This window comes from Panthera onca, chromosome A1 (assembly GCF_046562875.1).
Source record: "Panthera onca isolate mPanOnc1 chromosome A1, mPanOnc1 haplotype 2, whole genome shotgun sequence".
NCBI classification, from domain to species: Eukaryota; Metazoa; Chordata; class Mammalia; order Carnivora; family Felidae; genus Panthera; species Panthera onca.
In genome coordinates this window covers 62715639-62852153 of record NC_138339.1, presented here as the reverse complement: position 1 = coordinate 62852153, position 136515 = coordinate 62715639, and the positions used below count along the sequence as shown (strand labels likewise).

Genomic DNA, 136515 nt, shown 5'->3' with positions numbered 1-136515 from the left:
GGCAAACTCCTTCTTGAGGAGTTAAACTGATGTTTAACTGATGGTTGCTCCTCAGGAGTACTTATATGTAGGATGTGCTCAATAAACACTTTGTATAACTGAACTGAGTAGTTTAAGGGTGACGTCAGCCATAACTAAATTAGAGAAAAAAGTTTACTGCTTTCTTCAGATTTTTTTCTTAATTTATTTTTAATCGTGGTAAAATATACATACAATTCACCCTCCTAACCATGGAGGGTAAAGCCCAGTAGCATTAAGTATATTCACATTGCTGTGTACCCAACCTCCAGAACTTTTTCATACCCACTTAACAACTCCCCATTCTCCCTTCCCCCAGTCATTGGCAACCACCATTCTACCTTGTTTCTGTAAATTTGACTACTCTAGATACCTGATATAAGTGGAATCATACAGTATTTTTCTTTTTGTGATGGTCTTGGTTCACTTACCACAGTGTCCTCAAGCTTAAGCCATGCTGTAGCATGTGTTGGAATTTCCTTCCTTTTTAAGGATAACATTCTACTGTGTGTCTTTGCCACATTTTGTTTCTCCATTCATTTGAAGATGGACATGTGAGTTGCTTCCACTTTTTAGCTATTGTGGGTTTTTCCTGTTTTTTTTTTGTTTTTTTTTTTAATATATGAAATTTATTGTCAAATTGGTTTCCATACAACACCCAGTGCTCATCCCAAAAGGTGCCCTCCTCAATACCCATCACCCACCCCCTCCCCTCCCTCCCACCCCCCATCAACCCTCAGTTTGTTCTCAGTTTTTAACAGTCTCTTATGCTTTGGCTCTCTCCCACTCCTGTTTCTTAAATAAAGGCAAATATTTTCTAAGTTGATCCCACTAAGTCTAATCTTTTTTTTTTTTTTTTTAAATGTTTATTTCTTTTTGAGAGAGACAGAGACAGAACTTGAGTGGGTCAGGGGCAGAGAGAGAGGGAGACACAGAATCCAGAGCAGGCTCCAGGCTCTGCGAGCTGTCAGCACAGAGCCTGACGCCGGGCTCCAACTCAGGAGCCGTGAGATCATGACCTGGCTGAAGTTGGACGCTCAACTGACTGAGCCACCCAGGCGCCCCAACATTAAGTCTAGTCTTTGCCTCACCCTCTTGGCAACTTCTTTAAAAAGCAGGTGTTGGGAAGCACAGGGATGTGGCTCTTCAGACACCAGTTTTGTTTAAATCTGTTTCACGCTCTGTGAAATGAGAAAATTCCTTAATCTTGGTATTACAGTTGTGGGCTAGCATTGGCCAATAGCTCCCTCTATCAGTCAATCTGTCAAACACATTTTATCACCCACTTTAGATAAAAAGTGGTATCGAAGGCCAGGAACTAAGATTCAGTGACCCACCAAATGAAGAAATACTCTCTGCCTTCAAGGCACTTAAAACTCTACTTCTGGAAATAAGTCAGTATAGTCCATGGACCCCAGGGAAGTCCCTGAGACTCTCCCAGGAGACGTGCAAGGGCCTCTCTATTCTCCAATCTGTGTGAAGCTCAATTTTCTTCCTGTGCTTTACCCAAAACATGTTGCAACACATTGAATGCAGAAGCATTGTTAAGAATCCATTTGTCTTGCACTGAGCCAGACATTAAGGAATTTTGCAAAAATGCAACACAATGTCACTCTTCCCACATTTTCAGATTTTGCTTTGGAAAAGATTTTCCATAAAAATGTTATTTAACATTTTATGTTTATTATTGTTATTTTAAAATGAATCTAAAATATGTTAAATTTCTGTTCTAATTTATAATGTAGTAAATAATATGACATAACTCATATATAAGTAAGATTTGGGGTCCACAATAATTTTTTTTTTTTTTTTTTCAGATGGGGGTGGATGGGAGAGAGAGAGGGAGACAGAGGATCCGAAGCAGGCTCTGCACTGACAGCAAAGAGTCCAATGCCGGGCGTGAACTCACAAATCTTGAGATTGTGATCTGAGCCAAAGTCAGATGCTTAACTGACTGAGCCACCCAGATGCCCCCCACAATAATTTTTAGATGTGTAACAGGTATTTAAATGCATAAACAGGCTAAGTGTCCAACTCTTGATTTCAGCTCAGGTCATGATCTCATGGTTCACGAGATCAAGCCCCACATCAGACATCAAGGAGCCTGCTTGGGATTCTCTCTCCCTCTCTTTTTTCTGCCCCTCACCCCCCTCGTGCTCCCTCCCCATCCCTCAAAATAAATAATTTTTTTTTAATGTGTAAGCAGGTATATTGAGACCAAAAAGTCTGAGATCAACTGCTAAAGGAAAAACCTCCAAGACAATCCCAAAAGGATAAAGTAAACAAGAGCTGACTAAAACGCTCTAGTGCAACCCCGAGGATCCCTTTTCCTAAACTCGACCCTGTAAATAAAAACAGGCACGCAGAGTCACAAAGCCATGCAGTCATAAAGTTCCTTTCCTGATCTGGAAGCTTGGAGGTTACTGGAGGAGCTGAAAGCCCCAACATGCTTCACAGTTCATTTGCTCAGCACATATGTGTGGGCAGCCACCACTGATGACAGGTTTCTTGAGTGGCAGCCATATGCCACTGAACTAGGTGCTTTGAATTACCTGTCATTCAATAGTCATAGCACCTTATGGACCTTATTAAACCCATTTTACATATTAGCAAAGAGAGGCTTAGATCTGTAACGTGCCCAAAGTCTGTTTTAAGTGACAGAACTGGGATCTGAATAGAAGTCTTTATAGCTTCTGTTCATCCCACTAAGCCATACTGCTTCTCCAATTTCAGACAGTAAGTCAACCCAAAAACCCTGAATTCTACACAGCTTAACAAGACAGAGACATCTAATTCCTAAGTGAGAACTGTGAAAACCCTATTTTAGAATTAGTGGCTCTCCAGCTAGGGGTAGGCGAGGATGTGGTTGACTTAGTTATTTCTTTTTAGAGTTTTATTTTAAATGTTTTTTATTTATTTTTGGGAGAGAGAACATGAGGGGAAGGGCCAGAGAAGGAGAGGGGGACAGAGGATCTGAAGCAGGCTTTGCATGGACAGCAGCAAGCCGGATGTGGGGCTTGAACTCAAGAATCATGAGATCATGACCTGAGCCGAAGTTGGACACTCAACTGACTGAGCCATCCAGGTGCCCCACAAAATTTTAAGGAATCTCTACACCCATCGTGGGAATCAAACTCAAACCCTGAGATCAAGTCAAAAGCTCCACTGACCAAGCCAACCAGGTGCACTTAGTTATTTCTGAAGACCAAAGAATATATGTTTATGAATGATCATTTATTTTTGAGAGAGAGAAAAAGAAAGCGTGTGAGCAGGGAAGGGGCAGAGAGAGAGGGAGACAGAGGATCTGAAGCGGGTTCCGAGCTGATAGCAGAGAGCCAGATGCAGGGCTGTAAGTCACAAACCATGAAATCATGACCTGAGCCAAAGTCGGATGCTTAAAGGAGCCACCCAGGTGCCTCAGCCAAATATCTTACTTAATATTTGTGCATGTTTATATTGTAATTATGTGTTCAAACAGTAAATCAACCTTATAGTATAGAGCTATTTACATTTGGATGATCTGTCTTTCTCAAGAAGACTTCTTCATAGATCAGACTTCTTTTTTTTTAATGTTTCCTTTTGAGAGAGAGAGAGAGGGAGGCAGGGCTTGAGTGGGGGAAGGGCAGAAAGAGAGGAGACACAGAATCCAAAGCAGGTTCCAGGCTCGGAGGTGTCAGCACAGAGCCCAACGCAAGGCTCAAACTCACGAGTCGTGGGATCATGACCTGAGCTGAAGTCGGATGCCTAAACGACTGAACCATCCAGATGCCCCACAGACTTTTAATAAGCGCCCAATCATATATGCACAAAATATTTCTGGAAAAATACAAAAGAAACTGGAAACAGTGACTGCTTCTGGAGAGAACTGAGTAACCGAGAACCAAGGTGACAAGGAAACTTAACTTTTTCACTGCATGCCTTGTGTTATCATCTAATGTTACACCATATGTAAGAATTACTTCTTAAAAAAAAAACCTAATATAACAGAACAATGAAAAAAGACACACGCTGTCAGATGGGAACTGCTCAGTCTGTAGTATCAACAGAGGACGGTAGAGTCTCGGTGAGTAGAATTGTCTGGTTCCCAGAATTTTCAATTCCTTGCCTGCCCAACTCACACTAAGAGCTCTGTAGCTGAACATGCCAGAATGCAGTATGAAAACAGACATTCGGAAGCAGTTATCTGAAGTTTAAAAGTTTGGAGGCATCCATTGGGGCACCTGGGGGGACCAATCAGTTAAGCATCCACTTCAGCTCAGGTCATCTCACGGTTCGTGAGTTCAAACCCCACATCAGGCTCTGTGTAGACAGTTCAGAGCCTAGAGCCTGCTCATATCCTGTGTCTCCCTTTCTCTCTGCCCCTTCCCAGCTTGTACTTTTGCCTCTCTTTCTCTCAAAAATAAATAAAACATTTAACAAAAAAAGTTTGGAGGCTTCCCAAAATAGCACAGGGGACTCACTCAAGTGAATGGACATCTGCATAATGAGGTCGGTAGGAAACTGCTTAATTCAAAGTCATTCCAGGAAACACGCTAAAATCCTTGGGCCTGAACCTTGATAGGCAGGCCCACCCATGTGGCATTCTCCAGTCCCCATTTCCTGCAGCAGCCAAAACACATTACTGCCCGTACATCTCCCCTCCATTCAAGAACCAGCATTTGGAGCACCTGGCTGGCTCAGTTGGTAGAGCATGTGACTGTCAACTTCAGGATGGTTAAGTTTGAGCCCCACGTTGGTTATAGAAATTACTTAAAAATAAAATCTTAAAAACAAAACAACCAAACCAACCAGCATTTATCTGAGCTCCCCTGAGAAAACGTTTTCCCTCAGCTCCTACAAACAAACCTACTGCCTATCTCCTTTAAAAGAAAAGCTAGGGGCGCCTGGGTGGCGCAGTCGGTTAGCGTCCGACTTCAGCCAGGTCACGATCTCGCGGTCCGTGAGTTTGAGACCCGCGTCAGGCTCTGGGCTGATGGCTCGGAGCCTGGAGCCTGTTTCCGATTCTGTGTCTCCCTCTCTCTCTGCCCCTCCCCTGTTCATGCTCTGTCTCTCTCTGTCCCAAAAATAAATAAAAAACGTTGAAAAAAAAAATTTAAAAGAAAAGGTAAAGTTTGCTGAGCTCTCTGTGCTCTACACGTGGTATCTCGGGTATTAAGCCTGACAACTCAATGAAGTGGGCACTTTTTACTTCCATCTTGTAAATGACAACACTGAGGCCCAGAGGTTGAGCAATTTGCCCAAGGGCGCACAGCTGGGAACTGACAGCACTGGGATTAGAACTCACATGTGATGCTGAGCTCCTGCTCTTCACCATGCACTATTACTCACATGGCTCAATACAAGCATTCTGGCATGATCTGGTTGCCCGTGGGGGGCTGGCGGTGGTGGGAATGACCACTCTCAAAGCTCTGGTCCGTCATTTGTAGTGAACAGGTTGCTGAAAACAAGCAAAGACCGACTCCTAGGAAACATCATCACTTAAGTTTATTGATGAGAATTAAGGCTGGAGCCTAGGGCCCAGACCAGGTATCAGAATATGTCGTCCGTGCTATAATCTAGTATGGAATCTTACTTTTATGCAACTTCTGGGTACTAAATCATGTGTTGTTTGAGAATAAAGACAAAACTCAAATTCGGAAAAAACTACAGATCTCACTAGACTACTAATGGTAACATAGCTGCCATGTATGAGGCACCTACTCTATTTTATGTGCTGTGTGTATATATATACTTTACACGTATCCTAATCCACAATCCCGAGTTAACTGGTTGTAAATATCACACAAGAGCCACCTCAGAAATACACATTCACATAAGACCTGAAGAGGTCTCTCTCCATTCTTACTGCATCACGGAACCTCCCAGCAAAGGGGTAGAAACTATTAGTAAGCATCCAAGTGACTCCTAAGGGCAGAAGAATCTGGTGGACCACTACTTTAGTTTTCACGTCTGATAAAGCATTTTCACAAAGAGAAACATTTTTAGCTTCTCACCTATACGTGGAAACAAGCTCATACAAATGGCTGCCCAAAAACCAGAGCAGGATTTGAATACAAATCTCTCTGGCTTCAGAGCCAAGACAAGTATCATTCTGCCTACTCTTTTTTTTTTTTTTTTTTTTTTTAATTTTTTTTTTTCAACGTTTATTTTTTTATTTTTGGGACAGAGAGAGACAGAGCATGAACGGGGGAGGGACAGAGAGAGAGGGAGACACAGAATCGGAAACAGGCTCCAGGCTCCGAGCCATCAGCCCAGAGCCTGACGCGGGGCTCGAACTCACGGACCGTGAGATCGTGACCTGGCTGAAGTCGGACGCTTAACCGACTGCGCCACCCAGGCGCCCCCATTCTGCCTACTCTTAAATCAATGCCTGAGTCAGAGAATGCATACTGAATTTTGTGGTTTGTGCTTCCGCTTCCACGGACTTGTTTGGTAAAAAAATCATTACCTCTTTCGGTGCAAAGCAAATCTTAGATTGGAAATACGGTAAAACAACAATAACAACAAACAATATTAGCATTTGTACACTCACAGCTTTCAGGGTCCTCAGAAAGAGCCTATTTGATCCTGCCATTTTCCATGAGGCGGGAAGGCAGTGCAAGTATTAACTATGATGCTTCACTACCGGGAAAATGGAAGCACAGAGCTAAGTAACTTGCTCAAAAGCTTATGGACTGTCCCGTGGAGAAATGGTGACAATGCTTTTCCCACCAGGCAGCACTACTGCTATAAATGTATAGCTTCTTCTCCCTCGTACACTGATGTCTAGTCTCTTGTCAGACTCTGGGAAAGGGAGTGAAAAATGACAGGGTGAAAAAATGACCACCAGGGATGGATGGCTTGAAGTGGGATGTGAGTGGTCTCTGACGCAGTGAGGTCTGGGTTCAAATACTAACTCCATCTCTTACATTCTCTGGGATCTGGACAATTAATCTGAGCTCATTTTTCATCATTCAAAATGGGAAATAATGGACTCAATCAACATTTACTAAGAAACTCAATGTGTCCAGCCATGTATCACTAGAGGCATTTTATCATTTTATGCATTTTTATCATGCATTTTAATCAATAATTTTTCACAGAAGCAAGGGAGGATTTTAGAGATGGATCTGGTGCTAAATCTTGAAGAGTAACTAGAAGTTATGTAAGCAGAAAGAGTTAGGGGTGCCCAGAAAAAGAAAGAGAAGTCATTTTAGGGGTGCCTGGGTGGCTGTCGGTTAAGCATCCAGCTCTTGAATTCAGCTCAGGTCATGATCTCACTGTTTGTGAGTTTGAGCTTGTGTTGAGCTCTGTGCTGAAACCACAGCGCCTGCTTGGGATTCTCTCTCTCCCTTCTCTGCCCCTCCCTTGCTCTCTCTCTCAAAATAAATAAACGAAACAAAATGAAACGAAACGAAACGAAACGAAACGAAACGAAACGAAAAGAAAAGAAAAGAAAAGTCATTTTAGGTCCCAACTATTTTCTATGATATATGCCTAACCAGCTCTTCTTCTTCTTCTTCTTTTTTTAATATTTATTTATTTTTGAGAGAGAAAGCCTGAGCAGGGGAGGGGCAGAGAAAGAGGGGGACAGAAGATCCAAGCAAGCTCTGTGCTGACAGCAGAGAGCCTAATTCGAGACTTGAACTCACAAACCATGAGATCCTGACCTGAGCCAAAGTTGGACACTTAACCCACTGAGCCACCCAGGTGCCCCCAAGCATCTCTTCTTGCTCTAGCACACTTCTTGTAGAACTTACAAGGTGTCAGAATTACAAAGAAATGCAAAAAACTCAATAGCTAAGGACTTTAAGGGAAGAATGAGAATGCAAAAACTAACAACAGATTGAACTAGGCCAGGAAGTAGCCTAACCATATCAGAGATAATGAATCAGTGGTAAAACTCCCAGGGCTGTTTCAAAAGTAAGCAAGGCCTTTCACTGCTTCCCCAAGATAAGGAGCCCAAGACCCAATCCAGTTTATGGCTCTTCAGCAGGCCCATAACCCCTTCCCCAGGTCCAACAGTTACCTCTGCTTCATTAGAATGTTAAAATCTTCACCCACGGCAGAAACAAACTTCATTAACACAACAGACAATGCTAAATCAGCAGGTTTCCTTAAGACAAGTGTATGACCTTATACCCACCTCTACCTATAATAATGACTGAAACTCCCTTTTCTGAATATCCATCCTAACCCTAAATGAAAGAAACCCATTCACCCCTACTCAGGGGGTCACATATTTCAAAGTGATTTCCTTATTTGCTGCAAATAAGTTTCTGTTGTACAACAATTCCACCTTGGGACGCCTGGGTGGCTCAATCGATTGAGCGTCTGGACTCTTGATTTTGGCTCAGGTCATGATCCCAGGGCTGTGGGATCGAGCCCCGCATTGGGCTCTGCACTGAGCATGGAGCCTGCTTAAAATTTTCAATTTCTCTCTAAAAAAAAAAAAAAAAACCAAAAACCAAATAACAAATAACAAAAATCAAAACCACAACTCCACCTGGTATAGTCTCTATGTGTAACTCACCAAGGAATGAACTCATATTAGTTTGGTTGCAGTTAGACCTGGAGTGTAAAACGCAGATGCCAGTGGGGGCCAGGCAAATTGGGCACATGGGCAGAGCAGACTGGATAGAGCAGCCAGCCCCGGGCTCCACACAAATGACGCTATGCAGGATCAGGGCCCCATGCAACCAGATGAAGCAAGATCCAGATTTCTCTGTGGAATGTCTCAAGTTTTAAGTGTTAGAACTTGGCTTCTAAGAAATCATGAGAACAATAGAAGGACAAACATAATCTGTGAGCCACATCTTGCCTACAGGCTGTCGTCAGTTTCCTGAGTTAGCCCCAGGAGAGAGGAAGGACACTTCAGTTACTTGGAAATACACTTACAAAGTCAAGACCTTGGGAAGGGCAGCTTGGTCAGGGAGCTGCATGCCATTTGGCTTGGTTGGAGCACGAGGGACAGAAAGCTGGCCAAAGGGCAATCCATCGAGACCTGAGACATAAGCGTGCAAAGCAGCACCAGCCACTGAGTGAGCTCAGTCCTGTATGTGCCAGCTCACGTAATGACCATCACTGAGTGGGACACACCCCTGAATTAGGGACGAGAGCCCTGTCCTGTCCACCCCATCAGCATGAGGGTCCAGGCAGGAGCACAGCCATCCTACCACTGCTATTTTGCTGCTCCGTACGTGATAAACACATGAAAGAATGGCATCAAGGAACTCATAGTAAGATGGATTTTATCTACAAAACAATGCAAATTCCCTCTGCAATTAGGAGACATTTTCAACGATTATTCATAAAATTATTAATCAAAACAGCAAAAGCAGATTTACAAAGCTACATTATCAACAACAAAACAGGAAGGAAACGTTTGACAGACATCTTGAAAAGTTTCAAAGGAATACACACCAGACTAAAAATCTACAGTTAAACCGTGGTTGCGTAACAGGTTATATTCACTCCTGCATTTTCTCAATAAGTTCTTCCTTATATTTGCCTTTCTCTTTTCCAACTTGTCGAGACTTGGCTTTGCGTTCAAGAATTTTTTTCCGGTCTTTGTCCAGTTTTAGCCTGGTGATAACTACCTGTTAGGAGCGAGAAAATAAATCTTTATTTATTTATTTTTTTAAGTGGAAAGGATTTATAACCATGTAATTATTCTGTACAGCAGAACTTTTCCCAACAATAGCAGTTTGGTTCCTTCCGCCGCCCAACTCCTGAGGATCTATGAGACTAGTTAGTTTAGTGATATCAACTATCATTTGGGCTGGGACAAACAAATTATACTACCAACATGTTTCTGGTTTGTTTATCATCCTTTGGCCAGCAAAACGCATTGCTTAAAAAACATCGTTTAAAAAGCGCATTGCTTAAAAAAGCATTCCCACCAGCTAGTAGGCAATAGACATCGTAAGGATAAGTAAGACCGCAACCATCCTGCCCTCATCTGAAACTCTGGAGGAGAAAGACCCTACAATACAGTGCATGGAATGGAGTGCAAATGAGGAACAGCATATTCCGCCAGGTGGGTGTGAGGGCCACAGGAAGAGACATTCCTTCCCTCTCCTCCCTCTGGATGTTATCTAGTAGGAGAGGGATGCCTGGAACCCTCCTGCAACCTGCTGAAAGGCAGAGCCTTCACTGAGGATGATAAAACGGTAAGAAAACAATACGGATCCTCGATGACTAAGCCAGTGAATCAATCAAGCCTGCCCCACCTCCCTCTAGAAGTCCTTGCCTGGGCCACCTGAGTAGACACTACCAACACACTGAGAACTTACAACAGCACTAAGCTACACTACCCAGCCACTACCGCCACTCAGTCCCGCCATACCTTGCTGGGGTGAATGCCCACATGAACAGTTGTACCATTAGCCTTCTCACGCTGCACTCGCTCGATGTAGATGACATATTTTTTTCTGTACACCTGGACTACCTTGCCTATTTGCTGACCTTTGTAGTGTCCTCGAACCACCTAAGAGAAAATACAGAAGAGAATTTTCCCCCATTCTCATGCATGAACATCACCGTGAGGAAATTAATTATCAGGAACACACAGACTAACATACAACTTTTTGTACAAAGCAGATTAACCCTGGCAGTTGAGAGTCAGCTTTTTTGGGGGTATAAATCTGCTCTGTGTTGTTCCAAGTCAGGTGAAAATTCACTTGAATTTTTTTCTTATCTGAAAACAAAAAATTCCTTGAACTAGAATGGCTATCACAGAACTAGTCCGGAGAGTAAAAAGGTAAATCACTATACACCCACAACTAACACAATCTTATATATCAATTATATCTCAGTTAAATAAAAATAAGTTTAAGAAAAAAGATAATCACTCTCAAGACCTAAATGGAGAAGAATGGTTAAAGATAGCATCCTGAGATTCTTATGCGACCATTTAAAATCCCATGTTCTTTTTTTTTTTTTAATGTTTTATTTACTTTTGAGAGAGAGGAAGAGAATGTGTGCACGTGAGCAAGGTCGGGGGAGAGGGGAGGCAGAGAGAGAGGGAGACAGAGGATCCAAAGCAGGCTCTATGGTGACAGCACAAAGCTGTATGTGGGCTTGAACTCACCACCTGTGAAAGATCATGACCTGAGCCAAAATCGGACACTTAACTGACTAAGCCACCAGGTGCCCCTAAAATCCATGTTTTCAAAGAATAATTTTTCACCGAGCAAAATGCTCAAGATATGACCTTTAGGAAAAAAAAAGAAAACAAAGCTTTATATGAAATATAGTCTGAATCTTACATGTTTCATATATATGGCATATAACACAATGGGATAGAAATATATCCAAATGTTAATAATTGTTGCCATTAGGCCAACATAGGATTACAGATGATCTTTTTTCTTTTCTATTTGAGAGAGAGAGAGAGAGAGAGAGAGAGAGAAAGAAAGACTGAATCCTAAGCAGGCTCCATGCTCAGAAGGGCTTGATCCCATGACCCTGGGATCATGACCTGAGATGAAATCAAAAGTTGGACACTCAACTGACTGAGCCAGGAGTGAATATAACCTGTTGTGCAACACGGTTTAACTGACCCAGACACCCTAATTACACATGGCTTTTTAAAAAATGTATATTCTTCCAGGGGCGCCTGGGTGGCTCAGTAAGTTAAGTGTCTGACTCTTAATTTCGGCTAGGGTCATGATCTCACAGTTCATGGGATTGGGCTCCACATCGGGCTCTGCTCTGATGGTATGGAGCCTGCTTAGGATTCTCTCTCCCTCTCTCTCTGCCCCTCCCCTGCTTGTCTGCCCTTGAGTTGTCTCTCTCAAGATAAACACTTTATTTTTTTTTTTTTTTTTTTTAATTTTTTTTTTTTTAACGTTTATTTATTTTTGAGACAGAGAGAGACAGAGCATGAACGGGGGAGGGTCAGAGAGAGGGAGACACAGAATCTGAAGCAGGCTCCAGGCTCTGAGCTGTCAGCACAGAGCCCGACGCGGGGCTCGAACTCACGGACCGCGAGATCATGACCTGAGCCGAAGTCGGCCGCTTAACCAACTGAGCCACCCAGGCGCCCCAAGATAAACACTTTAAAAAAAAAGTATTTTCTTTCAAATTTCAAGATTTCTATAATTAACCCAAATATTTTATAGTCACAAAAAACAAAAATGGTAAAATCTCTTGGGCTGTTTTCATGTACTAAAAATCTACTACACACACTCCAATGCTATTCAAAACTAACTAGATTATGGTTTCCTTGAAGGCACAAGCCTATTAAATAGGAGCCATGATATAGCTGATGCTGATAATAAACAGAGAGGAAATACCACATGTATTAAAAAACTAGAGAAGCTTAATACTCCTGAAATGTCATTTAGATTGTCCAACTTACTTACCAAGGTGATTTTCAGGTTGAAGATCATGCCTCACTGGAACTCCACCATACTCTCTATGACCAGAGACTTTTACATGGAAAAGTCTATGAAATAGCCTCTCTTAACCATCATCAAGATTCAAGAAAAGATGTTAATAAAACAAGCCCAAAGGAACACCCAGTTAAACAGAACTGGACAAACACTAGATGAGGAGGGGGACAAGGTAAGACTAAACTAACTGGCCTGGAAAGGGAAAAGAGAAGAGGCAAGGATGGTTGTGCCTCTGGGTACAACTGGATGGATGTACAGAGTCTGGCTGGGCAACTGGATGGATGGATATGCCTTTCCCAGAGCGGAAAGAAATACATGTTAGGAGAAAAAAGTTTAGTTGGGAACATGTTGAATTTGAGGCATCTCGTGACATTCTGGTAGAGAATTCTATTAATAGCTGGAAGAATTCTGGGTCAGCAACAAAGACCTGGGAGTCATCCAGAGATGGCAATTCAGAAACCTGATTTGGTTCAGGGAGCTGGTCTTATGAGGGCAGAATGCAGAAATCCAAGGAAAAGCCAACATTTTGGGAGCTCATAAGGGAGACTGAAGTGGCCAGAGAATGGGCAACCAGGGGAGTGCGGGGTTATAGTAGCCAAGAAGACACTGTCAAATGCCATGGAATGGTCAACTGCAGGAAGGATAAAGGAAAAGATGTGACAATAAGCTGGTCACTGGTGATCATGGCTAGAGTGCTTTCAGTGGAGCAGAGAGACTGAAGGCATTTACAGTAAGACAATGAGTTCCCCACAGAGAAGGTGAAGGTGAAAAACAGTCCCAAGGAACCTGGCTGTGAAGAGGATGGCAGAGAATATCTACTAGAGGGTGATGTGAAGGTAAGTGATAATTTTTTTTATTTTTAAAGGGAGGAAAACACGAATGTGTTTAAATGCTTACGAAAAGGAACAAGTATGGAGGAAAAGTTAAAGGAAACTGTACAGAAAGGGGATAATGGAGAGAAGAATCTAAGAGAATGGAAGGCCACTGAATATAGTGGATCAGCTCTAGATAGAAACAGGAACATTTCTGTCAATACAATAGGAAAGCACAAAGACGCAGGGGTGGAACTGGAGGTAAGTTAGAGGGTTTGGAACAGGAGTTCTGAAAGGTCCTGGGTGATAGTTGTAATTTCCTCTGTGAAGCAGGACAGGTAGTCCTGAGCAGACAAAGAAAGTATGTGAAATTTGGAAGATCCCAAAAGAGACGAGGCAGTTTTAACAGACCCACTTGTGACTATTTTACTCTTCTGGTGGAGTCAGACCTGGATTCCTGGCCTAGACGTGATTTTCTTCATTTATTGAACCAGAGTTTCAGGTCCTATCTACAAGGGAAACAATTCACACCTCACAGACACTGAAAAAATGGCCACATCTTCTTCTCTGCCCTCCTTTTCTTTCTTTCACGTCTTAATTCCATCCGCTCAATAATTTTTTTCATCCATCCAACAAATAGTGGCTGTGCCCCTGTGGGTGCGAGGCTCTGCACTGAGGTCAGGCAACAAAAAAGAGAAGCTCTCTGGCCTCATCTTAATGTAATAGGTAGCAAGCAGTTAACTAATAAACACGCAAATACATGATCACTAACTGGAACAGGGCACATGGGAAGTGACTGGGATCATAATTGTGGTGACAGCTATATGGCTTTACGTGTGCCCAAACTCACCTGTGCATTTTACTGTCTGTAAGTTATGCCTCAGTTTTATTTATTTTTCTTTCATTTGTGGAACCACTGAGTAATTCACCAACATGGCACAGAAGTACAACAGTAAGTGCTAAGGGGGATGCTGGGATGACTGAAGTAACAGGCACAAAAATTAGGACTACAGAAAGTTTCAGGCTTCAGAAGGGGGTCGGGGGGAGCGGGGAGAGATCTCACGTGTTTTGAGAGAAGTATTCATTTGGCGCCCAAATGGGATGGGGGAGCTCTGAGACATACATTGTGAAGGGGTGACCATAAGAAGATCTGAAAAACTGCCCTGTTGGCCAGACATGTCGGTTAGTTGTCTGGGAAAGTAACCAAAAGGTTTTCATCATTTGATAGCAACTGAAGGCTACTACAGATTTCTAAAGAGAGTGATGTGTAAAAAGTTGAGAAGCTAGAGGCAGGGGACTCTTGAAATAATCTGGATACAGAATCCTGGGAGCTACAAACGAGTGTAGAGACGATAGGCTGCTTTAAAAAAGTGGTAAATACTGGCCACAGCGTGAGGTTGAAGGAGATGGGTTAGAGTACGTTTAAACGTGCAAGCCTTGGAGGAAGCGTGAGAAGGCGGCAGCTGTCAGGCACAAGTGGAAATTGGGTCAAGCTGAAGTGCTCTTGTGGAGATAATGAGTTCTGAAAAACCAGCCCAAAAGACTAGAGGACCATCAAGAAGGAGCAGGGATACAAACCGAATTGAATGTGCAGATTTGGAGATGCATGTGTCAAAATGAACGCCACAACTTCAGGGGGGTTCGGGGGAGCATGCCGCAGAGAAAGAAGAACTGGGCAAGGGTAAATGTTCACAGGCGAAAGGTGAGGCAGCTTCACAGGTGAGAGAGAACTGGCAAAACCCTCATGAGGAGAACACGGGTGTGACCTTAACACGGAAGCCAGAAAGGACAGTATTCTGATGAGCGTCTCCTTGGCTACTAGTCATGGCTCCTCTGAGCTTAACCTGAACTTGCCTAGAATCCTCAAGAGTTATCAAAGGCAGAAAAGATGTGTTCCTCCCATGAGTCCAGCTTTGAATCAGTGCCTTCAGAGAGAGAGAATAGGTTTCAAAATTCTGACCTTGAGAGTCAGGGTCAGAGATTGCCCTCTCCAACCGTGCTGGGATGTGACAGGCAGTTCACATCTATCTCAAGAGGCAGCTGGGGCTTCCATCATTTCCTTTCAGTTCCATGAGCAGAGTGGTGGAGCAAAAGGTCCAGCCTGGCTGGGGCCGAAAGGATTTCCCACTGTGATGTCATGACTCCGGCACGCCTGTTCTGGAACCACACCTGGATCCTGGGCTCAGGGATGAGCACAGACAGGCACTGGCACAGGTGGCTGTTGAGGAACAGAGTCCGGAGGAAGATGAACTCCAGCTACTCCAGGCTGAAGGACGCGTGCTCGTGGCCCTGTGATGCCGACGGGGCAGCCACGCCTTTGGGGGGTGCAGATGGGCCCGGTATGCCTCAGTTTAAAAAGAAATAAAATCAAATTGAGTTCACTGTTATGAAAGAAATGTAAATAGAGGATGCTACGATAGAATACTGGTTAAAGTATCTGGGAAGGCTTTTCTGAGGAACTGACATTTAAGGTAACAGTGAAAAATGAGGGGTTAGTCAGGTAAAGGGGAGAAGGAAGAGCACTTCAGGCAGAGGGACCCTGGGGAAGGAAAGATCCTGGTGCAAAAGACCCTGAGGAAGGAAAGATCAAGGTGCATTTAAGGACCTGAAAAGGTCAGTATGTCTGAACTACAGAGCAGGTGGGCATTAGAGAATAAGGTGACGTTGGAGTAGACCACGACTGGGTCACACAAGGCCTTGTCAATGATTTTAGGTTTATAGTAAGCAATCAAGCAACACTGATAGGGTTTAAGTAGAATCTGATTTGCAAAAAATACCCCTCTATGAAGAACGCCTGATCAGGATTAAGAGTAGAAGCTGGAGAAGTCTTGAACTGAAATGGAAATGGAAAAGAAGTGATCAGATTCAAGACACATTTTAGAGACAGAATCAGTAAGATTAAGTGACAGAGTAGAAATGGGTCAGGGAGAGAGAGATATTAGAATTTAGAGGTTTATGGCATAGGCAAGTGAAAAAGCATTGCTTACTGAAGTGTGAAAGATGGGAGGAGAATCCGATTATAGAGGCAGTAACAGTTTTTTGATCAAGAGCACTCCCAGATTAGAAGCTTGAGACGACATGAGGTTTTTAAAGCGTTTATTTTTGAGAGGGAGGGTGCAAGCGTAGGAGGGGGAGAAACAGATGAGGAGAGGATCCGAAGTGGGCCCTGCACTGACAGCAGAGAGCCCGATGCAGGGCTCCAACTCATGAACTGTGAGGTCATGACCTGAGCGACCTGAGCCGAAGTTGGACACTTAACCGATTGAGCCACCCAGGTGCCCCTGGAACGACTATGAGATTTAAAAAAAAAAAAAAAAAAAAGATGTGGGGCGCCTGGGTGGCTCAGTCGGTTAAGTGGCTGACTTCTGCTCAGGTCATGATCTCGTGGTCCGTGAGTTCGAGCCCCGCGTCGGGCTCTGTGCTGACAGCTTAGAGCCTGGAGCCTGTTTCGGATTCTGTGTCTCCCTCTCTCTGACCCTCCCCTGTTCATGCTCTGTCTCTCCCTGTCTCAAAGACAAATAAAACGTTTAAAAAAATTTTTTAAAAAATTAAAAAAAAAGATGTTCAGCGGATATTCATATCTACAGGTCTATGCTCAGAAAAGTGGTTTGGGCTGGGATATAAAAGAGGGAACTATTAGCATAGGACAGACATTTAAAGCTCTCAGAGCAGGTATTATTACCCAGGCAGACAATGTAGGTAAGATGAGATGTTAGACCAGGTGCAGGAGGCCCTGACTAACTCCAGCATTTAGAGATCAGAGGAGAAACAGCCAGCAAAAGAGTCTGAGAAGGCAGAAGTAAACTGAGCCCAAATGGTCACAGGAGCCAAAAAGACTATTTCTAGAAGTGAGGCAGTGCTACCTATCCCAAATGTTGCTGAAAAAGTCAAGGATGATGAGACCAAGATGCGTCCACTGGATTTTGTCATAAACATGTTACTGATCTCAGCCAAAAACAGTTTCTATGAAGTAGTAAGAAAGAGATCAGATTGGAGAGGGTCTAGAACAGCACCTGCTCCGTACATATTCAATCCACTCCCTCTATTTCAGTCATCCCCCACGCTCCCTTTCTTAACCACACATCCTAAGCTCTAGGAAGAACAGAAGGCTTACACTCTCTCACATGGGTCATTCTCTTTCATAATTTCATGCTTCTGACTTGCTGCTTCTCTGTTCTCTCTGCCAAATCCAGTGCCACCAAATGCCCAGCCTCCACTAAATCCAATGTTACTGAAACATGAATTACTCTTATCGTAGCACTTTCCCCTGGAGATGCTGGTTCAAAGAGCCACCACGAGCAATGCCTGGCAAACTTGGAGCCAACGGACTAAACCGAAAAGCAAAGTTTTGCTTGGCTGGTATACTATTTTCCTGAACAATCATGATTACTAAACGATTGTATCTGAATGCTCTCAGTTAATCTGGGTAGGCACACCCTGGGGTCTGTGGACACATCTGCAAGGTTACTTGCCAGGGGCCTGGCGGCATGGGAGTCTACGACTCCCCCTCGTCCAAGCACACATGGCATTCTTAGGCAAAGCCGGCACCAGAGTGACACGCTTCTGGATAACCAGAGCTCGAGGGAGACGAACCTGGACCTCGTCGTCCTTGCGGATGGGCATGGAGCGGACGTTGTACTTCTGCCGCAGCTCTTTGGAGAGCGGGGAAGACATGATCTTCCTGCGCACGTGCGAGGGGGCACTGAAGTGGCGTTTGCGGTTTTTGCTGCGGTCCGAGGTCACGAAGGGGTTGAACTTCATGCTGGCCGTCTGCAAAAAGAGGCGTGGGAAGGAGTGATGGGTGCTCAGTCGGGTACCATGGCCCGCTCTCCATCCAGGACACTCCTCCCATCCCTGCGCAAGTGCTCTACGGGAGGAGATGGCCTCAGAAGAAGGTGACGGAGGGAGGAGAATGGGGCAAATGAGGGGTCTGGCTGTGACACAGTAAGGCATGCGTGGGGAGCGCGTGCCTGAGCAGAGGAGTCGTGGGAACAGGGCGGCAGTGGGGCCTCGAGGCTCACTGTGAGAGGAAGGTTTGGGTGGCTGGAGAAGAATGCATGCTTGGAGGTCACGCAGAGATCTCTGGGGAGACGGGCGGCCCCGCGGCACGTTGGGGAAGAATCCAATGGGGCGGAGCGCTTCTCACTCGGACAAAACACCTGCCTCTCTCTACTCACCTTGCACCAGTTAGGCTCAGACGGCGCGCGCGCAAGGCCGGAAGTGAGGCCTTCCTTGCCGCGCAAGCGTAGAGAGGAAGCGGAGTCCCTTTCCGGTCAGAAAGAGACTGAATGGCGCCCCCTGCGACTTGGGGTGGGATCGCAGTGCCTCATTCTAAGGGAACCACCCCAGGGCCATGCCACTTTCGGGGGTTAAGCCAGAAACCACGAAGAGTTGGCACCGCGGGGGAGAAGGGGCATATTTCTGTAGGGCCTGCAACAGAGGCCTATTGGTGTGTTAAAAATAGGTACACCAATAGTCTTTCTCATCCCAAACTTTCTTTGCCTGTGTTACCCTCCGCCGAGAGGCATATTGAGCATTCCTGATGATCCAGATGCAATCGGCTGACTTGCTTCTTTAGAAACACTGAGAAGCTTGTTCAGAATGAAAAAAAAAAAGTTAATTAAAAAACAAATTTTTTTTTAACGTCTATTCATCTTTGAGAGACAGAGGGAGACAGAGCATGAGCAGGGAAGGGGTAGATAGAGGGAGACACAGAATCTGAAGCAGGCTCCAGGCTCCGAGCTGTCAGCACAGGGCCAGACGAGGGGCCCGAACCCACGAACTGCGAGATCATGACCTGAGCTGAAGTTGGACGCTCAACCGACTGAGCCACCCAGGCGCCCCCAAAATGAAAATTTTTGTGCTCCATCACAGTCGTAAGAAACCACGCAGTGGTAAGTGGGGGTTTTAAAGCAAGCACTCCCCTCGTCCTGCCCACCCAAAGAATTTGAGGTGCAACAATAGGGCGTTGGGAACCAACCACCTGGTCTTGCAAAACTTTCCCCCAGTGTTTTAGCCCTGTTGGGGAGGGCTGGGGTTGTAGAGTCAGACCTGAACCCAAGTGCCTCTTCCTGTGGCTGGATCTTGGGGAGATGCCTGCATGTTTCTGAGCCTCAGTTTTCTCATCTGTGAAATGGGGATGAACTCAGTAGGTGCCTCATAGAGTTGTTATGAGAACTTAGTGATCTAATCCGTTGGGAATGTTTAGAACAGGGTCTGGCGCATAGCTCTTAATTACAGTAAGCCGTTATTCCTAATGAAAGCAGAGGCCTATGTGTGGGGCTTCCTCCAGGCCAGCCCTAAAGCCGGGCCTCACATCCATGAGTCCTCACATTCAGACTTTCACCATTAACTACCGATGACGCAAACAGTAAGCTTTTTGTGTTTGAAGTAAACACATTCAATGCACCTTGGGGAAAAACCAGCTGGGGCCTCGGCAGTCAGAGCTCGCCTTCAAGTTTGTGGCCGCTGCCCCGCCCTGCTCATCCCGGCCACGCCCCCCCCTCCCGGATTCCAACCCCAGCCTCGGCCCCCAGCGTTCCCGCCTCGCCCCGCCCAGTAGTGTCCGAGCCCCGCCTCCCCTCCCGGGCAGACGGCCCGGAGACGCGGGCGCCACCCTACGGGCAGTCAGCCTGAGACACCCCGCGCGCGAGGCAGCTGGGAATGAAAGGTTTCGTTCTGCTCGTAGAGTTTACATAGTTCATATGTATTAAGCACCTACTTTATGCCACATGTCAGAAGACGTTGTGGTGCTCAATCAACAAGCACCCCGAAATTCAGAGAGAGGGTTGTCTTGCTAGACTCAAGCAGGTCCCCTGCTCTCTCCGTTTATTAGTGTCCCCAGGCATATGGTGACGCAGTTGTTAAACACTAGCATTTTACTCATGATCAGCCAGGGCATCTGCCTTGATCCCTGAACCCGATGGGTCCTATTTTAGGTTTCACTCTAGAACCCTTGCAGTCAGTGTTGGAGACTTCTGGCCTTCAGACTTAGGGAGGATGGCCAACATCCAGGCTGTTTGTAGACGCCAGGGCATTAGGGTTAGCGGTGCCAAACTTGTTGAGGCAGTGGCGACTGGAAAGCCACCCGTTGTGTGTGCCCCAGACTCCAAGAGTAAGGAGGTTGGAGGGAGAAGCATAAGAAAGGAAGACTTTCTTAAATGTCTCTGCCACAAAGGAGAAATGGCAATTATGTGAGGTGATGAAGTGTTAACTAAGCTACTGTGGCAATCATTTTGCAGTAGCAACTCAACCTTAAACTCATAAGGTTACAGGTCCGTTAGAGCTCAAAGTTGGGACCAAAAAAATGTCACTCACCACGGGAAGGCAGGAATAGAAGCTGTTATGACCGACTGCACATAGAAAGTCAGAGGGTTCTTCTCAAGCAGCCCTTACAGTGTTCATCAGACCCAAGGTCCCTTACCTCCCCTCCCCCATAAGTTCATTTAGTCACTCACTGGCATAACTCATTTGCCTACTCATTTATTCCAATATTCATCCATTTGTGCATTAATTTATTGATAGGTACTAGTAATTTAGCCATAGTATGGGCCTAGATGAAGGAGCTCTGGGGAGGAGGAAGATCTATCTAGTCCCTGATTACAGTGAGGAGCACAGTACCTCACTGGTGCAGGGCAACAATGAGGACAGATCATTACAACCCAGGATAATCAAGGTATATTCATGATCAACCAGGGTGGGGAGGCGATACTCGATACTCCTTCTCCCACGGCTCAGTGAAATTAAGACCGGTGCAATGACATCACCAGATAAGACCCTGAGAGCCTGAGGCTTTGTCACTCTAATGAGGACTTAGTGGGTTTGGCTACTATCTTGCCCCATGTCCACTCTTGGTAACATGCATGGGAACTGGTATAGAAGCCCCAGGACCTAATACAGTGATAGCACAGAGGAAACGCCCGGGAAATATTTTTATGCCTCTGCGGTAGAGGGTGATGTGGTGGGGAAACATGTGTGCCTGATTCTGACTGCCTGGGTTTGGATCTCCATCACTTCCTGGCTGTGTAGGTTTGGGTAGGATATTGAGCCTCTTAGAGGTCACTCACCTTCCTCACCTGAGGAATGAGAATAATGATAGTACTTACATTATTGATCTGGTGTCAGGATTACATGAACCCTTAGCACAAGCCTTGGCAAAGTAAGCACTTAATTAATGGTAGAAATTGTTGTTTATTAAATGAATGAATAGCAATGGCTAATCTTATTTGGCTGCGCATTTAATGCCAGGCATTGTGCTAAGTTTTACAAACACTACCTTACTTAATCTGGTAAACAATCCCCTGAATTGGTCCCTTTTGCAGGTGAGAAAACAGGTTCCGAATGAGATGGGAACAGGCTGAACATGATCCACCATTACATACTCAACATGCTTATTGTTATCTTGTGGCCACTAGAGATCACAATGAGATCTATCAGTAACATAGGAGGATGTCTACTGGAAAAGAGTAAACTGCAAAATAATATTTACAGCATGATCCCATTTTGTTTGTGGGAGGATATGACTAAAATGTTAACAATGATTATCTCTGGCTAGTGGAATCAGGGGTCCCTTTAATTTTTCCTTTTTTTACTTTTTGCCTTTCTGATTTTCCTCCAGTGGGGCCATGAGCATGTCTTATTTGTGTAATTAAAACCATGTTTTAAGGGCCTTAAATTTTTAACAAGATCTCCAATATTCAAGTTAGCTTCCCTTGCAGGCTGCTTAGAAAGAAGGAAACAAAACACAAAGTACCCTCACCACTTTCAATTTCCCCCATTTTGGGGGGGGGGGGTCGGGGGTCAGTTTTCTCTTTTGATATGGACAAGATGACCTTGGGGACCGAGGCAGAACCATAACCCAGAGTCAGGCGGACAGGAGTTTGAATTCCAACTTTGCCACCTGCCAGCTGTGTGACAGAGAAAAGTTACTAAGTTTGTCTTGTCCTTCGTAAAAAGGAGGTAACTTCCATGGGGCAGGACTGCTGTGAGGATAGAGAAAGACAAGGCCTGAACGATCACTCCTTGCAGGCATGTGGAGAATGCCCAACCGTGGGTAGCTTTTTCTACATGAGTTAAGATAAAAACAACTTATTTTGGGCAGAATAAAGTGCATGGCCTCGTCACTACACGACTGACCAAAGACAACTGTTGGGGAGGGAAAAAGGTCTTTAATGAGCCCATTTCTTAGGAAGGCGTTAGGACTACCGGTGGCCTGCCACATTGAGAAAATGTGTATCTTTGTCTCTGGCAAGAATCGAGAACTAATTTGCGACATAGAGTAGTAAGAAATGCACCTGCCACTTCCAAGCCCCATTGCTACAAGACACTTGTCCCCAAACTTCACACCCACTCTGATACCCGCCCACCTCAGGCAGCATGGGCTGCAGGACTTGAGCTTCTCTCTTCCTTGATGCACCTCTGTAACCTCGCCCCTTGCTCAACTGCAAGCCCCCCCCACCCCAACCCCGCCCTGCAAGAAGCCATTTCTGCCCGAGCCACCATGTCCCCCAAACTATCAACTCCCCCTCTACGAGTCTGAGCTATAATCCCCGATTGAGAAATCCTCTTATGCGAAACGCTGTAATCTGCTCTTGGTTAGATAGTTGAAAGAATTGGTTTCAGAGAGAAATCATACAAATGGCACATACTTTAAATGTTTTACGTCCACTTAAAAAACATTTGCCAATCTTTTGACCCTGGAGCAAGGTTTTCTCATGGAGAAACCTCCCCATTGGAGTTCTCCTTCACTTTCCTTGCATAAACCATGTCCTTACATAAGCCAACTTGAGAGAGTTCCAGTTTTGGGTTCCTTAAATGTGGAGGGAGAATTTAGACCCTTTCCATGTGAATACAGAATCTTCAAGGATGCCCCCCTCCCCCGCACCCCTTCTTCCCAGGTCTTTTTAGTAAGAGGTCTTGCTCGTATCTAATTTGGGAGCATTTTGAGGAGGGGGGTGGCAACTTGCCTTTATCAGGTCTCTGCAAAGTGTACAACTTAGTTGTACTAGATTCTTTCATTTTTCTTTTCTTGTTTATTTATTTTTGAGAGAGAGAGAGCACAAGCAGGGGAGGGGCAGAGTGAGAGGGAGACCCAGAATCTGATGCAGGCTCCAGGCTCTGAGCTGTCAGCACAGAGCCCGATGTGGGGCCTGAACTCATGAACCGTGAGATCATAACCTGTGCTGAAGTCGGACGCTTAACTGACTGAGCCACCCAGGCGCCCCGATTCTTTCATTTTTCAATCCTGTTTCACTGGTTGATCACATCATGACAGCATAAAGCACGGCTGGCATAAAAAGGTTTGGGAAGACACGTAATTGACCACCGGCAGCCTATTCCTCCTGACCTTCAGCTTTGAGTGTCACAAGAACTCTAGTATCAGGATGTTACAGAGAGAATCCGTGAAGTTTCTTGCAGAGCGGTTCACTGCCACATTCATCCCTGATGAATGATCCACGTTCATGCTGTTCCAGGTGAGGGCCTTGAAGAGCTGAGAGCAGGGTGGTAAATAGCCATGTCAATCTCCTATTCAGAGCTGGGATAGTCTCCCCTTTGCTGAGATTAAGTCTGAACAAGGATTGCCAGATTCTTGGAAATCAGGGAGACTTTATGAAACACCTTTAATTTATTGCAGCCCTTGGTTCAAAGCTGTGGTTAAACATGTTAGTTAGCCCTGTTCCCTGTTCTCAAAGAGACTATATTCTATTTTGGAATACCCGTATGAAACAACTCTCAATTTTGAAAATTTACCACATAACCCTTTGCCACATCCACAAGCTCCTTCTGATCCAGTGTGACTTACTTGTGCATATGATAGATTTAATTTCTGTAACAGCCCTGATTGTTTGATTACTCTCCCTATTTTCACCTGAGGAAACTGAGGCACTGAGTGGTTAAGAACCTGACCTGAGGCTACACAGCTAGAAAATGGCAGATCCAGGAATATTCTGTAGGGATTCAATAAAGAAGGGCTGGTTGCAAGAGATCTTGACTTTCCAATCATCCTCACGGATCTTTTCCACATTTCCCCATTTTTCTCCTCTAGAATTAAATTCCATTCTGACTGTGTGCCCAGCCTCTAGGCTACCCAGCCACAATCAAGTAGAAAGAAACACACAACAACAGTTCTGAAAATCAGCCTTTTAATCTATCTGAACCCAACGAGTGGGGAAAGAACTAAACCATTTTTTCCCTTGAGATTGTTTATAAGAATAACAGATCAGAGGTGTCTCTTCCATAGGAAACTGACATCCCCCATGTCCTCAAGAGTCATTATTTTTTTTTCTGAAAAAAAGCATAAAAGTGGAATTTCAACTCATGTGCATGCCACACATTTCCCCACCCCACCCTGCCCACCCTCTACAGGTGCAGGTATTCACACACCAAAGAGACTCCTTTCTCCAACTGGGGAACAGAAGGTGAAAAAAAAAAAATCCATCCAAGTGGCCACAGATACCAGAGATAACCAAATGCAGTTTACAGTCACAACATCAGTCAACTCATATGCAGAAGGGGACACTTTTCTAACTGGAATCCAGAGCCAAAACTTACAAATGGCAGAGACTTGAGCTATCCATAGAGATAATTTAAAAACTTCCACCAGACACTCCCCTTAATTACAAAAGTATGCAAACAATCTTGATATAAATGGAAAACAGGCAGGCGGCTCTCTCCCTGGGACAAAAGGGCATACCTAAAATTCCCCCGGGGTGGCATTCGTGCCTGGACCATTGTAGCTCCCTTTCCGGACTGAAGGGGAAGGATGAGGGTGAGCAGCGGGGTAGGGACCCACCTCAGGAGCAAGTGGGGAGACAATGGAGCTGTCCCCAGGGACCAAGAACCTATATGGCCCCTGATGGGGGGGGACCTCAGTGGCAAGTGGGCCACAACTGAGCTGCAGAGAAGTCCGAGTGCTGTGCACCCGCTGGAAGCCCGGAAGGTAGATGTCCAAAGACAGGGCTGATCTGCTCTGCTTGCCCCACCTAAGGCCTTGGGACTGATGGCAACTGTCCAGGAGAGGGTGAGACATGATTCTTTCAGGGCTGCAGAGAAGGATGCCTTCCATCTGGACATGAGTGCACAGACCATGTCTGGTTTTCAAAGGATGATTCCCCAGTGACAACCAGCCCCTCCACCAAGAGATGCTGCTGCCACACAGCACAGGGGCTGAGGCACATTGGTGGGGGTGGGGATGGGGTTTCAGAGAAACAAGGTGAAGAGAGGAAGGAGAACTTGCCACCCGCCCAGTTTCCAACGGGCAGACCTGAGTTTCCACCGCTGCTACCCAACAACTGGGCGTCTGCTTCTCAGGAGAAAAAGAAATGGGTGGGGGTGAGGGACTTGAGCCTGAGCTCTGAGATGGACAAGAAAGGATGGAGCAAAGGCGAGGGTTCCGCCCATAGCGCCACATCCCAGGGATTTGCCTGGGAAGTACCATCCGTACTGAAGGCGCACAGTGGAGGCACCCGGGGGCAGGGTGGTCCAAAGCTGAGAGCCCCGGTCTGCAGGCCGGCTCCCCAGGGGAGAGGCCAAGTGATTAGTGCGTCCAAATGGTGGGAGCTTCGAGATTGTCAAAGCCTGGCTGTGAGCTGGTGGACGTGGATTCTGGGCTGTTCCCCTAAGAGGGAAGGAACTGCAGCCCTCCCAGGAGTGGTCCCCAATATCCCCGCACCTCCCTTGCCTGACTGTGGTGGTCTTGGGGCTCCCCAGGAAAAGGGGCACCACAACTTCAGGCAGTGTAATTCGTGTCAAATTAAAGATGGGGAAAAGAGGTAGCTGCGAAACCGTGAGCCGCCCCCTGCCTCCCCCCACCCCCACTTTGGGATGCAGCCAGATCCTGGGCCAGATAAGAGGGCAGGAGGAGATGGGGGGCCGGAAGCAGGGCTGGCAGTCTCCCGGGGTCCTCGGCCATTGGGCCGGCGGGTCGTCAATGCATCTTGCCCAGCTGGATCTTCTTCCAGGCCTCCGAGGCTGTGAAGATACAGGAGTCCAGAATGCCGGCAACAGTGAAGGTCCCACCGATAATGGCACAGATCTGAAAGGGCGAGGGGGGGAGGGTCAGAGGTCAGCACCGGATGGAGCACCAGGCCAGACCCCTCCCAAATCACGAGCTCTGCCCCATAACTAATGGGGTCTGGAACATATGCAGGGTTCAACAAAACCCACTTATTGGATGATGAATTTAATAACAATAAAAGTAACCATCAGCAGCTCCTTTAAATCCCATACCAACCGTCTGAATGAGGAAGGGGATTAGTAGACCCGTTTCATCAGTGAGAAAACCAAGGTTTAGTTAGGTAACTGAATTCACACTGGAAGTAACACAGCTGTGACCTGAACTCAAGTATATCTTGACCCTGGAGCCTGTGGTCCTAACTTCCACTCTAAATTTATCAGATTTTTACAGTCCCATTTGCAGATGAAGGAATGGAGGTTCAGAAAGGCAGTGCCACTGGCCCAAGGTCACACAGCCAGGAAGTGGCAATCCCGGGACTTGAACCTGGCTCTGACAGGTCCAGGCCCAGCGCTGCCTGTGACTGAGATCCGGGGTGGGCCGAATAGGCAGCATTGGCCTGGATGGACGGGAATGAGAAATGAATGTCTCACTCTCCAAAGCTTGTAGGAGATCAGTGGGATGGGTAGTAATCAAATAATCATACCAACAAATGCAAAAGTACAACCAGGACAAGAGCTACAGAAGAGAGGGAGCCTCTGGCACTACCGGAAAGCTTACATTACGGCCAAGTTTCTTACGGCACTATTTACTTTGGGGACCAGAAAATTCTTTGTAGTGGGAGGGCTGTCCTGTGCAATGAAGGATGTTTATTTGCAGCCTCTTAGGCCTCCACCCATGAGACTCCAGTAGTACCCTTTCCTTCCTGTCGTGACAACCAAACACTGTCAAGTGTCTCCGGGGGGTAAAAACTGCCCCCAGTTAAGAACCGCTGCAGTAGGGGGCATGACAATGAATGGCACCTGTATGCTGGACTTCCTAACTCCCGGCCACATGATCAAATGCAATAACCAGGACAAAACAGCTTACGTAGCACTTTCCCTGTGCCAGGTGGGGCTTGAGTACTTTGTGCCTCCCTCCTCCCTGCATCCCCAGGCCAACCCTAGGAAGTACTACTCTGACGCAAATATTACTGCCAAGGAAACTGAGGCACAGAGACATTGGATCACCGGTCCAATACCACAGTGATCAGTGGGTCAAACTTGGGAGTCTGCACTCTTAACAGGACACTCCGCTGCTTCTCAGGCACGAAACTCTCCACCTAACTGAATTCCTATCTTTGCTTGTGCCAGAACTCCACCTGTGACACATCAAAATAATGCTCTGTTTTACTCAAAATTTCCTGGCCTGCCTATTGGTTGCTTTCTGGTTCCATAATAGAATCAAAGTATGGATGATGGAAGATAAAAGAACTTCAGAGGAGATTTGCAAGGCAACTTTAAATGAATTTTTCCTCTTGGGGCGCCTGGGTGGCTCAGTCGGTTGAGTGTCCCGACTTCGGCTCAGGTCATGATCTCACAGCTTGTGAGTTCGAGCCCCGCGTCGGGCTCTGTGCTGACAGCTTGGAGCCTGGAGCCTGCTTCGCATTCTGTGTCTCCCTCTCTCTCTCTGCCCCCTAACCCACTCGCATTCTGTCTCTGTCTCTCTCAAAAATAAATAAACATTAAAAAAATTTCTTTTGATGTATTTTTCCTCTTGAGCACATACTTTATGGCACTCCAAAGAGCCAATACCACCCATCACCCAGTGTGCCACTCTTGAGTCACATACCCATGGCGCCCAGACAAGGAAATAACTTTTCCAAGGTCACACAGCGAGCGGGTGGCACAGCGAGGTCTGCCTGCCTCCGGAGCTCGCACTCTTTCCCCCATGCCACGTGCAAGAAGCACTTAAATGACCACAGGACTCCGAAGAAGCCCAGAGGAACAGTCCTAGAGGGCCCCTGGAGGCACCACTGGGTGGCCGGCCCGCCACTGACGCTCAACCGCTGGAGGACTCTGAGAGATGACAGTGACTTAATGGATCCTCTGGGGCCAAGTGCGGGAGGCCAGGAGACACGGCGGAGGTGAGAGGGAAGTGCAGATCGAACCAGTGTTTATTTTTAAGATGATATTTCCGCAAGATGAGCTAAGCAGAGGCCTGTGAGGCCCAAGACAGAGCAGGTCTGTACGGATGGGCTCTCAGTAGAGCAGCTGGCATTCCAGTAATAACAGCCCAAGAAACCAGAGCAGCCCTCCAGGGAGTGAAGAGGATGGGGGGCGCTAGGGGGATTATTATGAAGTGTTTTCAGCAGGCGGGGCCTCTCCCTGCCAGCCTCAGAGCATGACGCAGGGCCACTTTTCAAGGAAGATGACGGCAGGGGAGCTGGTTTATTTCGGTAGACTGGATCAGATGATAGGAGATTTTATACCACAAAATGCTTTTAGAGCTTGGGTCAGAGAAGAGGAAAATGTGACTTAAGTGCAATGGAGCAAATAATAAAAACAAAAAAACCACACACACACACACACACACACACACACACACACAGACACCCTATATCCGCACACACGCTTTGGAACCCAAGCATGCCTATGATTCACATACACCTGGCACCCAGTCTGAAGTCTCCAGGAGCAGGAGGAGACAGCACATGCACTGAGGTACAAGAAAACACACAGCTGCGGGGAAGCTGAGGCCCCGGGGCACGTAAGCTACTCGGCAACTAGCCCCATCAGAGTGAGCTGCCGTGAGCCTAGGGCTAAGGGGGCGCTGCAGTGAGGCCCCCTGGGTATCCCCCAATACCCCCCACACAGCAGCACATCCCCCTTTATCCTACATCTGTTAAAGGTGCTCGTCACCGGTCTGATGAGGAGGGGGATTTCTGGCACATTCTGGGGCAAGGGGAGGCACCTCAAAAGCTGAAAGAAAAATCTAGCAGCCTGTTTGACGCTGGTATGGCCCCTGCCTTCAGGATTTTGCCATTAGCCTGCTCCGGCCTTCTTGACATGCTCACACTCATAGGTGGTGACTGGTATGAGGTGAAGCAGGGGTCACGAGGGGAGGGGTCCCGGGGCGCTCTCGGGCTGTGGTGCTCCCTGGATTCTGACACGTGGGTGGCCACAGCGACCCTCAACACCAGGAGGTGACCACATCTGGACTCTCCGAGGAGGTAGCCAGTCTCAGCCATCTTGTGTCCCGGGAAGGCTACAGTCCCCAGTTCTGAAACAGGGAAATAAATGAAGCCACGAGGCTGCAGTGGACAGAATGTCTGTCTTGGGACTCAGGCCTTACATTGGTGGTGGCAAGGTGACAGGCTTCATCATACTGGTGGGGCAGATCTCAAGAACAGGCCAAGAAAAGGGCTGTTGAAAGGGCAGATGGTGGCCTGGCATCTCTCCGACCCACGATGGGGGATGTGCCAAGATGCACACACATGAAGAAAAGTTTACATAAAGCCAATCATATGCATCCTCACTGTACATGGTGCAGGGGCCCTGAGCAGAGTGGGGTGGGGATGGAGCGCGTCCTGGGGAGTCTACCAGGGCCTCCCCTGCCATGGCAGCAGGAAGGGTTCAGCCTTGGGAAGCCGAGCCGTGGCTGTCGCTTACTCTAGCCATGGGAGAGCCGTTCTGGGCCTCGGTTTTTTTCATCTACGACACGGGAAAACCACCCCTACCCTGCCAATTGTCGTACTGCAGGAGATGCCCCTGGAGCTCCCAGTGCTTAGTAGGTGCTCAGTAAACAATACCTAATCTTTCAACTGACTGGAAGGCTCTGACCTTGTTGCTGAGATCTGAGATTTTCTAAATCTCTCTGAGACCCACTCTAAGAACCACAATGGGTAAAATACCACTTACTCCTCAGAGCAACCCTTTGGGTCTCAATTTCCTTTTTTTCTAACTGGCTCTTTTACCGAAAGAACAAGCCCATTCATGGAAAGACAGGACAGCAAAGGTGTCCCTGGCACCACATGCAGATTCTTTGCAGTTGCCCAGGTCCTAAGCACTTCAAGGGCCCATTCTACAGATGGGGTAGCTGAGATCTTGACAGGATATTCCCTCAAGCACATGCCAAGAGGTGTTTGTGATGAAGCATATCCCTCAGGGGGCAGAGTACCTAAGCTGGAGGTTATTTCCCTTCTCTGGCCAGTCAGGGAGCTATTCACATCTGCCCAGGGCTCTATGTCAAGCACAAACACCAAGAAGATATCAGAAGTACCTTATACAAAGGTATTTCTGGTTGGGGCCCCTCCTGTCTTGTACCCTTGCATCATCCTTACTTCCCGTACCTCAGTTTCCTTCCTTTAAAAAAAACGGGAAGGCTAATCCTCACCCCTCAGGATAGCTATTAGACCGAACGAGTGTTTGTGTTATACACACAGCCGTGAATGTTCCCTTGGTCCCTCACCGCTGCCATGTTCTTTTTTTTTTTTTTTTTTTAATGTTTATTTATTTTGGAGACAGAGAGAGACAGAGCATGAGTCCAGGAGGGGCAGAGAGAGAGAGGGAGACACAGAATCAGAAGCAGGCTCCAGGCTCTGAGCTGTCAGCACAGAGTCCGACGCAGGGCTCGAACCCACAAACCGTGAGATCATGACCTGAGCCGAAGTCGGTCGCTCAACCGACTGAGCCACCCAGGCGCCCCTGCCATGTTCTTGTACCTCCGGACCGGGCCCTGAGGCAGTGGGGGTGGTGAAGGAGCAGGGCCACTGAGCCAGAAAGGGCCACTAGACCCAGCACATGCAACCCCACTCTGGTCAGCAGCCCTGGCTCCAGAAATGGAAACAAGGACAATTCGATATCCAGGCCCCAGTGAGTCTGAGAGGAGCGCATTACTTTGTTTTCATCAGAAGTCCTCAATAATGTGCCCCTTTGTTCTTTAGCAGAGATTTCCTGTGGTTTCACCAGCTTCCCAGCCTCCTGCTCTGGCTAGAATGAAGTCAGTTTCTCTACCTTGAAAAGAAGATGTGTGTGTGTGTGTGTGTGTGTGTGTGTGTGTGTGTGTGTGTGTGTTTCCCTTACATTTTAATTATGGCTCTTAATTCCTTACAATATGAAAAGGACGCGTTCTAACCGCACTGGCTGGAGAGCTGAATCCCTCTGTTGTTCCACCAGCACTAATGCTTTCCCGATCCATCGTCCCTCCCCCGCATTTTCTTTTCCACAGTGGGCAACGGAGGAGCACAACACATACCAACACGGGGGTGGGGGTGGAGACTGCGGGCTCTGGAGGAAACATTCCTGCGGTCAGACGCCAGCTCTGCCACTCTGGCCAGGAAAGCCAGGTTACCCCCCCCCCCCCGCCCGCGAGCCTCGGTTTCTCCCATCTGTAAAATGGGGCCCCCTGTGAGGACCAGGATGGCCTCTGTCTGGCTGGCTGCTGTACCTCAAGTGCCTGCGAACTGTTCGTTCACTTTCCCCGTGCAGTCAGCATTGCTTGAAAAGCTTGTGGAAAAGGCCCAGAATGAGGAAATAAATAATGAATCGGAGTCCCATCAGATGCTGGTGGCGGCAGACAGACTGGAGCCGTGGATGAGAACACCAAAGCTGTGGCTACGCAGGGGTGGGGGCTGTCGCAGAAGGGAAGCTGATGACTGGGCCCTGGAAAAGTGGGGGAGGAGAGGGTGTGGTGGTCTCCATCCCGTGGTGCCACGCCTGCCGGACCCTCCACTCCCACCCTCTAGCACAGGAGCCTGGTGGGGGAACAGAGCCCTCTCCCCGCCCCCGTTCTTCCAATGGCTGAAGCTGCAAAATACTCCCCCTCCCTCCCCCCAAAAACCCCACCTTGGTTGAGCACCTACTGTGGGCCAGGCCTGAGGCGGCATTCTCTTCTGCCTTCTCATTCAATCTTTGCAACTCCTCAGGGAAATGGCGTGATCCCCATTTCACAGATGGGGAAGAAGAGGCTCAGAGAGGGACTGGCCTGTTCAAGGTCACACAACTACCAAATAGGCGAGGGTGATGAGAATCAGGTCAGGAAGGCTGCAAAGGGCCTGCTTTTTTCTGTTAGACCACCGTACTTTACCCGCAACCTGAAGGCTCCTCTCAGTCCCCGCCTTCACACATGAATGGCTTTTTCTCAATTAAGTTTTATCAAATGTCCTGAAGTAAGGGGACCCCATCAATGAAGTTTAGGAAGTAAGCTGTGTGGCTGTAAAAATAAGCACAGTTTCTAAAAGGGAGCTCGCTCCATTCTGCTATTCCTTTTACGTCTCAGAATCTGCCTTCAAAAAGCAAGCACCAGGAACTTCTGTTGCTACCGAGATATCTGTGTTCAGACCCAGTTGGAGCAATCTGTCCCTGGTACACAACCTTCTGGAAGAGCTAGCTCTGCTCGAACGTCTGGAAGGATCTGAACCAAAGTTTTTGTCCCCCCCACACACACATTTCCAGCCCTCAATAACTGAGCTGCTAATGTGGATTCTGTTCCGTTCCTCAGATACTAGGAACTTGTGCTATGGGCATGGACCAAGGTGTGCACCCCTCCATCGGTTTGCTCATTGTTTGACACCTATTTATCACCTGCCTGCACTGTCCCAGGTCTGGAGACCAGAGATGATGAAGGCCCCGCCCTGCCTTCCTGGAGCTCATGGTCCGGGTAAGAGAGTTACTTCAAGGGAAGTCTGAGTAGGCGAGATTCAGACCGAGCTACAAAGCTGGTCTCTTCCCAACTCATATTGCCTTAGCAGGTAAGGCACTATGCCTGTTTTAAGTTTGTCTCTTCTCAGTTGTTTTTACTGTCTCCCTCTCCCCCACACCCGAGTATCTAATGCCTTTTGTCTACAGCAAATCCTCATAGGCGTCCCAACAGATGAGTGACAGGTAATCAGATTTGGGCAGGAAAATTTGCAAGTCACCAGCCAACCAATCTTAGATGGACAGTTTACATGTGGGTGGTGTTGTTGTTTTAATGATTTGTGTGCATGACTGTGATTTTATCACTCGTGCTCACAACGTCGCCTTGTTTCCTGCTATCACATTTCTTCCTGATTCCCAGTATGGAGTCACTGTATCAAAAGATCCTGGTGTCCTATCAAGGGCTTCATGGTTTCTGGGGACTCTGTTCCTGGGACATCCTGAAGAGCCTTTGTTTTGGAAGGCAGAGGCTCCCAAGCTAGTGGCAGTGGTGGGGGTGGGGTGGGCGATGTGGCAGAAACAGGCTCTGGCTGGGGCGCCTGGGTGGCTCAGTCGGTTAAGCGTCCGACTTCGGCTCAGGTCACGATCTCGCGGTCCGTGAGTTCGAGCCCCGCGTCAGGCTCTGGGCTGATGGCTCAGAGCCTGGAGCCTGTTTCCGATTCTGTGTCTCCCTCTCTCTCTGCCCCTCCCCCGTTCATGCTCTGTCTCTCTCTGTCTCAAAAATAAATAAACGTTAAAAAAAAAAAAAAAAAAAAAAGAAACAGGCTTTGGAGTCAGGTCCCAGCTTTGCCATTTACTGGCTGTGCCCTGGCACAGTTTCTTTAACTCTCTGGGCCTCAGTTAATTCGTACATAAAACAAGAATGATCTCTACCTTGGAGGGCTGCTGGGAAAGTTGAAGGAGATAATTACAGAATTACCCAGTAACAGTAGATGCTTAATAAGTGTAGCTATAGGATCCCTTCTTCAAGCAGCCGTCCCTTGTATATTTCTGAGTATCGACATCCAGGCTAGGCCCTGTGCTGGATGCAGGGGACACTGAGGGGAAACAGACTTGGGGCTCATCATAATCAGGCCTGGCAAGTACAAAGTACAATCTAAAGTTTGGGGAATTATTTCGCTGGCAAGGAGCACCTTGAGGCCAGGGATTACGTCGAATGCAGCTACTGAATTGCCATTACCAACTGGTCATTTTTGGTGGGCAAAAACTGTCATGGCCAAACTGATCCAAGTTGATACTTTTTGACTTCTGGCTGTTCCTCCCCGACAGAATAAAACACACAGGGAAAGCGACGTGACACTTCTGAAGTCATCCAATCTGTCACCACAACCCACTTGAAGGCAATCCCAAAAAAGGGGCTTCGGCAAGTGGCAGGGGCAGGGGACAAATGTGCGTGTGTGGGAGGGGGCGCTTTGAAGGGGATCACTTGCATGTTGTTACAAAACATCTGTTTATTCCATTAGTGGTGACATTTTCTGGAATGGCACAAAGTGGAAGTCTGAGCAAGGTGCCCTGGGTGCCCAGAGAGAGAAGCCCCAGGCAGCCTGATGGGGACTTCCAGGAGGAAGGACCCTCCTCTGTTCGGGCTCAGGATGTCCAGTTCCTTTCCAGACCGTGAGACCCTGGAGGAGCGACCTCGGATAAGCCAGGGACTTGATAGGTACAAATGCATTGGGGAGGCCCCACCTGCCCCTCCCCGCCCCACCCACACCCCCTTGAACTACACCCCACCTCATTCCAGCCCACCCACAGCTGCCCCTGCAGCCCTGCAGCCGCCACATGACGACATCCTGGCCTCTGGCCTAAGCCCTCTCTTAAGCAGCCCCTGTGAGGAGCTATTTGCAGAGGCCCCCATTTGGGGCTTGGGGGCTTGGCACACAAGTGTTTGATTTTAAAGAGAGAGAAAGAGAAGTCACAGCAGGTGCCTCCACTTCCATCCTGGCCCCACCCTACCCTGCTAGGGCTCCCGGGGGTCTTTGTGCTGTGTGTGTCTGCCTGTGAGCGTCATCCCCACATCTGCCGCCTCGTGACAAGGGGCTTTGAAGCTCCACAATGACGCCATCTGCCAGGGACAGCCGGTTGGCTCACTTGGGGCTGACCCCACGGTTGCCGGGACGACCATGATGGTGGTGCGGGGCCACCAGGCTAATGATGTCAGGAAGACCCCTGCAGCATGGTCCGTGCTCCGGTGGAGGCGGATGGGACAGAGGTGGAAGAGACGCTGACGGCCAAAGGCAGGAGGAGAAGGCAATGGGGTCAAGGAGGTGTCTGGCCTCTGAGTCAGATGGACGGGCTTTTCCCCTGTGACTTCTTGGGACCTCCAGCTCTTAGAAGTCCACCCGCATCAAAAGAGGCCACACGGCCTTCACAAAACATGCTAAGCGGGGCGCCTCTGTACATACTACTCCCTGTGCTAAGACCCTCTCTCCTTCACCCACCGGTCTAGAAAATGTCTCTGCATCCTTCATCCCTGGGTTTCCTTCCCCAAATTTTCCGAACAGAAGGGAGTCTTTGCTACCACAGTGCCCGGTGCATAGCTTCAGTGGAGCCCCTGCTGGGTGGGCTTCCATTCTCTGCATGCCCGCCCCTCTTCCCCACCAGCTGGGAGCAGCTTGAGGGCAGGGATGAAGTCAAATTCGGCTCTCGCCATTGCCAGGCACAGGGACTGGCACGTGGTCAATGCTAGCGAAAGTTTAGCAAATAAATGGAGTCGCTTCGTTTCTCAGCCACCTGCCAAGGGGTTTTCACACTGGGAGCCTCAGCCATCTGGCACATAGGAGCAAATAAGAAGGGGACATGAAGATCCTTCTAGACCCTACAGTAAGACATGGGCACAGGGTTTCTCTGCCACTGTCAATGCCATAGCCCCAGGGCCTCAGAGAAGCAGACCACATCTGCACAAACGTACCTACTTGTGTTGTAGTTTCTTACTCTGGGTATGCAGTAAGAGCACTGGGGTAAAAGGAACAACTTAGGGTCCTACCCTGCGGGGCTTTGGGTAAAACCGCTTGCTCACAAGTTCCCCGGCTTTGGGGTCAAAGGGTTTGCGCTTGACCCCGCCAGCAGCTGGCCCAATCTACCTTCGTACCAGATAGTGCATGCAGGACCCCTTGCTGTGCATCCCCCCAGTCTCTATTGTGGGTCTTTGAGTTCTGCTAGTCTGATAGGACCAAGCTGGGTCTGGTATTTTGAATCAAATTCCTCCAGTTTCTAGGGAATTTGGGCACCTTTTCATGGCCAGTATGGTCTCTTCTATGAATGCTCAAGTCCTCACCCATTTTTCTTCATGGTCGCTTAACTTTTTCTTACTGGTCTGTAGGAATTCTTTATATATAAATTCTGAAGATTACTCCTGTCTCGTATGTGTGATGAATACCTTTTTCCAATCTGTGTTGAGTGTCTTAGCTTTCTGTTAGGTGCCCTCTGCTGATTGAAAGTTTTGCGTTTTGTGGAGTCCGAGAATGTTGTGAGGCTCCTAAAAGCACTAGGGTTCTGACACCCTTTGTACCCACATGGCATTCTAGAAGGCAAAAAGCTTCCATTTGATGATCTCCTTTGAGCCCCATGAGGCCTGGGAGGCAGGGAGAGCAGGAACTGTTATTCCTTTTTAATGGGTTATAAGACAGAGATGTTGTTGTGGACATCGGACCTTTTTGCCTCTTAGTATCCACCCCTCTGTTTTCTAGTAACTGACCCCTGATTTTTCTCTTGGGGAGTCCCACCCCCTCATAATGTTTGTCTTCTTCATCTGGCTGGGGTCAGCGGGCTGGAAGTCCTTTCATTCTTTAGGCCACAAGGCTGGCATGGGAATGAGGCAGGGCCAGTGACAGCACTACCTTATCTAGGACTCAGGTCCAATTACTGAGAAAGGGGCACTTTCTATGAGTGAATTCTATTTGAAAATGAAGCCGGTACGGAGGAAAGCAGGATTTTAAAAAAAGCCTATTCTAGACAATATTTGTGCCTGGATACAGCCATGCCTGAGGCTTACTTACCCCTCAAGCCAGCTGGACGTGGGGCTGTCTTTTCTGTAACAGAGTCCTGACTAATACAAACCTAGTGGGAGCCAGAAATGAAAGATCCGGGACTAAGACCCCTGATCTTCAATCATTATTAAAAGTATAAAGAGCTACAGGAGAGAAGGGCCTCTTAGTCTCAGTCTCCAAATCTGTGAGGTAGGGATAATCACCCCATCTCTTCCACCTCCGCTGCCTCTGGCTTACCAAACATCTCCGGGCCACCTGGCTGAAGCAGGATGCTGCGAGCCTGCTTTTCTGCCCCCAAGGACACTTTGAATGGAAGGCCAGGAAACAGTATACTTAATAGAAATACTCAGTATCAAAGAAAAATGACATCGGCCTGAAGCTGCTTCACAGAAAACTGGACTTGATGGAGACAACGGCAAGAAAGAAAAGAAAAGAGAGAGGGTAAGAGAGAAAGAAAGGGAAGAAGGAAGAGAGAAAATAAAGAGAAGAGAATGCAAGCAGGAAAGAAAGAAAAAACTTGACAATATCAGCAGTTATAGTTGGAAAATAGACATGGGAAAAAAATGAGCTAAACCTTTGCTGTAAATTTTCCACAGAAAAGGATAAACCCTGCTAAACCCATAAAAAAATAAAAAACTGGAGAAAATCACAAACATCTAATTGACCCATATAAAAACCTGCTTAACAAACTAAATAGACTTAGTGATAAACCTCTTTGGAAAATATTTTCTGGATGACATGATTCTGATAACATTTCTAAACATCCTGGGGATCACAACCTCCTGTTTACAGCCTAGGATCCTAGCCCTGCAGGCTGCATCCCGTTCTTTGAGAACCAGGAGTGCTGCCGAGAGAAGGAGCCCACGGCAGGCGCCCCACCTACTCACCGTGGTGATGAACCTGTACAGAGGTTGCCGTCTCTCTGTGTATTTGACCGTGATGGGGCTAAGGTCATAGCGGAACCAGATGGCGGGAATGATGCGGCCTGTGTGGCTGTAGGCTACGTACTCCTGGGGTGAAGGAAGAGAGAACGGGGATGTGAGAATCAGATGTATGAGCCATGTCTCATGGTGGGTGGGGGTTGGAATGCAGAGGGTCCCCCGCCAACCCCTAAGAATGGGCTTTCTTCTCTCCCTCTTGCCTGGAGCCAGACTCTACCAGTTCATCTCACCCCTTTTCCTAGAGGTTCTGCTCTCAGTGTCTGGATGGGCAACATTCCTGGGGACATTTTCAACCCTTTTGGCTGCTTGGAAATTGACCGTATGACCTATGGAAGCTGCACCAGAATCAGAGAGCAGAGATGTAAAAGGACAGGTGTGATTTGGGCTCCATCTGAGTAAAGGCCTACTTCCCCCTTTAACTCCTGGGTATGCAAAACCCATTCATTTACTCATTATTATTTTTTTTAGGTTTATTTATTTTGAGATAGAGAGAGAACAAATGTGAGCGGGGAGGGGCAGAGAAAGAGGGAGACAGAAAATCCTAAACAGGCTCCGTGCTGTCAGTGCAGAGCCCCACACGGGGCTCGATCCCACGAACTGTGAGATTATGACCTGAGCCCAAATTGAGAGTCAGATGCCCAGCTGACTGAGTCACCCAGGCACCCCTACTCATTGTTTACTGAGCACCTTTCCCGTGTGCTGGCACCCCTGCTGGCTGCTGGGGACTCTAAGGGTGGTAAGCCCTGCCCCATCCCCAGAGCAGGTTGTCAGGGGAGGTAGGTGTCACAATCTGGAAAGGATGCTGATGTAAAAGAGTATCTCCAATACTGCCACATTACGCACGCAGTGATACAGAGACATGGAGTGCTACAGGGCCAGGAACAAATGACCAATTCTCCCCAGGGTTTGTGGAAGGCTTAGCGAAGAGGGGGCATTCTAGGTCACACAGGACATCCTTGGGTGTGTGTGTGTGTGTGTGTGTGTGTGTGTGTGTGAGATATGAGCATAGAGGCCATGTAGGGAATGGGCTTCTTCAAAGAAGGAACACAAACTGCAAAGAGAGAGGGACCCTAAGACAAGGCTTCCTGAGACGGCACCTGGCTGGGTAGGATTAGAAGGCGGCTAGGAGCTGAACTGATGTGTGTCCCCTCTGATCTGGGCATTCGCTGGACACCTCTGGGCTACTCTCATTTGTCTACAATAACTGTAGACTGGACTCAACCACAGGGGAGCCCCCAATCCCAAATGCTAGGCCCCAAGCTCTGAGGCTTCTCCAGGGATGATCCAAGACCACCACCCCCCCGACCCCCGCCCACTGATGGATTCCATTGGCTCTGACAGGCACGGCCCTGTTTGTTCCCAGAGCAGGCTGGGGCCAAGGCCACAGAGAGAGCTGAGCAAGCTGTCCTGGCTGCTGGGTCTTTGCCAAAGCCTCGGGGGAAGGAGCCTTGGACAAAACAAGATGAGCTTTCTCCGGGGAGAGCTGATGGGGCAGGGTGACTGTCTGGGTCAAAGCCCAGAGATGAGGGATAGAGGAAAATAATGAAAAGTAGCAGCAGTAGGTACCATTTACCCAAAGCCTCCTTTGTGGACAAAGCAGTTTTTAAGACATTGCCTCATTTGATGGCCATCTTATCAGGTGCACCATCCCCATTTTACAAATGAGTAAACAGAGGCATAGAGCAGTTGTGTGACTTGTCCCAGGCCATACAACTAGCAAGTGACTGAGCCGGGTCTGAACCAGCAGTCTGCTCCAGCCCCACCTCTTCTGCTCAGACTGTGTCCACATTCTCCCAGCCACTGGATGTTGTCAGCACTTGACAGTTACAATGAGCTGCCCTTCAAGAAACAGTGAGCGAAAGAAAGAGAACTCGCTTTGGAAAGTTACACCAGAACATCAGCACAGGGACCCCAGGTCGCCCGGGAGAGAGCAGCTCTCAGACCAACAGACTCAAGGGCCCCCGTTCAGACTGAGTGGGTGATGGGATCAAGATGCCAGGCTCTGGAGCCAAAGGAGAACCTTGTTCTAGTCCCCACTTGGCCACTTTGTAGCTGTATAACTACATCTCAGTGCCTCAGTGGCCAAATCTGTAAAATGGGGACAAACGGAGCTGTCACGGTGACTGAAAATGATGGTGGATGTAGAGAGCTTAGCGTCATAGCTGACCCACAGCTAGTGCTCAGTAAATGGTAGCTACTACTCTATTATTATTAACTGAGCTGAACAATGCATCACCTATAAGGGGTTTAGTAGCCCTGGAACAGAAGAAAAAGGAGAGTCCTGGTGATAAAGGGATCCACTGGGGGTGCCTCAACTAACATGTTTCAAGCATTCATGTTCATTGGCAGGGTCAACTCTGGGGAGGCCAGAGGCTGTCTCAGCTTGAAACAACTGTCAGTCACCCTATTCTGCTGGCTCTGACCATGCTCTGCTGCCCACCAAGGCCTACCTGCTTCTCCATGACTTTGAGTGCTGGGGTCCTAGAACGCTCCTGTTAACCGATGGCCAACTGGTATGATTCAAGGTCCTTGTGATCCTGGATAAAGTGCTTGTACCCTGAGAACCAGAGCATCTGTCATGTGTTGACCTATCAGGATCCTGAGTCTAAAGGACTGGGGCCAGATGCAAGGCTCTTTCTCAACAGATCACATCCTATGTCCTGGTTAGATTTCCTCCCTTTGACTCTGAGACTGGCCTCTCATCTTTACCCAGGGACAGAACCTGGCCAGAGCAGCCACAGGAAAGGCCCCCAGATAGGACCCAGCGGGAATTCGCTCAGACACTTGTCGCCTCTGCTTTTGGCCAGCAGAGGGTGCAGTTGCACGCAGCTGGGCCCACCAACTGAGTACCTTGTTGGCCACCGTGTACTGGTAAGAGTACCGTTGCTTGCCACTCTTGTCCTCGTAAACCGTGGGCACGATCTTCAAGATGTAGTCGTGGGAGGCGAGAGCTGCAGGAAGGACACAGCAGGATGAGGCAGGGGGACAGGCACTGACCAGCCGGCAGCTCTTTCTATGCCACTTCAATTCTAAACCTGCTTGGCATTGCTGGGAGGCTGTTTCCAAATTTTCATTGCCAAACAGCCCTTCTTCGTTTCCCCCGCTCTGGATACCAGGAATTGAGAGACTCCATCTATCAGGATCTTTACTCCTGCATTGTGTATGATATTAAAATTCTGGAAACAACCCAAATGTCCATCAACAGGGCAACCGTTGAAAGGTGGGTACTGCGAGAAGCCACGCCCCAAGAGGTATTGTTACACAAAAAGAACTAAGTTGCAGAATGGAGTGAATAACCTGTTTCCATGTACTGGGGGGCAGGGAAAACTCACTCTTTATGCAAGAAGGTATAGAATTTTCTAGAAAGACACCCAAGAAACTATTAGCAATTTTAGTCCCTGGGGAAGAAGGCAGGATTTGATAAAGATCACATTTCATTGTGCACCCCCTGGTCCTGTTTGAATATTGTTGCTTTTGAAGCAATAGAAGTTTCAAAAAGAAAGAGCCCACAAGCCAGAAAAAACAGTATTTACGAAGAATCAATTTCTTTCCCCATTTTCAGTGAACAGAAGATCAGTTCTCCCTCCGCCTGGCCCTGTCTGACCCACCACTGCTGGATGCAGGGAGGCTGCAGAGGGCAGGGACTGTGCCTTACTCATCTCTTGTCCCGGAACCCTGCACAGGGCCTGGCTCAGAGTGCACAGCGTCAAGTGCTTACTAAATGAATGAACGGATGGAGGGATGGCTGGCCGGCCAGAGGTATGAATGGAGAACAGATGAATCAGCTTCTGATAAGCATGAGGTAACCGGAATCAAACACGAGGCGGATAGAATGCTGGCCCAAAGCGGCCAAATGTCACCCAGGAAAGGTATGAGTTCCCTTGCACCTTCTGGGAGGTTCCGAGAAGCCCAAAGACCCTTCTGTGATTGCCTTCTACAGTCTCAGGTCAGGGGTCATGGATATAAAAGTGCACGGGAATTTAGCCTTGAGTTTTCGAATCCTGGCTGAATCAGTTCTGAGTCCTTGGACTCCCTTGCTGTAAGAGGGTAGGGGGTGTAGATGACAGCCATGGCCTCTTCCTGCTAATACTGCATCTTGGTGAGAAAAGGGTAGTGCTTCCTGAATTGTCTTGAGACCTGAGCCCTCTGAAAACCTCAGAAAAGCCCTGCAGCTTCAGGTCTGAGCCCATGAAGATCCCAATACCCCACTTTCTCAAACCTGCTGTGGTCCTCGGGTATCAGGAGCAGTAGAGTTACCCAGGATTTAAAAGGCAGGCCCCTGGGCCTCACCCCTGGAGATCCCTGCTCAGTGGTTCTGGAGTGGGGCTCAGAATCTGCATTTGAGATACAGCACTCCAGATGCCCATCACCCCAGGTTAAAAACTTGAGGGAAGGAAAGAGTGAACGCCTTATGAAAAATCACACTCGTGGAAGTTCTGTTACAATTTGTACAAAATACAGAGGATCCTAAAAAGAAAAAATAAAACCACCCACAAATCCGCCATCCACAGAAAACCATGGGTTCACGTTCTTGCGTATAAACTGCTAGACTTATACATATATTCATGTCTTCCTAAAATTCGATCATACCGTACCTTTTTTCTAAGTACTAAACACCACAGATACCATTTTAGGCCCAAGACACAGAAAGTAAGCTCTGTAAGTGTTTCTTTTATTTGCTGCAAAATCCTCTAGCACAGGGCCTGGCACATAGTACGTCCTCAATAAACGTTTGCTGCCTGAATGCCAGCAGAGGTCTGACACATCATGGTCAGTGGCTGCACGCAACTCCCAGCGCAGACCCGTAAATGTACTCAACCGACCCCCCCCCCCCGACCCCGTGGCTAGACACTGACGCTGTTCCTCATTTGCACTCTTGTAAACAATGACCTAATGAACATTATTTTCCTAAATCTGTGCACACTCTCTTAATTATTTCCTTAGCTTACTCTCCTATGAGTAGAAATGATGACTCAAAGGCAATGACCATATTTAGGGCCTTTGATACCCTTTGCCAAATGCCCACTAGAGACACCGCACCTAATTCCACCCACATGGAGTCCTCGTCAGTGGACCCCCTCCAAGGGGCTGCTGGCTCCCACCTGATCCTGTCAGGCCCACATACCCTTTCGCTCCCTCCCAACAGCTTATCATGGAAAAATTCAAACACAGAAAAAATGGGGAATCCTATTATGAGCCCCACATACCTTATTCCCCAGGTTCAGCAATTAACAACACACGGCCGATTTTTTCATCCCTACCCTACTGTTCCCCCCGCCCACCCCATTTTATTTTGAAGCAAATCCCAGACATCACATCAATCCATCCACAGATATTTTAGTTATGTCTCCATAAAAGATAAAGACTCTTAAAAAACAAAACACAACAACCACAATGTCATCATCATGGCTAAAACATCAACAATCACTCCTCAGGAGGAAAACAGGTCACTCCAAGTGGGGGTTACTTGAGACAAGATGCTCAGGGAGGGCCTCTCGGAGGTGGTGGCTTTTGAGCGGAGACCTATATGACAGCCCTCAGTGGGAAGGTCTGGGAGCAGAGAGGGCAGGCAGCAAAGGCAAAGCCCTGGCAGGGACACCAAGCTGGAGGGCCGAGGGAAGGAAAAGCCAGCCCTACCCCTGGCTGCCTGTTGTCTGATCTAATGCATTTTCCTTCCCACGGAAGCCAGCCCGGGATGGCTTTCGTCACTAGCCCTGGGGCAGGCAGGGTTTTCTGCGCATACACTCTGGTTCCTTCCTCGCTCGGTTCTATTTCAGTATCAGGCCGCCGAGGGGTCCATGCTAACTGCAAGTGCATGTGGATGGCCGCCTTGGGACGGTGTGCTGCCCTTACCCAGAACTGCAACGACTACACCATCACCCGAAGGATCATCACCCTCACTTACAATCAGACATTTGCATGAAAAGAAGGCACTGCTCACACTCATATGCTGCAGGAGGCGGCACGGAACGGGCGCGCACCCAGGGGGAAAGCAACAGGATAATGTAAATAAAGCAAATACCGCAAATATCACAGACATTACCGGAATGGTAAAAAACTAGAAAAAAATAGACAGACATTTTCCATGAGAAGACAATGCCTTAATAGAGCACAGCAGAGCTGCTAGATGGGCAACCATGCCTCTGTCACCACTGGAAAAACTGTACAAAAATTGTGGTTAACGTAACAATGTCAAGTACAAAAATCAGAAGGTAAACTGCCGTCTACTTGCTTTGAAAAAATGACCTCTGCTGATGGACAAGGTTCACGGGAACACAGAGAAATGAAAAGTGTGATTTGTTGTGGGGCGGGGGGGAAGGGTAGGTCATGGACAGCTGTTTTCTTTTGGGTGAATTTCTGACTATCAGAGAGAACAGTGTATTTTAAGAAACAATGCGAAAAGCCTTATGGGTAAAAAAAAAGTGAGCTCAGGTGAGGAAATAAGTCAAGGTAACCTGTCTTGCAGGATCCAGCGGATGAATGCATTTAAGCAGACACGCCACCTGGACCCATTCTGTGCGTGCATCCGTGGCCCTAGGTGTGTGCACATGTGCATGTGTAGGTGTGTAAACATTCATTAGATGAGGCCACAGACAGGTGTGTACATACGTGTGTCAGCGTGTAAAGACATGGGGCCCTCTTTACTTAGGGCCAAGATGCCAGAATGCTGAGGGGGTAGACAGCTCAGGGAGGGGGCACTGGTGGGTGGGAGGGGCTCAACCAAGAGGAGAGTATGGGGTTGGGGGGCGGCCCAGGTGGTCAGACCTGACTGGGCCATCCACAGCCCTGTTCTCACAGTGCCACTGGAACCAAAATAAATTCTGGCTCTGCCATGACTCCCTGTGGGGATCTTAGGTGATTATATTGCCTAAGAACAATCACGTGGCATGAGAACAATAATGATGATAATAGCTGGTATTCACTGAGCACTTATGATGTTGCCTAGGGCTGTCACATACTTTCCCCGGGGGGCACAGGTCCCCTCCTTTGTAAGACGGGGCTGGTTCCACCTTCCTCACAGGCCAGCTGTGGGAACGAACGAAGCATTAACAGCTCTGCTCACGGTGAGTGCTTGATAAATAAACGTTCCCTTCTTCTCCCCCTTTCCCCGCCCCCAGTTGGGATATGGGATACATACGGTTGGAGGTGAGTCTGTCTGCTCCCCCGAGAGCGTTGAAAGCTCCATGGACATTCTGGACCTGTGGAGAAGCACAGTGAGGGGGCTGACCTCAGAATGCCACCACCTCCAGGTATAGCCCTGGCCGTGAGGGGACGGCCAGGTGCGACCTGGTTTAGGGACCTTACCCAGCATGGTCTGTCTCGTAGAGAAGCTGTGGGGAGCAACAGAGAGACACGGGACGGGTCTGGCACCCGGCAGGCACTAGCTTGCTTCCCATCTTGGGTACCTCTAATGTGCCACTCTGTCCTGTGTACTTCTAGCCATCTCATTTAATGCCCCTAATGATGTACTGTTGACCCCATTTTACAGAAGAGCAGACCAAGGCTTGGAGAAGCACTGAAACTTGTCCAGCATCACACGGCTGATAACTGGCTGAGCCAAACTCCAAATTCAGGTATCTGACCTCAAGCCTGAGCTCTTTCCATCAAGGCACTCAGGAAATACAAGTGCAGGTGAGTCTAGGTCCCAGCACACGCCTCCTGAGATCCTCTACAGCTCACAGTTCTCTGAGGACCCAGGGCTGCTGGCCTCACTGTATCTGCTACAGAGAACATGTAGCAGTTGTGGGGCTGAAGGCCACACCCTACCTATTCCCTGATGATGAGGGGAAACCACGTCAGCCATAGGAAAATCTAAAGCAGGGCAAGGCATGGGGCACATGGGGCATGCCACCATGGGCATGGTTAACAGGAGTTGCCAACGTAGACACGCTGGAGGGCTTCTTGGAGGCAGTGACACTGACACCCAGGAAAGTGGGAAGTTAATCAGGCAAGCAGCATGTGTGAAGGCATGAGCCTGGAGACTGAGGAATAAACAGAGGCCTGTGTGGCCCCAGAGGAAGGAGGTAAGAAGCAGGAAGTAGGGAGGTCAGAGAGGTAGGTGAGAACAGGCTCCTGCAGAGAGGGCCACTTCAGGAACAGTGGGAAGTAGCTGGGTGGCCTGATCTTTGATCCTGGTCTCAGGTGGCTGACGTCTATCGAGCACTTAACAGAGCTGCATACCCTTAACAAGTCCAAAGAAAAGGAAAATCTGTCCAGTGCTGCCTTAGGGAATGACAATCTGACGACTTGGTTTCTAACCCAAGAAGATGGTGGTTATGGACACGAGAGCGAGAATGTTCCCTCCCACAGTCACGTGTCATGGTTTTATCTCACATTCATTTGTACGATCACTTGATTAACTTCTGTTTTCCCCTCTACACTGTAGGTTCCACAAGAGCAGGGACCGTGCTTGTCCTCAGCAACGTGCACAAGGCACATCACGTGCCTAATAGGTGCTCAAGAAATATTTGTTGCATGGATGATGGATAATGGATGGGTAGATGGAGCCTCAGTTGTTTTGGGTTTTTTCCACTTAAAGAAAATCCTATTTCCACCATAACCATGACCAAGAAGAAGGCTGTTACTGCCCTGTTCTGTCCACAGCACACAACAACACAAGACCGCCCCCTCTCCTACCCATCTGTCCCCTTCCTTTCTCCCTGCTACCCAGCCTCAGTCCGCGCCCTGGCTCCCCTGGCCCTGGCTGCAGCCCTTCCGTCACCTCCACTCTGGCCTCACGGCCATCCTCCACACAGCAGGCGGGTGCTCTAACACACCAACCTGCCCGAATCTAGTAAAACTCAGCTCTCTGCTCCCATTCCAGGACACTTCCGCGCCCTCTCTGCCACCTCCGAGGAGCGCTCACTTCCCAGGCTTCATTACAGAACACCATTCTGACGATGTGGACACCTGCTGATTCATTTTTTCTAAAATAACCTTGCGGCTCTTTTATATGAAAATGACCAACTGGGCGTGTCATAGAGTGGGAGATGTGGGAGATGCCCCTTTGCCCATGAGACTTCCCTGTGAGCCTGGCCAAATCCTCACTCTCAGGGCTTGACTTACATGTCACCTGAGAGGTCACCTCCCTGACCTCCCAGGCTGGGAGGTACCCTGTCCCTGCTCCCATATCACTGCCCAGATGATATGCTCATACCTCTGCCCCTCTGCCTCTCTTGTCCTTAGCCCTCCTTGTCCTATATCATCATGTTTATTTGTTTGATCTTTTCTTCTTTTGAGAGCAAGAACCCTGTATTGTTTACCCATCATGTAGCCCCAGGGCCTGGCACAGAGCAGAAATTTCAAGAGGGTCTGACGGATCCATGACTATACGGGGCACAGTGACAGAAGACCTGGGGCCAGACATGTCTGGTTTCTTAGAAGCTGTGTGACCTTGGGCAAGCTACTGAATCCCTCTGACCCAGTTTTCTCATCAGGAAAAATAAATGCCATCCAGTATCCTTGAGGGGAGTTTTTGTGAGGATTCAACAAGATGTCATCTGTAATGTTGCTCTCTAGGTAAGAAAGTGCAGGCTTCCGGGGTCAAAACCTCCCACAGGGAAGGAGTGTGGTGTGGTACAAAGACTGGGTTTGAACTCTGCCGGTGCAGAGCTGAGTGACCCTGGACTCACGACTCCACGTGTCAGTTTCCTCCTGTGCCCACTAGAGTTCACAGAGACCACCTTCCCAGGGCTGTGGTGCAGATTTGGTGAGCTGGTGGGTCCAAAGGCAGCTAAGAGACTGCCCAACACCTAGTATATGGAGGGCCCACTGCCTACTACATGCTTGTGGTTTGTCAGCTACTGTCCCACTGGGGGTGGTGACCACCCCACATCCTGTCTCCTTCATGGCTGTGTGAGCCCCTCAAGGGCTGGCAGCATGCTTTTTTTTTTTTGTTTAATTTTTTAATGTTTGTTTATTTCTGAGAGACAGAGAGAGACAGAGTGTGAGCAGGGTAGGGGAAGAGAGAGAGGGAGACACAGAATCTGAAGCAGGCTCCAGGCTCCGAGCCGTCAGCACAGAGCCCGACGCGGGGCCTGAGCTCACAAACCGCGAGATCATGACTTGAGCCGCAGTCGGACGCTTAACCGACTGAGCCACCCCGGTGCCCCAGGGCTGGCAGCACGCTTTATCTTGCAGGGCCTGGTGCAGAGTGAGGGTACAAATAGCAACAACAGTGGTAATAGCTCATTTCACTGACCACTTACTCTGTGCCTGGCACTGTTCTAAGGGCTTTGTGTGCATGAATTTGTTTTATCTCTACTACAATTCTATCAGGCGGGTACTATTACTGACCCCATTTTACAGATGGGATAACTGAGGCCCACCAGGAATAAATACTTTATCCAAGGTCACACAACTAGTAAGTGGTGGAGCCACGATTTGAATCCAGAAAGACAGGCTGGGAACCTCCACACGACAACCCCCTGAATGGAGAGATGGGACGATATGCGTGGTGAACCCTGTGTGAAGTGAGTCCATAGTCCTGGGGCAGGCCGAGTGTGTAGTTAGGGAGTCTGGCTCATGACACTCAGGGAGGCCAGGATTTCTCTGTTCCTAAGCCCTGTCCCCAAGAGGAAAAATCTCTGTGATTTCCAAAGGGACTGGAAAGGTGATGATTGGGCCACTCAGGCCGGGCACAAGGGGCCACCAGGAAAGAAGCACGAGCCACGTGCAGTGGAGAGAGGAGGTGTGAGCATGCACACGTGCTTAAAGGGCAGTGTGCACTCAAGAGGGTGCATGGGGACGCAGAACCAGCAGTGTGGCCTGAAACCAGACTGTTGATTCAAACCCAGGCTCTGTGACAGACTGCACCCTCCCTGTGCCTCAATTTCCTCACCTGTAAAATGGAGAAAATAAAATACCCACCTCTTGGGCTGCTAAGCATGAAGAAGGTCATGCTTATAAAGAACGGTGCTTGGCAGGTTCACGTGAGTGGGGCAGTGCAGGCACGAGCGTGTATGTGAGACCTTCCAACGTGGGTGAGCCTGCGCACTTCCGGGTGGTGTGTGTGAGCTGTGTTTGTGCAAGGGTCTGAGTGTGTGTCCATCTGGTATGTGTGCTTAGGGATGGATCTTAGGGTGTACGTAGGAGCACAGGTATGTCTGGGCATACCTTTCAGTGTGTGTGATGCGTGTGTGCATATAAGTGGCATAACGTTGTATGTGCTGGGCTTGCGGGCCTGTGTGAGCCCCATGTGCACACCACCATTCCTGGAGGGACCCCACCCCCCAGCACCCTCAACCAGGATCCGGGATTCTCATCAAGCAAGGCTTGGGGGCAGGACCTGGGGTCCCAATCCCAGCACTGTGGCTGGAGCAATGACTTCCCCGCTCTGAGCCTCAATTCCAGAATCCACCTTTAGGACCACGGTGAGCGGTAGAAAAAAGAAAGAACATCCAAGCTCCCCTGCCTGCGGCTGGTAGAGAGTGGGGGGGGGGGGGGGGGGGCGGCGCGCCTGTGTTCCGTCCCCTCACACTGCTGCCATGGGTAGGGAGCTGCTGGGCCAGGCCCGCTGAAGGCGGCCCTCTCCATCATGACAAGGACTGTCAGAAGGCTTTGTCCACTGTGTTACCCCTATTTAGTGGCCGTGGGTACTGGGCTGGAAGGCAGAAAGGGCCACAGAGGGGAGCGGGCCGGACTCTGGCATCAAACAGATCTGCTGGCAGACCCTGGACAAGAGGTTTCTCTGGGCCCAGCTCCATGACTGTAACACGCGGTGCCTCCTTGTGCCTCATAAGGCTGTGCCAGCACGGAGAAAGCACCAGCACTTAGTACTTGCTCATGAAAAGCAAGTCCCTTTCCCCACCCTCCAGGTCTCAACCGAAGGTTCCAAGTCCAGTGCACTGTCAATAAAACTGCAGTCGCACGCCCAGAAGGAATGATACAGAGGAGCTGTTTGATGGAGCAGAGACTCAGAGGAGGTGACCCCTCTACACGTCATCTCTCTGTGCCCAGAGAGGACAGAAGTCTCCGGGTGACACAGCCGCCTCGCTGTATGCCCACCCCAGTCATGTCACCTTGAGTGTGCCCTGCTCACCTGCAGTGTGTCCCCAAAGGAGAGCTTGTGGATGACATGGGTCATGTCCGGGTTCTGTGGCTGGGCTGTGGCACTGTGTGTAGACACGTGGAAGTTGCCTGGGACCTGGGGGGAGAGATACAGGTTTCAGGAGTGTCGTTGGCTGCCGCAGAGGGTGGGCTGCAGGTCTTCACTCTGGTGTCGGACAGCTCTGGATTTGGATCCCAGCCTGGTCCAAGCCATGGGACTCTGAAGGAGCCGCCGCCCTTCCCTGAGCCTCAGGTTCCTCATCCGTAGAATGGGCGCAGTAGCAGAGGCTACCCGAGGGGGCTGCTGGGATTATGGGAGGAGGAAATACACGTGAGGCATCCAGCTGGGCCCCTGGCACAGGCCAGAGCTCGAAATGGCAGCTGCCCACCAACTTCCTGGCTGTCGGCCCCATAGCAGGTTGAGGCCCACGGACCAACCGAACCTGCTCAAAATCCAAATCAACACCACCGTTCACCCCAATTTGCCCCATCACCTTAGGCTGGGGGATCCTTGAAGGCACGGCTGTGGTGGCCTCCTCTCCTCCCTGGGCCTTGAGGCCCTGGCAGAGCACAGCCCAGGAGAGGCACTGATATCCTGTGACCAGGACCTCCCTGGGTTCTGCTGGGGCATCTCTGTTGCACTAAAAGGCCCCTCCTCCACCAAGCTACTCAGGCCAAGCCCTTGGGATCATCCTGGCCCCCTACCTTTCTCTCACACCTGGCCTCCTGCTCACCAGGAAAGGCTGTCAGCTCCACCCTCACGACATGTAGCACCTGACCTTCTCAAGCCTCCAGTGCTCCCCTGGGGCAGCTTCCTCACTGGGCCCCCAGCTTGCACCCTTGGCACCCACAGGCCCTCCCCCAACAACAGCCAGAGGGGTCCTTCTGAACCCTACCTCTGATCGTGTCACTCCTCTGCTCACAACCTCCTTTGTGTACTCCCTCTGGCCAGGAACGGCCTACCGTGGAGGTCCTACCTCAGTCCTTCGTACCTCTGACCCCTTCCTGGAACCCTCTTTGACATGGCTCTCCCCTCCCTGTTCTCCCTCAGGCCTCTGCTCGGGGAGCCCCCTGACCCCGATTCCCCAAACCCTTTGGTCTGCTAAAGCACTCAGAAACACCTGCCACCGTATCTTTATCTCGTTCTATTCTGCTTCCTCACCGGGGAACGTAAGCTCCACGCTGGTAGGGAGTTGTGTCTGATTTGCTCTGCACTCCCCAGACCCTGGTAGATGCCCACTACATTAGGTACTGGATGAACGAACAAACCAAAGAAAGACATTAATTCTTAAAATAGCATTTGTGGGGCACCTGGGTGACACAGTCAGTTAAGTGTCTGACTCTTGATCTCGGCTCAGGTCATGATCTCGCGGTTCATGAGATGGACCGGGCTCTGTGCTGATGGTGCAGAGCCTGCTTTGGATCCTGTCTCTCCTTCTCTCTGCCCCTCCCCAACTTGTGCTCGCCCGCTTGTGCTCTCTCGCGCGCGTTCTCTCTCTCAAAATAAATAAACATTGAAAAACTGTTCTAAATAAAAAGTAAATTCTGGAAATAGCATTTTTGATTGTGACATCTGGTAATTTCTATTCTACAGAAAAGAAAACTAAGGCTTGGAACAGTGAAGACACTTGCTAAGAAACATGCCAAGAGCTGTGGTTTGAACTCAGGGATGCTGGCCTCCAGACTCCGCACACTGAGGCTGGACATGATACTCCGTCCTGCCATTCACCTCAGCAGCCCTGGGTTGATGGCCACACGCAGCCATCCTTTGGGACGTGCTGGTTTTGGGAAGACAGCTCAGACAAGAACCTGACCCTGGACGAGCCTCTGGCCTGTGGTGACACAGGTCTGGAACAGAAAATGAGACTGCGTGACCCACACTAGACCAGAGAGATGTAGACCGTGGGGGCCGTGGGGAGGGCCCCCAACTCAGTTGGGAGTGTTCCGAGAGGGCTTCTCAGCAGAAAGGACCCTGTTGTGCTAAGGCTGTAAAAATGAGTCTGCAGTACTCGGGAAGAGGGGGAAAGGCATCAGAGCCGATGGGTCAGCATGACGAGTATGGAGGTCAGAAACTGCCCGGTTGGTGGGCACATGTAAAGAACTAGAACGGTCTGCAGGGGTGGTAGCGGCAGAAAATAAAGAGGCATAAGAGGGAGATGGGGCGGTTCAGTAAAGGCCCCAAATGCCATGCTGAAAACGCAGTTTATTTTATTCCAGTTCAACGAACTGCATCAGAGGAAGGAATATGGCTTAGAGCTTCCGGCTAAGCAGCAGTCCATCGAAGTCTGCTTGTTTGGTAAGCATGCCTGTTCCGAACACAAAGCTGTGGGCTGCTCATAGAAGTATTCCTGTCCTCACTAGGGCCTGGGCTTTGGACTCACCTGGAAGGTACCAGGCTGACAGGGTACGGCCTGGCCTCGGCTCACAGGTGAGGCTAGAACGGAGCCTGAGACGTGGGCCTCAGGGGCCCAATTACCCATGGTAGAATAGCAGCTGAGCTCCACACTCCAGTCCAGCCCCACTTCTCAGCTGGGGCGCCTTGGGCAAGGTCAGTAACCTGTGTGCCTCAGTTTCCCCATCAGCAAGATGGAGACACTAGCTGCAAAAGGTTACTGAGAGGATGAAACAAAGTGGGGAGTGCAAAGCCAATGGCAGCTGTTATTGGGCTGGGTTCCTAGCATGAACGTGTTCGTCATCAGAGCCAGGACAGAAGAACCCTCCTGGAAGACAGAACCACATGTACACAGGCAGGGCATGGGGAAAAGCCCACTGTATCTTAAAAAAATATGTTTAAACTTTATTTTTACTTATATAAATAATAAATTATACATTAATATTATAAAAAAAAGGCACATGATCGGGGGGCCTGGGTGGCTCAGTCAGTTAAGCATCCGACTTGGGCTCAGGACATGATCTCACAGTTCATGAGTTCGAGCCTCGTGTCGGGCTCTGTGCTGAAAGCTCAGAGCCCGGAGCCTTCTTCAGATTCTATGGCTCGCTCTCTCTCTCTCTCTCTCTGCCTCTCCCCCACTCTGTGTTTCTCTCTCTCAAAAATAAACAAAACATTAAAACAAAAATTAAAAGAAAAAAAAGGCACATGATCAAGTGAGGACTAAAGGTCCCGTTGTCTATCACCTCTGGAAGAAACCAATAGCGCCCAGCACGTGTCCTTTGGCGTTCTTCCCTGAAGTGAGTGACACGGGGCCTCCGGTGGGCAGAGTTCAGAATGGGGTTTGGAGGCTGGGCCTCACGCTCCCAGAGTGAAGTGAGTCAAGGAGGCTGGCTCCCGCGCCATCTGCCACCCGCTGCCTCCCCCCGAGGCTGTGACTCAGTGACCCACTCCCCCTCCACAAGGAATCCATCACAGGTGGCTGACTCATGCCAGCACACGCTGGGCTGAAGAAAGAAACGACGACGCTTTTAGAGCCTGTGACTTAGGAACCTACGTCAGTGTCTCTGATAGATTTTAGAAGCGTATAGATGGAGCCAGGCCCCAAACCCGGGCCCATCCTGCCCTCCTCCTGGGGGCTGGCTGATTAAGCGAGGAGTCTGGGCTGCTGGGGGCTGCCGGGGCAGCCTGGAACACTCGAACTTGGACATCTGACTGCTGGCCAACTTCCTGATGGACAGATAAGGAAGCCACGGGGCAAGTGTAAGCCTGATGCTGGGAGATAAAGGGGTGGGGGCCAGCTACTAACCTCACCCATCATCAGGGCACACCGTCACGCTGGCTTTCTTGTCTGAGCACTGCCTGACTGAGAGCTCCTAGGAGGCAGGAACCCTGAACACAGGCAGAGTGGGAGTCTCCACTCCCTGCAAGGGTACGAGGACAGAGGGTGGCCTGAGCCGTGACCTGGAGTGAATGGACACCAGTGGTCACAGCTCGTGTGACCAAGATGCTGGCAAGAAGAAGCAACAGGGGGGCGCAGGGGGAGAGCAGGGGCCCGGTGCCAGGCTTCCTGGGTTCAAAACCTACTTAATCTCTTTGGCCTCAGTTTCCTCAGAGCTGCTGCAAGGAGTAAGTAGGTTAATACAGGAAAGGGCCAGGTAAGAACCCAATCGGTGGTAGCCATAAGGCAAGGGCCAGCTTCACACTTTCCTAGAATCCCTGGCCCTCGCCAGCCAGAGAAGACCAATTTCTTGAACGCCATCCACGCACATTTTAGGAGCACACCTGCACCCAGGTGACAGTGGGTGCCAGCTGATGAGATCACGGATGCTCCCACTGATGGGAGATAAAGCAGGCCAGGGAAAGGGCACCAAGGCTTGTTCCCATCCCCACAGAGTTAAGTGCTTTGTATTTTATTTTATTAAAAAAAATTTTTTTTAATGTTTATTCATTTTTGAGAGAGAGAGAGAGAAAGCGGGCGAGGGGCAGAGAGCAGACTCTAGGCTCTGAGCTGTCAGCACAGAGCCTGACACGGGGCTCGAACCCATGAACCGTGAGATCACGACCTGAGCTGAAGTAGGATACTTAACTGACTAAGCCACCCAGGCGCCCCAAATGCTTTGTATTTTAATTTGCTCATGTCTTACAATCTGTGAGGGCAATGTTATTATCCCCATTTTTCAGATGCAGAAACTGAGGCTTAGAGAGGCTAAACTGCCCAGAGTCATTCATTCAATCAGTGAGCACTGTAGCCAGGATTCTCGACCACAGATAGGTCTGACCCCAAAGAGCAAGTCCCACTCCCCACTCTGGGGGCCCCACCAAAGCCCATCTGAGGGGAGCTGACCACAGCCTGGGTGTGTTTGCTAAGGGGGGAGGAGGGTGCGGTGCTGGGCTATCTCCTGGGTGGTGTTTCTCCTGTGTCCATCCCAGGCTGGGTGCCAAAATGGCCCCTTCTCATTCACTGTCTGGGGCATAAATATTTGTTTAAGCCAGGTGATCATAATACCCCTGAGGGGAGGCTCCCACAACCGGGACTGCGTGTGTGTGTGTTCATCCTCCACCGTCACCCCTCAGACAGGGCTCCCCTTACACCCCAATCTCAGTGGTTTCTCTCCCTTATTCTCCACCCTAACACCCTCTTCATTCTCTTCACGGCTGCTTTACCAAAACCGCAATTTGCTTGTTTGAGTGTTTACCTGTGGGGTGGCTACCACCCCATAATAGACCACAGTGCCATCAAGGTCAGGGACCATGATCGTTCCTTCTAGCACTGCATCCCAGTGCCAAGTGTGGAGCCAGGCACAAAGCACTCAATAGCATGATGTATGAATGAATCAGCAAGGGGCGGGACGCAATGGTCCAAAGAAGTCAAGAAGTGAAATGGGGGTCAGAGGAGAGGGAAGGAGGGACTCCCCGGCGGGACTCCCCGGAGGGACCCACGTCAACGAGGTCTGTGGAAGAGCAGCAGTTCTCCAGGCACAGCAAGAGCCTAGGCCTGCCACCAACTGGCCTATCTCCCTGCGAGCCCACACGCCCGCCTGCCCTCCCTCCTCTCCAAGGCCGCCTCTCCAGCCCGCTGCTCTCTCCCACGTCATTGGCGTCCCCTGCAGCTCCCAGGTCAGTCACCCCACCCACGCAGCACCGGCCCTTCCCCTTTGATCCACGTTCTCTTCTAGATTCTAGGGCCCGCCTAGGCCTGGTTCCCTCCTACCTGCCTGGCGGCTCCTTCTCCTACCTTTCGTCACCCCCCTCATCTCCCCACTCCTCAACGCTGGAGCGTATCAGAAATCAGTCCTGAAACCACATTTGCATCAAGACTTTGGGTTCTTGCATTTGGTGCCACAGGCCCTTTGCCAGTCCGGTGACACGTGTTTTAAATGTTTAAGATGTGTTGAATATATCCAATACATAGGATTATGGAGGAAAGAAATGATGTGTAAGCAGTAATTAAAATACGAAAAAACATACTTAAATAGGCTTCTTTATTACCACAGCAAATAATAAGACCTGGTCACAGGTCAGCTGATCACTCTGATTTCAAAGTAGTGATGAATGTAAACAGTATCTCAAAATTATCTGCAACTATTTTAATGTGATATAAATATCGGCAATTTATTGGTGACAAGTCACAGGTGCTGCTAAGGCTACTATGGTTTGTAGCCAACGTCCATCATAGGAGAAAATGCTGAATTTGAGTCAGAGCTTCATAAAAATCAACATGTCATTTTTTTCCCCCATGCAAGTTCATAGACCCCTTGGATTCAGTCTACACTCCCTGGGGTGTCAGTGAACTCCATGTTTGGAAAAATTTCTACACCTTCTCTCTGGATAGTTTAGCTTAGGCCAATAATCCGCAAACATTCGTGGCATTGGAATCCCCTGGAAGGCTCATTATAACACAGATTAGGGGGTTCTGAAGCGGGGCCCAAAAATCTGCATTTCTAGTAAGTTCTGAGGTGGTACTGATGCTGCTGGTCTGGGAGCCTACTCTGAGTAGCGCTGATGGAGACCTAGGACCCCAACATCATCTATTCACTGATGACCCCCCCCCCACATTTACATTCCGGCTCAGAACACTCTCCCGAACCCCAGAAACACACCTCCAATGTAGTATCTCTGGGAGGAATCCCAAATGAAACACATCCAGAATTGAACTACAGTTTCCCAGCCCTACTGCCCACAGAATCCATGCTTGCCCAGACTTCCATATTCAGAAAATGGGACCTTCTGCTTGTCCAGACAAAGACCTAAGAGGTTTCTTTGATTCCACTCTTGCCCTCACTACCCATATCCAACCGATTGGCAAGTCTCGTTGACTCCACATCCCTAATCTGGCCACTTCTCTCCAACTCCACTGCACACCCAGTGACCATGACCTCTGCTCTTGGCCCCTCCAGTGTGCTCCCTGCACCTGCTCCTATCACCATGAGCTTTCTAAAGTTTTGCAGTCCAACAGAACTTTCTCTGGTGATGAAAATGTTATGTAGTACTAATATGGCAGTCACTAGTCTCACGTGGCTATTAAGTACTTGAAATGTGACTAGTGACACTGAAGGACTGAATATTTCACTTTATTTAATTTTAATGAATTCAAATTTAAATAGCATCACGTGGCTAACGGCTACCATACTGGTATAGTATAGGTCTTTATTTTTTTTTAACTTTTTGAGAGCACGTACACACGTGCATGTGAGCAGAGGAGGGGCAAAGGGAGAGGGAGGGAGAGAGAGAAAGGGAGAGAGAGGGAATCTCAAGCAGTGGAGAGGAGAGGCCCCGAGACTACGTGGGGAGAGACAGGTCCAGTCACACCGGTGTCCCGGCCCAGTCTTGCAGCCATTCAGCAGGAATTGTGGGAAGGGAGGGCACATGCCCTGTCGAAAGGGGCAGCTCCAAATGTCTGTTGACAATGGGATGTGTCCCCAGTGTGGCTAGAGCCTCTGACTTTGAAAATCTGGAACTCTGGGCTCCCAGTCTTTAGCTTTTGGCTCTGACGTGTTTGAATGCTATACAGGACAAACGTAACTTGTCTTTGGGTTGGGTGTGGCCAGTGAGCTTGCAATGTCTGATTCAGATGTCGGGGACCAGAGGAAGGGTGTTCTGAGCAAAGGCTACAAGAGGGCAAGCAGAAGCCAGGAGTGGCCAATGGCTCAGTCTGGCTGGGACCGGGAATGGGAGTTATGGAACACGGGAGACAGCTGTGTGATCTTGGGCAAGACACTCAACCGCTCTGGGCGTCCGTTTCCTCATCTGTAAAATGGTGCCACCTCACAGAGCTATTTTTGCAAGGCTCCGCTGTGATTAATACATAAGAAGAGCTGAAAAGGGTACAGCGTGTGTGGAGCCAAGGTTGCTGGCTCCCGCCAGGGTTCCCTCGTACTCCCAAATGCACTGTGCTCACATCCTCGACTCAGGATCTGAAGTTCCTGGTTCTAGCAACAAAACCACAGTAACACCTGAACGGTCCTTTGGGGGCCTACCAGCTACTTTCAAATGCACCCCAATCTCACTCCTCCCCTGCTTTATTCCTCGTCACATCGCCACCCACCAAAATGCTTTTCAGTTAGCGTGCTGTCTATATCCCCCTACTAGCACGGGAGCTCCGACAGCGCGGGAACTCTGCCCACCTACCCCGTTCCGTGCCACCTACTCAGAGTGGCCCCAGAGCTGACACAGAAGGTGTCCAATAAACGTTTTTCGAATGAATGTGTGATAGCTCATTTAATCCTCATGCAAACTTTGGGAGCTGGGTGGTATCATTCTATTATTACCATCATCGTATCCTCACCCTAAAGACGTAAAAACAGGCTATGATGGGTGGAGTGACTCAGAGGGCGCTGCTTGGCCAAGAGGGGGTAGAGCCGGGATGCACACTCAGGGCTCAGGACTGCAAATCCCATGGTCTTCTTAACGGCCGCTCCCTTCCCCGGCGGGAGGAAGAGCAGCCCCTTCCTGAACCAGCCAGTGGGGGCTCCGTGCCTCTGGGAGCCTGGAACCCTCACCCAGAATCTCAGCAGGAAACGCTGCCGGCCACCCTGATGCTTGTCAGGCCCTGGCTGGGGGGGGGGGGGGGGGGGGGGGGCTTTGTGACCGCACAGCTCTGAACACCCGGATTCTGGGAGGAAGGGGACCGAAGGGATGGGGAGTGGGGAAAAGGGGCCCGTGCAGGGTCTCCGTACCTTGTTGATGCTGAACTGCCCCTCAAAGCGGCAGCCGGCCCCGTTGTTCAGTGGGATCTTCATCGAGTTGTCAATGTGCCCCACCTCGTGCCTGCCCATCTCATCCTGTATGTCAAGTCCGACCACTGCAGGGGCCAAGGAGAGGAGAGAGTCACAAACACCCAGAGAAATGGGGATGGGGCCCAGCCCTTCATCCCTGGACCCCCTCCTCTAATCCATGGACAGGTGGGCCCTGGGCCTTCCAGGCACCCACAGCCTAGGGCCCAGAGCCACAGAGAGGAAGGCAGCCAGCAAGGCTGGACTGAAAGGGAGCAAGCCCACAAGGTCCCTGCCACTGCCTGAGGCTGCAAAGGAAGAGGGGAAGGAGGCCGGGGGGCGGCAGCAGCTAATGGGGCCAGGGATGGAGGAGTGTGGGGCGTGAGGGTGACGACTCTGCTAAACTCAAGACTGCAGGGAGACAGCAGAAGGTCGGGGTGAAAAGGTTAGTCTGAATCCTGGCCCTGCCTCTCGCCAGCTGTACAACCCTCGCCGAGGCACATAAGCTCCTGATGCCTGTTTCTTTCTCTGGAAAATGGGTGATAACAATTAGACCTTCCTTGGAGAATTATGAGGATCAAATAATATGTGTAGAAAATGCTTAGAACAGGGGCTGACGTATAGTAAACGGCAAGTGCTTAATGAACGTCAGCCCCTAATGGTTCTCAGTCTCTGGGTTTGTTGGGTAAGGTTTTAGGCAGGCATTAGTTCATTCATCATTCATTCATTCACACCTTTTTTTTACCCAATGCCTATTCCTGCAGGCCCTGCCCTCCCGGAGCTAAGGTACTTTTCTGGGTTCCTCAGTACACTGAATGGGAAACTTGGGGCTTGGGGGTCCTGGTCTTTGACTCCAATGTGACTCTTTACCCGTGACTCAGCTTCCCAATCTGTAAAATGGGCAGGCCCATGCCAATTGCATCCTTTGAGATGGTTTAAGTGGCACGGCTTTGCAAACTATGAAAACAGACATTTCCCCGAAAGAAGCACTGGAAAGGAGGCTATGACACAGAGAAAGAACTGCTGGGAGCAGTTTTATGTGAGCCAACCCTACAAGGGAAAAATGGGAACAAATGTATTCCTCAGTGGTGGTGGGGAAGCGAGGGAGGGCCCATCCACAGAAGGAAATATGATGTAGTCGTTAAAAATGACGCTCACAGGTCTGTAGTATGTGGGAAACGCTGATGCCGTAACGTTTGGTTTAAGAGAAATGCAAACAGGACTCAGCGGCTCCACCCCTGGGAGCCTGTTGTCTAGATGCAGACATGTCCAGACGTGTGTGCGAGGCTGCTCTGGGCAACTTTATTTGAAATTGTGACGAGTGGAGGCAACCCAGCTGCTTGTCAACAAGGGACTAGTCAATGGAACAGTCCCCTCTGGAATGCGGTGCAGCAGGTACGAGAACTGAGCTAAATCCATGTGTGGGGAGAGGCAGCTCAGAGCAGGGCAGTGACTAAGAGCTTGGGTTCTGGGGCTGCCACTGTCTGTGGTTCCTGGCCTTGCCCCTTACCAGCAGTGGGACCTCGAGCAAATTCCCTAGCCTTCCTGTGCCTCGGTTTCCTCCTCTATCCTAGGCTTGTGAGGATTTCGAAAATTAAAATAGTACTAGGTGCCAGACACCCTTCTAAGTGCTTTCTACATAGGAATGCACCATCCGAGCATCCCTGTGGGGAAGATAATATTATCAGACCCATTCTATCCTGGGGGACACTAAGGCACGGAGAGGTTAAGTAACTTGCCTGGGATCGTACAGCTAAGAAACACTGGAGCGTGGATTAGAACCCACAGAGTTTCGATCCAGAGGCCACACCCTTTGGCCATTCCACTGGAGTACGTCTCATCTTAACGCACTAACACAGCCAAAGGATTCAGGACGGAGCCTGGTTTGGAGCAGGAGCAGAATCAATGGCAGCTGTGGTGATCATCTTACCAATATTATGAGTAACGTAAGAATAGCTCCAAGATATTAGCATAAAAAACAAGAAACCCCAGAAAGGTCCCACGCAGTTGGGTCCCAATTACATGAAAAGTAAAAAGAAAAAACAACACCCGCCACCTAAACATGATACGCGTTTGTAGACGGGGGGGACAGACACACAAGGCAGGCACACAAACACAGGGGTGGAGAAGGGGTGCCGGCTGCTAGCAGGGGCTTCCTCTGGGGTGGATGGCACACTAGGGAACACGGACTTCAACTTTTCTCTGTTTGTTTCTGTATTTTGAACGTGATTTTTTTTAAGCCAAAAAAAAAAATATTCCTGTTATTAGTTAGCAATAAAATATCACTTTTTAAAGCAGGATAGGAGATTGCACACACAATGTGATCTCAGCCGTGTTTAGAAAGGCGCAGAAAGGAAGGCCAACGGGATGGGATGGCGTCAAATGTCAACTGACGCTGTCACTGGGGGTGGAATTATGGGCGATTTCTTCTCCCTGCTGCTCTGGATTTTCCAAAGGTACAATGATGAACGTGCATTTTTTTTTTTTTTTTATAATAAAAATCTGTTCTCTTAAAGAACAGCCAGGGTGCGGAGCTCGAGTGTAAGATGCCTGGGTTCGGGTTATGGCCCCACAGAGAGGCAGCGCCCCGTGGGCTAGTGCAGCCCCAAGCTTAAGGTTGCCTGGCCCCTCCTGGGCCACTGCCCATAGCTGGGACGCAGCCTGGAACCACATCCCTTCCCTCCCCTACCCCACTGGTCCCAGTCCTCTGGCCTGACTAAGAATTTCCTTGTTCCAGAGACACGACCTACTCCTGACTGAGAAGCTGCCAGATGAATTATTTTTCTAAGGGAAAAAGAAAAAATAAAAATAAAACCGACCTATTTCAACAGGTTCCCTGGCTTGGGGCCCACTGTGGATTCAAAATTGTGATGTAATTCTCACCAAAAGCAATAACAGAACTGAATCTCTCCCTATCTCTGCCTGTGGACACACCCAGTGTTCTGTCCTTCAGGAGGAAGGGCGTGGGTGGGAGAAGGGCCTGCATCGGGTTATGTGCCAACCTGGGGCAAAGGGACACTAGACATCCCAGTCCAGGAAGGGACACCCAGTCCACTCAACAAGAAGTCTAGGGACCGGCTCATCAGACCCTCCCGGAAACCTCAGGCAACAGATAGCATTATAAACCCATTTTTATAGATGAGAAAACAAGCTCAGAGAAGTCACACCTCAGCCTGGGTCAGAGTTTTAGTGAGCAAAAGAGGTCTGAGGTCTCCTTGCTTTAAGATGCTTGAGAGGTTATATGACCCTGCCCCCCACCCCCCACGGCACCCTACAGCCTCTTGCCAAGATATGGGTAATAACAGCCCGGCCCCCTTGCTATGGGGCAGGATAAACTGGTTGTCAGTCACATGCCACAGCTCCCCGTGAAATCCGGCTGAAAACATGGCTACCCTCCAGAGGTAACCCCCGTTAGCCATTTCGAGGACTTTGTATTCTACAAAACCTCCAAATGCAGGCACATTTGATTACATTCCACACCCCCCCACACCCCCAAAAGGAACAAGGAGAACCTTATGCGACCTGCTATTTGTAGCCTGCCCTGTTTGCTGACTTGTCCCGGTTATCTTGTCATCTCTGCACACTCAGCTCTGCCTAACAGAGGGGCCTTGCTGGAGCAGAGGGCTGTTGGGAATACTCACATTCGCAGTGCAAATTGGGTAAACTGATGTTCAGGCTGACGTCAATTTTGCCCCCGCTGTCCTTGTCCGGGTCATCGACATAGAGCTCATTCACGCTAAGGGAGACAAGTACAGAAGCCTTCACTGAGAGGGGGCACCCATCACAGATGCCGGGGACAGCCAGGAGCCATTTCCCTTGGTGACCACTGCTCAACCAACCATCTAGGGGAAGCCTATCTGCTCAGGCACAGGGGAGCAGGGCTCCCATCTTGAGGGCCTCTCCAAACACTGGCCTTACCACTCAGAGGGAGGGGGCTGGGGTGGTGACAACGGGCACGGCTTTTGGCGTTAGACAGATTCAAATTCCAATCCCAGCCCTGCCATTTTCTATGTGAGCTCGGCAGAGCCCGTCTTCGAGTGGGATATCACCACCTACCGTTAATGGGGTGGTCTGAACACTTGAGTGAAAAATGGGAGTCTTATTAGGCCGCAGGGCCTGGTACCTCCAGGCATATGGTACCCTAGTCCCTACTCTCTGGAGCCATCTCCCACTCAGCTGGGAAGTGGGGATTCCCTGGGCACTCACCCTCGATGCTCGGCCCTCACAAAGCCCTGGGGCAAACACCAGGTCCAAGATGCAACTAGACGTGACTAGTTTATTAGTGTCCTGTGGCTGCAGCATAAATTATCACAAAGCTGAGGGCTTAAAACGAGTCACATTTATTATCACCTTGCACTTCTGGAGGTCCACAGTATAAAACAGGTCTGCGGGGCCGTACTCCTTCTGGAGGCTCTACGGGAGAATCCTTCTAGAGGCTGCCTAAGTTCATAGCCCCTCCTCCACCTTCACACCCAGTAGAACCACACAGCATCTTCACTCCTCTCTGGCCTCCTAACTTCCTCCTACAGCAGCTCTGGTCATTTCATCTCGCCCACCAGATAACTCAGGGCCATCTCCCCGGCACAAGAGACTCGACACAATCACATTTGTAAAGTTCCTCTGGCCACGTAAGGTCACACGTTCACAGGTTTCAGGTCTTTGTGAAGAGAGGCACAGTTTGGGGGCAGGGGGCCCCATGGACAGTCATGCCACCTTGCTATCTGGGACCAGGGCGCCACAACAGGACCTGTCAGCAACGTGAATTTATTCAACAAATACTTTTCGAGTGCCTGCTACCTGTCAGGCACTAGAGACAGTGGGTAACGCAGTCAGACACGGTCTCTGTCTTCATCAACCTTAGAGACACCACTCACCTCCTTAAAAAATACCTTCCACCAACTATGATTATTGCTTGGTTGGAAAGTTGTGGGGTGACAAGGGAGGGATAACAGGACAAGTGACCTCTGGGGAGAATGGGCCAGAAGGACTTCTCTGAGGAGATGGGAGCGGAGGCCTGAAGGAGGAGGAGGCTGCCCCAGCAAAGAGGTGGGGGTGGGGGTGGGGATCTTTGGGACAGAGTGTGCAGAGGCCTGGAAGTGGCTGTTTTGGGGAACTGAGGAAAGGTCACTGTGGCTGCAGCGTAGAGCGAAGGGAAGTGGGCTGTGTGATGCAGCTGGAGAATGGGCAGGGGCTGTGTCAGGGAGGCCCGGAGGCCCTGGTAAGGCCTTCACACTCCATCCAGACAGAGTGCAGCCGCATGGTCAGTCTTGCCCTTTAACAGGCTTCCTCTGCAAGGAAGACTGACCGGAGGGGCCACTGTGCACTGGGGAAACCACACGGAAGGCAAGAGATGGCCTGGATTGGGTGTGTTGTGGGAGGGGGGCGCGGGAGGGAGGGATGCCAGATATGTCAGCTATGGGCCGTGGGGGGCTCAAGGGAGGCATGCAGGCAGACCGCCATGTGTCTTTCTGGAAACATTTGTTGGGCTGGGAGCTCCTGGAAGAAGAGCAGTGAGGAGGGAAAGGCACTGAGTTGCAAGTGGCTGTGCTGAGCTCGAAGTGTCGTAGAGGCATCTTTGACGAGCCGCTGAGTGGACGCCGGGTGGCCATGTCTGAAGGCCACTTCTGATTCCCAGAACACTCCCCAAGGGGAGAGGGGACCGAATCTAAAGGCTCGGCCCAGTGGGCAGGTATGGGGGCCGTGCTTGAAATGGCTGGGCTATGGCTACTGAAAGAATTAACTAGGGTCCAGCATAGGCTGTAAATAAAGGCTTGCAGCTCTAAGCAACTAGACTCTAAGAAAGCCTTGTACATGGCCACATCTCTGGGAAAGAATGAGTCAGGTCAGGGCAAGGGCATTTTGTTTTTACTCAGAGCCTGTCTTTATGCCCCTAGCACGTAATATGATGTAGCTGGTGCTCAATTAAGAAACAGTGGGGTCCAGGGGCACCTGGGTGGCTCAGTCGGTTAAGCCTCTGACTCTTGGTTTCAGCTTAGGTCATGATCTCACAGTGTGTGGGGTCAAGCCCCACATGGGATGCAGAGCCTTCTTGGGATTCTCTCTCCCTCCCTGCCTCTGCCCCTCTCCCCTGCTCTCTCTCTCTCTCTCTCAAAATAAATAAATAAACTTAAAAATAGTGGGCTCCAGTCGTGAGACTGAGCCTCACATCAGGCTCGGTGCTGCTTGGGATTCTTTCCCTCCTCTCTCTCTCTGCTCCTCCCCCACTGGTGCACATGCACGAATTTATGCATTCACACATGCATGCTCTCTCTCAAAATTAACAAACTTAAAAAAAATGTGTAGGAAAAAAAAGAAACAGTGGGCTCAAAAAGTCACCTGGGGCATGTTTCCTTGCACGGGTCACAAGGATGCTCCTGAAGACAAGAGAGTGACAGATGTGGTTTGGCCTTCAGACTGTTGGGCCTCCAGGCCACGAAGTCAGGAAAATCCCAACTGGGCCTATGTGCATTCATGTTATTCCCATCTGATCCTGTGAAAATGTCCTGATCCTCATTTTACAATCAGGAAACTGAGGCTCAGAGAGGTTGAGTGCCCTTTCCAAAGTCACACAGCAGGAAATAGCAGAGCTAAAATCCCACCTAGGTCTGCATTAGGCCTGAGACCCAGGCTTTCTAGGGCTCATGCTGTCTCCCCTCCCTCTCGCCCTCAACATCTAGGATCAAGGGAGGAAATGGGGGAGGAGGGCTGGCCCTCTGAGGCCACACACAGGGTGTGGGGAAGAGAGACAGGGGCTTGTACTTGGCAGGCTCATAGCGTTGGCCCCCATCAGAGAACAAAGAGAACAAATTAGCCAGGGGGAAAGGAGCAAGCAGGACCACAGGAGGGTATGCTGGAGGATGGACATCTCCACAGCCAAAAGGGCTCTTCCTCGGCCTTTAGCGCCCAACTTCTACCCCAGCCTTGATGTGCAACTCCAGAAGGTTGTTGAGTAATGACACTACTGGGTGATTAACAGAATGGTCACCGAGGGAGAGGGAGAGCCCCCGGCTTCCTTTCCCAAACTAGCGAGACTCTTCCTTGTAGCTACTCACCTTTCCCACCTCGGAGGTGGGGCCTCAGCACATCACCGGCGGATTGTGGGATGATGTCATCCCCTGGCAATCCTCTGGAGGTGACCTCAGTGCACAGAGAGGTGAGTGCCAGGTGTGGCACCAAGGTGAGCTCACCCTCGAGGCCCCAGGGGGCCTCTCCTAGCCCATGGAGCCCAGGCTCTCCAGTGCCATCTAGAATAAAGGGGCTGAGGTGCTGGGGAGGGGTGGAAAGCCCACTGGCCTGCAGAGCGTAGGCCAGTCTGGTTATGTAAGGCCAGAACTGGCTGTTCCCAGTGCGTTCCTGAAGGGCCCCAGGCTGCAAGATAAACGAAGTTCAATCACCTGTGCCGCCTGCCCAAGGAGGCCAAGAGATCCACCTTCAGAATCCAAAGCGGAATGTTCCAGGGCTGCTGGCGTCCTCCTACCCCCAGCCAGCACTGCAAGCCCTCCTTTCGCCTGCCACCCGCAGACGCCTGCCAAGGCTAGCTAAACTGGCTGGGGCTGAACTGATTTTAAAAGGTGAACGGACAGCCAGAAATCAGCCCACCTGAAGGGACAATACAAGCTTTTTTGTGGATTTACTGCTATCTGGAGACTCTCGGGCCTGATTCCTCCTGTCACTAGCAAGGGCGATGAGAAGACTCATGGGGCAGTGGCAGATACATGTAGGCTCACCTCCTGCCACTAAGAAGCTGGGGGGGGGGGGACCTGGAACAAGTTACTTCACCTCTCTGAGCCCCGGTTTCCTTAACTGTAAAACTGGGGAAGTTTTCTATGAAGTTTGAAGACAGTCAAAATTAACCTACGGTAATAAGTCACAATAGTGGTGGTGGCAGGAGATACTGACTGGGAGGGGGCACGACGGAACCTTCCAGGCGGTGGAGATGTGTTGTCTTGATGAGGTGATGGTGACATGGGTATAAGCAGAGGCAAGCGTTCATCAAGTCTCACCTTTAAGATTTATGCGCTTGGCTATTTGTAAGTTATAGATACGTCTTGAAAAGAAGGAAAGAAAACCAGGAGGGAGGGGAGGGGGAAGAGGAAGAAAGAGGGGAGACAGAACAAAAGAGGGGTCAGGATTCGGGCTGCTTCCCAGGGGTGTGAGCGATAAAGCTGCAGGTCCCCAGGGCAGGGGGGTGTATGTTCCTCACCAATCTGAGGGCCTGGCTCGGGCCCTTCTTGGTAAAGACCATAAGGCATCGTGATGCAAGTCCAGACTCTCAGTGTTCAAATCCTGGCTCTACCACCTACGAGCTGACTGACCTTATAATGCAGGGGGTTTTGCCTCTACCAGCCTCGGTTTCCCCACATGTAAAACAGGGGCGGTCACAGGTACGGCACAGTAAGTGTCTGCTGCTTTTACTGTTCTTGTAATTATCAGTGTTTACAGAGTTGGTAGCAACAGGCATTCACCTCACAGCACTGTGGCAAGGATTACTGAGGGGCCCACAGCTGGTGCATTACATCGAGAATATGCCGATTATGACCTGCTGAACGAGGGGGCACAAGCCACCCACACAGGGCGGCCAGGTAGCTCCCTCAGCATCCGAGCTCCCACTTTGGGGAAGTGAAACCCACAGGGTCGTTTTGATGGAAGGCACAGTTTCGATACACCCACACAAAGGAAGAAAGAGTCCCGAGATTTATTACTTACAGATCCCAGGAGTGTGTGTGTGTGTGTGTGTGTGTGTGTGTGTGTGTGCGCGCGCGCGCGTGCAGGGAGCCAGGGGAGGGCAGGAGCCAGCGGGAGAGAGACAACAGGGTAGCAAGCACTTATTCCTTATGATGGGGCAGAGGTCACTAACTCTCCTCCGGCTTCACTCTTCAGTAGCTATTTTGAAAGATACCCCAGGCAAAATAAAGGCGGGAACTCATGGCGGGCATCCTGAACTCAAGTCCTTATCTTAGTGTCCAGACTCTGGGTGTGAGGAGGGTTATCACACTGTAAAATGCCTAGGCAGCAACTCAGAAAAACAAAGTTCGTTCTCCTCAGAAGCTGCTTTTCTTTCCTTTTGTTTAATTTTTTTTTTTAACGTTTATTTATTTTTGAGACAGAGAGAGACAGAGCATGAACGGGGGAGGGGCAGAGAGAGAGGGAGACACAGAATCGGAAGCAGGCTCCAGGCTCCGAGCCATCAGCCCAGAGCCCGACGCGGGGCTCGAACTCACGGACTGCGAGATCGTGACCTGAGCTGAAGTCGGACGCTTAACCGACAGAGCCACCCAGGCGCCCCAGCTGCTTTTCTTGTCATAGGGATTAAATGTGTTCATGGATGCAAGGTGTTAGCACAGCCCCTGGTATATTCTAAGGCCCGCATAGAAGGTGGCCCTGCTTATAAAGAATCGAAGATGTCCCAGCTCTAAGCAGCTGGCTGGTGCCAGGCACGACGCCGGAGACTTTCACATGTAGTATCTCATGTAATACCCACAGCAGGAAGATGTTTAGTAGGGTCACTGTTCTCTTCTCACAAGGATGAAACCGGGCTCAGAGCAAGACAGATAAAAGACTGGCCAAGATCACATGGCCAGGAAGAGGCAGAGGCAGGATCTGAACCTGGAGCCATGAAAGCCCAGAGCCATGCTCTTTCCACCGCGTTAAGATGGATGGGGCAAGGAATCAATGAAAACCTGAGGGACAAGTGTCCCCCAAGGACACCTGTGATGCAGGTGTCATCGTCTTTCCGATAATCTGCAGGTGCCCATCCCAACTGCACCCATGGCCCAAGTGCCCACAGGGCAAGCAGGTGTAAAGGGTCCATCCCCTTTGTGCCCTACAAGCCTCCCTCTGCCACCTCCCCCTGCCACGCCCTGGTGGGTTGCTGCATCTGACCTCCCGACTGACCGGGACGAGGGCTCCCTGAGCCAGGAGCACAGAGCACGAGATCACCACCCCTGCAGAATGAACGGGGGGAGGTACCAATGTGTGCTGATGGAGGAGAGGGGGGCACATTCCAGTCGGGGGACACCAGACAGCGTCAGGGAGTTGGCTGGATTGCGTGGGGGTCAGTAAGCAGTGGCCATGTAGGGAGAGGAAGAGAGGGACTGGGGAGGTATGGGTGGGGGGGAGCGTAGGTGGAATGTAACGAAGGGCCCTGAAATTCTAGGCTGAGGCGTGAGTCTGATGACATCTATGGAAAACAATTTTATTTGCTTTTAGAAGAGCACTTGAATAGTTCAGATTCCTGCCCAAAGTCGCTGACCTCTGTGCTTAATAATTTGATTTAATGGAAACTTACACAGCAGTGAGGCCCACAGCAAGGGCTTGCGGTGGAAGGGGAGGGATGGAAGTTATGTAAGCAATTTCCCCAGGACCTTGTTTTAAATCCCTACCCTCCAGGTATAAGTAAGTGCATCTATTCCCTACCAGGTGGAGGGCCAAAACCACCCCTTCTCGGCCACCAAGTCCTGCCCACACCCTCCTCTCTACAGTTATTGTCCAGTCTGGCCTCCAGGGTCGCCCTGCCCCAAGTTCATCTTCACAAGAGCGGACCTCGCTGCAGCGTGAAGCCGGTCCAATCGTTCCATGCTCGGATGCCTTCCGGCCTGTCCTTCATGCGACAGCCCTAGGTCTCTCACCGGGCCCTAGCTCACAACCCAGGCCTCAGAGTGGGTGACCGGGCTCTGATGGAGACATCCAGGCATTCCTCCTGGTAGAGCTACCGGCCTCCCCACTGGGGGCCTGCTATGGAGCATCTGAGGACACAGTTCAAGGTAACCACCCAGTTCCCGCTAGGTGGGCAATGGCTTCCTGGAGTTCCAACTGCCTGCTCGGCCACTTCACCCTGGAAGGGTGTATCCAAATGTTCAGGTCAACTGTTCTGACCAAAGAGCAGCAGCTCCCATGCACCTGGGGGCCCAGAATGCTCTGGGCAGAAAAGCGTGGTATGACAGGGCAGGAGTGCAGAGGCTTTGACTGGAGTGGCCCCACCACTTACTAACCTCATTGTGGCTTTCGCCTCCTGGTGCCTCAGTTTTCCCAGCCGTAAAGTGGGGCTAAGACTACCCGCAGAACCCACCTCAAGGGGTTCTGTGTTGACGACATGAGACGATCACCGTAAAGTGCGAACCTAGGTGGCTGGCTGGCTGGCTGGCTGGGCGTGTGGTTGCCCAGTATAAATCGTAACTGGAAAGTAGAATACATTGTATCGTACTGTAAATTATCAGTGGAGAGTTCCAGCTACTACATTTTCTTCTTACAGATCCTCATCAGGTTAATAAGTAAAAGCAGCCAAGCCTGGGAAGTCATAGACCGGAATATGTTGCAGCCACGTTCTCTGAACAAGGCGGGGGGGCCTGCTCCCCTGGAAATGTGAAGCCACACAGCAACCCCTGTGGGGCCACTTTCCCAAGGATAATTAATGGCCTGTCTAAAGCCCAGGTTAGAGTCCAACCACCCAAACAAACAGGCCTCCTTCCCTACCGGGCTGGGCCAGAACACTGTCTTATGTCACTCACTGATAACCACGGGTCGGGGTTGGCGCAATGTGGATCCCACCAGCAGTGACCTCATTTCCTTGGGATACAGTCTCATGATGGGGGGTGTGGGGGGTTGACCCACTGTGGTCACAAACCTGCCAGGGAGGGCCCGACATCCATTACAGAAGACCTGGGACCTTCATGTGTTCCCAAACTGGCAGGCCTTCCCAGGGGTCAGAGAAACTTCTGATAGAAGGAAGACCAGGAACAATGCTTTTCCCTCTGGATTCTTCGCTGAAGTCCTCAGTCCTCACCCATACAGACTCCTTTCGGGCAACTCCTGCACCGTGGTCACACGGCAGCAGGGGGAGAGGGGGCGTCAGGGCCACTGCATCATCACAGATGGAGCTTCTGGCCCCTGGGCTACCGACGGGTTTCCCTTCTCATTCCCGCCTCCCTCCCTCCTTCCGGCCACTCACACTGCAAATGGGGAAGAGCTCAGCACGGGCCAGACAAATGGCAAACACACCGTGAATGGCCCTCGTAGTCTGATTACCCCACTCACCCCTCATCTTTCTTCCTCTCCAGGGAGGTGCTGGGACCAGAGTGTCCAGGATGCCCTCAGGGGTCAGGAAGGGAAAACCCTGGAACAGGGTAGAAGGCAGAGCGGCGGGAACATACTGTGCTCTTCGGAAAGGAGGGAGCCCTGTCCTGGGTAATGGAACAAGCTGTCCAAGCTCACCTGAGTGGCTCTTCACACAGCAGGTGGCACACGACCTGCTCCAGTCACAACTCACCTGTCAGGGGCCCATTGCCTCACCATGGGCTGAGCTGACAAACGGCTTAACAAGCTGCCCTTCACAATGTCAGCAGGAGGCGAGGGAGGCTGCTCTGAGCTCAAGGGAGGGGACAAGAAAATTAACATTCATGGAGTGCTTATTACATGCCAGGTGCTGAGGGTGGCCTCACAACCTTTTTAGCATTAGATGGGGAATAAATGTGAAATGAAAAAATGTAGCATGAAGAACTACAGACCCATATTAAAGTACATCAGGTGTGGCATTAAGTACCTTTCTGGTAAACAACCTTGTTTAAACCTCACAAATATCACACACCTTCTCTGTTTCCTGCTCTGTTTTTCTTTCTTCAGAGTCTTTTTCACTAATTCATGTACGTTCTAGTTTTTGCTTGCTTGTTGATGGTCTGTGCTCACTGTTGGCATTTTCAACTCCTCTGAGCAGGGAACCACTCAGCAAGGAAGGAGGCAGACCTGGTTTCTGACTTCTGGGAGCTCAGGACCAAGAATGAGGCCCATGAATACACAACAGTATACAGGATCTACCCCAGCTTGGTCCTGGCTACTTCATATTCTACTCTCTCCACTTGCTCACTTTGCTCCAGCCACACTAGCTCTTTATCTGCTCTGTACATACACCAGGTAATTCCTGCCTCAGGGCCTTTGCACTTCTCAGTGGCTCTGTCCAGAATATGTAAAGTCTCCCTAGTCCCTGGGACACAGTTGGGGCTCCCTCCTTGCTATCACACATGTACCCCACTCACCTTGCTCAGAACACGAGGGACCTGAACAGGAGCACCCCCCCCCCCCAGGGAAGGGGGCGCAGCCTGGAGAGACCAGCAGGTACATGGCACACAGTAGCTCTCTCAATCTCTTGCTGCTGTCCCTGTTTCTAATTCCAACTCAGGTGACCCCTGAGACATCCAGTGGCCCAAATTTACACAGAGCCACCCCCCATTAGGAGCTGAGTGGGGCAAAGAACATTCTCTGACCCCTGCGTGGTCAGGAGGTCATGTCTTAGTAAGCAGACAAGCCTCCCCAGACCTACAAGCTTTGACTCTAATGCACCCTCTCGTTTGGCCAGCGATACTGAGAGCCAGAGAGTTTGGAAACCTGTCCAGGGTCACACAGCAAAGTGGCAATCGAGCAGGGGGACCTGGCCCTGGGTCTCCCAATGCCTCGTCCAGAGCTCTTTCTACCACTCCGTGAGACCCTCTGGGCTCTGGTGCCATCAGGGTTAAAAACAGGATCAGAGGGACAGGGAAGGCAAACTCTCCCATACCCGTGTAGGCTACAACCAGAAATTAGTTGGCCAGAGGGTGATGGTAGGAAACAGACAAGACTGGGATGCCTGTGGATTCAGGAGACTGGTGGGCCTTGGGAGCCCCCTCCTAACTATACGACCCTGGGCAAATCCCTTCACCTCTCAGAGCCTTAGTTTTCTCATCCTTAAAGACAAGATAACTACCTCTCAGAGCTATCTGAGGGTTAAAGGTGGTAACACTTACATAGCTACAACGCCCGTCTTGGGCTAAGTAACTATGTTTTTAGTTTCCTATTGTCTTGTGGCCGAGAGGGAGGCAAAGGAAACCAAGAAATTCCATGAGCAAAAAAGAAAATTCCAGTGTTGAACAGGGGAGTGGGTGGCCAGGGCCCAGCCCCGTGATGACTTTCTGGGTTGTAAACACAGGAACGAAGAGCCTTGGAAGCCCTGAGCCAGTGGCCAAGGCAGGAAGCTCTGGGGTCTGATTCCACCTCAGGGCGGCCGCTGGGCTGTGACTGAATAATTCCAATGGCATTCTGTGTTACACATACCCCACAGCATTTACTAGGTTATCCGGGCAACGGATGATGCTAGAAATTGGGGATCGATTCACAATGCGTCAATCGCTGCCAGGAAGCCCACACTGATTCCTCACTAAGTGTGGGCCTGAGAACAGGGAAGGGGGCTCAGTTGAGGGGGGCTGGGCTCTGATGTCAGCAACCCCACCCCCCTCGGGTAGGAAGCAGCACCGTTTCTCTGAACTCCTCCAGCTTTAACATCAAATGACCCTATGATGATTCAGAGGGAAAAAAGTCCACTGGCCAAACAAAGGGACAGCAGAGATGGGCAAATGATTCCTGTCATCTGCGGACCCAGGAAGCCCCCCCACAGAACGGAACCCAGATTTTCTCTTCAGCTTCAACAAAGCAATGTTTGCTTTTGCTCTAACTTCAAAACCCTTTTAAGAAACAGAGGAGCGATGGACGCCATGGGCTTGGAAATGAGAGAGTTAGAAGGTTCAGAGGTCTTGCTTCTTTTTAAAGCCCCTGTCTCCTCTCCTCTGGGGTCCCAGAAAGCTCTGGAATGTCCCCTGTGGGGGAATGGAACTTACACTTCTGTCGTTATGAATCCGGTGAGCTCCGAGAGGAAGAGGAAGAGGATGAAGAGGCAGCAGCAGATAGAGACTGGAAGGAACAATACAGAGACACACAATTAAGGGTGGAGGGCACAGGCTGGGGGGGTGGGTGGGCTGGCCCCTCCTCCTTCCCCTCTCCCCTCCCATTCCCATCCCTCCCCTCTCCACCCCTGGCCTCCAAGGAAAGCTGCTTAGAGGGAGGGGGAAAGAGGCCCCACCAACCGTCCAAAGCCCGTTCTTAGTCTAAGCAGCCCTGCTCCCGGAGGACTTCATTTGGTACTGATGTGACCTTCCAATAGAGACTGACCCCCTACGTAGGCAGGTCCTCCAGGGGGCCAGACTGACTTCATTCCACAAGAGCATATTAATGAAGAGGTCAGTCAAAAATAGAGGTTGCATGGGGCGCCAGGGTGGCTCAGTGGGTTGAGCGTCTGACTTCGGCTCAGGTCATGATCTCACAGTTTGTGGGTTCGAGCCCCGCACTGGGCTCGCTACTGTCAGCATAGTACCTGCTTCAGGTCCACTGTCCCCCCATCTCTCTGCCCCTTTCTCATGCTCTCTCTCAAAAATAAATAAATAAGCATTAAAAAACACAGAGGCTGCAAATTGGTGGCCCACAAATGTGTTCTGTTCAGCTCCAGTGATGTGTATTTCAAAATCTGGAGTTGACACTGAACAATCTGATTGCACATCAAAGTCCAGAACACTCAGGCCCTGGTTCCCAATGGGGTCTGAGGCTCACCAGTTTGCCACAGGCCCTACCACCCCCTCTTGACTCCCTGATTCCAAGGCCGAGGCCAACGGTCTGTCGCCATTTATCACCACCCCCAGTGGTACCATCAACAGCGTGCCCATGTCCTCATCAGAGGTCAGAAAGTGAGGAGACTGAACACTTGTGTTTCAAGAAAAGGGAAAATTCTTTATGGAAGGAATTCTTCTATAAAAGTCTGAAATGTGGAGAGTGGAAGAGAGTTCCAGAGTTGGCCCATGTCACTCATGTTTATCTGGTCAACGGCCCCTGCCAGGGTGGAAATCTGTGACCCCTGGGGCCACTCCCAGGGACAATATATAACAAGTGGTCCGGATCTGGCCTTGAACTCCAGCCCCAGCTCCTGATACTCCCCCAACATCTGACCACTCAACCACACTGAGCCACGTGCTGTTCTGTAAATATGTGTCTTATTTCTGTTCCTTTGTTCCTGTGGTTCCTGTCGGGAACGTCCTTCCCATCTTCTCTCCTCCCCGCCCCCCCCCCCCCACCCCCCGTCATCCTCTCTGTGAAGTGAACTCCTCTCTATGCTCCCAGGCCGAGGTCCAGCTCAAAAGTCTCTCCTGGTAGGAGGCTCTTCATCCCCAGATGTGGAGCTGGTCACTCTTTCCTCTGTTCCCAGCCTCTATTCTCACACTTGCCACATTTTACCGGCTCTTTGTGGCTGTTTCTCTCACTAAACTGATATCCCTGAAGGCAGAAAGTCTACAGCTCCAGTGCCTGGCCTGGGGCTTGGCATACAGGAGGGAATAATAGGCAGGGAATACCCAAGAGCAGAGAGTGAGCATTGAGCACGCCTCACCTGCGCTTATCACAGAGGCATGCAGTGGGCAAGGGTTTGCAAAATATGCCCACTGCTCACCTGCTACGGGTCTCTGGCTAAGTTACTTACCTCTCCCTGCCTCAGTTTCCTCATCTGTAAAATGGCAACAGGCCTTATGGAGCTGCTCTGAGAATTTCCACAATGGAGAAACTGGGCTTGTAATAGTGCCTGGCGGGTAATAAAGGCTCAAGCATTCGCTCATTATTAGGACTTTCATCAGGGAGTCCTTGGAAGAGTTGGTGATTTGGGGAAGGTGACTGACAAATGGGGTGACCCCTAGTTTCCTGCAAAGAAAAAAAAGTTCCTGGTCCCACTTGTTGATTCTGCTACATTCTTGATGGTTTGCTCCTGGACTGGCTGAGCAACTGTGATAAACACTGAAGCCAGTCATTATCTATCTATCTATCTATCTATCTATCTATCTATCTATCTATCTATCTTAAAATGCAAAAAGATGGCTTCTAACTAAAGAAGGAAGGGAACAAATGTTTGCTGGGCCACTACCATGCGCCCTGCTGTGGGAGTGTCACCAGCCACCGTGTCACCTCACACTCCCGCCTGACGGGGGCACGCACCCTTGCGCAGCAGGTAGAAATGGAGGCTCAGAGAGGAAGAGACTGGCCTGGGAAGGTGGGTGGGGAGACAGGCCTGGATCCTATGAATTCTACAGACAATGCCCTAAGAAAAGAAACCCCAAGATCTAGGACTCCAAGTGAAGAACAAGACAGGGACATCCCCACAGTCCCTACACCTCTAAAACCAGACCAACGTATGGGATCCTAGAATTACTCCCCAGTTCTTCAAACACTAAAAGAACTATATAGGGCAGTATTAAAGGGTTTTACTTTTTTTGTTTCTTTTCAGAAGAGGTAACACATGCACGTGATGAGAAAAATCATGCAGCTGCATAAAAAGGTATAGTGTGTCAAGTCCCTTTCTCGCTCCTGATCTGCAGCCCCCTGCCCTAAGGTATCAGTGCTACGGTCTTGCGTCCTTCCACAGCACTGAAACATATATGTACAATTCCTTTCTTTCTCTAAGCCAACTGCAGCATAAGCTATAGACATCCTTTTCAACCATGCTTTGCTCACTCAGCAGCCTATGTCTGAAATACATGCCACATCAGTTTACAGGAGTGGCCATGTTTGCTTGCTTGCTTTTGTGGCATAGAAACTCATTTCAAATGTCTTCTCCAGCTGTTGGAAAAATCCACTGCACTCCTGCAGCCACCAATCCCAACTTCCTGGCTCATATCCTTCCCTTTCTCACCTGCAGACTGCAGCTATGATAACTGATCAAGAATCCCACTACCAGGCAGAACACCCTTCACCTGGAATCTTCCTAAACAGTATCACGTAGGACCCATGTTTCAGAGTCATTTTCATCCCTCTCACACCTCTCTCAAGCCCCAGCAACCCATCGCATGCTATAATGGACAGGCACAAAGTAGGGAGGCATTTCTGAAGGTCAATGCTGACTTAGACCAATCCAGGCCTTCTAACTGCCTTCCTTGCCCTAAGCCTGCAAAAGGGCCCCAACACTCTAACTCTGTCCAGATTGGGGGTGGGGGGGGGCGGGGGACAGGGATGGAAGGCTTCCTTCTGAAATCTGTGTGCTCTGTTCAAGGTCTGGATGAAGCCTGGTCAACCCAGCAGGTGGACACGATAAATGCCAAGTCTACTCAGCTGAAACCCAAGTGTCCAACAGCCCTGATCATATACCCTCTGTGACTGCTCCCCCTACCATTGTCCCATACTAGGTGGACAGAGACAATGTCTGGTACCACTATGGTCACAGGGTCTAGCCTGGCTCAGAGAAGGTACAGAAAAAATACTTGTTGAATGAATGAATAAATGAATGAATGAAAAACACGAGGTATGAAGGCAGGTATGAAGTATTTCAACCAGAAAGGCCGTTGTGATACTGAAGGCTTGATGAGGGTTTTCAATCCATGTTTGGGCAAGAAGCTAAGGCTCTCTGACACCACACTTCTTTTGAAACTGACTCAGGCAGTGGACCATAGGAATGTGACCCCTAGAGAATGTGTGTGACTGGGAAACCTGGTGCAGCCAGCAAAGGGGGGCACTGGACCCAAGACCCGAGACCCAAGACTCTGGGAAGTCAAGGAATTTGTTCAAGGCCAAATGGCCACTTCAGTGAAGGAGGCAAAATTCAAACCCTGATCCGTGAGTGTCCAGGGCCTTTCCCTGTTCCTGCAGTTATTAATAGCACTTATCAAGATGTCATGAAATGGTGTGGCTTCGTGTCTGCTGCCCTGGTAGGCCATGTGCTCCTTAAGGACAAAGACGGGAGCCCATTCATCAACGTGATCCTGGTGCTTGGTACGGGACCTGGCCCCAGGACCTAGTTAATAAATATTTGTTCACTACATGGTAGCTAAGGGCTGGTTTCCCATGCCTCACGCCTTTTTCCTCTCGTGTAAAGGAATTTGCCGTCTTGCACACTGTGGCCGGGACCGCAAATCAGACCACGTCCCTAGAGGGCCATCTGGCAGTACCTTCTAAATTTTACAACACACGTGCCCTTTGACCCAGTAATTCCTCTTCTAGGAAAAGTTACCTTACAGAAATAACCATACAAGGATATAAAAATATATGGACAAGGATGTCTGCAACAGCCATAAATCGGAATCGAGACTGTCCACTCCCAGGAGACTGGTTACATAAACTGTGGGTCGCGCAGATGATGGCAACCGTGGGTTGCCAGACGCGGCTGCAGGGAAGAATGCAGCGGGCCGTGTACGTGCTGGTAGGAAACGTGTCCAGCCTACGGCAGTTGAAAAAAGGACCAGGAAGGGAGGTCCACACAGTAGGTTCCCGTCTCTGCTTAAAACAGCAATATAAGTATATCAAAGCCTGAATGTGCTTTTTAAAAATTCCAGGAGGACCCAGACCTGATTGTTACACATCCATTCACAAGGGTGAGACTGCAGAGACTGTGAGGCAGAGGTCTGGACTATTGGTTGGTGGCAGGAAGGGGACAGGCCACCTTACTTAAATTTTTGTGATCAGGCTCAGAAACAAGTCGAACCCCCTCTCCTCTCATGCGCCTTGGGTATCCTCTCCATGGGGACTCAGGCACAAAGCATCAGAGCGTCTGCTGGCACGGACCCTCACAGGCTGGGGGCTCCTGGAGGTCAGTGACCAGAGGAGTGTAGTCCAGGCACTGAGAGCTTAGCACATACCCTACACTTGACGGGTCTGAACTCATTTATTCCCCATATCAGGAAACTGAGGATCAGAGAGGTGAAGTGAGAGGTGACTTCCCCAAAGTCCCCCAGCTACTAGATGGGAGAATGAACCCAGCTCTGCCACATGGGACGCCTGCAGGACATGCATCCTGTGTCCTGGCTGCTGCATTCCCTTCCCCAGGGATGTGGAGACCCAGGGCTGGAGAAGGCACCCACGGCTTCAATGAGTAAGGGCCGGGCAGGAGCAGCCGGGGCGGGGGTGGGGGAACCCCAAGGCCATGCTCCTATGACCCACCTTGGGAGGCAGCAGTGGATTCCAATTTGATTGCCCAGCCCCAGGGCCCTGCTCAGGGGACAGCCCACGGGGAGGGTCCCTCTCTCGCAGGAAGCACTGGAGAGGCCGGCAGGGGGTCAGGCCATGGGGTGCAGGGAAGCCTACCTTTCGAGAGATGTGAAACTTGAGACAAGTCACTTCACCTCTCTGGGCCCATTTTCTCCTCTGGAAAATGAGGCTATGAGGTTTTCCTGCGTGCATGGCGCTTTTGGGTTTGTTTTGGTTTTAATAAACTTCTCATTGTGGAGTAATAGATGCAGAGACGGTACAGAGAGTTCCCATGCGCCCTTCATCCGGCTTCTCCTCACGTTAACATCTTACATAACCACGGTATGCACGTCAAAATGAAGTAACACCATACAGCACCAAAACTAAGCTACAGACATGACTACAGGTTTCTCTAGTTTCCCCACAAACCCCCTTTTTCCTGTTCCTGGACCCAACCTGGGATCTCACTTTGCATGTAGTCATCCTGTGTCCTCAGTCTTGAATCTGTTGACAGTTCCCCCTTCTTCCCAAGGTTTTCGAGACCTTGTCACTTTTGAAGCGTATTGGCAGGAGTTGCGTAGAATGTCCCCCAACCTGGGCCCCGATGATGCTTTCTCATGATTGGGCAGGCTTGGGCTGTTTGGGGAAGAATGTTCGGAGGGGAGGTGTCCTTCCCATCACGTCCCATCGGGGGTGCGTGACGTCCACAGGACATCTCACTGGCTGATGTCAACTTTCATCACTTGGTTGTCTCTGGGCATCTACATAGGAAAGGTACGATTTCCTTTCCACTCTCTGCTCTTTCCATTCTCTGCATCACTGAGTCCAGCCCATACTCCAGGAGAAGAGAATTAGGCTTTACCTCCTGGAGTGGGTATTTATCCATCTACATTACTATATTACTTGGAATTCTTCTGTTAAGGAAGAGCCATCCCTTCTCTCCCATTGATTTATGTCAGTACACTCTCATACTCTTTTTTTGTAATTCTTTGGCACGTAAGACAATCATGCTATGATCTGTTACTCCGACTACCCCTGTGTTAGCCTTTGGCCTCTTTCATGTTGCTCCTGTGTCCTGCTGATGCATCCCTAGCCCTTTTTTCTCCCCTCTGGGAGCTTCTTTGCTTTTTGGCCCAAGATGATCCAAGCTTATTATGCTCTCTTCCTGCCCCGGCCCTGGAACCAGCTCTTTCTTTAAGGAGACTTTAGGTCCTTTTACTGAACACTGGCATTTAGAAACCAAAATCTGGTGCAATTCTTCTTCTTCTTCTTTTTTTTAATGATTAAAAATGTGCTTATGTCAAAAACTCCAGTAGTCTAAAAGGGAAGAAAAGCCCTCCTGACCCCTTGAGCCCCAGTCTCCCCTCCCAGGGGCAATTGCTACTGGTAATTTCGGGTGTATCCTTCCAGAAACAGATAATGCTGATACCTTGCAGGGTTCTGGTGAGAACAGAGATGAGACGAGGAACTATATGAAGGGCTCGCAAGATGCCCATCCTTTGTCCTCTCCTCCCGTCTCTCCTTTTCTCCCTGGTTCAGCAGTTCTGCACAGGGAGAGCAGGCCCGGGTACAGGAGGTGGGGAGGGGTTGAGGACAACGGCAAGAAGGATGGCTACTCACTAATGGCCCCGGTGTATGTTGGCTGCGTAAGGTCCTTGGGCACCTTCCTGTAGATGTCAAACCTGCAGAGAGCAAAGCGGACAGGGGTGAGGTGGGCGCAAGGGGTGGGTCTCAGGGCAGCAGGGAAGATGGTTTAAGCTTGCTTGCCACTTGGGCAGCAAGCCACAGCTGTTCCTGGAACCAGGTCCTCCTACTCCTTCAGGTCACCTCCCCCAGGAGGCCTGAAGGAAAGCCCTCTGATGGGACCCTGCCCCAGCCCCTGGTAGCGTTTCCTCACAACACTTAGAACCACCAGGCAGGACCCTCATTCGGTTACGTTTCTGGGTTGGTCTCCGCCCCCCCCCCCCCATCAGAATGGAACTTCCACAAGGGCAGCGATCTTGTTGGGTTTTGTCCTCCGCCCACGTCCCCAGACCCTAGCACAGGCCTGGTGCGTAGAAGACACTCGGCAAGCCCTTGTGGAATGAACTGAACCCGCGTCTTGGGTTTCTCTAATGATGAAGGAAATAGGGAAATGCACCGTCTTTCCTGAGTTCCATGACGGCACTGCATTCTTGCCCGGTGTCACCTCTCCTCCCCCTCTTCCCTTTCCTGCCTCCCCCTCCCCCTCCCGTCTCCACTGCCCCCCCCCCCCCCCCGCAGCTTGCCTGTGGAGTTCCTTCCTAACTCCAAGGCATGAAGTTAACAAAATCCTGCCTGGAGCCCAGTCTCAGCGTTAGCTTGTGACGGCTCTGGCTCGTGCCTAATGGGGGTCTCCTCCCCACACGCAGAGCAGATGCCTTGATGCCTTTCTTTCATATGGGTCCCACCACAGCAAATGAGGGTTGTGGGGTGCGGTGGAAGAATCTGGGATCTGGGAGTCAGACGGACACAGCAGATTCTGGCCAGCTATTTAAGAGTGAGGATCCTGGAATCAGACCACCCTGGGTTCAAATCTTTTGGGCTGGTCTCCCTTGTTTGTGGCTACTGTTACCAGGTCCTGCCAGGCCATCGAGAGGAGTAACGGAAATAAATGTCTGTGGTGGATTTACACAGCATTCACAGAGGAGGCGCCTCACACACTTGGCTTCCTTCCTGTCACTTGAACCTGAGCAGGCAGTTCTCACAAAGCAGAGTTCTATCCACGCAGTGTTCCTAGGCTCCCGGGCAGGATTTGGCATGGTGAAGAGGCCGGCTGCTCCAGCCCTCGGGGGCTACCAGTTGGCATGTGGTTCCCCTTTGGTGATTGGGAAAACCTGTTAGCACCCTGCTAACCTCAACGCAATGACTTGGAAATCTTGCGTAAGATCTGATGCTTGACTACCGTGGGCTCATGCTAACTGCACGTGAAACGTGCTGGGTTTCCTAACACGTCAGGGGAGAAGATATTCCCGTGGGCTGCCAAGTTAAAAAGTAACACTTTCTCTCCGGCCTGCTCAGCTACCAGTCTTCCGTTCTTGGGCCCTTAAGGGGCACTAGAAACTGGGGCTGGGAGTGTGGTTGAGCGGGAGGGGTCCACGTGACTCAGTTCTCCATACCTACTCATCTCCCTTATTCGGAAAATGCTGACCCCTTTAACCACGAGGGGCATGTAAGAGATAAGAGGCATGTATGTACTGTGGAATTAGCCCAAGTGGGCTCAAACGTGACTCCACCACTGTTCAAACTTGGGCATGTCACTCACGTAACTTCTCTGAGCCTCAGTTCCCCTGGCTGTAAAATGGGGCAACGATATGATCTCGTAGCATAGCGGTTAAGGCCAAGTGACTTAGTGCATAGAAAGCACTTAGAACTGTGCCTGGCACCCAGGAAGTACTATATGAATATTTATTTGCAGGTACTATTCTTTTTTTTTTTTTTTTCCCGTTACTATTGTTAATGTTCGGCTGACTAACATCTACGAGCACCTACTACATGCTAAGTCCTCTCCTAGGCACTAGGACACAGGTATAAGACTCAGCCCTTGGTCCTGTGTGCCTACAGTTTATCAATAAAGACAAAGAAGGAAATGGAAGGAGGGTACAATGGTGTTCCTTCATAGGGTTTGCTGAAGGTGCTAGGGGGACCCAGAAAGCGGTCCATGGGGTGGTCCATGAAGCTTCCGGCAGCAGGTGATGTCTGAACAGAGCAGGAGGATGGGAGGCAGGGTAGGAAGAGGCATAAAGCAGTCCACGTAGTGAGAACAGCAAAAACAGGGGCCAAGAAAGACGACCAGACCTGGCGTGCTGGAGCGTGGAGTTAGTTCACCTGCCCGTGACCCTGGGACGGGATGATGACCGAACCTGGCGTGATAGAGCGCAGAGTCCCCTTGCACGAGGCCCTGGGACGGCATGGAATGACAGGCACCAGAGAGGTGGGAGGGGCTTACAATCCACCTTCCCTGTCCAGTTAATACCAGGTCGCCATCCAGGGCCCACAGGCAGAAACTGGGCCTCACAGTTTAAAAACTTTATCAACCACCACTTCAAAACTGGGAGTTTTATGGGAAGTCAGAGGTCACTCGGGGTGAGGAGGTGGGGGCAGCTGAGGGCAGAATGTCAGAATCTGATAAGGGTGAAGAGGGCAGAGATGGGAGACTGACACATGGGGGTGGGGGACACTAATCAAATATGTAAATACAGTGAGGATAATGGACGCCCGGGGCTCATTGCTGGGAAAGGGAGGTCTATATGGAGGGAAAAGTAGAATAAATTCTGTGCTGCTAGAGTGGAAGTGGAGGTTTCGCTGTGGATTCATGATTTTCAACATCCACCAATACAGAAATACACATCCTATTCGCATACATTGCCTGGCTCATTCCACAGGGAGGGTCCGGGAACCGTGACAGCCAGATAGCAAATAGCACACCAGGTACTCAAATGTTGGCTTCTAAATCGCCCTCTCTACTTGCAGAAATGGCTGATTCCAGGGCTACGTGAGGAAAATCCAAGATGAACTTGGAACACCTTTTTATGTCAGAAAGCAAGACAGTGTTCAAAGAAGGGTGGGGTCACTGGCCAAAGAAAGGACGATGTGAGCACTAAAATCAAAAATCACAGTAATAGGTTATAACCCGTTGGGTAAAATAGGAAGCCGTGGATCTATATAAAGAAATGAATAGTGCTCGCTCCGGCAGCACATGTACTAAAACTGGAACGGTACAGAGATCAGCACGGCTCCCCGCAAGGACGACACGCAAATTCGTGAAGCTTCCGTATTTGTCAATGCCGTTTGCAGCGACGTGGATGGAAGTGGAGGGTGTTATGCTAAGTGAGATAAGTCAGTCAGAGAAGGACAGATACCATATGTTTTCACTCCTATGTGGATCTTGAGAAACTTAACAGAAGACCATGGGGGAGGGGAAGAGGGAAAAATAGTTACAAACAGAGAGGGAGGAAGGCAAACCACAGGAGACTCTTAAATACAGAGAACTGAGGGTGGATGGGGGGTGGGGGAGAGGGGAAAGTGGGTGATGGGCATTGAGGAGGGCACTTGTTGGGATGAGCACTGGGTGTTGTATGGAAGCCAACTTGACAATAAATTATAGTAAAAAAAAGAAATGAATGAACCCAAAATTTGATGAGAAACAGGATATTTATATACCTTCAAATACCACCCCACAAAATCCTTACTAATTACAAAGGGAAAGAGAGTAACGTTACAGTTGAGAAACTTGACATCATCTTGACCAAGTGACCAAAGTGAGTGTCACCAGTAAGGAGACATATCATGTGCCTCCTGGTCTGAGATATTGGGGAAGGCACACCATTACACTTGTGTGGGAAACTTGCTCAAAATGCACAACCTCAAATGAATCATGAGAAAGCCACACACAAATCCAACTGGAGGGTTCATGCTATAAAATGACTGGCCAGTACTTGTCAAAGGTATCAAGGTCATTCAGACAAGTAAAAGGCTAAAGAACTTTCAGAGATTGGAGGAGACTAAAGAGACATGACAACTGAATCATGCAGGATGTCCCAGACGAGAGAAAGGACATCAGGGGGACAATGGTCGGGATTTGAATAAGAGCCATGTATTAGTTAATACTACGGTATAGTGTTATTTTCCTGGTTTTGATAATGGTATTTTGGTTATGTAACATAGTAATATTTAGGGAAGTTTCAGTAAAGGGCTTATGGGAAGTCTTTGCATTAGTTTTGCAAATTTTTTTGTATGCCAGAAATTATGGCAAGATAAAAAGTTAAAAAGGCTCTTTAAAATTTAATAGAATTATAAAAAAAAATTGTAAGGGGGAGATTTCACATAAAAATCCCACACAGCCTGCTTTCTTTATACATACCTGGTCCCTCTAGGCTTCTGATTTTGAGGTGCTGGCTTAACAAATGTTTACTGAGTGTGCTGGGTGTCAAGAATACATCTTTGTTGGGAGTGAGAATGGCGAGGGGAGGGTTGAATGAACAAAGGTCTAAGAGAGGAGGGTAGACTTGGACCAAACTACAGGAAGCAATAGTGATCAAAGGAAAGAGGTGCTCTAGAAAGAGTCACTGATGTGAAACCAAGATCACTGCCAGCCTGGGCACTTTTACATATACATATTTACATGTAATTCTTACAATAACCCTGGCAGACACTGATATCCCAATTTTTCAGAGAGAAAACCAAGGCTAAGCTATAAGCAACTTGCTCAAAGTCACCAAGCCCGTGACTAGTAGAGCTGGGATTCAAACCCAAGTCTGAGTCATAGGCCATGGCCCTTCCACTGCCCTATACTTGTGGGAACCAGTATAGAGGTCACTTACTGGTAAATTAGTCTCAGAGTTTTGCTTACTTTTCCACAGATGCTGCCCAGAGCAGGTGAGAATCTCCTAAAAGACAGGGACCAGCTCAAAATACATTAATTCACTCAACAGATATTTACTAAGTACTTACTGGCAGTATTCTAGATATGGGAAAATGGAAGTGGTCAAGGTAGACATGGCCCCTGCCCTCACGGAGGTGCCAATCTAGTAATGCTTTTGACTCCTTGAGAAGGGCCACCTAAACAGAATGTTCTCTAATGATTATCCCATTCCCATGCCATCAATCTAAGCTGTGGAGTGGTGGTGGGGTAAAGGGAGAGCTGAAAAAGACCCTGGGTTCAGAGCTGACCACAAGCCAAGTGAGTCAGCAGTGAATGTCACTAAGAAATGGGCCACAGGAAGACTGGTGAGAACCCAGGCATGTGACAGACAGGGAAGTGAGCCGTCGTCCTCTCTGGTTTACATTAGTCAGTCCCTCACTGCGGTGATGTGGTGATGTGATTAGCTGTGGCCACCCACTGTCAAGAGAATATGGAGGAAAGGGTAGAGAGTGTGGAAGAGGGGAAAGGGGTGCCTAGTGCATATCTAGTGTGTGCTCAGCTCATGCTATGCCTTTGGCTGGCATGTTCTCATTTAATTCTCTTGACCGGCCTTCAAGTTAGGGATTTTTAGCCCATTTTACAGATGAGGCTCACAGAGGCTGGTGGTTTGGCTAAGCTCACACACCTGTGAAGTGCCACAGCAGGACTCTGAATCCAGGCCTAATTTACGTTCTTGCTGTTTTTTTTTTCCAACCATGTGGGGCCAAAACTGAGACCATGTCAGTGGAAAATGCTTAGGAAAAAAGGTTAAAGAACTAGAATTGATTAGCCTCAAACAGAGAAAGCTAAACTATGGATTCTTCATCACTGTCAAGCAAAAAAAAAATGCTCTTTTCCTGCCCTCCCACCAGAGTATGATTTTCTTGAGGCAGGAGCTGGGCCTCCTTGTTGCCCAGCCCTGCCCAATCCAGGCCCCTGGAGAACTGACCTGAATGAATGAGTCAATGAATGAATCTGCACAAAGATAAGATCCACTGGCTGGTCTTAAAAACAAGATTAAGCTGAAATGGACAGTAGAGAAGCTGAGTCCTCAGGGGTTCCTTGTACTGGATATTGAGAAATCTTCATTTCAAAGCGGGGTGGGGGTGGGGGCAAAGTGGACTTAAATTAAAGTAAGAGAACCATCAATTGAACTTAAGGAAGACTGATCCAATGCCAAGTGCCAGGACAATGGCAGTAGTGACTGGAGCTAGGCTGGCAAGAGGTTTATCCTTGCTGGGACAGGATACAAACACAGAGACCCCACAGGGGCCTCCTGCCTTCAAAACCTTCCACTGTCAGGTCTAGAAGGTTCTCTAAGATCACTACATCCAACCCAATCATTTTACAGATGAGAAAACGGAAGCTTTAAGAAGAGTGACTTGGGGCGCCTGGGTGGCTTGGTCGGTGAAGCAACCGACTTCGGCTCAGGTCATGATCTCACGGTCTGTGAGTTCGAGCCCCGCATCGGGCTCCGTGCTAACAGCTCAGAGCCTGGAGCCTGTTTCAGATTCTGTGTCTCCCTCTCTCTCTGCCCCTCCCCCGTTCATGCTCTGTCTCTCTCTGTCTCAAAAATAAATAAACGTTAAAAAAAAAAAAAAAAAAAAGAAGAGTGACTTGTTCAGTTCGAGGTGCAATTAGACACAGAATATTTAAATCAGAAACAAGCCAATAAAAAGCTGATGAAATCCTTGTTATCTCTCATATGCTAGCGGTTCCCAACCAGGGGCAATTTTGGCCCCCCAGGAGACATCTGGCAATGTCTGGAGATATTTTTGGTTGTCGCACGGGGGACTGGGGGTGTTACTGGAACCTAGCGGGTTAAGGCCAGGGGTGCCAATGCATCCGACAATCCTGCAATGCACAGTAAAATCCCCCCCCCCACAACAAAGGATTACTGGCCCCAAATGTCCAGAGAACTGAAGTAGAGAAACCATGTCGTACGAGACCAAAACTTCACATGTGGGAAGCTCATTTTCCCACTGAGTCTGTGTTCTGTCTGAAAGGCAGCCAGTTGCCTCTGCTCCCGCTGGGTGAAGTCATGGCCACGGCCTCGATTGCCCCCACGGAGACCAGCGATCTGGATTAAGCAGTCTTTCCCTCTCCTTTGTGCTCTGTGCCTGAGAAAGAAGAGCTCACTTGGAGAGACCTGGGCAAAGGAACCCACAGAGAAACAACGAGGTCCACCTAGACTTGTGGCTTACCGTGACAGTCGAGTAAGTCCAAGGGTCACTATTTTAATAAAACGCGCTGAATCTGCGCCTCTAACACATCTTACCTTAAGATCAAACACACATCAACATTGGTACGAGGAGCTGATGAGAATATAGGATTTACTTAACAGAAACTACTCTACAGGCTGCATCTAGCCTACTGAGTGAGGAATGGCCGCATAACCTCACCCAAAATAAACACGCATACGTCTTCCTCTGCTCCCAAGCAAGGAAATTGCCGCTGGAAATCTCTGACTAATGGATTTCTTCTGTAATTTCTTTTCATAGCAGAATGCCTCAGCTTTGCTATTTTAACTTTTGCTGCTTGGGACCTCACTTCTCCCTTGCTCTTGGAGACGAATCTCAGATCACTCTGTGGTTCGCCATATGTGGGCGGCTACCAGGCAGGCAGGCGCTCGTGATGTCACTGTTTCCAAGGCTTAATGAAATTAGACGCCATTGAGGAGCAAGTCATTGGAAGTGGTGGGTCACTGGTCCCAAAAATAGCCAGCAAGGCTTTTAGTTGGTGCTGTGGCCTGGTCACCCCTGCCCACCAGCCTGTCAAGAGGCTTCAGTGCCAAGTACCAGGGAGTTAGGTGAAAAGTGTGCTTGCTTGTTCACTTACTCATTTCTTCCACCTTACTGAGAACCACTGGTGTGGTGTGTGTGGGGGGGAGGGTGCACGCGCACGCCTACACACACGCGTGTGCATGCTGGAGGGCACACGGAGGTAAATGAATGTGTCAGAGCCAAGCACGGGCAGGGAAAGAACCCTACAAGCACCAGTTCTCTTGAGCCCTAGAATCACTCTCACAGCCCCCTGAATCCTGTCCTTGACGTCCAAACTGCTAATAAGAGCCCACACCAATCCTTCCTCTGTCAGAAGGAAGGGGAAAAAAAATCTGTCTCCCTCTCCAGCCCAGAGAGAAGAGCTTAGAGGGTGAATCATGGCCATCACAGCTACTCTGTGGCCTTCCCCTTTGTGAGGGACCATTGTGCACCCAGTCGTGGACTCAGAGTTTGCGTTCATTAACTCAAGTCCTTTTCACAACCCTGTGTAGTAGATTCCATCATTCTTCCCATTTCACTTGCCCAAGATGCAGGACTCGACGCCTGCCATCTAGCTTCAGGACATATGCTCTAACCGCTGTGTCACAGGCCTGCCTGAAGCACGCAGACAGGCCGGGGGCTGAAGGAGCGGAGGTCTGGGGGCTGACCCTCTGCACAAAGCACTTCCACGTGCACAGTTCTCCCTCTCCAGCCCATCCCCTGAGGCTCTCTCCCCAAATCTCGGTGCCTGTGTGGAGGTCTCTATCTATAGGCTGTTCTACCAGCTCCAATTGCCTCCACTGTGACCTTTCTCATCCCAGAATACCCTCTCTGACCACAAAGTCCTCGTCTTCCCCCTCTCTTCCTTCCCACAGAAGCCACTAAGTCTGGCCAAAGAGGAAGAAGAGCTTCTAGAAGGCACCCCCTGACACAGCCTGCCCCACCTTCCCAGACTCTGTGGACATATACATTCCTGGCACAGCCCCAATATGGCTGCAGGGTCCTCTACTCTGACTGGACCTAGTCGAGCCAGATTTGTTCCACAATCTGTGGATCGTGCAGGGCCTGGCCCGTTAATGGCACTCAGCAAATTCCAGATGAAAATACAAAATGACGTATGTGCAGGCTATTCGCCACAGCACGGCTGTAATAGCAGACAACTGGGTACCATCCAAATGTCCATCCAAGGGGACCGGTTAATAAACTATAGACCAAGTGGAGGACGATCCAGCTGTAAAGGGGAATGAGGAAGGTCTCTTTACATCAAAAGAAAAAAGCAAACGGTGGAACACTGCTTCTGTTAAATTTTAAGCATATGTTTGTGGGGGGGGGGGGCGTGGATAGTGACAAAAAATGATTTATATCCTTGCTTACATCTTCATATTTGTGATGTTATAGCCACAGATTTAATTTGTAAGAGCCACAACGTCCATCAAAGGCAGAAAGATAGGTAAATTATGGCATATCCGCACAATGGACTATTACCCAGCAATAAAAAGCAATGAAGTATTAACATGAGCAACAACATGGATGATTCTCAAAACAACTGTACTGCATGAAACACAAACTAGGGTACATGTGGTATGATTCCATCTATATAAAATTCTCATCAGTGTTTAACAGGGTGCTCGGTATACGGGTCTTGAACTTCTTTTGTCACATGTATCCCTAAATATGTAATATTTTTTATGCATCGCCTAAGAATGGTAAGAGTAACCATTTTGGTTACACCTGTTGTTTCTTTTGGACAAGTACAAACTAATCTAGAGTGACAGCAGGCCACCAGTTGCCTGGGGACGAAGGAAGAGGTGGGCACGAGGAAACTTTAGGTTCACTATGTTGACCGTGATGATGGTTTCATGGGTGGATACATGTTAAATTCCTCAAACTGTCCACCTTAGGTATGTGAAGTTTACTGTATGTCAATTATACCTAAATAAAGCTGTTAAAAAATGGTAATGGCTAAAACACATCAAACAATCTGTGAGTGCATAACGACACTTCAAAAAACAAAACACAACAAAAGCTTCTTTGGACACCTTTGAAGTTACTAGGCCACCAACTCCTTATTCTGAAAACTAGTAGATAGAAAGTACTTATTCCGACTTTTTTTTTTTTTTTTTGTACACAAATGCATTTCTAGGTAACCAAATAGATGATGAAGGTGAAGTTCTGTTTTACAGAATAATTTCAAAGAATAACACAGAAAGACTAATAGAAGTAGAAAAATCATCATTGTGTGCCTTTTGATAAAACACTGGATCTTAGCAATGATCCGAAACTTAGTAATAGATAATTATAGTGGCTAAAATAAAAATAATAGTGGCTACAGCCCCTGGAACCCAATGATTAACCTTAGTATCTCAAAGAGAAGACAACCAGTTATTCTGTACCTCTCAATGCAATGCAATTGGAAGTACACAGCATACTTCTTAATAACTGGCCTAGAACAACCTCACATCTCACCTTCCATGTAATCCTTATCTCACAGCAGTCTGGCCTCTGACATCAGCACCCCCCCCCACACACACACACCACTCTCTCTTCCTGTGCTATGTAAGACCACCCAAGAGTCACTAAGGGCCAGAAGCCATTGGCTCTCCTCAGTACTGCCCCTGCTCTGAACCTGTTAACTGCCCCTTCCTTCCTGGATCTCTCCTGGCTGCCTAAAGTACCATGGCATTCTCACTCTCCGGCATCCTCTCTGTCTGCTCCTTTTCCTTCTGCTATCCCTGATATCCAGGTGTGCCCACAGGGGTCTGTGTTCAGGCCTCTTCTCTTTTAGGTCCCACAGCCAACTCATCCATGCCTTAATTTCCCACGCCAAGTTCCAGAGAGATGGGAGAAAGTCAACAAGACAGATGTGGATGTGGTCCCTCTCCTCAAAGAGTTCATACAGTAATGCCCAAGGAGCTTCCTCACTCCCTGGGGTGTCCTCCCTGCCCCCCCTCATACTTGATATGTCCAGAAGAAAACGCAACAGCTGCTCACACAAAACCTGTTCTTTGGGTCCCAGAAGGAACCTCAGAGATTGTGGAATCCAAACTCATGCAGCTTCAAATAGTTAAAGTAAAAGAGAAAGGGCAGCAGCATTTTGTGTTAAAAGACAAGCCCTCCTGACTCTTTCCAAGTCACCATCAGTGTCCTCCAGGGGCTCCCAAACGCCTGAGAAGTCGTGAGGTATGCTGTGCTGGCTGCAGGGGCCACAGCGAGGAGCAGCAGAGTCAAACTGGCTAATCGGGAAGAGGATGAAGAAATTCTCAAGGAGTGTTTTAGATGGTCTATCAGAAAAAAGGGAGTGGCCTCACTGGGCTGGACAGTGCCCTTCGCCTGTTACCTGGACCTGGGCTCGTCAGGAGAACAAAGCTCACGCCCAGCAGGGAGGGAGCATCAGCCTAAGAGCTCTAAATCCCAATGCAATCTGTTCCTTGAACAGTCAAGCAAGCTTGCTCCCATCTCAGGCCCTTTGCCCTTGCTGTTCTCTGTCTCTGGAACATTGTTCCCTCAGATAATCTGCATGCTTGCTGCCTCACTTCATTTACACCTATATTCAAACATCACCTCTTTAGACAGGCCTGTCCTGGCCACTAACTAAAACGCCTCTTTCGACCTCCTTACTCTACTGTCTTTTTCTGTGTAGCACTTAAGATCACTGCCTGAATTTATGTTGTCTTATGTGCATTTGTTCATTGCCTGATCCCGCCATTAGAATATAAGTTACAGGAGAGCAGGGACTATGTCTGCCTTTGAGTTCCACTCTATCTCCAGAGCCTAGAAAAGTGCCTGGCACAAAGGAGATCCATAGAAATACTTGTGGCATGGATGAAGGAAGCAGCTTTTCTCCAAGTGTGGTCCTTGCACCACTGCCTCAGAATCTGCCAGGTGGCTGATCAAATATGCAGATTCCAGGGTCCCACTGTAGAATGAATGAAACCAGGATGGGGTGAGGATGGCAGGCATTTGTGGAAAAAGTGCCCTTCAGGAGATGCTGGTGCATGCTAGAGTTGCTAAGGTATCAGCTGTGTGTTTATCTCCAACTTCAAATGTATTTCCTAAGGACCACAGGTCAACAGAGGGATGAGAAAAGGGACTGGCATTTCCTGGGCTCCTTACCCTGTGAGCCAAGCATTACTGAGGACACTTGACCTACTCTATCCCCCTGAATTCTTCCTACCACTCACGAGATGCCATCGACAAATGTGTAAACTGAGGCTCAGAGAAGCTGAGCCACCTGCCTAAGCTCATACAACCAGCAAGAGGCAGAGTCAGGCTGGAACCCCGGTCAGCCTCACCCAGAGGCTCCTAAAAGCTCTGCACTAGCCCCTGGGCCCCTTGGCTGTCCACGCTCACCACTGCCCTCCTGTGCCTGCCTGCAGCCTGGCACCTGCTGTGGGTGCGGTGGGCACTTGGTGAGTGAGAAAGGGAGGTTTGGAACTGTGGTGTGACGCCGCCCCGAGGCTCTGGCAGAGCACAGCTGGACGGGGGGCTCCTCACCCTCACTTGCCTCCCACGCGCTGTGACAAGTCAGTGAGTCCACACTCGCACAGAAAGAGGAAAGGCCTGGTGTCAGAGCCTCGGGATGTCAGGCAGCCGGGGCCTGGCTAGGAGTCCAGCTTCCCACCGTCAAGGCCACAGGGAGCACAGGCCAGGGGACGGCAAGGGCCCCCAAAGTGTTTCCAAATCACTGGAAACAGGACACGGCCGCTGGCCCCACACCAGGACACAACATCATCCCAAGTGTGGAAGCTATAAATGGAAATGTATTCTTAGAGGGGCAGAACATGAGTGGGGGTTTTTCAGAAATGACCCATCATCGGATAAAAATACAGACGGCATTTAAATGCTGAGCGGCAGGAGCTATTCCGGGGATTGGGTTCTCATCCCTGCGGCTCCCAGCCAGGGCATGGCCTTCAGCAGAGATTTAAAAGGAAGAAACTACTGATGCCGGTGTTTTTAAGTTTAGGAGGAAAGTATTTGGGAGAAAGACAGCCGTGCCAAGACAGCTGTGGAAGGTGCACCCTTTGGGGAGAGCCCAAATGTCACCTGACCTCCACCTGCACCCGCCTGGGGGATTCAATTTTGCTCTCTGCTATGAGACCACCTTTTGAACAACATTCTTCGCTACCTTAAGAAGTGGGCTGAGTTCTGGTGAGGCCTGGGGATAAAAGCCCTAAGAGAGGATCAAGATTTTAAGAGGCTGGCCGGTCAATGAAAGTATAATAAAGCCATAGCTGAGGTGGATCTGATGTCATGGAAAGAGGAAAGAGAGTATTTATTACGCCCGCCTCTTGGCTCATGAGTCCAAACCGTCCAAGACACAAAAACTAGGTTCACTGTTTTTTACAGAGAAGGAAACTGAGACTCAGAAAAGACTGTGTAGAGTCGCAGACTCTCAGGCTGAGACCCTGAACCTGGAAAGATAAGCAGAAATGAGGCTGGAAGAAAAGGGCAGAAGGGTGTCTCAGGGAGAGCAACAGCTTCTGCTAAGGTTCATGGCTCCAGAAGCCCAAGGTCACTCAATTAGCATATGGCAAAGCCGGGATTTGCACCATCATAGACCTGAACACGAAGTTTACTGTGCCAGGCTGGGAAGCAGCAGAGTGTTTTAGAAAACGAGATCTGGCTGACCAATTAAAAGGTGAATTTTTCAACAATCCCAGGGATCAAAGTGTTCTCCTTGGTGACCATTCTCATTTGGACACATCTCAGTATTTTTCAGTCGTTCCATAAAAAACAGGTTACAAATGAAAAAATAAAGCCAGGGAGGGTCTTTAGGAGAACCGTCTTGGGCTGGCCAGTCCCCGTCTATTACCTGCCCTCCCTCCCACGCACCTCGTGTCCCCACCAACACTCTTTGTTCCAGAAAGGCCCATTCTTTCCCAGCTCTGTTTATTTACATGCACTGCACCCTCTGTCTGCGTCACCCCTTCTCACTCCTCCTCCAGCAGCTCATTCTTTCTGTCATGAATGAGTACTTACTGTGGACCAAACACTGTTCTAGGTGCTAGGAATACAACAGTGGTCAGACACAAAACTCCCTGCCTTCACCTAGTTTACATCCTAGTAAAAGAGACAAACAGTGAATGAACATGTCAGTGCCCACGAGTGTCATGAAGAAAAATAAACCAAACTAGGAGACAGCATATACTATAGGTGCTGTTTTAGACAGGAGCAGGGGGATAGCTCTCAGAGAAGCCCCATTTGATAAGGTGACACGCAAATGCACATCTAAATCAAGTGGGAGAGCAGCCACACGGCTATTCAGGGAAGAACATTCCAGGCAGAAGGGATAGCAAGTGTAAAGGCCCTGAGGCAGGAAGCATACTTGGCAGGTTCCTGGAATACAGTAAGGAGCCTGGTAGAGCTGAGGGGCAGGAAAGGGCAGAAGTCCCAGTAATTCTTTAAAACTCAGTTCACACATCCCTTTCTTTGAGAATCCATCTCTGATTAGCCACAGGCTGGCTGAGGCCCCACCTTCTGGGCTGCGCACAGTCCCTGAGCTTCTCTCTGTCACCATCCGGCACATGATGTGTTGTTACTAAACATGTGTGGACCACAATCATGAATGAACAGTACAGTGCACTCTGTCTCATTAATACTACTTGTGTTTTCCCCTAGAAGTTGTGGATTCCTGCAGTGCGGGAACTGTCCTTAGTCTCTTGGGGTCCCTAGTGTCTGGCACTGAAATCTTAAGTGGGGAGCCTCATCTTTAAGTAACAAGAGGCCCACTGGGCTGCAGAAACTGGGTCTTTCCTGGGCCAAGAGCTCACCTGAGATGTGCAGGTGAGTCCCCTTCGGGAGCCACTGGCTTCCTAACCACCCACCAGCAATAGGACTTCATAGAGGGGGTCTACAAGAGGCGGGGGGGTGGGGGTGGGGGGTGAGAGTGGGATGGGAAGGGGATGTCCTTCCCACCCCCAGATTTCCAATATCTGCCTCACCCTTGCTTTCCTCAATAGTCCACGGCTTATCTAAGTCTTTAAGGAAAGCCCACATGGGAAGATAAAAATGTAAATCCAATTTACTAGGGAGTGACTACTCATAGACAGAAAATGCCTTTTCCCTCTGACAAAGATTCCAGGAAACATCCTGAGAGTGTATGTGGGGGAGGGGCAGAGAGAGGGAGAGAGAGAATCCCAGGCAGGCTCCGCACGGTCAGGGCAAAGCCTGGCATAGGGCTCGATCCCAGGAACCATGAGATCATGGCCTGAGCTGAAATCAAGAGCTGGATGCTTAACTGACTAAGCCACCCAGGTGCCCTGACACTGTATGTTAAATAATGAATTTAAATAAAAACTTGAAACTACAAAAAATAAAAGGAGAGGCGTCTGGGTGGCTCAGTCGGTTAAGCATCCGATTTCGGTTTAGGTCATGATTTCAAGGTTTGTGGGTTCGAGCCCCACATTGGGCTCTTTGCTGACAGCTCAGAGCCTGGAGCCTGCTTTGGATTCTATGCCTCCCTCTCTCTCTCTCTCTCTCTCTCTCTCTCTTCCTCTCTCAAAAATAAATAAACCAGGGGGCGCCTGGGTGGCTCAGTAGGTGAGTATCTGACTTCGGCTCAGGTCATGATCTCACCATTCGTGAGTTCAAGCCCCGCATCAGGCTCTGTGCTGACAGCTCAGAGCCTGGAGCCTGTTTCGGATTCTATGTCTCCCTCTCTCTCTGCCCCTCCTCCTCTCTCTGTCTCTCAAAAATAAATAAACATGAAAAAAAATTTTAATAAATAAAACATTAAAAAATAATAATAATTTTAAAAAATGAAAGGAGCAGAAAGAACCAAGCTTGGCTCTTGGCTAAAACAAGGAGGCCTAGAGTGGCTAAAAATCAGGAAGAAACAGAAATCTTGGGTCCTATTTGAAATCACCAATTTAAAAAAGATCATCTTTTTTAAAGTCAAACAATATGCAAATTAAAATACTTATGTAGCTCATATTTGGCCTGGATACCATCAAATTTATGAACTTCGTCTTAAATCTTGAGTTTTTGTGTCAGAATAGGCAGTACAACTATAAAGATAGCAGAGGGCAAAGATATCTAAATGTTCTAGAGCCAGAAGAGAACTTTGAGATCACGGAGTCCCCGCGTGGCCAAGAAGGTTCGTCTCTGGGATCAATTCCAGGCTGTCCAGCTGTGAAGGCTGAGATGGATCAGCAAAGTCTACCAAGGCAACAGGGTCACCAGTGACATGCTTCCTGGGTATTTGGCAAGGCTAATTTTAGTCCAGATCCATTTTAAAGGCAGAAAGACTGAGGCCCAGGAAGCTACGCTCAACTGCCTAATGTCACATGTGAGAACTACCTGTGAGTCCCAACAGAGCTCTTTCCACAACACCCAGATGCCCCAAATCTATGGGCTTTGGCAACTTTTATCTACCAAAGACTCATCTTTGAGAGAAGTCATCTTTAAACCGACAATGCAAGTCAATAAGAAAATTAGATTTTTACAGTGATTCATTTTACCCATGGCTTCTTAGAGACAAAAGCTTTTCTAAACCATGAATGGGGTCTGAGCCCTGACGCAGCCATTTGAGGACGCTGCCCGTGGCACACACACGGTCCCGGGTGAGGGCCTTGAGCTGGCCGAGGGGCCTGGCACCCGAGGGAGCCTGGGCCCACTGGAGGGCTGCAGCCTGCCTCCAGCTCTCCTCCCTCCCTCTCCGTGTGAGTCAGGACTCCTGACTTCAGTGTGCTGGTGGCAGAGCCTTCAGTTTTACTTGGCTCTTGAGCAAAATGTACTTTTCCAAAGGCCATTGATCCAACTACGCCTGAATTTTGCAATGCCCTGGCCAGCCTCCTCTGAGCACATGCTGTCCCAGGGAGTAGGGACCGAAGTATGTGGTTATCACCTCCCCTTACCTTCTCCTTCCTTCTCCCCAGATGGGACGGAACAGCGGCCCATCTCCTAGCAGAGCCCAGTGGCATGCCTGCCATCCCTTTGTTTCCCCTGGTCACCCGACTGCACCATTACCTCCCTCTGGTTCCCCATGCGGTGCACGCTCCTGAATTGGATTTCAAACCACACCTGAACGCAGGCCTAGAAGAATGCCTGGAAGAGACTAGCCCCCAGGCAATCTAGCCAGGGAAGCCCCCACATCCTGCAGCCCCCCCGCCCCCCCTTTATATCACTGCTCGGGGAAGTGGGAAGAACACAGGTCAGGGGAGAGGCTGGCGGCAGCTCAAGCATTAACAGGTGCCTTGTGTACTTACCTGCCTTTTGAAAAGGCTATTAGAGCAGTTTCAGATTTCATAGCAAAACTGAGAGGAAGGTAGAGATTTCTCATATAACCCCTGCTCCCCACACACGCAGGCTCCCCCACCGTCAGCAGCCCCCACCAGAGTGGGACACTGGTCACAACGGGTGAACCTGCATTGACACATCATGACCTCCCAGCGCCCGCCGTCTCCACATTCAGGCTCACTCTCGGTGTGGACAAATGTAGGGTTTGGACAAATGTAGAATAGCATGTATTCATCATTACAGTCTCATATAAAATAGTTTCGGTGCCCTGAAAATCCTGGGTTCTGCCCATTCGTTCCTTCTCCCACCCCCACCCCCCCCGGACACTCATCTTTTTACTGTCTCCAGAATATTTTTACCTTTCCCGGAATGGCATACAGTTGGAGTTATACAGCATGTGGCCTTTTCAGACTGGCTTCCTTCACGTGATAAGCGCTTAAGGCTCCTCCGTGCCTTTTCATGGCTTGGTAGCTCATCTCTTTCTAGCACTGAGTAATCTAATCTCAGTGTCTGGATGTCACAGTGTACCTGGTTTTTCAGTCCCCAAGGTGTGGATCTGCGGGGCCAGGGGCACTACTGCCTCCTGCATTAGCTGCATGCCTTTGGACAAACTGTTCTCTGAACCCCCAGTGTCTGTCATTTGTAAAATGGGGATAAAAATACTGCCTGCCTCACAGGAGTAAGGGCTGCATGTGGAAGCGCATGCAGGGCATTGATTACAGTTCACAGCACGGAGCAAGCACGTGACAGATGTTAGCTGCAATTACCATCATCGCTGGCACTGTGACTGCCTCTAGCGCTCATGGGTCTATTACCCTTGCCTTCTCTGCAGAGTAGCACGGGAGGAAGTGGAGACAGGCCAGGCTTTGGACTCACACGGGCTGGGGTTCAAATCCTGACTGTGCTTAGGCAACTGGCTAGACCTCTCTGAGCCTCAGTTTACTCATCTGTAAGGTGGAGGTGGGGTGGGGATTGCAACCCCCCTCCTAGTGCTAGGAGATCAGTAAGCGGAATGCAGAAAAGAGCCCCTGGCGCCCAAGAGGCACCCACGAAAGGTCAGTTCCCAGCTATGAGGGAGAGGTCCTCGGTATCTGCTATGGACAGCCCTGCTGAGTCCACAACGCAGAGAAGGTAAACAGCGGGTGCATCTGAGGTTGGGGACGAAAGCCTGCTGGTCGGTTATCAGGGCCAGGAGGGGTGTCTACAAAGCTGAGTGAGTACAAAGAAAAATGAGAGCTGTCCTGCCTAGCTGGCACCCAGAGGATGTCAGCCAGGATCAGGGGCAGTCACGCCTCCGCAGCCGGCCAAGGCCTGGCTGGCCATCTTCTTAGCGTCAGATGACAGCAGAGGGCTGAAACACAGAGGCAGCAGCCAAGGCCAGCTGGCAGCTGTTCCTGTGGCCTCTAAGAGGCGGAACCAGGGACACAGGGAAAACTCACGGGACAACATCAATCAAAAAGCTCACACGTGCCCACCAGCAGATTCCGTGGAACTGGTGGGCCTGAGCAAGAACGCTAGCGTCCTCCCATGAGACCATCTTGGCCTTTTACCCAAACAGAACCTGCCCACCTGGGAGGCCCATTGCCCCCTACCTGTGGCCAGAATGGGCAGTGAGGTGTCACACCCTGACCGTGCAGTGCCAGTGACCCCAGGAGGGAGGGACTGTCAGGATCCCCACTTTCCAGATGAGGAGGGTTAAGGCCGCTGTGAGGGAGCCTCAGAGCTGGAACTCAAACCCATGACTTCTGGACTCCCCACAGCTCGGAGTCAAGCCCGGAGTCTGCAGAGGCTCCACTCAAAGGCCTCCTTGTGGCTGGTTTCCCACCACTCTGCAACTGCACTGTTGCCCATTCACTCATTTGGCATCTATCCCACAGACATCACTAGCATCTACTCTGTTCTGGATGCTGGGCTGGGCCCCTGAGATACGACATGGGCCAAACGAAGCCAATCCCTGCCTGCCGCAGCTAAAGTCAAAGAAAACTCCGCAACGAACGTGTAGTCAGAGGAGGAGGTGAGCGCCTGGAAGGGACGGCCCGCGCACCTTCTGCCCTCTACCAGAAGCGAGGCTGGAGAGTATATAGGTCATGGCGGGCTGGAGCCGGCCTTTCTGGCGGTGAGTCCCAGCTTTACCACTTCCGGCAGAGGGCTTGGGGGATTCAGTCAAACAGCGCCCATCTCATGGGGTTGCTCTAAGAGGGGCCATGTGTTAGAATGCGGGAAGTGCTTACTTAGGGTCATGCCTGGCCCCGAGACTGAGTGCTCACTACCTTACCCATCACTGGCCACAGGGGGTGACGTACAAAAGGCCACAAGTATTTGCTTCCTCCCAAAGGAGAACCTTGTTCTCCCCTCCAAGTCCCTCTGAGAGCTAGCTAGCTGCCTTGGCAGGCGTGGCACCAGCGGGCCCAGAAATCAGGTCAGAAAGAGGGGCACGTGGGCTCCCTCACAGGTCCAAGAGGAGACACAGACAGGGGCTGCAGGGACCCCCAAGTTACAGCTGCTTCACACGGGTGGAAGCGTCTTCCCTGCATACCCACTTCCCACCCCCCCAGGACTCTTAACTCCTCTGCTCTCTTCCTGCTTCTCCCCAACTGGCCTTTCCTTCTGGACTCTGCTCCAACTCTCCTGACCTCAATAGCACAGAGCTGAGGTTCTGAATTCCAGAAAGACTTGGAATATTAAAAAAAATTTGTCTGGCTCAGCAATGAAAAAAGCGTGCATGCACACACACACACACACACACACACACTCTCTCTCTCTCTCTCTCTCTCTCTCTCTCTCAATTTAAGGACCCATTAAGAATTCATACACAGGCAGTAAAATCTCCTGACACACACAGGAAGGATTAATACACACTTAGGAAAGCAGTCATACTAGGGTGGTGGTAGGGATACATCAAGTTGGAAATGTGAGAGCTGGAGAAGAGGAACACGGGGGCCTAAGTTTGCTCCTTACAGGGGTGTGGGGGGGGGGGTGGATTAATCTCTATGCTATGTGTCTAAAATATTCGATGAAAAATGGTTAAGAAGACTGAAAGTACCAAAAAGAATCAGACACTACAATACAGAAAAAAATGTATTACACACCTGTGCAACACGGGTGAGTCCCACAATCTCACAGATGTCACGCTGAATGAAAGACCCCCACGTTTCATATATAATTCCATTTACGAGCCATGGGGAAGAGGCAAAACTAACCAGTGATGAGGGAAGTCAGGAGAAGGACCCCCCTCTCGGCAGGGGCACTGGCTGGGAAGGGGCCCAAGGGAGCCTTTGGAGGTACTGGTAAGGTTCTGTGTCCCGATCTGGGGGTGGCCCTGTGGGTGTATGTATGCAAAGAGCCACTGAGCTGTATGCTTAAGATGAGAGCATTTTACAGTGAGCCATGCTATGTCTCAATTTAAAAGTGAATTAAAAATTTAAAAAGAAAAAAAAAAATCAAATCACTGACCAAGTTTGGGAACCCTCTGTACTGGCTTAGAATAATAGTGAAGAGACTAGACTGTTTTGGAATTTCTTTCCATACCAGCTTGACATTTGATTCCCTCACTCATGTATCTATTGATGCCTCCTCTGGGAACAATCTTGAGCAAGGCCTAATGGCAGATACACAGGGGAAATGTTCCAAGACCCAAAGTACATTCACACATGTCAGGCTGACCGAGACGGGAATCCTGGTTCTGCCCTTACTTGCTGTGTGACCTGGGCTTGGTGATGCCCTCTCTGACATCCGGTGACCTGATATGCAAAATGTGGTTAAGATCAAAGAAGACCGTGTTCACCACTGTGCCTGGCATGTACTATGTGCTCCCTGCCCCCCTCCCCCCCACCAAATAGGACCTGCTAGTATGGTTCATGCTTTAACCCTCCAGAGCAGCGTTTATCAACTGTATGTTATAACCGATTAGTGGGTTGAAAAATCAATTTAGTGGATTGCAACCAGCATCAAAAAAAAAATTAGATTACAACAGAATAGAAAATGCCTGTTTGCACTGCCCATAATAAAGGAAAGCACTGTTGTATTATGCTTTTAAACATTACAGGCTAGGTTACGATATAAAACGTATTTCCTATAGAAGGTAAATGTCAACAACAATTAAAAGCCCTGTTCCACTGGGGCGCCTTGGTGGCTCAGTCGGCTGAGTGTCTCACTTCGGCTCAGGTCATGATCTCGCGGTGAGTTTGAGGCCCGTGTCGGGCTCTGCGCTGACAGCTTGGAGCCTGGAGCCTGCTTCTCATTCTGTGTCTCCCTCTCTCTCTGCCCCTCCCCCGCTCATGCTCTGTCTCTCTCTCTGTGTCAAAAATAAATAAACATTAAAAAAAAAAAAAAGCCTTATTCCACTGAACCCCACACATCACTGTGACATGGCAGGTACCAGCTCAACGTGACAAAGCCCAGTTCTTTGAATAGTACGGGAACAATAATGCATTATAAGAATAATTCTAATACCTCTAAGAAGTCACGCTTTTTTATTTTAAGGTCCCAAATGCTCTGAAGTTGAGGGAAGATCAACAGAACCGTAGGACACCACAGATCTCAAAAACAAATCTCAAAACATGAAATTAACTTTGGAACAATATTATTAAGTAAATCACAATTGGGATTTCACCAGTTTTTCTGGTCCAGGGTCCAACGCAGGCCCCCACGCTGTATTTGGCAGCTGCGTCCCCTCAGTTTCCTCCAGTCTGTGACAGCTGCAAGTTCTCCCTCATCTGTCACAACTTGTGACACTTCTGAAAAGTGTGTGCCAGCTATTTTGGAGAACGTCTCTCAAACTGAGTTTGGCTGATGTTTTCTGGTGCTTCTGGCCAAGGCGTGCATTTCTGGGAAGAATCCCAGCATGATGTGCCTCCGTCAGCGTACCACATTACCGGTGGTGTTAGGCTAATTCATTTAGCTAACAAATATTTAGTGTCCACTGCTGGTGTTGGGGAAATAGAAGTGAACAAGGCCCACAAATTGAGGAACTTCCGTTCTCAGGGAGGGGACAGATAAAATTCGTGATCGGCAAAAAGGAGATGTGATTGTTTTAAAGTGTGCGGAGAGCTACGACCCTTCCAGGTGAGTGGTTGGGCCAGGCCCCTCCAAGCAGACAGCTGCAGGGGAGGCAAGGAGAGGGTCACGCCCAGAGGCTGCAAGAGCATTCCAAGCAAAGATTCTGAGGTGGAGGGTGAAGTCAACCTGGTTAAGGAGCCGCAATGGTCACCAGGGCTGAAGCACAGGGAGGGGATGGTGGCACAGGATGAGGTCAGCGAGGAGCGGGGAGGATGGATCACACAGGGCCCTGCAGGCTGGGAAAGGACTCTGGACTGTTCTCCATGGTGGATCTGAAGCACAGCACTGAGTGCCCAGGAGGGTGGACCAGTTTTCACCCAGAGTGACCCCAGCGGTCAACAACAGAACCAGGCTCCAGCCAAGGCTGGCCTAGTCTGCGTCCGCCCTGGCCAGGCCCTTCCTCCTCCACACAACACCGGCCCAGGCCCTTGGGCAGGGCTCCAAACACCGTGGAACTCAGGGTCTGGCTCTGGAATATGTTTTTGTGCTCACAAAGAAATACGGGTGTGGCTAATGCCCCTGACTTCCTCCTCACACGAGATCCTCTGCATCTCCTGCTCCGGAACGTCCTGGGTCTGGAGCCCACGCTTGGCACCAGCCCAAGGACCGTTCCCACCGAGGCGCCCGCGGGCCTCGATTCTGCCACACAAACCTCAGAGCAGTCTGGCTCCTTCGAGTCCTGAGATCTGCACGTGCGGTTTCCATTTCCTTGTCTAGCAAGCTCACATTCGCATAGTACAGTGCAGCGGTTAAGGGCACCGATTCGAACCCAGGCATCTTGGCTCTGCCACTAGCCGGTGGCCCTGGGCAAGTGAGCTCCCGATAACATCATAGGGGTGGCCATGGGGATGAAATGTTAATAGGGACGAGAAGGCAGAGTGGCGCAGGTGCCCTGAGAATGTTATTTCATTTCAGTGTTGGCTGTGACCATTATCAAGCCCCCCCCCCCCCCCCACCTGCTCAGGCCCTCCTCTGTTCCCCGATGGGAGAATTGAGCCTTAGGTACCTGTGGGCCCGCAGCTCACCTTTCCCTCCCTGCCCTGGCTTGGGGCCGAGCACTGAATAAACGCGGTTTGTCAAAAGAATGAATAAATAATGAACAAACATGTATGAGTAGGGGATGAGTAAATATACGTCAAAGGTAAGATTTAAAAGTGTATTACTCAGGACAAATACTTTTCAACAAAAGTGCTTCTGGCAGAGTTGTGTGATTAAGACGGGGCCAGTAGGCACAGGGAAAAAAAAATTAACAGAGATAACCTGGCCAACATGTAACTGAGAACCCCAAAGAATAGACTTAGGAATTTGGAGGTGGAGAAACCTGGCTTCCAAATCCTGGGGCCACCACGACTACTACTGCGGCCCTGGAAAGGCCACCACGTACAGATGGGCAGGCTGTGCCCTGTGCAGGGGGCTGGCAACTAGCCCCCACTCAGCTGGAGTTGGTGTGGGGACTGCGTAGGGCTCTAGGAGCCCTGAAGAAGGGAAGTTTTTTAAGCAATTCCCACAGAGGTGGCAGAGAAGTGACCCGCAGCTCTCGGCACCCTGTGGCAGCTCTCTGAGCCTGCAAAGCGGAGCCAATGACAGCAGCTACACCTCTCCTACCGGGCGGGTGGACGGCGTGTTAGCCCCCACCCCTTCTGTGCCCAGTGCTTGCAGCAATGCCTGGCACACAGTAGGCACTCAGTGCCACCTGCTGAACGAATCGATGGGCTAACGTTGTTAGCCCGGCCTTCCCCTATAGGCAGCACCCCCGGCCTTCTCCTACAAGCAGCCTGTAAGTCAGGTTCCAGTGCAGTGGGCTCAGAGGCGGGAGGGACTGTGAACTGTAGTAAACTCTCACACCCTTCAGTCTGGAAGAAAACAGAAAACAGAAAGGACATGGGGTGGGGGGTGGTAATTTGGGGCCAGAATGCAGCCTTTTTCAGTCAGCTGGGAAAAGTGATAAGGAGGTGGCCGTGGGAACCATGGGAATTGGGGGGGGGGGGGTAGAATGGGCCCCATTCACACAGAGAATGAAGGTTATGGCCCCAGCGGAATGTGAGTTGGGTGTGGGGCTGGGCCTGGGAGCAAAGTTCCTGAATGACCGGCTGGCCGGGCCGGGGCCTTAGTCCCCTCTTGGGAACCTGCATGGCCAAGAGCAGTGTTTCATCAAAACAGGAAAAATCATAGAGGAAAAATGCACATGTAAGGGGACTGGTATTTACAGGGAACAGCCCTGCCTCCACCCAAGGCCTGAGAGGATGGACTCGGGGAGGGGACAGAGGGGAGCATGCAGGGGAGCAGAGCTCTCCCCAGTAAGGCCACCCACTGCCCACCTGGGCCTGGGGACTCCTGAGAATCTGAAAGTGAGCTTGGACCAGGTGGTATAAGGAGAAGGCAACGTGAACCTCACAAGTCATGCCCTCAGAGCACGTTCCTCCCCGCCATAGGCCTCGTGGCTACATACGGAACTTCTTACCAGGCGTTACCCGTCCGAAGTGCTTCAGAGCACGGGCGTGCTCTCCCTGCTGTTACCTACAGGGTAGGAGAGCTCGGACTGTGGCCCTAAATACCTGGCAGGTAGGTGCCTCAGGATCACAGATGCCCAACCCTGTTTTCTTTCTTTGGACAACAGGGCACTCCCACACCTGCCCGCAGAGTGCTGGGAAGCTTAGCTGAGATTACAAATTTGGACCCGGGCATACAGTAGGGTCTAAGTAAACAGCCTTTTCCTGGGTTCATCAGGAGCGACCTACATTATAATCATCATGGACACGTGGCACCCGGAGATTGAGCAAAGGCTCCATCCTACTCCCAAGCTTCTGGGACACACAACTCTAGCGTCTGTGACGTACCTGTGTATCAGCACAAGGCTTCTGCCTTGATGACACCAGCTGAGCTGCTCCTCTAGTGGGTGATTAAAGTGATTAAGGAAGGACCTGGGATGTGCGATGGCACAGACCGCCACCACCCTCACTTGAACACTGCAGAAGGATCTTAACTGCTCTGCTCCTCCCTTTCAGTCCAGGCTGAGCTTTCCACCAAGATTTTAAAATCCGTCACAGGCTGAAGCCTTCTCAGGCTGAAGGACACATTCCCAACCATGCCCGACAAGGCCCTCATGGCCCGGCCCAGCTGACACCTCCAGCCTGGCACTCCCTAGTCCTCTGTCCCACAGCTATTTCCACTGGCCACAGGGTTAGTTACCTCTCTGCCTCAAGCCTTTGCCCATGCTGTTCCCTCTACCTGGGCCTCCCTCCCTTTCATCCCTAACTCAGTGAACCCTAAGCATCTTTCAGAGCACCACTCAGTCACTGCAGTGAGGTTTCCCTGGTCCCTAGAAGGACTCCGGTCCTAGAGCCTTCTGTGTTGTCCTACACAGCCCTCATATCAACTGAGAACTACAAACTTAATCGGATGTTTGACTTAATTGTTGAAACTGAAGACTCCGTGATGGCAGGGGCTATGTGCCTCTGGCTCACCGCTGGACTTCTAGTGCTCAGTGCAATGACCAGCATGAATATTTGCAAATAAATGAGTGAATGAATGAATCAATGAATGACCAGAGAGCCTTGGGGGATGAAAAAGGAAGTAAAGCTGAAAGCAGACCAAGAGGCATAGATTTGATTATTCCTGCTCGAGGAACCCTGATGGGAAGGAGGAAGCCCAGTCATGTGCAAGACAGCCGGGCTCACAAGACCCCAGGAGGAGAGGGTCAGTCACCTGGTGGCCAGGGAGAATTCATGTACATGATCTCATTCTGCCTCACACAATGCTGGGGTAGGGCACTATTATTAGCCCATTGTTACAGACGAGGAAACTGAGTCCCAGGGGGATGATGGACCTATCTGGGGTCCCACAGCTGGGAGGGGGTGGGGCCAGGGCTAGGACTGTTCACACAGGGCAGTGAGTTCTAGACTTAAGGGACAAAGTCTCTTACTCAAGGCATCCCTGCAAGTGAATGAAACAAATTGATTAGCATCTTCCCGAAACTGCTGGAACAGAAATGGTTACACCTGTACCCAGGCAGCATGGTAAGGGAGAAAAAACTGGATTGTTTTAGGCACATCAACCGAGAACCTACTCCTGCCAAGTCCAGGGCAGAGCCTCTCAGGTGCGTCAGCCGTGTGATCCTTAGCACTGGTGCTATCATCACGCCCATTTTACAGATGAGGACATGCCGCTGAAAGAAGCTCCTCTTATTCCCAGTTGCAGGTGCCTAAAACATCAAGGGAAGGTATTCCCTCCTCTGTGTTATCTTAACGAACTTCAGATACATCAACATGTTCCTAATGTCTACCAGTGGCCTTGGGGCCCCAATTCTATTTCCCAAAAAGCTTTTCAATTTTCTCAATCCCCCAACTGTGAATTTCCTGCGGTGGGATCTTCGGGGACGCCAACCCTCGGCTACAATTCCAGGGCTACACATACGTCTGCAGTGTGCTTTAGGCATTTTACATGCACGAATTCAGTGTCAAGTTGGCCTCCACACTCTGTCTTCTGTCTCCATGAGAGTGTGAATAATACGTAGTCATCCCATCAGGGAGCATACTCGCCTGACTTCCCTGGGAAACATACCAACCCATGCCAAACGGCTTTCAGTTCCCCTTCGTCCATGCCCTCGGGAGTTCTTACATTCACTTGATCCCTGTCTTTCTCCTAAGCACCGCCTCTGCTCAAGAACCTGCCATGGCTCCCCACAGTGTGATGTGAAACGTGCAGCCCCTGAGCCAGGTCCACAAACTAGGCCCACTTCACCTGCCTTTGTCACCACCACTCTTTCGGACACCACTGCCCCTGCCTCCCAATCTCTCATCAGGCTGCAGAGCCCCTCAGCTAGAATGCCATCCCTTCCCCCCCACTGATCTCCCCCTGCTCATCTCTCAAGTGTCCCTCCTCCAGGAAGCCCCCTAATTGTCTCCTGGCTTGCACATGTTCTGCCGTCGTCTTCTCTCATCAAGATTACCGCCTACACGGCCGCCACTCCCTCTCCAGGCTGTGTGAACAGAACCCACCTTTCCAACAGGACTCTGCTTCTTGTGAGCAGGGCTCAAGTCCACCCGCCTGGGCTGGCATTCCAGTCGCGTCTGAGCCTCTCTAGCCTAGCTGGTAACCCAGCCTCACCCTCCGTTCGGCCAGCCTCTCACAGAAATGACACACTGCCTACCCCCAGGGACATGATGGTGGGGGAGGTCACTGATGAGGCACCTGTCTTGTCTCTGGCCTCAAGTACCATCAAGTTGCCTCCTGCCAACAGGCCATGAACCAAGTCACAGGTCTATTGTCCTTTTTTTTTTTTTTTAAACTGAATAGGATGTGACTTACAATTTAATAAGCGACATTTGATTAGTTGAAGGTCAACATTTTCCAAACATCAAGTCCGTGTGGAAAATCTGAATCAAAGAGGCCTCTTGGCCGAGAGACCGAATGCCACAAGAGCTGGCAGCTGCTCGTGGGGCCCCTGCTGGGCTGCACCCAGGCCCGTCTGTACAGCACAGCCTTGCAGGCCGCCACACCACAAATCGAACTTGGCTCCCCCGCTCAAATTCGTCCTCACTGTGCTGAGGGGCAAGCACACGCACTCATCGGGGCCCGGATGCACTCTCTGGTTCACTGCATGCAGACACTTCACTCCCGCCCCTGCCTCTGGGCAGGACTGGACCCCTCGTGCCGGCATCTGCCTGACTCTGCTCATCACTAAGGTGATGGGGAGGCCCCCCTCCAGCCCTGCGAAAAGTTCCATCAGAATCCCCGGAGTCCCCTGGACGTTCTTGCTCAGAAAACTCTTGCTCATGTTAACTGTCCATCTGCCCTGCTGGAATGGAAGCTCCAGGACAGTAGGTGCCACGTCTGTGGTGTTTAGCTCGATATGCCAGCTCCAGCGTGATAGGAGGCTCACAGCAGGTGCCATGCTCCCTGGATCCAGACCAGGTACGGGAGGCAGAGGGGTGTGCTTCCCCTCCTGTCCCCACTGCCCTCTCGGAAACCAGCATCCCCATCTGTGCCCAGCAGTGTTTCCTGGTGTTCCGAGAAACACCACTCACGGGAGGGGGTGGGGAAGTGGGGTGACCTGTAACACCCCAGGTATTACACAGACAGAGTTTTTGTTTCTTAAATGGCTTTTGTAACAAATCACATATGGAATAACAACAAATGTGTCTTCACTGGACCCTAAGAGTGCCACACCACTGCTTCTAGAATTTTCACGTCACTAGAATTTCACCATTATATTCTCCCTACCTCACAGCTGAGGAAACTGAATCAACTGGGGCCAGGGCACAAACGTGGAGTTCCTGCGTGGGGTTCCACTGTCCTGATCACTACAAAGCCCCAGAGAGGCTGCTTAAAATACAGAGGCCAGGGCCCTGATGCCCCACATCACAATCTCCAGGTGGGGCCATAGGAATCCGAATTTTAACCAGCAAATTGCCCCCAGCCAGCTGGGCAGACTGTGATTCCTTGGGCCTCAATTTTCCCAACTGTGAAATGGGCAACTCCTTCCCTACAGGGCTACGATGGGGGACCAATGAGGGAAATGCTGGGTGTGTGTTCTAAAAACAGTGGAGAGGGGGTGCCCGGGTGACTCAGTCATTTAAGCGCCCAATCCAACTTCGGCTCAGGTCATGATCTCAGTCTTTGAGTTCGAGCCCCGTGTCGGACCCTGTGCTGAAAGCTTGGGGCCTGGAGCCTGCTTCAGATTCTGTGTCTCCCTCTCTCTCTGTCCCTTCCCAGCTCACGCTCTCTCAAAAATGAATAAATGTTAAAAAGAATTAAAATAAAGTAAAAAATAAATAAAAACAGTGGAGAGGAGCCTGGCAGGAGGTTCCACTGAGGAAGCAGCAGACCCAGGAGCCACTCACAAGTCACGACCTTGCTTGGTCCAGCTCACTTGATAGACATTCCTACATATGACAGCTTCTGCGCAATGTCCATCCAGGCGACACGCGCACATGGCAAACCAGTTAAGCAGGGTGGACACCAAGTCCACATCCCACACCCCCACACTCGGGAGCCCCACACTATGACACCAGCTGGGGCACTGATGGCCACCCCACGGGCCTTCAGAGCTGTCATTCAAACGCAGCTGCAATTTGAACTCTGCTCACTTGCCATGCGACACATTTGTTACTGTGCCTAGTACTGTCCTAGGTCTAGGGGACCCAGCAGCGACCACAGTACGGCAAGGCACTGGCAGCCTTGGGGGAGACTCAGAGACCAAGCTCTTAACCCCGGTCTCTGCTCTATCCCAAAAGGCCACTGGCTCCTTCCAAGGGAGACCTCCCTGCCTGGGTCCTTGGTGTCCGTTGTGGGCCTGAGGCCCACAGGAGGACCCTGGGCGGCGGTGGATGATACTGGCCAGCAGAAACCAGGTCTGCCGACACAGGGTACCTGGACAGAATGCACTAGCATTTTGGAAAATGAAAAGCCACCTCTGGGTCTCACTCTCCTCCTCTCTCCTCTTTCGGCATGGAGTGTCCTTAATAGAATCTTTAAGCCCTGGGCTCAAAAGCAGAGGTATGAGAAAACTCGGCCCCCAGCCCCAACAATGATGACAATACACCTGATTATTTGGCAATTTTGAGCAGGAGTAGACTCAATTACACTAGTCTCTGTTTGGAATTTCTAGGCACAGGACGATCTCCCCAGGAACCTTTCCAGACCATCTCCAGACCAACCAGAAAATTTTAGGCAAATCTCCTGTTTGGGGATGGAATTATTAGCCACTGACATTTAGAATGCTTACCAGCTGTCAGGGCATACATATGAATGACCCATCATTCTCGTTTTGCCAATCAGGAAAGTGAGGCACAGAGAGGTTTAGTAACTTGTGCAAAGTCACAGAGCTGACAAGTGGAACACTTGAACCCAGGCAGTCTTTCTCAGGAATCTGACTCTTCACCTCCATTTCTTCTCTATTAGGTTAAATCTAGTTGGCTTCTTGCAAGAATATCCTCACATTTCAGAGAGGTTCACAGGATGCCCGAAGCCCCGAACCCAACTCACCTCCCTGTCCAGGCCCTGGGCTCTGATCCCAGCTCATGCACCTCCCTACCCACTTATGGTCCCAGCACTCTGCCCAGCCCACCTTCTGCCTGTGGCCTGTTTCCTCCCAGACTGCTCTGTGCCCATAAGCTGGCCTATTAAGAACTAGGATGGAGGTCTCAAAAACTAAGGGGAGACTGCTGGGTACAAGGCAACAGGGAGTGGGGATGCATGCGGCCACTCCTTAGCGACAGCTACGTCTGCCACCTGGCCACTGAGGCCAGGGAGCCCCCACTTTTCTGGAGGCGATGATAAATCAGATTTTTATGTGAAATCTCCTAACTTGAAAATGCTGGCATTAAAGGGGCACCTGGGTGGCTCAGTCGGTTAAGTGTCCGACTCTTGGTTTCGGCTCAGGTCATGATCTCACGGTTTGTGGGATCAAGCCCCGTGTCAGGCTCTTGCTGTCAGCACACAGCCTGCTTGGAGTTCTCTCCCTGTCTCTACTGCTCCCCAGTTCGCATGCCAGCGTGCTCTCTCTCAAAACAAAATAAGTAAACTTAAAAAAAAATGCTGGCATTTAATTCAGTTTTTTAAAAGAACATGGGGATGAAGGAGTATCTGTGATGGGGCAGAATTCAACCCCCAGTGCTACCAGTTCAGTCTCTGCGTTAGCAAAGCAAGCCTGTCAGGAAGTTTCATAAATGGGGGAAGGAAAGACAGGGGCCATGACACTGAATTAGGACTTACTATGAGCCAGGAGCTGCTGGAGGGAGGTTCTCTCCTTAACTCTTCTCAGCAACCCTGGGGCGGGGGGTTGGGGGGGGGGGGGGGCGGTCAGGATTCATGTCCCCATTGTCAACCAGAAAGCAGGCTCAGAGAGATGAGGTGAGCTGCCCAAGGACACACACAGCGTGGGTGGACACGCCAGGATCCAAAGCCCAGCTGTCCCAGGTGCAGCATGCAACGGCAGTTCTAGAACAAGCTGAGTCCAGGGTGGCTGACTCGTCATGCTCCAGTGAGTACGGGACAGGCAGAGGTCCAAGTGGGGTGACGTGCCTGTGTGGCCCCGCTGCAAGGGGTCTGACCCAGGGCGGGGCAGAGGTGGGTGGGTGAGCCCTCTCGCACCTCCTTTGACTCAGGGTTAACTCAGCTCTGACAAACCACCTGGCTTTGAGTGTAACCCAGTTTTATAGCTTGGACAACCAAAGCTGAGTTGGAGAAAGTCGGGCAGGTCCATGAGTGAAACCAGCCCCCTGCCACCTGGCTTGCTCTCAGGGCCCCTCAGCTCTCAGACTCTTGGGTCCCCCCAACTCCAAAACCAAGGGGCTGGCTCCATCCATCTCGAGGACCTCCCAGCTCCCATAGTTACTGATTCTAATCAGCCTAGAACCTTAACACACACCACCGCTAGAGCAAATCACTTGACCTCAGTTGACGCGCCTGCAAAATGGGGAAGTAAAAGCCCCCGCTGCACGGGTTTCTTGTTAAGAAGTGAATAGGATAACCTATTTACGGCGTGTAGCACTGTGCCCCATGCCCAGGAGACACTCAGTAAGTTTACTTACTCAGTTTACGTCTACCATCACCTCACCCCTAGCTGTCTAGCACCTGCAGCTTCTCACTTCCCTCCTTCCAAAAACATCTGGCTGCAGAGAACAGCTTAGGTCTAGGTCTCTGTACCAGGGACAGAGGGGTCAAAACTCACGGTCGTGTCATTGGGAAGGGTCTGAGGGCTTAACTAGCACTCACCAAGATGCAAACACTCCTACAGCAAGCTAACAAAGATGGGATTCAAGTTCAGGAAAGCTGTGTTCCTGAGGCCCCTTTCCAGCTGTGTGAACCCTCTGAACCCCAGTGTCCTCATCTGCAGTGAAAACAATCATCTCCAGACCACGCTTCGTCGTCTAAGGTCTTTCTAAACTCTTAAGTCCCTGAATCAGAACAGTGAAGCCTTCCTCGGGCTTTTCCCAGCCTACCTGATGCTAAGAATCACTGAGGACACTTCGAAACTGTAGACTCTTAGGCTCCCTCTGGACCAGACAAGGCCATGGGTTGGGACACAGAGCTGAGGTGACTAGGGAAACCTGCCCATTCTAGACTGAAATTGAAAATGGACAAGCTGAGCCTCCAGGGTCAGGTATCTAACAGAAGCATCATTTTGGGAAGGTCAGAAAGGCTTGAGTTCAGTTACTTTGCTAGCTGTGTGAGTTTGGGCCAAGCCCTCAACCGTTCTGAGCCTGTTTGTTCAAAATGCGAACGATCAGGCTGAAGCCCCAAGCTGGGGTGAGCAAGGAAGGTCAGGTGTCCTCTCCCTCCCAACTTCCCCACCTCAGGTTCAGGGGGCTAACATGCCATTTCAAGCAAGTGAGCCAGTGAGGGCGGGGGATATCCAGCGGCCTCCCATTAGGACCGGCAGCCGGCCACCCATTCCCACTTTGGGCAGGGCCTGAGTAATGTGTGTCGTCCCCATTCCTCAGGACATTCGGAAGGGAACGTTTTCCATTCTCACTGCTAGAGTCCTTTCAGACACACTTACACCCTCAGGAGAAAACTAGAAACTTCTCCAAATGCAGAGATAAGGCAGCAAAGCACCCAATCCCAGTGGAGCTGGACCCCTCTGCCAAGTGCTGGGGGATGGGGAGCCTCACCTTGTTTGGGGTTCTGAGCTGTTTCATGGAAGGTATGAGGTGGTGAGAGCATGGGCCCCATCCCGAGACTTAAGATCTGACTCCAGTTGCACTGGCCCCCTCCTCCCTGCCTCTATTTCATTTGATAAATATTTTCTCAGTGCCTGCTGTGTGTAGACCCTGACCTCACCACCAGGACCCAGTGATGAGCAAACAGGTTTGGTCCCTGCTCTCAAGAGCTTAGACTCCATCCACACAGAATGTTAAATGACGAAGTGCACGCACAGATCATTACAACTGTGTTAAGTGATCTGAAGGACGTCTCCAGGTATGATAACAAGGTTCAGCCAGGGAAGGGGTGGGAGGCGACCCAAATCAGACTGAAGAGGCAGTCGAGGAGGATCATTGTGGAGGTAGAGTGCCAGATGGCCAAGCTAATCTGGTTAGTTCCTCCTCCACAAAGTCTCTACTGCCCCATCTACTTGTCCTGCCTTCTCAGTACTCCCCACAACGGAGAAGAACTTTTTATGCCATTGTCGTCTGCCCATATCCCCCCACTAGCCTGGAAGTGTTACGAAGGTAAAGACAAAGTCAGTCTTGTTTTCCCTGGAATCTTCCCCAATAAATCTTTAAATGAATGAATGAACAGATGGATGGATGGATGAATGAACCCCACTTCCCTGGGCCTCCACCTCCTCCTCTCTACTATGGGAATAACAATACCTTTTGGCCGCGTGCCTGGAGGCCCTGGGCACACTGCCTGTTCTCAATGGGCGGAGCTTGGTGTTGCTATAATTGAGGAGGGTGGGACATCAGGGGTGGGGAATTAGGAGAGGAAGCTGACACCTCTACTCTGTGAACAAATCACTCTGAGGACTCCGCCCCAGTCAAGAGGGCAAGACAACGTCAAACAGGCATGCCAGGACACACGGGGAGTCTTCCCTTCAACAGCACACAGCTAAGCAGTCCCCCAGGTGCCAGTACCAACTGATGCTGTCACCGGACAAATTTATTTCACCCACTGGGCCAGTGAGTGGGTGACGTTCCCAAACAGGCCCAGGCCGCCTTCTGATTTCCTGGCTCCTCAAAGCAGGCCTGGGAGGCTGGCACTCCTGTGCGAACACAGCCACGTGCACCAGGCAGGTGACAGAGAGCTGGGAGAGCAGCAGGAATACACAGAGCCCTGGCCCGGTACAGTCATACCTCTCAGAGGAATCCTTCCCTAACCAAGGATGGGAGCCAGGGACAGCGGAAGGAGCACTCAAATCTGCTGTATGGCCTTGGTGGCAGGGGGGGGGGGGGGGGGGGAGGGTTGGGGGGGATGGAGAGGGTCATGTCCTGCCCTGGGCATCAGTTTCCCCAGATCAAGGTGCAAACTGTAAAGTGGTAAGTGCTACGAGGTGAAAGGGTGCCTCTCATCCACCTTTCCCTGCACCAAGTTTTGGATTTGTACATATAGTGGGCTAGTTGTCCCCTAAGCCTGCATTCCCCGCCACGGGTGTGACCTAGGGTGATTTCAGATAACATTGGGGGGGGGGGGGAGGGGAGGGGAGACCTGGCAGTTAGGTGGCATTAGACTTCACAGTGTGGTTAATCCCTGCTGAGCGGTCATTTGAATATTCTGCGAACACTGAAGAGGTCTCGGGCGGTGCTATTCCATGGGCAGCCTCTCATCTTTCCGGCACTGGCCAGTATCCCTTTTCTAACAGACTCAACAATTTTGGCAGACACAAGGTAGTGAGAACGGGACAACCCAGCAATTATTTGTCTCTACTTATGGCAGGGGATACTGTTCTGCCATTTTCTTTTCTTTTCTTTTTTTTTTTTTAATGTTTTATTTATTTTTGACAGAGAGAGAGAGAGACAGAGCATGAGCGGGGGAGGGTCAGAGAGATAGGGAGACACAGAATCCGAAGCAGGCTCCAGGCTCTGAGCCATCAGCACAGAGCCTGATGCGGGGCTCGAGCACTCACAGACTGCGAGATCATGACCTGAGCCAAAGTCGAACGCTCAACCGACTGAGCCACCCAGGCGCCCCTGTTCTGCCATTTTCAAAGATGTTATAAAGCTACCTCTTATAAATAAGAATATTAAGTTAAAAAACTGAATACTTTCGAGAAACGTTAAGTAAATAATACATGTTGTTTAGGAATATGCCCCCAAATTATGGACCTGGGACCAGAATGGTGGAAGGCTGAGAAGTAGTAGCTGGAGTTACGGCCTCAGCCAGTGACAGGCACATCTAAGCCCACCCTTTTCTCTTCCTCCCAGCACCTCACCCACCTGGATCTCCTAACCATTCCCACAGCTATGTGGGTGCGGGTCCCCAGTTCAGGTGCCACCTCCACACCTTCCACCTAGCCCTCCACATCCTTCTCTCCCCTGTGCCAGGCCTGGGAGAGAATCCAACACACCCTTGGGGAAGACAGAGCCACAAGATGGAAGGAACCTGGGTCTCTGGGAACCTGTGAGGGGCAGAGCATCCCCAGCTACGCTGGGACTTTACATGAGTGAGAAATGAACTTCTGTTGCATTAAATCACTGTGATTTTCAGGTTGTTTATGGAGTGTAACTGACTCAGGCTGATATAAAGAAGCCATCTCTAGTCCAATCTCCTGACAACCTGGAAATCTTCTATGACAGTCTATTTCCTGGTGTTTTCCTGTAACAAATAATTACTGAGCACCTAACAGATGCCAGGGGTCTTAGGGGTTTTACAGAGACAAGCTCAATTAGGCCTCATGACAATCCTGGGAGCCGCACACTACTGATTATTTGCAGTTATGACTGATAACTTGCCTTGCAATGAGGCAAATGAGGCTCAGAGGTGTGAAGCATCTTGCCCAAAGTCAAACATGTAGGAAGCAGTGCAGCCGAAAATTGAACCCAGGACTGTTGGAAATAGACAAAGCCCTTCCTTTGCCACAATGCCATGTGCCTCTGCAAAGCGCATCACCCGGGGAATGCCATGTCCTATGTGCCAGTCCCTAGGCTGGGTCCTGCAGGAGAGAGCACAAGTGTGACACTGTCACAGCCTGCAGTCCTTTGAGCCAGAGAGGAAGGAGCAAGGGAGGCATGTAGCAGAGAACCAGAGGGTGAGAGAAGGGGCTGGTATGGTCAGGGAGGGCATCGCCACTCAGGAAGAAGAGGAAGGGCTTCCTGGAGGAGGTAGTGCTTAAGGCTGGCTGAGGGGGGTGGGTGAGATTTCAGCTGGTGGAGACAAATGGGGAGATGCTGTCTCATCCAAGCCAACAGCCACCTCCTGGATCCACAGGAATTGGCTCAGGACAAACCACCACCCTGTGTACTGTTAGGGGGCCTAGAAGACTGTGAGACAAGTCATTAAAACACCTCCCTGCACGGAATGAAATACTCCTAGTGCTTTCAAGCTTTCTCTTACAGGCCTCGTTCTTAGCTCTTCCTTCAAAGCTCCTGGGGTCTAAGGGAAAGAGTGGATCATGGTGTCAGACTGCTCCAAACCATGATGATACCTCTGACCTCCTCCAACGTGACAGGTGGTTCCCAATGCAGTGCCCTTCCCTACAGGGGGCCAACTCCACAGTGAGGAAGGTAGAGAAAAAGACTGCTGATCAAGAGGAACCTAGGGGGCTCAGTCGGCTGAGCGTCCGACTTCAGCTCAGGTCATGATCTTGCGGCTCATGAGCTCGAGCCCGGCATCGGGCTCTGTGCTGTCAGCTCGGAGCCTGGGGCCTGCTTTGGATTCTGGGTCTCCCTCTCTCCCCTATTCGTGTTCTGTCTCTCTGTCTCTCTCTCTCAAAAATAAATAAAACTTTTTTTTAAAAGAAAAAAAACAAAAAGAAAAACAACACAGGGGTGGCCTGGCAATGCTGCCTGACCCAGCTGAAGGCCAACACCCCCACTGACACCATGTGGCACCCCGGAAAGGATGCACTGAGAAAGGCACTCCACCCATAACCCACTCTGATCATAAGAACACATCAGACAAATCCAGACTGGAGGACATTCTTGAGGACACCTGGACAGTGCTCCTCAAGGCTGCCAAGGCCATGAAAGACAAGGACTGAGGAATTGTCTTCAACCATAGGAGATTGGGGAGATGTGACCACTGGATGCAACGTAGGATCTTGGATTGAATCCCAGCGCAATGAAAGGACATTAATAGAAAACAGGTGAAATCCAGATAAAGTTCAGATTTTAGTTAATAATGTACGGATATCAACTTTTTAGGCATAACAGATGTGGTAATGTTTGGTGTGAACCATGGGGAGAGCTGGATAGGGTATGTTTATGGGGGTCCATACTATGTTTACAAATTTTCTGGAAGTCTAAATTATTCCAAAATAAAACAGTGTGTTTAATTTAAAAGAGAAAGGGAAAAGCAAATGCCAGAACTAAAACAAGTCTCATGAGTTTGGGGGCTGGGGGGAGGATTTCTCTGTTTGGCCCAGTGCTACATCCCCAGCTTCTAGAACAGAGCCTGGCGCACAGTAGGGCCCCAATAAATATGTTCAATGAACAAGTGACTCCGCCTCTACAGTCCACTCCTGCCTCTGACAGGGGCTCCAGAGACCAGCTCCACTTGCTCCCCACAGGAAGGGCTGCACCCCTCTGCTTGGCTCCCCAGCAGCGGCTCACTGGTGGTAATCTCCTGCCCGCAGATGCATACGGTGACAGGAAATGATCACCCAGGTCCAGCCTCCTCTCCAGTGACCCGGAGCCCCTCCAAGGCTTCCAAAGAAATGAACTGTAAACACAACTAACTAGATGGCAGGAAACATCAGGTGTGTCCATGGAGAGGCCCCAAGAAATTCAAGAAACTCACCTTCAGGACACAGGAGGGTTGTTAAGAAAGCCAGCTCTAACACAGAGATGAGCTGTGTTACCCGCAGATTATGTGACCTTGGCCAAGTCCTGTCCCTTCTTTTTGCCCAGCATCCTCACCAGGCAAACGGGAATAATAAGCGGTTCTTCCTCGATGTGAGGATGAACTGAGGGCATCCAAGAAAGGCCTTTAGCCTGGCACTTGAAAAATGGGGACTACCATAGGGCACAGCTGTTACCACAGCACAGCCCTGGGAGGTCACGTGAAAGATACAGCCGGTGATCTGGAGCAAGTTGAGCTCTGGCCTGCCCTGGGACCACCGGAGGGGAAAGTCCAGGCCACAGGCGGAGCCAGCAGCATCGTCCCAGGACCATCCACTGGGGGGAAGCCCCGTGGTCCAAGGCTGCCTCTGCCCAAACCCATGGGTCCCTCACTTCTCTGCCTTGGGCTCCAAGGCCAGGTCCCATAGACCACCTCTGAGAGTCCGGGGGCTCTGCCCTAAGCCCTGTCCACCCAGCTAGTGCGTGGTCACACTGCTGTGTGTGACACACACAGGTTGCGTGCTGTCAGCCACAGGCCACTGTCGGCCCTAGGAAGGTGTGGATTTGGCCCAGTATCATGTTCAACAAAAATAAAACTGGAAATGCTTATGAGCCATTTTCCCACAACTTCTAAGATTTTCATCCTTTCCTGAGACACTGGGCAATGTGAGGAGCAAAGAACCCCAGAGCTACACTGGAGCTGCCCCTTCCTGATGGGAGGGCTGCTGTCCCGTGGGCCACAGTGCACAGCACATCACCCACCGAGCTACCTGCCTGGGCCCCGGAGGCTTCCGGGCATGCCACCAACCCCTTTCTCTCTCACCACAGGTCAATGCCTTGGTGTCTGGGGTCACCGTGTGGGTGCCACTGAGACAGGGGCAAGCTCTGGGTCAAATCACCCCAGGGGTTCTCACATGAGCGTGTCACTGGCCCTGAGGTTTCATGGTGTGCCCCCACCAGATGACCCTCTGCTGGGGTCTCCCAGGGCTTGGCGAGGAACGTGAGGACAGGGCTGCAGATGAGATCACGAGGAGGGAGACATGCTCCATTTTCTAGACACACTTGTCTCACGTTCCACACGAGTGCATCTTGTCCTCACGATCACCCTGCAAGGAAAGTGTGGGTGCTCTAGTTTGCAGAGGAGGAAAACTGAGGTTCATGGACGCCAAGTATCTCATCTAGGGTCCCCCAGCTAGTAAACGCGGGAAAGGCATTCAAATCCAGACAGATCTGCCAAATGGACCCACCGTGGGCCGTCCTCAGAGGGACTCAGTGCAGAAAAACACTCTGCAGGGGCGGCCAGGGGCGGTGCACCATGGAGCACTTTCTCCTGAAGATGTGGAGACGCTATCCATGAAGATGTTCTTGGACCCAGAAAAACCTCAAAACAGGCCAAGTATCACCGGGGTCTCCCAAAGGTCTTAAGGGACATCTTGGCTAAATTCTACATGCCAATAACTGCTGGCATGGAAGTGAGACAGAAAAGAGGACAGAAGACCGAGGGGAGAACCATACAAATTAACAATGGCAAAGTATCAGCTAGGCAGGAAGGGCGGCATGTGGTGAAGTACCCTGGCTCTGGAATCAGACCCAAGTTCAAGTCCAATACTGTACTTCCTCAGCTGTGTGCCCTGGGCCAGTCATGTCCCAGCTGTGAGCTGTGGCTTCCTGTTTTAAAACTGAATAGGGGCACCTGGGTGGCTCAGTCGGTTGGGCGTCCGACTTCGGCTCAGGTCACGATCTCGTGGTCTGTGAGTTCGAGCCCCACGTCGGGCTCTGGGCTGATGGCTCAGAGCCTGGAGCCTGCTTCCGATTCTGTGTCTCCCTCTCTCTCTGCCCCTCCCCCATTCATGCTCTGTCTCTCTCTGTCTCAAAAATAAATAAAACGTTAAAAAAATAAAATAAAAAAAAAACTGAATAAAGATGGGGTGTCTGGGTGGCTCCATTTGGTTTTGGCTCAAGTTAGGATCCCAGGATCACAGAATCGAGCCCCACGTTGGGCTCTGTGCCAAGCATGGAACCTGCTTGAGATTCTCTCTCTCTTTCCCTCTGCTCCTCTCCCGATTGTGTGCACACTCTCTCCCTCAATTAATAAAAAAAAAAAGAAAGAAAAAAAAAGGATGCCTTGGTGGCTCAGTCAGTGTCCAACTCTTGATTTTGGCTCAGGTCATGATCTTGAGACTCATGAGATAGAGTCCCACATTGGGCTCTGTGTTGACAGCATGGAGCCTGGTTGGGATTCTCTCTCCGCACCCCTCCCTCTTTCTCCCTCTCTCTGTCCCCCACCACACATGCACGCTCTTTCTCTCAAAATAAATAAACCTGAAAAAAACCAAAGTGTGCAGTTCAATCGCTTTAAAAATAAATAAGTAAAAAATAAAACTGAATACAGGCAATAATTAACAGAGCAAAAAGGCAACTTTGTCACCAGGAGAACATTTGTGGGCCATAGATCTAAAAAAGGGGTTAATATCCAAAATACAGAAGAAACTCTTTCAACTCCTACAGCAAAACAAAACAGACAAATGAGCAAACAAATAACCTGACCTAAAAGCTGGGCAAAAAACTTAAATCAACGTTTCTTTCAAGAAGATATTCAAATGGGGAACAGGGTATATGAAGAGCTGCTCAACATCACTGAACATCAGGGAAATGCAAATCAAAACCACAACGAAATATCACCTCACACCTGTTAAGATGGCCATTGTCACACGGTAGGTGTTGGCAAGGATGTGGAGAAAAGGCAGCCCTCATGCACTATTGGTCGGAATGCAAACTGGGGCAGCCACTGGGGAAACAGTATGGAGACTCCTCAAAAAATTAAAAATAGAAATACCATAGGATCCAGTAATCCTGCGACTAGACTGGGTATTTACTCTAAAGAACTGAAATCAGGATCTTGAAGAGATGTCTGCACCCCCGTGCTCACTGTAGCGTTATTTACGGTAGCCAAGATGTGGAAACAACTTCAACTGTCCATAGACAGATGGACGGGTAAAGAAAATGTGGTATAGATGTACAGTGGAATATTATTCAGCCTTAAAATCCTGCCACATGCAACAATATGGATGAACCTTGAGGGTGTTACGCTAAGTGAAACAAGCTAGTTACGGAAGGACAGATAGACACGAATCCACTCACATGAGGTATGTGACACCATTAAACTTATAGAAATAGGCAGTAGAATGGTGGGTGCCAGGGCTGGGGAAAGGGAGAAACGGGGAGGTGTTCTTCAAGGGGTAGAAGGTCCCAGTCACATAAGATGAGTAAGTTCCAGAGGTCTGCTGAACAACACTGTGCCTATGGTTAACATTACTGCACACTTAAAAATTTGTTAAGAGGGTATATCTCACCTTAAGCATTCTTACCACATAATTTTCAAAAAACTGAATTAGTTGCATCCCATACAGTGATAGCATGCGCGTTTCCTAGGGTGACAGAACGGTTCTGTATCCACATGAGGGCAGGGGTGACTACATGATGTAAGGTCTTGAATTTCATAGAAGAGTACACAAAAAGAAAAGCCAGTTTTTCGGTATGTTAATTAAAAAAAGAAAATAAATTGCTAATAATACTAATAATTGTATCTCGTGGGGCCAGGGTGACCGAAGTCCAGTGACGGGCCCAGCAGAGTCCTCACCCATCACAAGCTGAGGAACCGTCAGGCACAGCTAGTGAAATTAGCATTGCCTCCTTTCCTCCTCCAAAGAGATTCTAGCCCCTAGCCTCGAATGCAAGAGAGAAAAGCTAATGCCATGGAGGGGCTGCCACAACATCAGGACCCAATGTTTCAGGGATTGTGACTGTACTTTGGTTTCATGATGGCCAGGCCTCTCGTCTCCAATAGGGTTTCCACCTTTTGGAGAGACAGAACATTTGATCCATTTCAAATGGATCTTGCTTCCTGTCCAGCTGTGCTGCCCAGTAGGCTGTAGGAGGGAGGAGCTCAAGGGGAGGACTACAGTATCAGGGGTACGCTGGTCCCCAGGGCCCCTTGATCCACCGGCTGTGGGATCCATCATCTCTGAGGTCGATTTCCCCGGACGGAAATCAGGCATAATAACGCTTCTGCCTCAGGGAGAGTAGATTTGCAAAGCACCTATGTATCCCCTAGCTCTCGACAGTACGGGGAACCTTGAGTTTCTCCTGCCTCTCCCAATGGACAAGATTTTTTAAAACAAATACATGCTAGTGTTAGAGGGTTTTTTCCTGTCCTATACTTTTCCTGCATATACAACCAATGTAATTAAGCTAACAGACCTGAATGTTCAAGTGGACAAGAGACAATTAGGCTAATTACTACTTCCTTAAAGGATCAGTTAGGGCTGTCTCCCACACTATCTTTGAGAAAGGGTACTGGGTGCCCCATGAACAACACGGTGGCTTGGACAATCAATTTGGCAAAAGCTGCGCTGAACCAAGTGACTTGGTCTCCCCTCACTCAGGATTTCTTAGCATCTTTAGAAAGGTACATGCGTGTTGTGAGTCCACAGGCGGGGGGCACAGTACGGAGCACTGACTGAGAGGGGCTGTGTCAAGTCAGGCATCCAGAGCAGGGCTTTGGCAACCTTACCACACATCCAAAGCACCTGGGGGTCTTATTAAACCACAGATGCACATTCGGGGTGGGCACTGAGATTCTGCGTTTCCCACAGGCTCCTGGGTGACGCTGAAGCTGCTGGTCTGGGGACCACACTCTCAAGAGCAAGGACATCAGTGGAAAAGTAAGACCACTTATTGACCACTTTACTGGTGAGGAACAGTCCCAACATAGGGAAGTGACTTGCTGAAGGTCACATAGAAGTGACAGGTGGGACTAGATGCGCTCCCCAGCCTTCCCTCCAAGTACCTACTCCACCCTCTGGCTGCCCTACAGCTCTTGGCCCTGCTCCCCACTAGTTCTCTGATTCTGAGCAATTTTCCTAGTCTCGGTTGTGCGCTGGAGTCATGTGAGGGTCTTTAAACTATACAAATGCCTGGGCCCCTCCCCCTCAGATCCTGATTATTGGGTCTGAAGTGTAGCCTGAGTTGGGGAATTGTTTTAAACTCTGCCAGTGATTCTAATGCAGAGCCAGTGTCGAGGATCACTGAGGCAGAGGTGAGCATCACCCCAAATGCCCTCCTCACGCCCTGCCTGCCCCTCTAATGCCTGATGTAAACAGCCCAGCAGCAACTCCAAGACAAAACGTGAAAGGATTACCAGATGGGAAGTGGCACTTAATGAGGCCACAGCTGGCTAAAGCCCCGTCTCAAGACATTAGGTATCATAGTCAGGAATCCAAACTGCCTTGAGAGGACAGATTTTTCCATCTTAGCCTATGTCCAGGTGAGCAGGTAAACTGATGTTCTATGCTTTAAAGCCCCAGTGGCCAAAGTGGGAAAATCTGGACCCTCCAGAGTGAGATGCTCTAAGTTAGTGCAAGACCCTTTAACTGGCAACTTTAAAGACAATTTCCAAATCAGGTGTCAGACCAAATGAGGCTGGTAAAAAAAAAGGGGGGGGGGATGGGGGGAGAAGCTAGTGACTTTAAGCTTTTTAATAAGCACTGTAGGGAAAGAATTAGAGATGAGAAACCCAATGAATCCAGTTAAAGGAGATATCCATTCTCTCTGCGCTTGGTGAACGGAAGGGGAAAAGCTTGAGAGAGGAGCCTACAGCATACAAGTGGGGCTCTGGAGCCCGACGGCAGCATTCCACCCCGAGCATCTTCTGCTGACCCACATTGTTCCTGAACTCTGCTGCACCTCAAGTGGCTTAGCTGTAAAGTGGGACAGCAACGGGGTCTGCCTTGTAGGGGTGCTGTGGGATTAAATGAGTGGATGCACATAAGATCCTTAACAACAGTGTCAGGCACTAGGAACTGCTCCATAAACACAAAACACTGGCTTGATTTTCACATCGTTTTTTCTCTGGTCTAATCATTTCCCTTTTGACCTCATTTTTAAGCCTGTATGTATGTGTGTGTGTGTGTGTGTGTGTGTGTATCCTTTTAATTTACTTTTGAGAGAGAGACAGAGAGAGAGAGAGAGCATGCCCGTGAGCGGGACAGGGGCAGGGAGAGTGGGAGACAGAATTCCAAGAAGGCTTCACACTGTCAGCACAGAGCCTGACGCCAGGCTGGAACTCATGAACTGTGAGATCATGACCTGAGCCTAAACCAAGAGTCAGAGGCTTAACCGACTGAGCCAGCCAGGCACCCCAGCCCATTTATATTCTTTAAAAATTGATGTAAAGTATGTTTCTGTCAGTTTCCTCGAGTAATTTCTGGAATGAGGCAGGATAAAAATACAGACACTCATGATAACTACTATATGCTGAGTGTTAACTACGTGCTCAGAGCCCCCTGTGGCGGCTGGGGCTTAGCTTGGTATGGGGAGTGAGGAGGGCTCAGGGTCTGCAGGGCCCCACTCAGACAAAGCCACATGAGGAGCTAAGGAATTCATACTTGATCCTCAGAGCAACGGGCCTTGTTTGAAGGTTGAAACCAGGACATGAGAAAATCAGGTTAACTGTGGAAAGCTCACTGTAAAAAAAAAAAAAAAAAAAAAAAAAAAAAGTCAACTTTGGGAAGCTCATTCAGGGTTCCTGAGGAAGTCTGGGGTCTCCTGGAGGGATGCCAAGGTAGGAGGCAATGGAGGCCAAACCAAGGCACTGCAGCAGGGCTGGCTGGCATCATGGGCGTGTGACCTACACAGTCACATAGGGTCCCATGCTCCGAGGGGTCCACGCTTATTTTAATGTTCTGCTGTGGCTGTCCTGAAATTCTCAATACGTTTCCAACAAGAGGTTATGCCATTTTCATTTTGCACAGGGTCCCACAGTTTATGTAGCTGGCCCTACCTTGCAGGGATACTTCGTTTGTCCCTACGTCTACACTACCAGGTGAGGCAGTGAAGGTTACTTGTCTTTAAAATGAAGAAGCGGAGGCTCTGAGAAGGTAAACCGGCCCACGGCATAGCTGGTCAGTGACAGGGCAGCAGCATACCCAGGTCTTGGGGTTTCAACTTGGGGGCCTCCACTGTGGGAAAGTGGCCACCTCTGCCTCTCAGAAAGCAGTGCTCAGGCTCGTCCGGGCCTGGGCTGCAGGAACTGCCTTCCACCCCCACCCAAGGCTGAGCTGACCCCTGCCAGCCGGAACTGGGTATGGTCAGAGCCAACGCCCACGGATCTGGGTCCACAAGGCCAGTTCCACAACAGCAACGGGCCAGCGATTAATGAAACAATTCACCAGGAGCAAAGCAAACACAAGTAATCTTTGCAGTCCCAGGATCCCTCCTCTCCCAACCCCCAAAACCAATTTAGAGCCAATTCAAGGAAGGAAGGGGGAGAAAATTCTCCACCAATAGCTCAAAATCCGCCTAGTAAAGAGTTGACATATCAAAGCACACCATGTCTTTGGCTTCCTTGACAGACTCTGAGAGGCATTTCCAAGGATGAGTTTGGCCCAGGTGCTGTTCCAGGCACTGGAGTTACAACAGAGAATAAAACAGATAAAAATCTTTGCCCTAAGGAGCTCATATTTTAATGGCAGGGAGAGAGAGAATAAGCATAATAATTAAGTGAATTATACAGTGTTAGGACATATAGGTGCTTACATGAAATAACACAAATGATGAAAATAGCGGCCAAAATTTATTGGGTGCTTACTCTGTGTCTAAATGCTTTACACACATTGACTCATTTAATCCTCTCAACAACGGATATTGTTCTCATGCCCATTTCACAGACAGAATACACAGGAGGTAAGTTGTGCAAGGTCCCACATGCAATAAGAAAACAAGAGTACTGATAAGAAAGGGCAGGAGACTGCCATTCCCCCCAGCCTCTTCCTGATTCTGGTTGGTTTTAAGGCACCACAGCAGGCAGGAAGCCTGGATTTCTTCCAGGCCTTGAACTGGGAGAGGGGGTCCAATCACAGGGCCCCTTTCTACTCCCCCACAGTTCTTAAGAGATCTAACAGGGCTGTGGGACCCTCCAAGCACTCCCTTTTCTCCCAGAGCTAAGGCTTTGGAGCTAACAGCCCAGAGTGCAAATCCCAACTCCACCAGCTCACCAGTATATGGCCCTGGGCAAACAGCTTCTACCTGGCAGCCTCCCTTTCCTTTGATTTAAAATGAAGATGAAAACTCCCTCTCACAGGTGACAAGGGAACAGACATCAAGTCTGGACCCTGCAGTGCCTATACAGGGGTAGATGCCCCAAGCATCCTGGTTCATAACATGCCCCCACTCCTGGGCCCCACAATGCTCTCCTCTTTTCTCTCCAGTGCTGAGAGGGCATGGCCACATGTCACCCAGCTCTGTACTGTGGGCCACGTGGCAGAGGGCTGAGCACGGTAAACATCTGATGAACACTGAAGAGGAAGAAGGTATGTGGGGTGGTGGAACCTTCCTTAGAAACTGAGCCCTGGAGTTAATGGATCTTAAAAAGTGCGGGTTGCTAGGCAGAAATGTCTTGTCCTCCAAAGTGCAAATGCAAAGTGGTGAAATCTATTCTCAACATTCTGTGGTAAGCCCAAGCCCTCAAGAAAACTTATTACAACACCTCATTTAGCTGGGGTCCCCGTGGCACCGGGGCACTCCAAATCTCCAACTCAAGGGGCACCAGGTCAGAAGCTGTTAGTGACCTGGGACCCTGGCCCACCCTTCAGGCTAGTTCTCATGAGGTCCAAGGCAAGACCCTCAACCTGGAGCCTCAACTTCCTTCTTTTAAGATAAGGGGCTAGGTACAGAGTGACAGGATTAAGTGACCCAAAGCAGTGATTTATCCAACAAAGTCAAAATCACCGGAACCTACTAAATCACATGGGGACGGGGGAGGGTGTGTGTGGGAAGGTCAGGAATCTTTATTATCAAAGGACTGACCCTGAATTCCATCAGAGGGACTTTCTTTGTTTGAAACCGCCCTGGGTCTGCAAGCATTTGTCTGAGACCCTAGTGCGAACCTCTAGGCTTCATGGAAGGGGCAGGAAGCTGGCAGATGTTTTCTAGATGGCATCGGTGCCCAGGACAGGCTAGAGTACCACAACAGCCAATGCATAAGGGTCACCGCCAGGCTTTTCCTTCTGGGAAGACTGTCACTTTACCCTGATTTCACTCACACCTGTAGGAAGGGAAAGGGCAGGTGAGGAGGGAGACAGTTCCCTCCTGCGAGGCATTAGAATCCCTATTTGTGGATGAAGAAATGACCTCATGGAGAAGATCCTCATCTACTAACATCCTCCTCCTGGGCTCTAAACCCTACAGCAGGCTCTGACTTAAGCGCTTCTCATGCATTCAGTCCTCGCAGGTGAGGACCTTATTTTAGCCCCAGTCTGCAGGTGGTAAATTTTAGAGATACTGAGAGGGTTCAGACACTCGTCCAAGTTATCCCACCACAGAGCCAAGGGGAGGTCTGAATCCAGAGCCTTCGCCCCTAACTTCTAGAATATACGGAGCTGCTCAGTGGAGGGAGCAGAGCCAGGATTCTAATCCAGCTCTTCTCCTACACTAAAGTCCTGCCATTTTCCTGGCCAAACCCCCCAAAGTGTGTCTGCCTCAGGCCAGGGCATTCCCTGGGGCTCCATACCTCAAGGGAAAGCCTGGTTGGAGACCTCTTCCGAGGCAGGCTTCCAGAAGGCCTAACCCAGCACAACGTGGACCATGAGGCAGCTGGACCCTACAAAGAACCCATTGTAGTGACTGCAGAAAGCCCAGGCCAGACCAGGCTGGGTCCTCTGGGGAGCCCTGCCCATGACTCCTGGCCTCCTCCCCTTCCCATGGTGCCCCCATACCCAGAGAACAGGACCCGGACTGGCAGAGGCCTCCTGTGTTGCCCAGGCTGGGGCAGCCTCAGACTATGGAAACCTAAAACCCTCCAGCTGCTGCCAGGCGGTATGGGGCTGCAGACCCCTGTGGACTCACTGGAGGTGCCCCGGACGCACCTGTCAGCAGGGGCAGGGGCCACGAAAAGACTCCACGGACGGACGGCAGGAGGGGAAGAGCTCGTTTGTTCCCATCGGGGGTAGGGAGTTAATCTGTTTCCCAGAATGGGGGTGGAGATGCGCGTTTGAGTGGTGTGGGGCCAGGCTGAGGAGGGGGCTCGGCGGAGGGGAGGGATGGGCGGCCCGGAGGTGGATGGCTTTGCCAGCCGCTGCACCGGGGGGCCCTCCGCGGTTCCGGCCGGCTTTGTGTGCTGCAGGGGTCCCGCCCCAGGTCCCCGAGGGCCTGCCGAGGCATGCACAGGGCTGGGGGCCGCTTCTGCGTGCCGGCAAGAGGGGTCCGCGTCGTGCCCGGGCACCCCCTGTGTCCGCGGTCGCCACACTCACCTCCTGAAGTCAAAGGGCATCGTGCCGCCGCTGCCGGGGGTGGGAGCGCTGCAGGCCAGGTGGGCCGCGGCGCCGCGTGGGTCCCAGCCCGCTGCCAACGCCTCCTCCGGCTGCCCCGCCCCCGCGGGCCGCCCACCGCCCCAGACACCCGCCGCTTGCCTCCCGCCGCCGGGAAGTGACGCTCCGCGCAGCCCATTGGGCGCTGTCCGCCGCCCCCCACCGCCCCTTCCGCCGCCCGGTTAAAGGGGCCCGCGGGCGCGTAGGGGGAGGGGCCGACCTTTTGGGGCCGGGGCAGGGAACCCACAGAGACGCGTTTCTTCCTTCGAAGCCCCCACTGTGTTTTCCTTCACTTTCTCTCTGTGGCCTCGGGCAAACCTCAGCCTCTCAGAGCCCTGTTGCATTTGCAAAACGGTTTCCTTGAGTTGTAAGGATTAAATTGAATGAATGATCCAGATTTGGGTCGCGCACAGCGTCTAGCTCTGTGACAGGAGGAGATAAGGCAATCCTAGATTTATAAAGTGAACCCACCATCTGTTTCCCTGCTGTGCCTCTCTGGGAAAGACACTTGGCATCTCTGAGCCCCCACCCTTTCCACGTATGCACAAAGAGACTGATGGCATTTGAGGGGCATTTTCCTGGGGGTCAGATAAGAAAGTTGGGAGACTGGCTTAGTGCAGTGCCTGGCACATGATATGGGCACAATCACCCGAAGTGACTGTGGTGGACCAGATAGCTGCCTCTGCCTGCACCTTCTGTTTATGGTTCATTCCAACGGTATTCATTGAGAGCCGGCTGTGAGCCAGGTCCATACAGGACATGCTGGTTGTCTTAGGCAGAGCGAGATTTGCCCAAGTCTGTGACCTGGCCCAGGGCAGACCTCTCTGAGCCTCAATTTCATCCTGCAAAATTCACACATAGTCAGCACCTCCCTCCAGGATTGGTGGATTAGAAGTGTTGATAGTTGAGGTAACACAAGACTGGTGTAGAGGAAACTAATTCCGAACTTCCCCTGGGGTTCTATTGCTGGCCCCACCTCCAAGGTTTCAGTCATAGGGCTTGAAAAATCCCAGGGGAGGAAGGTGGGGGCTCGTGTTCTAAAAGCAGGACCAGAGGGCAGTTTCCTCATCTATAAAAAGAGGTAAATCATGGTACCTGGTTCCTCTGGGAGGATTCAGAATGCACTGTGACAGCACTATGGGTGGGGGGTGAACCAAAATCTTCCCCTGGAGCATACAGTACAGCCTGACCAGTTATCTCTTCCTCCCTCTGACCTCCAGCATTACCTTCCTTCCTTCCTTCCTTCCTTCCTTCCTTCCTTTTTCTTTCTTTCTTTCTTTCTTTCTTTCTTTCTTTCTTTCTCTCTCTCTTTTCTTTCTTTCTTCTCTTTCTTTCTTTCTTTCTTTCTTTCTTTCTTTCTTTCTTTCTTTCTTTCTTTCTTTCTACAAGTGGCCTGGCACTTTGAAGTGAAAGAAGGACATCAGCCCGAACTGGAAGTCTGGGGTAGCAAGAAAGGTGAAGGGGCCTTGAGTGGCCTGCCACGGGGCCACTCTACAAGTGGCCTGGCACTTTGAAGTGAGAGAAGGACATCAGCCTGAACTGGAAGTCTGGGGTAACAAGAAAGGTGAAGGGGCCTTGAGTGGCCTGCCACGGGGCCCAGACCACTATTTGTGGGGCCTCAGCCCCAACCTATTGAATCAGGTTGCATTTAAAAACATGATCTCCAAGAGATTTGTTGGCACATTTAAGTTTCAGAGGCACTGCTATAAAGACCTTGCTCCCTGCAAGCAGACTGGGGTGGGGTTTACATTGGCTATTCCTTTTGCCTGGAGTACTTTCTTCTTTGTGTTCCACTCTGTTTATAGGGGCAATGTCTCCCAATATCTGTTCTCCCTTTCTTCAGGACTGTTAGCCATGTGGACAGAGCCCAGACTCTGGAGCCACACCTCATGGGTTCATGTTCCAGCATGTCCACTTATTGAGTTATTTTACATCTGTCTCTCAGTTTCCCCATCCATAAAATGGGGACAATAGTAGTACCTTCTTCACAGATTTGTTAGGAGGGTAAAATGAGCTGATATAATTTTTTTTTTAATTAAAGAAAGAAGAAGAAGAAAAGAAAGGGGTGCCTGGGTGGCTCAGTCAGTTGAGCATCTGACTTTGGCTCAGGTCATGGTCTCGCGGTTCGTGAGTTCAAGCCCCACGTGAGACTCTGTGTTGACAGCTCAGAGCCTGGAGCCTGCTTCGGATTCTGTGTCTCCCTCTCTCTCTGTCCCTCCCTCACTCGTGCTCTGTCTCAAAAATAAATTAAAAAAAAATTAAAAACATTAAAAAAAAAGAAATGAGTTGACATATGTCAAGGACTTAGGACAGTGCCTGGTACAGAATAATGCAAGGTGGGGTTGACTATCATTGCTATTTTTGCATGGTGATGGAGCTCCAATTTTTGGCTGGGCATATGGGTTCTCAGAATGAAAGTTGCATTTTTCAGCTCCCCTTGCACCTAGGTATGGCCTAGTGACTAAGTTCTGACCATTGATATGTAAGGGGAAGCATCTATGGCAGCTTCAGGGATACTTGGTATATATTATCCTCTGTCTCGCTTTTTCCACATAGCTGCCCAGAATGTGGATGCCACCATCGTGGACCACGTGAAGAAGGTCATGCAGAACAGAGCAACAGGATAGAAGGAGCCTGAGTCCCTGTCACTGAGTGGCACAGTACCTGTCCTTAAACACCTCCCCAGATGTCTAAGCGAGATATAAATATCTATCTTATATAAGCCACCTTTATTTTGGATTTTCAGCTGCTTACACCTGAACCTAATGCTGATGCACCTGCCTCAGACTAGTTAATTACTTGGCAGCTCAAATATTATATATAGAATCATCCAGGTTCTTCCCCACTATACGTTTGCATGGCACCAGTAGTTTTCCTGGGGAAACCGTGTCACGATTTGTGATTACATTATCGTTAATTGGCTAATGTCAACCTCCCCATCTTGACTGGAAGCTCTCCGGGGAGCACGGATGTCCGTTGCTCATTCTTGTATCCCAGCACCCAGCCAGAGTCTGCACGCGGTAGGGGTGCAATGCCTCTGTGTCAAAGGCTGGATGGAGGCTTCCCAGGGAAGTAGGCTTTCCCACAGAACAGAGGGGCTGGGGAAGGGAGCACATCCACAAGGATCTCTGTGGAGACTGTTAGGGTCTGTAAGCAGACCAGGCTGCCAGTCCCAGATGATCCATCCACCCAAAAGACAGTGGGAGATAGGGCTAAGGAAATCCGACTGTGCTGCGGTATGTGGGAAAGCTCTGGGTCTCTTGGACCAGAGGAGTGACTTAATAAAAACCGAGCTTTAGGATTACTAATCTTGTAGGACTCTACGATAGCCAGCCTCCAATGGTCCTCACTGATGTTCCCATGCCCTTGTGTAATCACCTCCCACAACAAGTAGGACAGACTTGGGTAACCAACAGGACATTGCAGAAATGACAGTGTATGACTCCTGAGACAAAGTCATAAAGGGCATTGAGGCTTCCGCTCAGGCTCTCTTGAATCACTTATTCTGGAGGAATCCAGCGTCTGTGTTGCAAAGATACTCAGGCACTGTTATAGAGGGGTCCATGCGGCCAGAAACTGAGGCCTTCCATCAACAGCCTTGTGAGTGAGCCATCCCGGGAGTGGATCCTTAGCCCCAGTCAAATCTTCAACGCTGCAGTTCTGGCCCACAGCTTAACTACAGCCTCATGAGAGACCCTGACTCAGAACCACCCAGCCAAGCTGCCTCTGAATTCCTGGGAGGATGTGAGATAATAAACGTTTCTTTTAAGCCACAAAGTTGTAGGTAATCAGTTACATAGTGGTACAATTAATATAGACCCTATCCCCATTTGTTTTTCTACCAGCACCTTCTCTCTGCCTTCCTTCGCCTCACCCCAACTGGTCAGTCAGCACTCTGGCTGAGCGACCTGGACACATTGCCTAACTAGCTGGGCGTCTGAGTATGAAATGAAGGCTAATAACACCTCATCTGTGTCAGGAAGCCTCTAAACTCGCCACCCGAATCAATCCACCCCCTGGTATTCATATCCTTGTGCAATCCCCTTTCTTAGAGTGTAAACTGGATTTACTGACTCACTTCTAATGAACAGAATGTGGCAGGAGTAATGGCATGTTACTCCTAGGACGGAGTTACAAAGAGATCGCGGCTTCTGTCTTGGGCACTCTTGCTGTCACTCACATCAGCGGCCCGGGGTGAGCCAGCAGCCATGTGGTAAGGCAGCCCTGTGGAGAAGCCTGTGTGAGTTAGGCCGAGGGTGAGAGGGCCAAGTGTGAACCTCCTGAGGCTTGACCAAAACCTTGTGCGTGAGCTCGGGAATGGATTCTGCAGCCTCAGCCAGGCCTTGAGATGACTGCGGCCCTGGTGGACAGCTCGACTGTGGCCTCACGAGAGACCTTGACCCGGAGGTGTCCAGCCGAGTTCTGCTTGGATCCTGTGAGATAACAAAATGTTTGTTGCTCTAAGCCACCAGGTGTGGGGTGGTTTGTTATAAAGCGGAACAAATACATGGTCCTAAAACCTTGCTGTGAAGATGAAGTAACATGTGCCTAGCACACAGTAGGTGCTAATTAAATGCTTGCTAAATCAATCAATAAACAGACGAGTGTACTATCATGTGGAATGTTCCCTGGATCCAAATGCTCCCTGCCTCCACCGCCTCCTGCCGAACACGTCACTGAAAGGTGTTTTAAGCCGGGGAATAGCTGGCTCAGATTTCCTTTTCTGTAATGAGAGACTGGTTTGTGTTCCATGGGTGTGGCTGGTTCAGATGTGGTCTGGATAGAGAGAGATTAAGAAATAATAATCTTTTGTCAGCTCAGAGAGGTCTTGAGGGTAACTTAGGCCTCTGGACAAACAGAGTCTCTATTAAAGTCTCCTCACTGGAGGACATTCATTCATTGTAAGTCATTCACTGAATACCTCTTTGTGACGGGACTTTTGGATGAACATGACACATCCCTGCTTTCAAGAAGTTAGGGAGGAGGTGACCAAAAATGTGGTACCACTGTAAAAAACCAGGGTCAGGGGCACTAATTTCTTGTGTGGAGGCATCTTAGTGTGGTAAGTGCTGTGGTGTGGGCAGCACCAGAGGTCCTGGGAGGCCGGGAAGGGGCCCCTGAGCTCACCTATACGGATGACTTGGTCTGAACTCTTTCGGTTGAAGGTGAAAGAGATCATCTCAAATCAATGCACACCGTCTCAGGGGGGGAAAGAGTCCAGAGGTAGATTTGGGTTTCAGGCACAGTTGGATCTAGGCACTTCAACAATCGCATCAGGAATCCCTCTCTCCATTCTGGGCTCATCTTTTTTCTTCTGGCTTCATTTCAAGGTAAACTTTCCCTTTGTGGTGGCAAATGTCCATCTGTAGCTCCAGGTTAACGTTTTCCTGCTCAGCAAGTTCAGTAGATAATGAGGACCAGGCTCCTGACACCTCCAGTGAGGTCTCCTGGGCTGACCCACGAGGGCCTGGCTTAGGCCCCAGCCCTGACCAGTGGCTCGAGGAGAATGGTATGTGAATACCAGCCGCTCGTGCCTGGAGTGCAGTCAGCCCCATCCTACACACGTAGATTTAGATGGGAGAAGGGTGACTTCCTAAAGAAACATTAGGGCAGCATTGACAAAGATGGGAAGGGCGCTGGGTTTCATCAGGTTTCTTCTACAGGGATCAGGGAATGTTAGATGAACAAGTAACCATATATGTGGAGGGGGGATATATCTCTTGCCCCAGCACCCACGTCTGTATCTTTTTTTTTTTAATTTTTTAAAAATTTATTCATTTTTGAGAGTGAGAGAAACAGAGCATGAACAGGCGAGGGGCAGAGAGAGAGGGAGACACAGAATCCGAAGCAGGCTCCAGGCTCTGAGCCATCAGCACAGGGCCCGACGCGGGACTCGAACTCACGGACCGCGAGATCATGACCTGAGCCGAAGCCGGACGCCCAACCGACTGAGCCACCCAGGCGCCCCCACCAAGCTCTGTATCACACACAGGTGCATATTTGGTAGAAGGATACATGGGTGCAGTGTGCTCAGTGTTTCCATTTTATATTAAGTGCCCAGGTGCTCCCCACAGCTATGCAGGAAACTACTTGGTCATGAGCCCCTGGCAGATAACCTTCTAGCTTTTCAGTGCACACGAGGAAATCTCAATTCTTTGGATCCTTTTTTTCTGAGTCCCACCTTTTTCCTTTTTCATGAGTCCTCACTCTGTCTCTGAATCCAGATAAATCTAGGCGGACCTAATTTCTCTTGCGAGTGTGGTTCAGTCTTGCCTCTTTCTTGAGATCCACCTGCCTGACCTTTTCCTCCTTGGCACATTAACTACTCACTGAGCTCCTGCTCTGTGGGGCTTATGACCCAGAGGGCTTTGGATTGTGCTAGCCTATTATCCCGGCTGTGTGACCGTGAGTAGGTTACTGAACCATTCTGTGCCTCAGTCTGCTCATTGGTAAACTGTGTAGCGTTTATATCATATTAAATGCCTTGATATAGGGCCAGGATTTAGCATAGAATCAGGCACATGTATTATGTCCATAAAATTGCAGTTGGCTCACACCCTTCCACTCTGAGACCTCTAGGGAGAATGAATGCAAAGGTAGTGGCATTAGGTCCATGCAGGAAGGGGGCCTTTGTCTCACACAGATGGTGGACCTCTGGTCAGCCTAGGGTGTGGCGTTTCATCCACACTTTTCAAGGGCTGTGCAGGTCCCGTGTCTGAGTCTCCCCCAGACAGTGCTAACTTCTGCCTCCAGCAGTCGTCTCCACGAGCTACGTGACTCAGTGCCACCTGCTCTCATCTCCATCATGTTTCTCACCTGACGCTCACCTGGACCCTTTCCTCCGTTGTCTGTGGGGTGGCTTGGGGTGGAGCGGGGCCTGCGCGGCCAGAGACTCAACTGTGCCCCCCTTCCCCGCGGGCTCCTCCCTCCATTCCGGCTCCTTGGCTGGCTGTGGAGACTGGGGAGGCTTCTGTGTGGCCCAAGCATGTGTGTGTGTGTCACAGTGTGTGGGCGTCACCATGTGTTGACAGTGCTGACGTCCAACCTGGGGCAAGCGGGTCTGTTCTCCCAGCTGATGACTGTGCTATGCTTCCTCAGGGTGAGCTGGTGATTGGCGGGGTGTCAAACCAAACTTGACTCTGAGGAGGAAATAGAAAAGGGAGGCCTGGGTGTGACTGCCGTGTAACCAAAGTAAGTCCCTTCAGCTCTCTGAGCCTTAACTTCTTTTTGTGTAAAGGGGGGAGATCTTAGAGGAATAGAGGTCATTTGCTCATTCATTCGCAAGTTGATGATGCACCAGTGAACAGGACAGGAACTCCCTTCACACATGTGTTTAGCATCCCATAAATAGTGATAAATATACAGAAGTCCAATAATAATACGTTCTAGGGGTTCCCAGCCAGATCCAAACAGTTTCCAAGGTGCCTGCAAATGGAAAAAGTCCAAATGAAAAGCTGGCTCACTGTGACCCCAAGAGTTGCATAACATGAGGTGAGGTCAAAGGCACAAGAGAAAGCTTTAGGGTCAGAGAGCAGAATCGTAGACCTCGTTCCATTGATTCCTGTCTGTCACCATGAGGTTGTCTCATTCTCTGCTATAGCCTCAGTTTCCTCCCCTGCAAAATGGACAGGGCACCCACTTCACAGGATAGTCGGGAGGGTCAAGTAGTTATCTTGTGGTCATATCAGAGCCCCCACTATTTTGTTTTTTAAGTAGGCTCCACATCCACTAGCTCAAGGTGGGGCTTGAACTCACAACTCTGAGATCAAGACCTGAACTGAGATCCAGAGTCAGCCACTTAACCAGCTGAGCCACTCAGGTACCTCTGGAGCCCCTACTACTTTCAATCTGGTTCTAGCTTGATCTCAAGTTTCATCCCCAGTCTGGTCTCATGGCCATATCGGTGAGGGGAGGAGATTCTGTCAGAACACCCAAGGTCCCTCCTTGCTCTGTGAGTTTCCTCCGTTTTTTTTCCTCCTTTCCAAAACAAGTACATTTTTAGCAGACCCTAGACATGGCTTCCTACCGAGTTAAATTCAAGAAATCCTGACTGAGCCCTAGGAAGTGTTTGAGTGTTCTGGGTGTAGATGACAGTTGGACCCTCCTCTCCAGAAGAGTCACCCCATCAAATGACCTCTTTCTGCCCTGCCCACCCCCCAAGTCATATATTTATCAAAAACTCTCACCTGGTCTAAGTCAGAGTTATTAAAATAGAATTCGCTTTTGTGATTTCTTTTGTTTTCATGTACTAATCAATTAAAGGAATAGTAACTACCTAATTTAAAACGTAACATATGGAAAACAGATAGTCAAATAGGAAAAAGGGTCCGCAATGGAGAGTGAAGTCTTTCTTGTCCCTCCCTCCACTCCCCAGCAGAGGTGACCACTGCTAAAGGTTTTCTTCACTGGACAGGGCTTTTTGGTGGCCAGTAGTGACCCCAGGCTTTCTGTGGGAAGAAAACAGCCACAGACATCGCTCCGCTTTCCCAGCCAAGAGCTCTGAGGCCAGGAAGGAGGAGCAGGAGTGGGAGATTCCCAAAGAATTGAGGGTCCACCAAAAGGCCAGAGGGACAGCAGTGTCCTCGGGGGCCCGACTGAGGACCAAGTTCAGTTCCTCAGGCAGCTTCCAGGGGAGACCTTGGGGTCAGAGATTGGCCAAGAGAGACCTTTAACCCACTTGCAAGAAGCCCGCTGACCCCATTGGAAAAAGTCTTCTACAAATATTTGTTAAATGACTATGACCGGCTTCCAACTATGATTGGAATTAGGGTGAATTAGGAAATGGAACTGGAAAGACCCCAAATCTCCCTATGAAAATAAGCAGAAGGGAGAGAACGTTGACTGAAAAATCTATTGTCTGTCAAGGGTTTTTTGTCAGGTTATTTAAAAATTAATTTTTAAATACACAAATAGTGTAGGAATACATTTTCCAGGTGAAAACGAAAACTTGACAGATAGGGCAGAGACCCCCTTTGATCTCTAGCTCCAGTCATGACTTTCCTCTGCGTCCCCAGAGGTAAGCTGTGTTTC

General features: G+C 50.0%; 2 protein-coding genes, 1 long non-coding RNA gene and 1 other non-coding gene across 7 annotated transcripts; 2 read left to right on the top strand and 2 right to left on the bottom strand.

Moving 5' to 3' along the window:
* Positions 1–3607: 3607 nt before the first annotated feature.
* RPL26L1 (ribosomal protein L26 like 1) lies at positions 3608–18467 on the bottom strand. 4 transcript variants are annotated; one of them, XM_078446884.1, is made up of 5 exons: positions 18385–18467; positions 17801–17977; positions 10346–10486; positions 9421–9596; positions 3608–5479 (listed from the first exon to the last, which is right to left on the bottom strand). In XM_078446884.1, exons 2-4 carry the CDS (start codon positions 17966–17968, stop codon positions 9468–9470), a joined length of 438 nt encoding a protein of 145 aa, XP_078303010.1. In that variant the 5' UTR covers positions 17969–17977; positions 18385–18467; the 3' UTR covers positions 3608–5479; positions 9421–9467. The 4 variants fall into 4 exon arrangements, with proteins under 4 accessions (XP_078303010.1, XP_078303011.1, XP_078303008.1 ...); XM_078446885.1 differs by having other exon boundaries at positions 3608–5455; XM_078446882.1 differs by lacking the exon at positions 3608–5479 and having other exon boundaries at positions 9232–9596.
* A 5864-nt stretch (positions 18468–24331) lies between these two features.
* On the bottom strand, positions 24332–127559 carry ERGIC1 (endoplasmic reticulum-golgi intermediate compartment 1). Its single transcript, XM_078446878.1, has 10 exons — positions 127429–127559; positions 79824–79885; positions 73055–73127; positions 62057–62151; positions 58380–58504; positions 49804–49908; positions 44902–44962; positions 40614–40714; positions 37710–37832; positions 24332–26240 (listed from the first exon to the last, which is right to left on the bottom strand). Exons 1-10 carry the CDS (start codon positions 127446–127448, stop codon positions 26133–26135), a joined length of 873 nt encoding a protein of 290 aa, XP_078303004.1. The 5' UTR covers positions 127449–127559; the 3' UTR covers positions 24332–26132.
* On the top strand, positions 69064–76404 carry LOC132681013 (uncharacterized). Its single transcript, XR_009610807.2, has 3 exons — positions 69064–69178; positions 75535–75585; positions 76297–76404. It is a non-coding gene; the product is annotated as an uncharacterized LOC132681013 (long non-coding RNA).
* Positions 82902–83004, top strand: LOC132682567 (U6 spliceosomal RNA). Its single transcript, XR_009611747.1, has one exon. It is a non-coding gene; the product is annotated as a U6 spliceosomal RNA (small nuclear RNA).
* Positions 127560–136515: the final 8956 nt, after the last annotated feature.

Excerpts from the sequence above, each read along its gene's own strand:
- RPL26L1 (XM_078446884.1), bottom strand. The coding sequence starts at position 17,968 with ATGAAGTTCAACCCCTTCGTGACCTCGGACCGCAGCAAAAACCGCAAA. Across the intron at positions 10,487-17,800 it reads GCAAGGACGACGAGGTCCAG|GTGGTTCGAGGACACTACAA; the intron begins GTTCGTCTCCCT and ends ATTTTCTCTTAG. Across the intron at positions 9,597-10,345 it reads TGGGCATTCACCCCAGCAAG|GTAGTTATCACCAGGCTAAA; the intron begins GTATGGCGGGAC and ends CGCTCCTAACAG.
- ERGIC1 (XM_078446878.1), bottom strand. The coding sequence starts at position 127,448 with ATGCCCTTTGACTTCAGGAG. Across the intron at positions 37,833-40,613 it reads AGTACACGGTGGCCAACAAG|GAGTACGTAGCCTACAGCCA; the intron begins GTACTCAGTTGG and ends CCTTCACCCCAG. Across the intron at positions 26,241-37,709 it reads TGTACAGGTTCATCACCACG|ATCTGTGCCATTATCGGTGG; the intron begins GTGAGTAGGTGG and ends TCGCCCTTTCAG.